The sequence below is a fragment of the Narcine bancroftii genome, chromosome 2 (genome assembly GCF_036971445.1).
Source record: "Narcine bancroftii isolate sNarBan1 chromosome 2, sNarBan1.hap1, whole genome shotgun sequence".
Lineage (NCBI taxonomy): Eukaryota > Metazoa > Chordata > Chondrichthyes > Torpediniformes > Narcinidae > Narcine > Narcine bancroftii.
The window spans coordinates 196063599-196206151 of NC_091470.1; the positions used below are offsets into that span (position 1 = coordinate 196063599).

Below are 142553 nucleotides of genomic sequence, written 5' to 3' on the forward strand. Positions count from 1 at the left end.
ACGTTGTCCATCTACTCGATGCCGCCAGACACCCACCCACCCAGGGTTCCTTGTGTCAAGCTGGTGTCCTTCAAGATTGGGGGAAACCCATCTACTCACAGGGCGAGCATGCAAACCCCACACACACAGCGCTGGGGAGGGTCAGGATGAAACCTGGGGGGGGGGAGCTGGGAGGGAGTAACTGCACCTTGTTCTTTTGGATCTCTTCTGATCCAATCCACCTGGGGATGGGGTTTTAAAGTAGTAAATTATCAAAGTCTCCAGACATCATGGTTGGAGTAAAAGCACAAGGCTGGAGAAACTCAGCTGGTCAAAGAGTGGACTTCATCTCACCAAGATAGACACAGCACCCAACGTTCTGGACTTGAGCCCTTCTTCAAGGTGTGAGCAAAATGTTGGCAGATGCCCCCACAAAATGGTGAGGGGGAGGGGGGGAAGGAGCCCGGTCCCATAGGCAGGAGGTGGAGAAGGGAGGGAGGGCACGGCAGCAAAGGGGGGGGGGGGGTGGTGGCTCTGTGAATGGAGAGGGAAGGGGGGTGGAGAGCTGGAGGAAAGGAGATGGAGAGATGGGGGAGGTCAATGCTAATGCCATCCGGCTGGAGAGAGCTGGAAATCAAGTGTTGCTCCACCAACAGACAGGTGGACTTGGAGGGATGGGTTGGGGGTTTGAGACTGGGGCAACGCGCCAATGAAAATGGCAGATGGGAGCAACACCACTGAAGTATGGGGGCGGCACAGTCAGCACAACTCTATCGCGGCTCCAATAACCCAGGTTCGAATCCTGCACAGTCTGTCGGGAGTTTGAACATTGGTTGCCCGAAAATCTGGACTGCTCAGGGACTGGGTCCTTTTAAGATTCAACTTTAAGGAGGAATAAAGAGATGAACGGGTAAATGTTGATAGCTTATTCATTAGCAAATACAGCACGCTTCAACTATCAAAATGAACAGCTTTAAAAAAATATAAAAATGATGCTGTGCATCTAAAATTTAAATATTTTTAAACGTGCAGTATGGTAACAGGCCTTTTTGGTCCACAAACCCACGCCACCCAATTAACCTACGTTTTGAACAGTGGGAGCCCCCCCCTCGGGAAAACCCACGCAGACTCGTGCAAACTCCTCATAGACAGCAGCCATATTCGAACCCCAGTCCCAATCCCTAGCGCTGTACGCTGCTGCATCTGTGGCGCTTACGCACCCACGCATGCAAAAGGCTGCTAAATTTAAAAAGTTTGAGATCTTTGGAAAAGTGGACTTCTGCTGTACATTCTTCTAGGTGCTTGTTTCCCCCCACCCTTCAAAATGAACAGGACTGTAGGTTAATTGGTGGCATGGGTTTTATGGACCGGTAGGGTCATCTACCATGCTGTATCGTTGAAAGCAAAATGTCCTATTTTGCACTAAAGACCAATGCAATTTATATTCCCCAGTTTTAAATTCTATTTGCCATCTTTTCCTGTTGTGGAGCAGCTGCTCCCTCTGCTGGGTTAGAGGAATATCACCACCCTCCCCTCCCCCCTCATCTCAGCAGTCAACTGGCTCAGGGTGAGCTGGCCTCCAGCCCCAACCTCCAGGCACTTGCACTGCGGCAGGAACAGTTACAGTTCTTTGAACGGAGAATTGGATGGCACTGCTAGCACCAAAATGACCTGTTACCACGCTGGAGATCTAAACTTAAAATTTAGATTTAAACATTAAAAAATCAATTTAACATAAAGAAGGCTTGTTTAAGGACTTGCTTTGCGCACTACAGTAAAAATCAGGACAACCTAAGAATGTGAACTTCTCGAAAGCTCTCGACTGAAATCCAGGCACCCAAGCATCCAGCCTCCCGAGAACTTGGGATAAGCACCGCAGATGCCCAGTGGCAGCAGGCAACCATACGGAAGTCGCGAAAATGCAAAGATATATTTTTTTTGTACTTTGTATTTTTTGTGAAATGATGTTTCGCTAATAAACTATCAGAATTTTCCTATACCTTCTCCTTAAATAGGAATTTTTAAAGTACGACCTGAGAATCTGCAAAATCCGGACCGACGCCAATCCTGGAGTGAACCAGATTTTAGGACACCAACTGCATATTTTCTGTGATGCAGTTTGGTGTCTTGTTTGCATTTCTCTCTTTTGTCCACACACCTTACTTCAGTACAGTTTTTTCTTGCACTACTAATGAGAGGTGATTCTGCCTGGCCCGCAGGAAAAAGAATCTCGGCGTTGCTCAGCAGGTCCAAGTGTCCTTTATGTAGAAAAGGGAAGGGTCGTCATGCATGTACCCTGACAATAAAATTGAACATTGAAAAAGGACCCCCATCGCAACATCTTCCCACTGCTCCCCTCAGCCAGGAAGTACAGAGGCCTGGAGTCCAGCTTCAACACCAGATCTCCGCCCACCCCCTCCCTCCCACACTTAGGTTCTAGAACCACAGCACCAGACCAGGACCAAGGATCGACAGAAAGATCCAGAAATGTAAGGGTTATCATATGAGGAACATTTGACGGCTCTTGGCCTGGACTCGTTGGAATTTAGGAGAATGGGGGGATCTCAGTGCGAAGGTTGAAAGGCGTGGACAGAGTGGGTGTAGAAGGGGTGTTTCCCCACGGTGGGTGGGTCTAGGACAAGAGGGCACAACTTCAGGATTGAAGGGCGACTGCTTAGAACAGAGAGGCGGAGGAATTTCTTCAGCCAGGGAGGCAGTGAATCTATGGAATTTGTTGTCACGGGCGGTTGTGGAGGTCAGGCCATTGGGTGTGTTTAAGGCAGAGGTTCTTGATTAGCCTGGGCATCAAAGGTTATGAGGAGAAGGCCAGGCAGTGGGGCCAAGTGGAGAAATGGTTCAGCTCATGATTGAATGGTGGGGCAGACTCGATGGGCTGAATGGCCCTTTTCTTTTCCTCTTTATGATCTTATCCCTTTTTTTTACATTAACTGAATTAACCTGTTAGCTATGCTCCAGCCTCCGTTCCCCCTCTCTCCACTCACCTTTTATTTCAGTGGAGATGCATAGCTGCTCCCCAGAGTTTAACTGCCTGGTCGGTCCTAATGCTAGAAGCTCCGTGTAAGGTTTAAATGGCCTGTTAAAGGAGCTAATAGTGCTTGTCAGCAAAATCCTGCAACTGTGAGGCCTGTTCTGGGCAGCGGGTCATGAGGGGTTGCAGACACCAGGGGAGAAACCGACAAATACAGGGTACCAGAAACAGGGGGAACACCCCAACCCTCCTTGAGAAGGAGAAGCAGAGGAGATCACCCTCCAGGATGAAAGACCAGCGGGGGTGGGGGTGGGGCTCAGTGGCTGAAGGACCCACTCGGGCCGCAGGCAACTGGCGGCCGGGGGAGCCACACAGGCTGCTGGAGACTGGCTCATGCATCGAAGCCAGGACTCGAGAGGGCGCTGAGGGCAAGAAGGAGCCTCGGGCGCTGAGGGCTTCCTGATCGGTCCCGGTGTTGGAGGTTTGGATTTGCAGTTTGGGCGGCCGATGAATCGGACGGGAGTCTGTGAGGCTATGGGACCGCTGGAGGAGAGTCTCTGCAGGGACTCTCTTTTGCTTCTCTTTCTCTCGTACTGTAAGGGGTGCCGGGCGACACTGACTGTTTGCCTTACGGCAGGCAGAAGGAAATTTTGTGTAATATTAATTGTTCTGTACTCACATGAAAATAAAGAAATCTTGAGAACAAATTGATACCTACCCATGTAACTGTTTATTAAATCTGTGCACAAGACTCAGTTCAGAGGTATTAACAATTACATGATGGGTTTATATAAAAATCCACAAAACACATACACACACACACACACACACACACATACAGGTAAACCATCTCAGCATCAATCTTGTATCCACAGAGCTGGGCCACCTGACAGGCGGTGAACCCCCTCACACCCCTCCAAATCCGTTCCCAGGAAGACTCTGGGCTCCAAACCAGACTCCCACCCCTCCCCCCCCCCCCCCAGCAGGATGGCCCACTGATCAGTGGCTGGCGCCCGCAACCCCTGCTACGTCCTCTTCGTCCGGCGGACAGTCCACAAAGTCGGCCAGCATGGTGGCTGTCTCATCCTCGCTGGGCTGATGGGGGGAGGAAACGTAATGGATGAGAGCGGGCACAGGCGCACATGCGTGCACAGATAGTGTATATGCAGACACACTCAGGCACGCCCAGACAGATACACAAACAGAGCAACACATGCAGAAACATGTGGACACACTCAGACACAGATACACATACATATGCAGGCAGACACAAACACACACTGACGTGTGCACGCGCACCACAGACACACTCACACGTTCACAGGCACACATGCAAACACACGCTCAGACACACACTTGAACAGTGCAGGGACTTACCTTGGCCTCGACATCTTGTCCAGTCATCTTTGCCTCGGGTTGCATGTCACTCATGCTTCCCTCCGTGTCCGCTGCTGTACCTTCAGGAACCTCCGCCGAAGACCCACCCTCAGTGGTGTCCCCCTCGGGAACCTCCCGGCTCTCGGGAGCCTCTTCATCTGAGACTCCAGTGGCCCCCTCAGACGTTCCGGCCTCATCCGGAGTTACCTCCGCTCCCCCCGCCGGCCCAGCATCCGGTGGGACCTCCTCCTCGTGCTCTGGCTCCTTTCCCTCATCCGGGAGGTGCGGCCCCTCACTCAAGGTGCCCTCCACCTCCTCCTTGGCCCTCTCTGGGGGAGCCTGATGCACCTCCTGCCCTCCATCCCTCAGGTCGGGAGCTTCTGCCTGGGTGGGGTGGTCGCCCAGGCTTGGCTGGGGAGAAGCGAGCACTCCCGGCTCCTCGCTCTCTTCTACCTGCACCCCCATCTCCGCCAGGGGCTCCTCATCCTCGTCACCCTGGCTCTGCTCGAACATATCCTCCTCCTCCTCCTCCAGCTGCTCCATTTCCTTGTAGTCCATCTCCTCTTCCTCCTCCTCCTCCTCCTCGTCCTCTTCCTCGTCCTCCTCCAATTCCCCTTCCTCAAAGTCCTCTTCGTCCTCATAGTCCTCCTCCTCGTAGTAGTCCTCCTCGTCCTCAGGGTACTCCCCTTCTTCGTCCTCGCTGCTGTTAATGTTGATGACGGTCGTTTCCTCGTCCAGCTCCTGGGCTTCCGGCACTGGCTGATCGACAGAGGGGGTCTGCGGTGGAGGGGGTGGCAGGGGGAGGGGTTCAACGGGCTGGGACTGGGTCCCCACTGGCGTAGAGGGTGGAGCGGCCTTCTCCGGGCGGGGCGGCGCCTCTTCTTTCCTGGGCTCGGGTGAAGGGAGCAGGCCCTCAGGGAGGATCATCACGCTGTCATCCGAGTCGCTCTCCAGTGAGATCTCCACATCTGACGGCTCCTCCTTGTCGTAGCGCACGAAGACGGAGCGGCGTGAAGCCTCGGCGAGCTGGGGGAAGCCGTCATCCGGCCGGGACGGCAGCGCCGCCAACGGAGGGGGCTCCGGCCCGGGCTCAGGGGGCCGGGGCTGACGGGCTGGAGCCTGACGGGCAGCCGGGGGACTCGGCTGGAAGGTGGGAGGCTGGGGCGGCTTGACAGGGTGCTGAGCTTCCATCTGCCGGAGCGCTGGTCCCATGCCAATCGGGGGCACCCGAGGATGCAGCAAGCAGTTGCAAACGGCCAGGGCCTCGGCGCAGAATGAGGCCACCTGAAAACACAAGAACAATCCCATTCACTGTAGGCCCGTGGTGTAGCCCATAGATGTACCCAGTGACGCATCGAGGTCGCGGCGAGGAAATGTTGGGCAGAATCATTGTGGGGAACCCTGGCTGCCGATGTGCCAGCTTTGGCAAGGGCACAGGACAGGGTTACCAGGATTTTGTTTTAAATCTAACGATACAGCACGGTAGAAGTCGATTCCGGCCACGAAAATCCATGTTGTCCAATTACACCTAATATCCCATCCAGTATCACACCCACTACCCTGCCCAACATCTCACCCACACAAATTTAAATTTAGACATACAGCACAGTATCAGGCCTTCCAGCCTAAGAATCTGTGCTGCGCAATTACAACCTACAACTCTCGGAATGTTTCGAATGGTGGGAAGAAACTGGAGCCCCTGGGGGAAAACCCATGCAAATTCCTTATAGACAGCCTGGGATTTGAACCCTGGTCCCTGTAAAGGCATTAAGCTGACCACTACACCAGCCATGCCACCACAAACCTATTAACCCAATGTTACACCCAATCCAGGATGTTGCCAGGATTTGAGGGTATGAGTTATTGGGAGAGATTGTACAAATGTGGGTAGTACATTTGAGATTGTACAAATCTGGACTGATTGTACAAAGAGATTGTACAAATCTGGACTGATGGCGACCGAACGGAGGCATTGATAAGTGGTCATCATTCGCTCAGGGACAAATCGTCATGCACCAGAGGGCAAGTTTCTCGGGTGAAGTTTGGGGAGACGAGGGAGTTTAAAGGAGTCAAAGAGCGTTTCATTTTTACGCAGAGTACAGGTGCTCCCCTCCTTACGATGGTCTGACTTGCGATTTTTCAAAGTTACGATGGTTCGAATCTTTCAATTTCAAATCCTGATCTGTTCTCTCGCTTGTGATATTCGATACGCTACTCTCTCACAAAGCTGGGTGGTGGCAGCATCATGCGAGAGTATCGTACAGCGTACCCTCTTGCAATGCTGACTCAACCACGCTCGCAGTCTCTGCAGCGATGACGCAGTGCATACTCGAGCATGGTCAGGAGAGCGAAATTGATAACCCTATTGCTCTACCATCCAGCAATTAATTTTTGTTCAATGCCTGAAACATTCTTCATGCCCAGTGTACGTTAATGGTTTTTTCAGTGTGGAATAACGGTGTTCAACATTTAATTATATAAAATTGTAGGTGCAGTATTCTTTACCGACATACGATGGGTTTTCCGGAATGTCACCCCAACGTAAGTAGAGGAGCACCTGTAGAGTGTGGGCTGACAGGAGTAGTGGGAATATGATGGTAGTTTTAAGAGGCTTTGACGGTACGACACCTGACTGCAGGGTCAATTACAGGCTGAAGAGATTCAGTTCAATTTGGGCATCATGTTCAGCACAGACAATGGTGGGTGGGAATGCTTGATCCTTGAGCCGTGCTTGTCCATCCTGCTCAAAACCAGGACTCCACAAGGCCCATTGAACCTTCGTGTAACCAAGACACTGTTCAGAGACAGGGTCTTCTGCCTCTAAGTCCAACGTCAAGTACAGCTCGGATGAGACTGCTGGGAACTTGTCAGAAAGATACAGCATGAAACAGTCCGTCGGCTCTCTGACCCCGTGTGGGCCGACAACACTTTTCTTTCTGCTGACAGACACTGGATTCTACCCCTCAGCCCCACACGAGGTGCAATTCATGGTTTATGGAACAAATGGATTTGTGATGAAGTTTGATACAGGGTAGGTAGAGGAGCAGATGGTGTTGAGGAAACAGGGAGGCTGCAGAAGGACCTAGACAGATTAAGAGAATGGGCAGAGAAGCAGCAAATGCAAGACAAGGTTGGAATGTGTACGGTAATGCAGTTTAGAAGAAGAAATGAACAGACAATTTTATAAGTGAGGAGAAAATTAAAAATACCCAGATGTAAAAGGACCTGGAAGTCCTTGTGCTGGATAGTCTGAAGGTAAACTTGCAGGTTGAGTTGGTGGTGAAGAAGGCAAATGTGATGTTGGCATTCATTTCATGAGGAATAGAATAGAGAAGCAGGAATGTGATATTGAGGCTTTATAAGGCCCTGGAGAGACCTCATTTGTGAGGGGAGTTTGGGGTCCTAATTTAAGAAAGGATGTGCTGACGTTGAAGAGGCTTCAGAGAAGATTCTTGGAATGAAAGGGTTATTATATTAGGAGCGTTTGATGGCTCTTGGTCTGTACTCGGAATTTAGAATGAGGGGGGGGAATCTCATCAAAACATTTTGAACGTTGAAAGGCGTGGACAGAGTCGATGTAGAAAGGTTTTTTCCTCGGTGGAAGCGTCTAGGACAAAAGGGCACAACTTCAGGATTGAAGGGTGTCTGCTTAGAACAGAGATGTGGAGGAATTTCTTCAGCCAGAGGGTGGTGAATCTGTGGAATATGTTGCCACGGGCAGGTGTGGATGCCGGGTCATTGGGGGTATTTAAGGCAGAGACTTATGGGGTTCTTGATTATCCGGGGCATTAAAGGTTATGGGGAGGCCGGGCAAGGGGACTGAGTGAGAGAACTGATCAACTCATGATTGAATAGCGAGGCAGACTCCATGGGCTAAATAGTTTATTTCTACTCCTAGGTCACACTACTATGGACCCTGAGGTGAGGGATATGGGGGTAACACATGGTCACAGGGAGAAATCACAAACTCCGTACAGGCAGCGGAGGGTCAATCGCTGGGGCCTGTTGCCCCCGTGAACTATCAGGGCGTTGGGAGGAAGCATTGGTGGAGGTGAGGGTGGGGGCGTTGATCCTCGTTTTACCTCAGTGCTTCCGTCGTTTTGCCCCTGGCTGAAGGCCCTGACGGCACAGTGGAGTGGTGGGGGCCACCTCCAGCTGGGCACGAGCAGCAGGAAGAGCAGCAGGCGGTAGAGCTCCTTGCGGCAGTCCGGCCGCAGGTAAGGGCTCGGGCCGCTCGTCCCCTGCTGTAGCCGGATGAGCAGGGGCAGGGTCAGCTCGTGGAGTCTCTGTGGTGCGAGAGAAGAGGAAACAAAGAGAGGTCAGATTTCTCCATCAGTCACAAGTCAAAGCAATCTAGAAACAGTTCCCCGAATCAGAGAGCCCGACAGCACAGAAACAGGTCCTGTTGCCCATCACACCCTAAGGTGAGTAAATACATTCCCTAATGTTGAAATAAAAGATCATAAACTGGAAGATACAAAGAGCAATTACAAGGACTGCTTGATCATTTCACCAGATTTGAGGTCTTGGTTCAGGGTTGACGGTTAGAGGACTAGGTTCAGGGTTGACGTTTGAGGACTAGGTTCAGGTTTGATGGTTTGAGGACTAGGTTCAAGTTTGATGGTTTGAGGACAAGGTTCAGGGCTGATGGTTTGAGGACTAGGTTCAGGGTTGAAGGTTTGAGGACTAGGTTCATGGTTGATGGTTTGAGGACTAGGTTCAGGGTTGACGGTTTGAGGATTAGGTTCAAGGTTGACGGTTTAAGGACTAGGTTCAGGATTGATGGTTTGAGGACTAGGTTCAAGGTTGACGGCTTGAGGAGTAGGTTCAGGATTGACGGTTTGAGGACTAGGTTCAGGGTTGACGGTTTGAGGACTAGGTTCAGGATTGACGGTTTGAGGACTAGGTTCAGGGTTGACGGTTTGAGGACTAGGTTCAAGGTTGACGGTTTGAGGACTAGGTTCAGGATTGACGGTTTGAGGACTAGGTTCAGGGTTGACAGTTTGAGGACTAGGTTCAGGGTTGAAGGTTTGAGGACTAGGTTCATGGTTGATGGTTTGAGGACTAGGTTCACGGTTGACGGTTTGAGGACTAGGTTCAGGATTGACGGCTTGAGGACTAGGTTCAGGGTTGATGGTTTGAGGACGAGGTTCAGGGTTGATGGTTTGAGGACGAGGTTCAGGGTTGAAGGTTTGAGGACTAGGTTCAGGCTTGAAGGTTTGAGGACTATTTTCATAGTTGATTGTTTGAGGACTTGGTGCATGATCAATGATGGTTTTCCAATTATCGACACTTTGGTTACAGTGTCATCTGCTAGGGAAATGGAACTAATAGAATTATAGATGGATCTAAAGTCAAAAGATGATCCGCAAATCCCAGTCTACAACTGAGTTCTGGAAACAAGTTCCATAAAAAAAAATCCTGAACTTAAGAAAACCAGTGTGCCAAACATCTCCATTTTTAGCACATCATACTGAACTCTGTAATGAAGTTTGAGATCTCAGGCATTCAGGTCTGCATTCCCAGAGCCAAACCCCTGATCTCCCAATCAATTCTCGCACTCTCTCCTTTTTTCCTTTCCATATCTCATTAACACCTTTTGTCTGTTGGTCTGTACTCCTCCCCTTGCCCTTTCCTCTAATTCAGATGCCTGCCCTATTTCTTACTCCTACTTTGAAAAAGGGCTCAAGGCCCAAAATGTCGGTTATATATCTTTAGACCTCCTACGGACGCCGTGAGATCTGCAGAGTTCATCCAGCATTTGTGCTTTGAGCAAAAAAGAATCCCACTGAAAATCTTTACTTGCATCTCATTCAGGATCCCACTGCACCAAATCTTGTGTCTCGGAGTATTGTGCTCAGTTTTGGTGGGTGACCGGAAGGATCTCAATAAGATAGAAAGAGGGCAGAGAAGATTCACTAGGATGTTGCCCAGACTTCAGGAACTGATTTACAGGGAAAGATTAAACAGGTTCGGACTTTATTCCCTGGAGCATCAAGGAATGAGGGGAGATTTGATGGAGGTAGTATTTAAAATTATGAGGGGGATAGACAGAGTAAATGTAGGTCGGCTTTTTCCACTGAGGGTGGGTGAGATACAAACCAGAGGACATGGGTTATGGGTTAAAGGCGAAAGTTTAGGGGAAACCTCTTCACACAGAGAGTGGACAAGTGCAAAGATGCGAGGGGCATGGTCTGGGCACAGGCCAGTGTGATGTGCACATTTGGTTCAGCTGAAGGGCCTGTCTCTGTGATGTACTGTTCTATGGTTCAAGAGTCATTTTGCCTGGAATTTCCTTCACCCCAATTTCCATGGTAGGCTATTTGGCCCACTGAGTCCTCGTTGGCTTACATAGCAATTTCATTTCTCTGCAATCCTTTCCCACATTCCCATCAACTAACCCCAGATTTGAGGGATGGGGTTGAGGGAGGGGGGGGGGGGGGAGGGAGCTTTACAGCGGCCGATGAACCCCTTTGATCCCCACGTTGTGGGATGTGGGAGGAAACGGAGCACTGGCGGAGGGTGGAAAAATGTGCAAACTCCACACTAGGCACACAGCATCAGAGGTGTGGATGGAACACAGAGGTCAGGTCTCTGCCACTGTGAGGCAGCCATTCCACCTCCCACGTTGCTGAGTTACCGACTGACGGGTCAATACTATTTACCACAGAAACAGTGTGCCTCATTTTGCTCCCACACCCCGAGCAACTCTAGCCTAGTGACCGGAGTCCAGTGAGATCCAACTGTGCGCTAATCTGGTAGGAGGGTTCACTGAGACATGGGTTCGGCCACACACAAAAGCAAAGGTCTGATCTAACTGTGCCATGATTTTAACGCACCTTATGAGTTTCCTCCTTCAATAGGCTTCCACTGGTCAAGATCACCTCGCTGCAGACTGTGGGAGAGAGGGGAAACAGGGTCACAGGATATAGGAGCAGAATAGGCCCATCGAGTCAAACCCACCATTCTACTCATTTTTTAAAAAATTTAAATTTAGCCACACAGCACAGTAACAGGCCATTTCGGCCCCCGAGTCTGTGCCACCCAATCAACCTACAATCCCCAGTACATTTCGAACAGCGGGAGAAAACTGGAACTCCCAGGGAAAACCCACGCAGACACGGGGGGAGGGGGAAGGTACTAACTTCTTAAAGACAGTGCGGGATTCGAATCCCAGTCTGGTCCTGATCGTTGGCGCTGTAAAGACGTTGCGCTAACCACCACACCAACAGTGCTGCCCCATGAGCTGATCCATCCTCCCACTCAGCACCACTCCCTGGCCTTATCCCCGAAACCCTGCCTAATCAAACACCATCAATTTCTGCCTTTAACACACCCAATGACCTGGCTTCCACGGCCGCCCGTGACAACAAGTTCCACAGACTCACGGCCCTCTGGCTAAAGAAATTTCTCTGCATCTCTGCTTTAAATTGATGCCCTTTTATCCTGAAGTTGCGCCCTCTTGTCCTAGACTCCCCGACCATGGGAAACATCCTGGACACATCGACTCTGCCCAGGCCTTACATCGTTCGAAATTGCGATATGAAGTCCCCCCTCCAATGAGTTCAGTCCAAGAGCCAACAAACATTCCTCATATGCTAACCCTTCCATTCCTGGAATCTTTTGAGTGAATCTTCTCTGAACCCTCTCCAACAATAAGGGACCCAAAACTACACAGAACACTGCAAGAGAGGGCAGACCCATGCTTTATAATCTCAACATTACATCCCTGCTTTTATATGCTATTCCTCGAGAAATGGTGGTGAACTGAGGATCACATCAGCTAGGTGACGCACAATGAGGGGAGGCTGCAGATAATGCTACCCAAACACTGTGCCAGAGATGGCACACAGCACAGCTACCAACAGGGGTCTTTCTGCTTCAGGCCATTTCTAATCCATTGGAATAGGTGCAGTAATGCTTCTAATCCTTAGAAGAGCAATCAAGGGTGACACACGCCCCTTGGGCAATGACAGGGAGTGGTACACACCTCTCGGGGAGTGACACAAGCCCCTCGTGCAGTGACCGGGAGTGACACACTCCCCTCAGGGAGTGACAGGGCCCTAGAGTGCCAGGTGGGTGTGATGCATGCATCGTTGGTGGAGTAATTAGGAGTCAATTCAGATTTGGCACCGATACACCCCTGCGTCTGGCCACTCATCAAAGCAGATCCCAAGGGGACTGGGACCACCCAATGTCATATCCCCGATGAACTCCATGGTCAGTGCGCGAGGGCCAGTAAGTGCGACAGGGCATGTGGGTCTGGGCAAGGGAGATCACGGGACACTGGGATTGCTACGGTATGTGCTGAGGGTACCTTTCAGGGCTGCCAGACAGGCGTCGCTGTTGGCGCACAGGTCCCTCTTCTTCTGGCCTTGAAAGGTGCCGCCCTCCGTCACATCCATCAGCTTCTGCCTCTTGGGGCCGTGCTTGCCGTAGCCTTGCGACTGGCTGCTGTTCCCCATCGCTCTCTCCCCCTGCAGCTGGAAGGGCAAAGAGTACAGGTCACGGGGAGGGTGGAGGGGATTCAGGAGATAGTGAGTTTGTGAGTGAATTGGGGGTATACTGTCCAGTGTTACTCCGTCCCTCTCTCTCAGGGGGATATCTATACACTGACCGTTATCTCTCCGTCCCATTCTCTCAGGGGGATATCTGTACATTGCCCAGTGTGTCTCCTTCCCTCACTCTCAGGGGGATATCTGTACACTAACCGGTCTCTCTCTGTCCCTCTCTCTCATCTGTACACTGTCCAGTGTTGCTACGTCCCTCCCACTCAGGGGAATATCTATACATTGACCGGTGTCTCAACATCCCTCTCTCTCAGAGGGATATCTGTACATGGACCGGTGTCTCTCCATCCCTCTTTCTCAGGTGGGGATATCTGTACACTGACTGGACTCTCTCTGTCCCTCTCTCAGAGGGATATCTGTACACTGTCCAGTGTTGCTTCGACCCTCCATCTCAGGGGAATATCTATACACTGACCAGAGTCTCTCCGTCCCACTCTCTCAGGGGTGGGGAGGAGTATCCGTACACTGACCGGTGTCTCTCCATCCCTCTCTCTCTGTACACTGACCAGTGTCTCTCCATCCCTCTCTCTCAGGGGGATATCTGTACATTGACCGGTATCTCTCCATCCCTCTCTCTCAGGGGGGATATCTGTATATTGAGCGCTGTGTCTCCGTCCCTCTCTCAGGGCCATATCTCTACAATGACCCGTGTCTCTTTGTCCCTCTCTCTCAGGGGGGACATCTGTACACTGACCTGTGTCTCTTTGTCCCTCTCTCTCAGGGGGGACATCTGTATATTGACCGGTGTCTCTCAATCCCTCTCACCTGTTTATACATCTAAAATGATGAAAGGAGTAAGACAGAAGTGGGAAGGTTGTTTGCAATGGCAGGAGAGACAAGTAGAACGCGTGGTATGTGGATTTGGGGATGTAGATTTGAACCAGATGAGCAGGAATTGCTCCTCCTGGAGAGCAGCGACTCTCTGGAATTCTCTGCCCCAGGAAGTAAACGTACTCAAGACGGGAGAGATTTTTGAATTATAATACATGAATTGAGGATCAGGGGAAACAACTGGAGCTGAGTCCATGCCTCTATCTTCCACGATCGTATTGAATGGCTGCAGAGGCTCAACAGGACAGAGGGTGGTGAACTCCTGCTCCTGACACTCTTGTTTAAAAGTGATCAAGACTGAACCTTTCTGAAGGTTGGAGCAGCCTCCAGGGCGCACATGTTTCCCCCCCCCCCCCACCCCCACCTCTTCTCTCTGCAGCCCAATGGGGATCGCGCTATGTCAGCTGAGCCTTTGGATTGCTCAGAGGCCGCATGTAGGCCATGGGATGTTAACAGAGAGGGATCTGGGAATAAATATATACAATTCTCTGAAATGGGCATCACAGATAGATGGTTGTAAAGAGAGTTATTGCACATTGGCCTTTATAAATCAGAGTATTGAGTCCAAGAGTTGGGATGTGATGGTAAAGTTGTATAAGACATTGGTAAGGCCAAATCTAGAGCATTGTGTGCAGTTTTGGTCACCGAACTACAGGAAAGACATCAGTAAGATAGAAAGAATGCAGAGAAGATTTACTAGGACATTGCCCGGACTTCAGGGAAAGGTTAAACAGGTTAGGACTTCATTCCCTGGACCGTAGAAGAATGAGGGGAGATTTGATAGAGGTATTTAAAATTGAGGGGGATAGACAGAGTAAATGTAGATTGGTTTTTTTCCACACTGAGGGAAGATGGGATGCAAACTAGATGACATGGGCTAAGGGTGAAAGGGGAAAATTTTAGGGGGAATCTCTTCCCACAGAGTGTGGAATGAGCTGTCATCTGAAATGGTGAATGTGGGCTCAATTTTAATATTTTAGCCAGTACATGGATGGGAGGCTATGGACTGGGTGCAGGCCAGTGGGACAAGGCAGATAAATGGATGAGGACCGACTGTTTCTGTGCCGTAACATTCAGTGGTTCCTCTGGCCCTCCTTACCTTCAATGTGTCTGCCACGGGAGTAATATCACTGATTAGGTTGGCCAACAGGACGTCGGAGTGGTGGAGTGAGCCCTGCAGAATTCCCGAGGAAGCCCCGCACACCTTCACCCAGGTTTCCAGCACGCTGTAAGCCTTCACTCTCACAAAACTGCAAGAACAATGCCACGGTGTTAGTGTTCCCTCGAGACGCCGGAGTTCAGAAGGAACGTGGTGGGAGGGGAGGAAGCTTGCACGAAAAGTTTATATTTTAAAATTTTCAATGTTTAAAATTTAGACATGCAACATGGTAAAAAGGGCCTTTTGGCCCAATTACACTCAATTAACCTACACCCCCAGTATATTTTTGGAGGGTGGGAGGAAACTGGAGCACCTGGAGTAAACCTACACAGGTAATGGGGAGAACACACAAATTTCTTAGACAGCGCTGGATTCAAATCCCGGTCGCTGGCGCTGTAACAGTGTTGTGCTAACTGCGCCACCCTTCTCTTATGAAAGGAACAGATAAGATAGAAGCAGGGAGGTCTTTTCCACTGACAGACCTGGCCCTCAGGATTCGGGGGCGCAGAGCGAGGACGGGGATGAGGAACTGCTTCTCTGTGAGAGTGGTGAATCTGTGGAGTTCTCTGCCCAAGGAAGCAGTGGAGACTGCCTCACTGAACAATAAGACGGATTTTTGAACAACAGGGACAGGTGGGGAAGGGGAACCAAGTCCAGGGCCAGATCAGCCACCATCACGTTGTCTTCGATAATTCTCTGAGTCCGATTTAATCAATATCGTCGACAACGCTAAGGGGCAGGGTTTTAAGGAGCTTAGAATTTCAACATGAATGCACAAGGCATGTTTTTCCTCACAGAGAAGGGTGGGAGCAGGGAATGCGCTGCTGTCAATGGTGGTGGAGGCAGGGACAATGGGATCTTCCAAGAGACCATTAGACAGGTCCATGGAAATTAGAAAAATGGAGGGTTGTACAGAAGGAAGTCCTAGTCAGCTTTTTAAATTAAAGTTTCTTGAAATTTTATTTACAATATGGTAGAAGCTGATCCGACCATTGAAACCTGTGGCCACCCAATTAACCTACAACCCCTGTACCCCAGAGCATCCGGGGAAAACCCAGAGGTCACGGGGCGGTGGGGGGGAAAACGTGCAAACTCCTTAAAGATAGCAGTGGATTTGAACATGGGCCTCCGACCCTGTAATAGCATTATGTAATAGCATCCTGCCTTTCCAGTTGTTAGGAATAAGTTATTAGGTTGGCACCAGAACTAGGGGACACAGCTTTACGATTCAGGAGAGTAGATTTAAGACGCAGATGAGGAGGAACAGCTTTTCCCAGCAGGTTGGGAATCTGTGGAATTCGCTGCCATTGAAGCAGTGGAGGCAACCCCAGTAAATATATTTAACACAAGGTTGGATATAGATTTCTACATTGTCGAGGAATTAAGGGATATGGGGAGCCTCTCATCAGATCTGGCATGATCTCAATGAATGGCAGAGCAGTGATCGACAGGCCGAATGGCCTGTTTCTTATGTTCTAACACTGTGGGCCGAGGGGCCTGTACTGTGCGGGAGATTTCTATGTTGAACGATAGACATGATTATGCTGTTATGAACTGGGCAATGTTGGCCCCCGTCACCCTTCCGGCTTTGTTGGCACGTGCGAGCTGCTCTCCTGCCGAAGAACCTGACCTGTGTGCTTTCTCCTGCCCGGGCATGGCTGAGTCGCGCGGAGACCCCCATGTCGTGAGGACCTGAGGGAAGAGCCTGCCGATGACGTCTGCGAAGCGCACCAAACGCTTCTTGCACCTGTTTTGACAGAAACACAAAACGATTCACCTCCTGGTGGAGCAAGGTGGCGGGTAAAGCGTTGCCAGGACTCGAGGTATCGGGAGCGGCTGGAGAAAAAACAATGGCGGTGCTGCCGGAGTCGCTGTGACGGAGGGAGCAGACACAAATGCCCAGTCCAACGGCTCCATACAGGCTTTAAATGTCCAAATGTCCCTTTTTTTAAGTCTCTCCCTCTCAACTTCACCCTGTGCCTGCTGACTTTACAATCATCCACTCCGGGAGAAAATGGAAGGCATTCACTTTATCTATGCCCCTTGTGATTTTATAAACCTTTATGTCGACGTATGAGGCTCTTTTATAAAACAGAAAAATTAACATCACTGGAAATTTCCTTTGCTCTACCGTAAAGCCAACTGATTCGCCATCAGCAGAAATTGCCCGGCACTCCCAACAGCCAGGAAAAGAAAAGTAGAAGAGAATCTCCCCAGAGTCACGTGGATTCTCCTCCAGTGCTCCCCTTAGCCTCCAGGCCAAACCATCAGCTACCTGAGCTCCAGATCCAAGCCTCTGACACAACCAAGAAGCCCTCAGCACCCTGGGCACCCTGTTGCATCTTAGCTCCCATACATGGTATCCTTTCAGCCGGTCTCCAGCAGTCTGCAACTGTTAAAGGAGCCAGTGGTGCGTTTATTTTAAAATCCTGCAGGTGCCTGCAGTCAAGGGACTTGGCACCAGGATGCTGGAGACTGGCTGAAGGATCACCAGGTATCGGGACCAGGATGCAAGGTGCTGAAGGCTTCCCGATCGTGTCAGCAGTTTACAACTGGAGCTGGGATTTCCAATGGTTGGGACTGAAATCTGTGGGTGAATCCAGACACTCAGTGCCTCTGAGGGGGGGGGGCGGGGGGACTCTTTTACTTTTCTTTCTCTGGCTGATGGCCAATTTCTGCTGATGGTGAATCTTTGTCTGCCTTCTAGTAGATGAAAGGAAATGCTGTGCAATGTTCCCCAAATTATGCACAATCCCACAATTTAGATTAATTTAACATAATTAAAATTTTCCAGATGGCATCTCGAATTCAAACTTGCTGCTCTGGCCAGCGAGCCCACCTGGATGGTAAGCACCCCCACCCCCCAACCAGGGCCCCTGGACAGTTAGCTTCCTGGTCCCCTGGACAGTTAGACCCCCCCCAGCTCCCAGACAGTTAGAGCACCCCAGCTGTTGGCCCGCTGCCCCCCAGGGATGTTAACCCCCTGCACACCCCCCCGGGTAGTTAGCCTCCTGGTCCCCCCAGGCTGTTAACCTCCTGGCCTCCCCCAGGCTTAACACCCTGGATAGTTAGCACCTGACCCCATAGATAATTACCCATCCCCGGCCCCCTGGATAGTTAGCCTCAGTGTCAAGCTATTAGCCCAGGAACAGTATCACCATTCCACTCCATCCCTGAACCTGGAATTCAATGTCTAAAGTGACTAAGGAAGCAATAGTTATATCTCAAAAAGGATGGGAATTTAGTAAAATATTGGGAAAACTCAGCAGGTGAAGGAGGCGTCTGTGGAGAGAGGTTTTGGGTCTTGGACCTCGCACTTCAACTCTGCTTCTCTCTTCACAGGTGCTACCCAATCTGCTGAGTAGTTCCACCCCTTCCTGATTTAATTTCAGATTTCCAGCATGAAATTTGCGAGTGAATTAATGTTTGATATTGAGAGTGGGGAGTGGCCAGCATGTACTCAATGGGCTGAATGGCCTCCACCGGTCTTGTAGGATTTGGGATGCTAAGGTCAATTTTGTGCAGAGGCGAGGTTACACTTGCTAGGTCCCAGGGTCTGTTCTGAGCGACTTCAGTGACGGTCAAGGGCAGAGACGGAGTTGACAGAGCAGAGCGGTGAACTTACGTGGTGATGAGCGCGGAGAGGATCTCCAGGGCGTCGCAGTGGACTGTTGGCAGGACTAGCAGCTTCAGTGGCCCCTCACCTATCCAGCTCTGCAGAGGAAGAGTTCAAAAGCAAAAGCTCTTGAGGGGAATGAGTAAGGCAACGCAAAGACTAGTGCTGAGCGGACATTGTGCAGAGGTTCGGGGGCTGCAGCCTCTCATCCAGACAGCTTGAGTTAGGAAGGATCACTGACAGACTTGCGACAAGATCAAGAGCACCTGTTAACAAGGGCAGCCCCTGGAACTGCAGGGACGAGTGGGATGAAAATAAAGCTGGACTCCCACCAGAGGGTCATGTGACAGAGTATAGAGAGGTGTTTGGGAGATGAATTGGGAAAGATTTGTTAGAGCAGGTCACACACAAACAATTTAAAACAGAATTTTTGCAGGAGTTTTGCAGAGTGTTATTTTGCAGAAGGCAACAATGTAGCAACAGCAGCTTTGTTTGGAAAACAGGTTGCTGTCTGGAAGGTCATGTGATCTTTGCAGGCAGAGGCAGAACAAGCTTTGCTCTCAGAGTGGGAGGAAGTGAGAGAGAGAGAGAGAGAGAGAGAGGAGAAACACAGACTTCAGTTCCAGAAGGATAAGCTGGCAAGCTTTGGAAGACAGCCTGGTCAAAGGAGAGGACTGGCTGTCCGGTGTTTCCCTTGAAATAGGAGAAATAGAAAGGACCTCTGTGGTGACCTGAAAGAAAGAGGTTATCATCTGGAGAACCCTGAAAGGGGGCAAGTTTCGTCGGCAAGACTGGAGTGGCTGTTCTGGAACGAGAAAACTCTCTCTCTGAAAACCAACAAAAACCCTCCTTAGTGGTAACCATTTACCTGTAAAGCACCAAAGCCTGGTGAACCTTATTAATGTTAACTTCTGTGCACAGTACAAGAATTGCCTGCAACCAGTGAGATTGGATTGTGAACCAAAGAACTTTTCTAAACTTACACACATGCACTTAAAATTAGTGGGAGATTAATTTAGGTTAGTTAAGTTAAAGTGTGATTCTGTTTTCATGTTAAAAGATAATTAAAAGCAACTTTTGTTTAAGTAACCCTTTGTTGTGGTGCATGTCTTTTGCTGCTGGGTTTTGCGGTCCTCTGACTCGTAACAGTCAAAACACAGAAATGCTAGAGGAACTCAGGATCTTGCAGCGTCCATAGGAGGAAAGTTTCTGGAGGAAGGGTTCAGGCCCGAAACATCAGTAATATACCTTTTCCTCCTGTGGGCAGTGTGAGACCGGCTGAAGTCCTCCAGCAATTCTGTGTTTGACTACAATCACAGCGCCTGCAGACATGTTTCACTTTAACCAGAGGTCAGGCAATTAACTTGGACTGCACTCCCTGAGAAGATTGAAGCGTGCCACCATCACGTCAACCTTCTACAGCTCTATCGAGAGCGTTCTGGCCGGCTGCATCACAGTGTGGGGTATGGTTGCTGCACAGAAATGGATCAGATCCATAAGAGTGGCAGAGAGGATCACTGGAATCTCTCCCCCCCACCCCGCACCCCCCAGCGACGTGATCTACCAGGATCGTTGTCTGAAGGGGGCGCGCAAAATCACTGAGGACCCCTTCCACCCTGCACACAGCAACTTTCAGCTGCTCCCGTCGGGGAAGAGATCCAGGAAGATAAGAGCCAGCAGCAATGACATTTCTGGCCTGAGCCCTTCTTCAAGGTATGAGTAAAATGAAGCCAGGCGTCTGAATTAAAAGAAATGGCAGAGGGAGAAGTACAGACCAAGACACGAAAGGTGTTAATTGGATATGGAAAGGCAGGGAGAGAGGAAAGGACAGAATTGATTGGGGGGGGGGTGGGTTGGCTCTGTGAATGAAGAGTTGCAGGAAAGGAGACAGGGAAAAAAGAAAGACAGAGTTAGAGGAAAGGAGATACAAGAAAAGATGGGGTGGGAGGCTAACAGAAACCAGAGAAATCGATGTTAATGCCATCTAGTTGGAGGGGGCCCAGTTGTTCCTCCGATTTGCGGGTGGTCTCACCCTGCCAGTGGACGAGACCATGGGCAGTCATGACAGCGAGAAAATGAGATGGGGAACTGAAATGGGAGATCCACGCTGCTGCGGCAGACAGGGCCGAGGTGCTCAGTGAAGCGATCTCCCAGTCTCTCCAATGTGGAGGAGACCACAACGGAAGCACCGGATGCAGGAGATTACCCCTGCAGATTCACGTGAAATGTTGCCTAACTTAGAAGGATTGTGTGGGGCCCAGAATGGAATGGTGTTGCACTTTCTTAGGCTAAGGGGTAGCCAACCCAGGGGGCGGTTAGCGGGGAGGGAGAAGTGGACAAGGGAGTCACGGAGGGAGCAGTCCCTGCGGAAAGGGGAAGATGTGTCTAGTGTGGGATCATGTAGTAGCTGGATGTGGAGGCTGGTGCAATGGAAGGTGATGACAAGAGGAATCCTGTTGCGTGTGAGGGCGAAGGGGGCCAGGGCAGATTTGTGGGTAATGGGAGGATAAGCGGGTGAGAGCTGAGCCACATTTTTTGAAGATGGAGGAAGGACATCTCTGATGATCTGACATGGAAAACCTCATCCTGGGAGCAGAAGCAATGGAGATGGCAGAATGGAACCCTCACAGGGGACAGGGTGTCTGTTTTTTACTCATACCTTGAAGAAGGGCTCAGGCCCGAAATGTCAGTCATACATCTTCACCTGCTGAGTTCCTCCAGCATTTCTGTTTTCACTACAATCACAGCATATGCAGACTTTTGCGTTTCAGGGGACACTTCCGGGCAGGAAGGCCAATCCTCACCAAGTTCCTTGGGGACACATTCAAGACTCGACACACCAGGTTGAGCACATCCTGGAACGGGATCTTCACGGGCACCGGGAAATCTGAACTGTAGCACACAGGAGAAAGGAAGAGTCAGTTCTGCCATCCAAAAGCGAACCTCCGACGGAAGCAGCAGAGGCTCATTAATGCAAGGATAGATTTTTAAAGAAAATAGCAGAGAAAATAAAGGTTATGGGGAACGACTGGGTAGAATCCACAATCACAGGGAGAACGTGCAAACCACACACACACACACACACACAGACGTGTGCACAGACAGAAAAACCATGCAGCCATACACATACTCATGAGCGCACACACTCAGACACACTCATTCAGATTTACACGCATTCAATTGCACACACACACACACACTCACTCACTCATGTACACTCACACACATGTATTAACATGCAGACACATGTAGACAGACACAGACATATACACACACAGAAGCACATGTGCATGTGGAGATTGGATCCCATCCCCCGTCACCTCCTGCAGCCTCTCGAAACAGACACAGTTCCCTGGAAAATGCATTATATCCTACACATGACACCCAGACAACGCGTGCTAGGGTCATTGATAGGATCTCTTTCCAGTGGCCCAGAAACTCCGTCGGTCCACCACCACCCTACCCCAAATTCCCCCGAGGCTGACAGATCAGCAGTATCAGCGGTGAGTGCAGGAGACTCACCGGAGGAACAGGGACAGGCACTTGCTCAGGGCCGTGAACCGCTGCCTCAACCGCAGCACATGAAAAGGATCAGCATCACAGAGCAGGGGAAGTGGCAGCTCAACTCCTGGCCCCTCGTAGCAAACGGGATCTGTGGCGACGGGGAGAGAGATATAGATGGGGTCAGCGACTGAAAATTGAGCAAGAGCGGCAGACACCAGAAATCAGAAATAAAGCATTCAAAAGTTTGGATGAAAGGGTTATGGCCCGCGGACTCGACAGAACAAGTTTGGCAGAGACTAGATGGGTCAAAGGGTCTGTTTCTGTAACATTTGGTTCTAAGAACACTTTAGACACAGGCAACATGGTTAGTAGCATGTTATTACAGTGCCAGCGACCCAGGTTCAAATCCCACGCTGTCTGTAAGGAGTTTGTACATTCTCCCACCCTTCAAAAATGTACAGGGATTGTAGCTTAATTGGGGTATTTGGGGGCATGGGTTCATAGACTGGAAAGGCCTGCATGGCAATTTTTTTAAAAATTGAGAGTGAACGGGGAAAAATAAGGGAACATAAGGGAGAACTTGTTCACGCAGAATGATGGGAGACTTGCTGAATGTGCCCCCCCCAGGCTTCCCTCACACCACTCCAGCATGGGACAGGCACCCCTCCATACAGGAGCAGCTTTGCTTCCAGAGAACCCCTGAGTACCCACCAAGGAAATGCCACACAGTCATTAACACTGCCCTCCCTCTCTACAAAGGACACCCTGACAAGCCATGCCCTGTGGCAGGACCAATGATCAGGGGAGTTTACCTGCAGCACACCAAGCAGACATCTCTCCCGAACACAAAATCACTCTAGAGTAGCCATTCTCAACGGGGTCAAAACGCACAAATGCTGGACGAACTCAGCCAGAGGAGGTAGAGATACATTAGAAAAGATGTACTGGTTTTGGAGACAGTGCAGCGGAGGTTCACCGTTGATTCCAGGGAGGAAGGGGGTTGGCCTATGAGGAGACTGAGTTGCCTGATGCTGTACTTGCTGAAATTTAGAAGAATGAGAGGGGGATCTGATAGAAACGGATAAAATTATGAAAGGCAGAGATCAGATAGAGGGAGGTAAATTGTTGGGGAAGACCAGAACTAGGGGACATCACCTCAAGATCCAGGGGAGTAGAGATGAGGAGGAACTGCTTTTCCTAGAGGGTGGGGAATCTGAAGAATTTGCTGCCCATTGAGGCAGTGGAGGCAACCTCAGTAAATATATTTTAGACCAGATAGATTTCTACCTAGTCAGGGAATTAAGGGATGTGGGGAAAAGGCAGGTCGGTGGGGTTGAGCCCATCATCAGATCTGCCATGATCTCATTGAATGGCGGAGCAGGTTCAATGGGCTGGATGGCTAACTCTTGCTCCTGTTTCTTAAGACACCGGAGAAGTCCATGTTAATGCTATCCGGTTAGAGGGTGCCCAAACGGAAGAGGAGGTTAGCATTTCTGTGTTTCATCTACAACCACAGCGTCTGCAAACTTTCATGTTTCACGTCCTACTCATCGGGGGGCAGGGGGACATTACAGCAAAACGGGAGCCACAGCACATTTCAGTAAAAGCCTTGTTTTCTTTTCACCTCGCGTAATAAAGCTTATGTTTTTTTTAATGTAGTCAGTAGTGTGACAGAGTATATAGATATTTTTGGAAGATAAATTGTGAAAGGTTTGTTAGAGTAGGTTACATACAAATACTTTAAAAGAGATCTTATTTGAAATACTGGAGCTTCTGCTAATGCTAGACATATCAGCTCCACAGCTTTTGCAAGAACTTTGGAGAGTGTCCAAGAGACTTCACTAATGGATTGTTGTCTACAAAAGGCAACAGATGAAAGGGCTTGTCGGAGCCACCCTCTGGAGTGAAACTTGCTGTTCTAAGAGGGTCATGTGATTCTGCAAGTAGAGAGAGAAAAACAGGCTTTCTCTCAGAGAGAGAGAGGAGACACTGATTAAAAAGGAATCAGTTGTGGATGCCCTGGAACAACAAATCTCTCTCTGAAAACCAACAAGAACCTTCTTGAGCGGTAACCATTTACCTTTCGAGCACCAAAGCCTGGTGAACTTTATAAATGTTAAATTCTTTGCACAGTATAAGAATTTCCTGCAACCAGTGAACTTGGAGGAATGAGAAGTGAGATTGGACTGTGAACCAAAGAACTTTGCTGAACTTACACACACGTGCACTTAGAATTAAGAAGGGAGTTAAGTTAGGTTAGTTAAGTCAATAGTGATAAGTATGATTCTATTTTCATGTTTAAAGATAATTAAAAGCAACTTTTGTTTAAGTAACCATTTGTCTTGGTGAATATCTACTGCTGCTGGGTTTTGGGGTCCTCTGGGCTCGTAACAGTAGAAGTACACAATAAACCAAAACTTCACACGGAAGTTTACCTTCCTGCAGTTGATTCCAATAGGAAATCACGTGGGCCAGCAAAAGGAGCTGGAACCTGCAGCAGTAAACAATCTGCTGGAGGAACTCAGCAGGCCAAGCTGACCATTCTTGATGACCCGGCAACATCCTGGTAAATCTTCCCATGGGAGAGAAAGAACAGTCGCCATTTCAGGCCGGAGCCCTCAAGAGCTTTGAAGTGCCCTTCATCAAGAGTTGGGATGTTATGGTGAGGTTAACCTTGGGGAGGCCATAGCCAAAAAAAGATTGAGAAGGGCTACTCCAGAGGAGCACACAACCTGAGACAGAGGTCCCTGGTTCCCCCTTATAACAATCAGTCACAGAACTGTTTGATTGTTAACCAAAGTTCTGCAGTCTTGAAACTCTTCGAACCATAGAACATTACAGCACAGAAAACAGGCCATTGTGGCCCATCTAGTCTGTGCTGAAAATGTCATACCGCTAGTCCCACTGACTTGCACTCATTCCATAACTCTCCAGACCTCTCCCATACATATATCGATCAAATTTGTGTTTAAAACTTTAGAGGGAGCCGGCATTTACCACATCATATGGCAGCTCGATCCCAACTCCCCCACTCTGTGAAAAAATTCCCCCTAATGTTCCCCATAAACCTTTCCCCTTTCACCCTAAATCCATGTCCTCTTGTATTTATCTCCTAATCTTGTGGAGCCTACTTGCATTTACTCTGCCTATACCTCTCATAATCTTGTAAACCTCGATCAAATCTCCCCTCATTTTTCTTTGCTCCGAGGAATAAAGTCCTAACCTGTCTAATCTTTCCCTGTATCTCAACTCTTGATGACCCGGCAACATCCTGGTAAATCTTCTCTGCACTCTTTCAATCTTACTGATATCCTTCCTGTAATTTGGGAACCAGAACTGCCCACAATACTCTCAATTTGGCCAATGTCTTATACAACCTCACCATAACATCCCAACTCTTGATGAAGGGCACTTCAAAGCTCTTGAGGGCTCCGGCCTGAAATGACGACCATTCTTTCTCTCCCATGGACGCCGCTTGACCTGCTGAGTTCCTCCAGCAGATTGTTTACTGCTGCAGATTCCAGCTCCTTTTGCTGGCCCACGTGATTTCCTATTGGAATCAACTGAAGGAAGGTATCATTCTACCCCCCCCCCCCCCCCCCCCTCTTTTCAGCACCATCCGGCTTGATCTGCAGCCAGTGCACAGCCCTCACCTGCTTCCGCCTCGGCGTACATCTCGCCCGCCAGGTTGTGCAATGTGGCTAGGATGCAGTGCAGCTGCTGGCTCCACGATTCTTTGTACTTCATGCCCTGGGCGAAGCCAGTGCCCAGGCCGGGCAGCAACACGTAACACTGGCAGGCCAGCTGAGGAGGAGAGGAGAGAGAACCCGGTCAGTGCACCAGAAAGACCAGCTGTCCAGGTGCCGGGGTGTGGGGGGGATGGGAGGAAGGCTGAGGTGAGTGGCATGGTGAGAAGCAATGGCCAAAGTGCTGGCGGAAGGGGGACGGAAGGGATTTATCCCTCATTTTGTGGCAGAGGAGGCCATACTGCCTAGGACAGCCAGTGATTCCGTTTTCGAGCCTGTGGTACCAATGGGAGAGGGGGAGTGGGGATTACATGTCCACCATTGCACCCCACACCCAAGTATCTGCCACCAAAACCATTTGTCCACGATTCCACCAACTAAATCCACGGTCACCTCATTTTTGTTCTTGTCATTTTCTTAAACCTTTATCTTTAACTTTCAATTTCTTTTTAATTCTTAGTATTTTCTTTTTTGTCTTTTACTCATTCTTATCTATCTATTTATTTTTATGTTTTATTTACAACACTGAGAAACTGATTCTGGCCATTTCACCCTGTGCCGCCCTATTACAATGATTTCCCCCTCCCTTATCCGCGGTCCGAAAATATTAAATGGAAAATTCCAGAAATAAATAGTTCATAAGTTTTAAATGACGTGCAGTTCAGGGTAGTGTGATGAAATCTCACGCTGTCCAACCCGGGACATGAGTCATCCCTTTGTCCAGCGTATCCACCCTGTATACTCTACCCGCCCGTTAGTCACCTCATGGCCGTCTCAGTTATCAGACCGACCGTTGCGGTATCGCAGTGCCTTGTGGGATTCAAGTAACTTTTTTAAAAATATTATAATTATTGTATTTTATTATTAGTTATTGCTGTTAATTTCTTATTGTACCTAATTTATATATTAAACTGTGTGTGTATGGGAAAATTCATGGTGTATATATGGTTCAGTACTATCTGCTGTTTCAGGCATTCACTGGGGATCTTGGAACATATCCTTCCGGATTGGGGGTGGGGGAAAGAACCCAATTATATTCAGTAGGAGACATATTCCAGGATAAAGACAGATTTAACGCTGATTTGGCAGCTTGTCAAATTTATTTTTGATTTACAGTCACAGCAAAGTTACAGGCCCAAGAGGTCGAGCCGCCAACAAAGCCGTACAAACCCCGTACGTTTTTGGCGGGAGGAATCCCATGCAGACACGGGAAGAACGTACAAACCCCTTGCGGGCAGCGGCGGATTCGCGCCCGGGTCGCTGGCGCTGGCCTAGAGTCATACAAACTGTGCCGTTTCAGCAGACACCTGTTCAGCGTGTCTCAGCCTTTCACCGGTTATGCCTCATCTGAATGTCCCCTCCCGCCAGCACCTGACAGGGGCATGTTTCGCGATCAGTCCTGGGTTCTCAGAGGTCGGGGGGGGCAAAGGGGCAAAAGGTTTGAGAGAGCCGTGGTTTTCAAGGAATATTGGAAACGTGGTTCGAAGAAAAAGGGAGGCGTACATTAGATATAAGAAGCATGGAGTTAAGGAGATGTTAGAAAGATACATTGAATGTAAGAGGAATCTTAAGAGAGGAATTAGGAAAGCTAAAAGAAAGTACGAGAAAACTATGGCAAGCAGGGTGAAAACTAATCCAAAAGAGTTCTACAAATATGTTAATGGTAAGAGGAAAGCTAGAGACAAAATTGGTCCCTTAGAAAATCAGAGTGGAAAACTGTGTGTGGAGCCTAGAGAAATGGGGGAGATATTGAACAGTTTCTTTTCTTCGGTATTCACTAAGGAGAAGGATATTGGGAGATGTGGGATAAAAAAAGCAAATTGGGTAAATATGGGGAATATAGAGATTACAAAAGGTGTAGTTTTAAGGCTTTTGAAGAATATAAAGGTGGATAAGTCTCTGGGACCAGACGGGATCTTCCCCAGGACATTGAGAGAAGTGAAGGAGGAAATAGCAGAGGCTCTGGCGGTAATTTTCCAAATGTCATTAGATATGGGGATAGTGCCGGAGGATTGGCGCATTGCGCATGTGGTTCCGTTATTTAAAAAGGGTTCAAGGAGGAAGCCTGGCAACTATCGGCCTGTAAGTTTGACGTCTGTGGTAGGTAAATTAATGGAGAAAATTCTTAGAGATAGTACTTATAAACATCAGGATAGACAGGGTCTGATCAGGAGCACTCAACATGGATTTGTGGGAGGAAGGTCATGTTTGACCAATCTGATTCAATTTTTTGAAGAGGTGACTAGGAATATGGATGAGGGTAGCGCAGTGGATGTTGTCTATATGGACTTCAGTAAGGCCTTCGATAAGGTACCACATGGAAGGTTAGTTAGGAAGGTGCAGTCTTTAGGTATAAATTTTAAGATAGTCAAATGGATTGAACATTGGCTGAAAGGGAGAGGCCAGAGAGTGGTAGTGGATAATTGTCTGTCAGGTTGGAGGCCAGTGACCAGTGGTGTGCCTCAAGGATCTGTATTGGGCCCATTGTTGTTCGTTATATACATTAATGATCTAGATGATGGGGTGGTGAATTGGATTAGTAAATATGCAGACGATACTAAGATAGGTGGAATAGTGGATAATGAAGAAGGTTTTCAAGGATTGCAGAGGGATTTGGACTGCTTAGAAAAGTGGGCTGAAAAATGGCAGATGGAATTTAATGCTGATAAGTGTGAGGTGCTTCATTTTGGTAAGAAGAATCAGAATAGGACATATGTGGTAAATGGGAGAGCATTGAGGAATACAGAAGAGCAGAAAGATTTAGGAGTAACGGTACATCGTTCCCTGAAGGTAGAAACTCACGTGAATAGGGTGGTGAAGAAGGCTTTTAGTATGCTGGCCTTTATCAATCATTGCATGGAATATAGGAGTTGGGAGGTGATGTTGAGATTGTATAAGACGTTGGTGCGGCCTAATTTGGAGTTCTGTGTGCAGTTCTGGTCGCCTAATTATAGGAAGGATATAAACAGAGCCACAAACGAGCCTGCAGCTGACATGGACTTTTTACCCCCTCCATAAATCTTCGTCCGCAAAGCCAAGCCAAAGAAGAAGATAAACAGAGTGGAGAGAGTGCAGAGAAGGTTTACCAGAATGTTGCCTGGGTTTAAGCATCTGGAGTATGGGGAGAGATTGGACAGATTGGGTCTTTATTCTTTGGAGCGTAGAAGGTTGAGAGGGGATTTGATAGAAGTATTTAAGATTATGAAAGGGATAGACAGAATGGATGTGGATAGACTATTTCCGTTAAGAGGAGGAAAGATTAAAACAAGAGGACATGAGTTAAGAATTAAGGGGCAGAGGTTTAGAGGTAACATGAGGGGGAACTTCTTTACTCAGAGAGTGGTAGCTGTGTGGAATCATCTTCCGGGAGAAATAGTGGCGGCGGAGTCAATTGTATTATTTAAGAAAAGGTTGGACAGGTATATGGATGAGAAGAAGATGGAGGGTTATGGGCATTGTGCAGGGAGGTGGGACTAGAAAGGGGTGTTTGGTTCGGTGCGGACTAGAAGGGCCTAATGGCCTGTTTCCGTGCTGTAATTGTTATGTTATGTTATGATTAATATGTCATCCAGCACTCTCCAACCAAAGTGATTTTGACATGCTGGGATATTGCCCCACACTCCTCTCATGAAATAATGACTGAGAGATCTGAAGAATTTATAGAACACAAAAACAAGAGCCAGATACCAGAAAAATTATCGGCACTGCTATAAGGGAAGCGCTGCTGCTGGTACAAGCCTGGGGAAAGCAGGGAGCAGAGACACAGCGATGCTCCGCCTGGTTCCACTGCTCAGTCCAACTGCCAATGGCTTCGTACAGGCTTTAAACGGTCTTTTAAAATCCTGTGACTGCAAGGTCTGGGCCCAAGGTGGCGGTGCCCGTGTTCAGCAGCATGCTTGAGGAGTTGCAGATCCAGGGAAGCGCAGGACTGACTCAGGGGGACCAGAAAACGGGGAGTCCACCCCCGTTTGTGAAGAAGCAGAGGAGATGACACAATGGGACTGTGACGAGTGAAAAACACACAGGGGGTGGGTGGGCTGTTGGTGACTCAAGGGAGGAGCCCATGCAGGCTGCGGGCAGCTCGAAGCAAAAGGTTCTCAAACAAGACTGCGGGCTCCTGGAGACCTTCAGCTGGTCTCCAGGCATCAGAACCAAGATGCAAGATGCTGAAGGGTTCCTCTCCGCATCGGAGGTTTGGATCTGGAGCCCGGGTCGCCAATTGGTTTGAGCGGAGTCTGCGTGGCGGCAGGAGCGCTGGAGGCCAATCCATGGACACTCAGTGGCTCTGTGGGGACTCTATTTGTCTCTTTCTCGGACCGTTAGCAGCACCGGGCAATGCTAATGGCGAATTTTTGCCCGCCTTAAAGGCACTTTTCTGTTTTATGACATGACAATAAATATTATCAGATCCGATTTGAAAGGCTTACCTTCTGAATTTGTGGACTAGCGGAATCCAATTTACTGAGGAAATAAGCAGCCAACTTGCCCTAGGGGAGAAGAGATGGAGGATTATGGGTATCAGAGTTTATTGTCATAGACGCAAGAACCCTGTACGGATGCACAGAAATTCATACTTGTTGCAGTCACACATGTACACAACATACCACTCTGACAGTTTAAATGAAATCACCATATTGCCATGAGACAACGGATAGATAGATAAATATTCAAAGTTCAGAATCAGAATTTATTGTCATGAAGTTCGCTGTTTTGCGGCAGTATTACAGGGCAAATATTACATTTTTTTTAAAAGTTCCAGTTAGCACGACAAAAAAAGTGATGTTTTAGTGGGACGGCAATGTTGGCATAGCGGTTAGCATAACAGCTTTACAGCACCGGCGTTCAGTACCGGGGTTCGAATCCTACGCTATCTATAAGAAGCTTGTACACTCTCCCCGTGTCTGCGTGGGTTTCCCTGGGGGCTCCAGTTTCCTCCTACCGTTCAAAACGTACCAGGGATGTAGGTTAATTGAGTGACATGGATTTATGGGCCAAAATGGTCTTTTATCATGCTGTATGTCTAAATTTATCTTAAAAATTAGTGCAGACAGATCTTCAAGCAGCCGAAGAATAATTCACGGATATACCGTGCGTGAAAAAGGGCTCGAATCGTCAGTTATTTATCTTTACCTCCTATGGATGCTGCGAGACCTGCTGAATTCCTCCAGCATTTCTGTGTTTTCACCAATTTATGGTTAGGTTAGTTTGGGGAGGATACTGGGTCAGTTCATTTCGTCTTCTTCTCATTCTATCATTTTAGGGGGTGGAGGTCCGCGGTAGGCCCTCTCTGTTGTCTTCCATGTACGGTTCCCAAATTTGTTCGAATACTGTGATGTTATTTCTTAAATTATGTTATTTTTTCCAATGGAATACATTTATTCATTTCCATGTTCCATTGCTGTACTCTGGATCTTCTGATTTCCAGGTTGACCTTATACATTTTTTTGCTACAGCTAGGGCGATCATAATAAATCTTTTTTTGTGCTTCATCCAAATTGAGGCCTAGTTCTTTACTTTTTGTATTACTTAGAAGAAAGATCTCTGGATTTTGTGGTATGTTGCTTTTTGTGATTTTATTTAATACCTGATTTAGATCTTCCCAAAACTTTCTCACATGCCCAAATTGCATGTACTGTTGTTCCCGTTTCCTTCTTACAGCGAAAACATCTGTCTGATACTGTTGGGTCCCATTTATTTGACTTTTGGGTCGTGATATATAGCCTGTGTAACCAATTATATTGTATCATGCGTAACCTCATGTTTATTGTATTTCTCATAGTTCCGGAGCATAGCTTTTCCCATTTTTCATCTTTATGTTTAGATGTTGTTGCTGCTTTTGTTTGGGTTTACAGCTTATTTCATTGTTCTCTTTCTCTTGCAGCTTGATGTACATGTTTGTTATAAATCTTTTAATTATCATTGTGTCTGTAATCACATATTCAAAGCTGCTTCCTTCTGTTAACCTCAGCCTGCTTCCCAATTTGTCCTTCAAGTAGGATTTTAGTTGGTGGTATGCAAACATTGTTCCGTGAGTTATACCATATTTGTACTTCATTTGTTCAAAATATAATAAATTATTTCCCAAAAAACAATTTTCTATTTTTATGATCCCTTTTCTCTCCCGTTCTCTAAAGGAAAGGTTATCTATTGTGAAAGGGATTAGTTGATTTTGCGTCAACAATAATTTTGGTAGTTGGTAATTTGTTTATTTTCCTTTCTACGTGATTCTTCTTCTATATGTTGAGTAAATGGTGCAGTACTGGTGAACTTCTATGTTGCACCAGCTTTTCATCCCACTTGTAAAGTCTATGTTCTGGTACCTTCTACCCTATTTTATCTAGCTCTAATCTGGACCAATCTGGTTTTTCCCTTGTTTGATAAAAATCTGATAGATATCTTAATTGTGCTGCTCTATAATAATTCTTAAAGTTTGGTAGCTGTAAGCCTCCTTGTTTGTACCATTCTGTTAATTTATCTAGCACTATCCTCAGTTTCCCCCTTTCCCTAAGGATTTCCTTATTATTTTCTTTTAGCTCATTGAAGAATTTCTCTGTTAAGGGAACTGGTAACAATTGAAATAGGTATTGTATCCTTGGGAAGATTTTCATTTTAATGCAATTTACCCTTCCTATCAGTGCTAGTGGTAAATCTTTCCAATGTTCTAAGTCATCTTGTAATTTATTCATTAATGGCTGATAATTTAATTTGTATAGATGGCCTAGATTATTATCTAGTCGAATACCTAGGTATCGGATTGCTTGTGTTCGCCATTTAAACAGTGATTCTCTCCTAAACTTTGTGAAATCTGCATTATTCATTGGCATCGCTTCACTTTTAATTGCGTTGATCTTGTAGCCCGATACTTCTCCATATTCTTCCTATTTCTTATGTAATTCTTTTATTGATAATTCTGGTTCTGTTAAGTATACTATGAAGTCATCTGCAAATAGACTGATTTTATATTCCTTCTCTTTTATTTTTATCCCTTTTGTTTTATTTTCTGATCTTATCAGTTCTATAGCTAAAGCGAACAGTGAGGGAGATAGTAGACATCCCTGCCTAGTTGACCTGCTTAATTTAAATTGGTTTGATATCCATTTACTGTCACCTTCGCCAATGGTCCCTTATATAATGCTTTAATCCAATTTATATATTTCTCTGGTAGGTTGAACCTCTGTAGCAGATTGAATAAATAATTCCATCCTACCCTGTCGCAACCGCCACTGTTGGCATCTTATTTCTTTGTACTGATTGGATTAAGTTAATGAACTTATATTGTCCGTTGTTCGTCTTTTCTTAATAAATCCAGTTTGATCTAGTTTTACTATTTTTGGTACACAGTCGGCCAATCTGCTTGCTAATAGTTTTGCTATTATCTTATAATCTGAGTTAAGTAGAGATATTGGTCTATACGATGCTGGTGTTAGTGGATCTTTCCCCGTCTTTGGTATTACTGTAATTATTGCTGCTTTACATGAATCTGGCATGTTTTGTGTTTCTTCAATCTGGTTCATTACTTCTAGGAGAGGAGGAATTAATAAGTCTTTAAATGTTTTATAGAATTCTATTGAGAGTCCGTCCTCTCCAGGTGTTTTATTGTTCAGTAGCTTTTTTAATATATCCTGTATTTCCTCTACTTCAAATGGTTTTATCAATTTGTTTTGCTCCTCTTTTTGCAATTTCGGTAGTTCAATTTTAGCTAGAAACTCATCTATTTTGTCTTCTTTCCCTTCATTCTCAGTTCGATATAATTGCTCGTAGAATTCCTTGAAGTTTTCATTGATCTCCGTTGGGTTATATGTAATTTGTTTGTCCTTTTTCCTTGATGCCAATACCGTTCTTTTAGTTTGTTCTGTTTTAAGCTGCCAAGCTAGTATTTTGTGTGTTTTTTTATCCTAGCTCATAATACTTCTGTTTTGTCTTCATTATGTTCTTCTCCACCTTGTACGTTTGTAGCGTTTCGTATTTTATTTTTTTTTGTCCGCCAATTCTCTTCTTTTTGTTGTATCTTCCCTTGTTGCTAGTTCTTTTTCTGTACTTACTATTTCCCTTTCAAGCTGTTCTATTTCCCAATTGTAGTCCTTCTTCATCTTAGTTACATAACTTATTATCTGCCCTCTGATGAAAGCTTTCATTGCATCCCATAATATAAATTTATCTTACACTGATTCCATATTTATTTCAAAATACATTTTAATTTAGCACTCAAGCTTTTGTATATTTAGCATTATCTGTAGCAAAAAATGTATTGCTAGTACGTGGAAAGATACAAATGTGATGATATTAATAGATGGCTTAATAAGATGAAATATTGTTTAATAATGGAAAAAAATCACATGTTTTGCGTGATAACTATAGTTTTTTTATTAATAAGTGGTTGTTATATTCAGAATATTTACATTTTGATTTATATTGATTAGATTTTAATATGTATGCTTAATTTTTCTTTATTTTTTTTCTCTCTTTATGGCTCCTTGGGAGAGTTGGCTGAAGGGGGGGATTTCTTTTTTTTCTTTCTTTTTTCTTTTATATATATAAAATATATCGTTCATGTTTAGTTTATTGTTATATATGTTACTTATTATCTGTATTTTGAACAAATAAATAAAGTTAAAAAAAAAAATAATTTAGCACTCAATTAATTCTCTAAAATCCTGTCTTTTAAGTAGCATGGAGTTTAACCTCCATCTATACCTTCTTGGTGGGATGTCCTCCAGCAAGTGATCCGATAACAATCTAGCTTTATATTCCGTTTTTGATATTGGCTGCCTTCTTGAGGCAGATGCACTCGGTGGATGGGAGGTCAGAGCCAATGAATTAGTAGTTTCCAAATCAGGCTGTGAATATACCTTCCACAGTGCACCTGCAGAAGTTTGATCATTTTCGCACAATTCTTACTGTTCCCAATTCAAAGGCTGGAAGTGGAACTGAAGGGTTACGTGGTTCGCTCGACACCATTACAGCACCGGTGACTCCGGTTCAAATCCGGCGCTGTCTGTAAGGAGTCCATTCATTCTCCCCGTTTCTGCGTGGGTTTCCTCCGGCTTCTACCCACACTCTAAAATGTAGGGGGTTTGTAGGTCACTTGGGGGATTTGGGCAACTTGGGCTGGAAGGGGGCTGCACACACTGAACAATATGCCAAATCTCCTCAGACTTCTTGGAAAGTGGAGGTGTCGGTGTACCTTCTTCACGGTTGCCTGATCGTAAGATAACCATGATGGGTCCAGCAGAGGTCTTCCCAGGAACATATGAAATAGGAAGAGAAGTCGGCCATCCGGCCTGTCGAGCCTGTGTTGATGATGGGCTCAGCTCCACCCGCTGGCCTTTTCCTCATCTCCCTTAATTCTCCCACGGTGTAAAAATCTACCCAACCTACATTTACTGAAGTCGCCTCCACTGGTTCAAGAGGCAGTAAATTCCATAGATTCCCCACTCTCTGGGTAAAGCAGTTCCTCATCTCCCTCCTGGATCTTGAAGCTATGTCCCCTAGTTCTGGTCTCCCCCACCCATGGGAACTACTTACCCACCTCTATCTTATCTCTGCCGTTCATAATTTTATACGCTTCTATCAGATCCTCTTTCATTCTTCTAAATTCCAGCAAGTACAGTCCCAGACGCCTCAACCTCTCCTTCATAATTGGAATCAACCTTGTGAATCTCTTCTGCATCATTCTATAAGATCCACTCTCATTCTTTTTGAAGGCACAAACCCTCTTCACAGTCATCTTGCCATTGTGGTCAGGTGCGAGGCCTCTTGGTCTTGCTGACATCGAAAGCCAGCTTGTCGTTCCAATTTAAGTCTGTTGCCAGTGGTTTCCTGCACCACTCTGTACTGTGATGGGCCATCAATCCCAAAATGATTGACTGACCCATATCAAGCAGTGCTATACCTCTGTGACTGGCTCCACCTCATTGCACACATTGTCCCTCATGCTTCTCAATCTGCAGGAAGGGCTTGGGACAAAGGTTTAGCTCCATATTAGACATTAGAGTTCTAAATGTATCGTGAGATAAACTTATAAAATTAAAAGCAACGCTTTTAACCCTCCATCAAAGCAATTTACGGAAAGTGTGCCAGCCGGCTGCATTATGGGGGCACCAATACCCCAGCAGTAGATAGAGAACACAGCCCAGGGCATCATAGACCAAACCCTCACCATCATCGAGAACATCTAAGGGAACCCTGCCGTTGGAGATCAGCAGCGATCACCAGCCAGCGCACACTCTGTTCTCACTGCTGCAGTCAGGAAAGAGGGCTTGGGGCCACAAGACTCGCATCACCATGTTCAGCAACAGCTGCAATTCCTACAGAACAAACTCGAAGACTCATTTCAGGACTTTGCACATTTATTATTGAATATTTATTTTATATATTGCAGTTTGTTAGTATTTATTTGTTTATGTTTAAATTTTAATTTTTTTACATACAGCATAATAACAGGCCCTTTTGGCCCATGAACTTGTGCTGCTCAATTTACACCCAATTAGCCTACAACCCCCATATGTTTCTTTCTTTTGTATACAGATTTTTATATTACTGATAAGTGAAAATTCTGCCTGGCCCACAGCAAAAGGAATCTCAGGATTGTATGTGATGTCATGTATGTACACTGACAATAAATCTGAACTTCGTCTACCATCTTGGAACAGAACAAGATTTCTTACCCTTAGAGATCCGCAGGCCCGTGGATAAAAGGTCATACAGGTCTTCATCCCATCCATGGCTGCAACGTGGCACTGAAGAACGGGGAAGAGGCACAAAGACACAAAGTCACACTGCTGGAAGGGCAGGGAATCAATTCTTATCAGCTGGCCGAATGGGCAGAGTGGAAAATACCATAAGACATAGGAGCAGAAATAGGCCATTCAGCCCATTGAATTTGTCCCACTATTTAATCATGAGCCAATCCATTTTCCTACCCAGCCCCACCGCCCGGCCTTCTCCCCATAACATTTGGTGCCCTGGCTAACTGAGAACCTGTCAATCTCTGCCTTAAATACACCCAGTGACCTGGCCTCCACAACCACCTGTGGCAACAAATTCCACAGATTCACCGCCCTCCAGCTGAAGAAATCCCTCCGCATCTCTGTAGAAGCCCTTCAATCCTGAAGATGTGCCCTCTTGTCCTGGACTCTCCCACCTTTCTACGTCTTCTCTGTCCACGCCTTTCAACATTCCAAATGTTTCAATGAGATCCCCCCCTCCCTATTCTTATAAATTCCGAGTACAGGCCAAGAGCCATCAAAAGCTCCTCACACGATAGCCCTTACGCTCCTAGAATCAGCCTTGTGAACGTCTTCTGAACCCTCTCCAATGTCAACACATCTTTTCTTGAATGAGGAGCCCAAAACTGCTCACAATTCTCCAAGTGAGGTCCTTATAAAGCCTCAATATCACATCCCTGCTCTTGTACTCTACTCCTCTCGAATGAGAATTTCTGCAGATGGTTCGAGTCAGGCTGAATCTGGAGCTGGTAGAGTCACTCCCTTACCGCGACAGGGATCCAGGTTCAATTCCCACCTCTGGCACTGACCATGGTTAATTGGAGGCTGCAAATTATCTCCCAGTGGTTAGATGATGTGGGGGAATATAAACCGACTACAGGCACACAATCTTTTATTGGGACAGCTATAATCCAGAAAGCTCAAAAAACCGGCATTTTTTTCCCACTGGTACAGTGGAGTGAGAGAGAAAGAGAGACAGCAGCGCAACTAGGTTGGGCGAGGGGAGATGTGGCAGGGCGACTTGGGCGAACAAGGGGGAGAGAGATGGCAGCATGACTTGGGTGGGCGGAAGTGTGGAGGGGGGGGGTGCCAAATACCAGAGGACATTGGATTAAAATGAGGGAGAAAGTTTAGGGGAGATGTCAGAGAGAGTTGTAAGTACCTGGAATGCATTGGCACGAGTGGTGTTGGAGGCTGGTACAATGGATGTACAAAGAGAAGAGAGTTATGGGTGTGATTCAGCCTAGAGACAGATCAGCGGTTTTCAAAGTTTTTCTTTCTTCTCGTGTCCCACTTTAAGTAATCCCTATGCCATAGGTCCTCTGTGATTAATCAGGGATTACTTAAGGTGGGATGTGAATGGGAAGGGACGGTTGAGAACCACTGCTCTAGACCCAAATGTTACTGAAATATTTTGCTGGAGAAAAATTGTCGATGGGCCATTTGAGTCAATTAGATTCGATTAAAACAGTGGTTTACAAACTTTTTCTTTCCACTCACATCCCACCTTAAGTAATCCCTTACTAATCACAGAGCACCTATAGCAAAGGAAAAACTTAAGGTGGGATGTGAGTGGGAAGAAAAAGTTTGAAATCCATCGAGTGGAGTAGGTTTACACCGATCAACACATCGCGTGCTGAAGGGGTCCTTACTGAGATCTGACGCTCTATGTTCTATGATGCTGCCGACAACTGGTGGCTGGTTTATTTTATATTGGGTTTGAAAGGACATGGACCAAATGCAGGCAAGAGGGAGCGGATTAGAATGGGCACCCTACAACTGGATGGCATTAATATCGACTTCTGTAGCTTTCTTTAAAACCCCCTCCACATTCCCGCCCCCCACCCCCCCCAGCTCAGTCTCCCTCCTTTTTCCCTGTCTCCTTTCACCCAGACAAAATCATTCTCACCCCTATCCTATCCAATTAACACCATTTCTTGGTCTGGACTCCTCCCCGAGCCGGCCCTGTGCTCTTGAGATTTCCTGTTTGTTTTGATCATTCTGCTCACAGGGTCTGAACCTTCGCTCATACGTCTTTGTGTCCTACGGACGCTGCGAAATCTGCTGAGTTCCTCCAGCATTTCGGTGTGTTTCGCAGCGACTGCAGACTTTTGCGCTTCATTCAGTACGCCAACTTGGTTGGCACGGACGAGTTGGGCCAAAGATCCTGTCCCCGGGCTGACTCTTTCACTCAATGAGAGGTCCCACTGAAAGTGTCGATGACTCCGCGAACCTGTGTCGCGAGGCCAAAATGTGGGAAAGTGGTGTCAGGCTCTCTTACAGATCCACCACATCCCCCACCCCGCCACCGCCCCCCCCATCCCCATCCCACACCAGAGGGGAAAAGTGCAGGAGTTTTCCTTCATCGCGCCAGGCTTACCATAGAAACACTACAGAACAGAAAGCAGGTCATTTGGTCCTTCTACTCTGCGCTGAACTATTATTCTCCCTAGTCTCACAGATCTGCACCCGACCGTAGCCCTCCACACCCCTCCTATCCATGTACCAGTCCAAATGTTAAAATTGAGCCTGCATTCACCACTTGGCTGCTTGTTCCACACTCCCACCACTTACTGTGTGAAGAAATTCCCCCTAAACTTTTCCCCTTAACACATCCCCTCAGGTTTGTATCTCACATACCATCAGTGGAAAAAGCTGACCTACATTTACTCTGTCTGTCCCCCTCATTTTAAATACCTTGATCAAATCTCCCCTCATTCTTCTACACTGGGGGGGAGTCACGTGATGGAGTAGTGGCCGGACGGTGAACTCCAGCCCTCTCCAGAAAAGTCAAAAAAAACAAAGAAAAACACAAAGGCACAGAAATAAAAGTTAAAGAAAAGTGAGTATAAAGGTGGAAAGAAGATGGCGACAAAAAAAGAAAAATCGAAATCAACGGTAAGAAGAGAGGAAGAGAAGACAACGGAGGAAGAAGGAGAAGGCCTTACCTGTTCGAAGAGGCCCGCGGTGGAGAGAGAAACCCGCTCCCTCAGGTCGGTAGAAAGTGGACTACAAAAATGGCTCGTTGAGCCGAGTAAAAGTGCGCAACCGCGCATGCGCGACTCCTCGCGCATGCGCAGTGCGCATGAAAAAAACACACCGACGGGAGGGGTGACCAGCTGGGGAGTCGATCTCCACAGCCGGCAACGACAGCTGCAGAACACCTGCAGCAAGAAGAGAACACAGAAGACAATGAAAACAAGAAAGAAGAGAAGAAAAGGGCAACAAAGAAACAACAGATGGCCAAACCAGAGGAAGAAGAGGAGGAAGAGGAAGAGTACAGTGAAATAGAAGAAGGGAAAGGCAAGATAAAGGATATACTTTCTCTTATTAAAGAATACATGGAGTCATTTAAAGAATGGCAAACACAGGAATTTAATGATTTAAGAAGAAGAATAAACAACACAGAAGAGAAAATGAATAAAATAGATATGACCTTAACAGAAATGGGAAAGAAAATGGACAAGATGGAAGAGTGGGAAGCAGCAGTAGAAATGGAGGTAGAGGACTTAAAAAAGAAATTAGAGGAATCTAATAAAAAAGTTATAGAGATACAAGAACTGTTAGCTCAGAAAATAGATATAATGGAAAATTATAACAGAAGAAATAACATAAAGATAGTGGGCCTTAAGGAAGATGAAGAAGGCAAGAATATGAGAGAGTTTATAAAAGATTGGATCCCTAGGATCCTAGGATGTCCAGAACTACAGCAAGAAATGGAAATAGAAAGGGCACATAGAGCATTGGCCTTTAAACCACAACCACAACAAAAACCAAGATCTATTTTAGTAAAATTCCTAAGATATACTACAAGAGAAAAGGTACTGGAGAAGACAATGGAAAAAGTAAGAGAGGGCAACAACCCACTGGAGTACAAAGGGCAAAAAATCTTCATTTATCCAGATATAAGTTTTGAACTCCTAAAGAAGAGAAAGGAGTTCAATACAGCAAAGGCGATTTTATGGAAGAAAGGGTATAAATTTATACTAAAGCATCCAGCGGTATTGAAAATATTTATTCCAGGACAACAAAACAGACTATTCTCGAATCCAGAAGAAGCACGAAAATTTGCAGAACAATTACAAAATAGACTGAGGGATGAAGACGTGTAATGAGAGTAAAAATGACCACGATTTATATGTATGTGGGTAAAGAGGTATAAGTGTGTATATGTATAATGTGCATACATGAATGTATCCGTATTTAGAGGAAAATATAGATAGTATAGACAAGAATTAATAAGGGAAGGAAATGGAATAGAGGGAATAAGGAGGGAACTAAAAGAGTGACCTTTGTTACATATGAAAAGTGAAATCTTTTCTGGGGGGGGCTGGGTGGGGAGGAGTTGCGGTCACTGCAAAATCAGCTGACGCTTGCGAGTGAATTCGCAAACCCAAATGGAGAGGGGAGATGTGGTTGTCCGACAAGGGATAAAGGACAACTCAGGAGGGGAAGGGGAGATTGGGGCTAAAGAAGTTTTAAATAGGAGAATAAGGAAAATGTTTGATGTTTTAGGAATGTTGTCTTATAAAGGGTTTAAAATAAGAAAACAGAAATGGAAAAGGAGGAAAGGTAATGATGGAAAAAAGGAAAGGGAAGAAAACAAAGTATAAAATGGCTACGTTGAACTATATGACTTTAAATATTAATGGAATACATAACCAAATTAAAAGGAAGAAACTGCTAAATTTACTGAAAAAAGAAAAAATTGATATAGCATTTGCGCAAGAAACACACTTAACTGAAATTAAAGAGAGATTGGGTAGGACATGTAACAGCAGCATCGTATAATTCAAAAGCAAGAGGAGTAGCTATATTAATCAGTAAAAATGTACCAATTAAAGTAGAAGAGGAAATAATCTCCAGCAGGGAGATATGTAATGATAAAATGTCAGATATATTCGGAGTTTGGAATCTACTCAATGTATATTCACCTAACGAAGAAGATCAAAAGTTTATGCAAGATATCTTTTTGAATGTAGCAAATACGCAAGGGAACATATTAATAGGAAGGGATTTCAACCTGAATTTGGATTCAAATATGGATAAAACTGGGAAAAAAATTAACAGAAAGAACAGAGTAACCAAATTTATAATTAAATCAATGGAAGAAATGAAACTTTTGGATATATGGAGGAAACAACACCCAAAAAAAAAGGAATATTCATATTACTCGGCTAGACATAAAACATACTCAAGAATAGACCTATTTTTGTTATCAGCTAGTATGCAAGATAGAGTAAGAAAAACAGAATATAAAGCTAGAATACTATCGGACCATTCACCCTTAATATTGACAGTAAAGCTAGAGAACATCCCTCCAAGAATGTATAGATGGAGATTAAACCCCATGTTACTTAAAAGGCAGGATTTTAGAGAATTTATTGAAAAACAAATTAAAATGTATTTTGAAATAAATACGGAATCAGTGGAAGATAAGTTCATACTATAGGATGCAATGAAAGCATTCATTAGAGGGCAAATAATAAGTTATGTAACCAAGATGAAGAAGGACTATAATCAGGAAACAGAGCAGTTGGAAAGGGAAATAGTAAATATAGAAAAAAAATTAGCATTGAAGGAAGATACAACTAAAAGAAGAGAATTGGCGGATAAAAAAATAAAATATGAAACACTACAAACATATAAGGTGGAGAAGAATATAATGAAGACAAAACAGAAATATTATGAACTGGGTGAAAAAACGCACAAAATCCTAGCATGGCAGCTTAAGACGGAACAAGCTAAGAAAATGGTTTTGGCATCAAGGAAAAAAGACAAACAAATTACATATAATCCAAAAGAAATTAAGGAAAACTTTAGAGAATTCTATGAACAATTATACTGAACTGAAAACAAAGGGAAAGAAGGGAAAATAGATGAATTTCTGATTAAATTGAACTACCAAAACTACAAATAGAGGAACAAAATAAATTAACAGAACCATTTGGAATAGTAGAAATACAAGAGATAATTTAAAAATTACCAAATAATAAGACACCAGGAGAGGATGGATTCCCAATAGAATTCTACAAAACATTTAAAGACTTATTAATTCCGCCCCTCCTGGATATAATCAACCAGATTGATGAAACACAAAGCTTACCAGATTCATGTAAAACAGCAATAATTACAGTAATACTAAAGCAAGGGAAAGATCCACTCTCACCAGCGTCATATCGACCAATATCTTTACTAAACACAGATTATAAGATAATAGCTAAACTATTAGCAAACAGATTAGCAGAGCATGTACCGAAAATGGTAAATTTAGACCAAACTGGATTTATCAAAAAAAGACGCACAACAGACAATATTTGTAAATTTATTAACTTAATTCATGCAGTAGAAGGAAATAAAGCACCTACAGTAGCAGTTGCTTTAGACGCAGAGAAGGCCTTTGACAGAGTAGAATGGAATTATTTGTTCAAAGTATTGCAAAAATTCAATTTACCAGAGAAGTATATTAATTGGATTAAAGCATTATATAAGGGACCGTTAGCGAAAGTGACAGTAAATGGACATGTATCAAAGCAATTTAACTTAAGCAGGTCAACGCGGCAGGGATGCTCACTATCACCTTTATTGTTTGCATTAGCTATAGAACCACTAGCAGAATTGATAAGAATAGATAATAATATAAAAGGAATAAAAATAAAAGACAAGGAATATAAAATCAGTCTATTTGCGGATGATGTTATAGTGTACTTAACAGAACCAGAACTATCAATAAAAGAATTATATAAGAAATTGAAGGAATATGGAGAAGTGTCGGGTTACAAGATAAACGTAAATAAAAGTGAAGCAATGCCTATGAATAATGCAGATTTCTCAAAATTTAAGAAGGAATCTCCATTTAGATGGCAAATGCAGGCAATAAGATACCTAGGTGTACAAATAAACAAAAATCTCGGCCAACTATATAAACTCAATTATTATCCACTAATGAAAAAATTACAGGACGATTTAGAGCATTGGAAAGATTTGCCACTAACACTAATAGGAAGGATAAACTGTATTAAAATGAACATTTTTCCAAGGATATTATACTTATTTCAGGCATTGCCAATACAACTGACAGAAAAATTCTTCAAGGAGTTGAAGAAAATAATAAGGAAATTTTTATGGAGAGGGGGGAAACTGAGGATAGCACTAGATAAATTAACAGAATGGTATAAACAAGGAGGCTTACAACTGCCAAACTTTAAAAATTATTATAGAGCCGCACAATTAAGATACCTATCAGATTTTTATCAAACAAGGGAAAAACCAGACTGGACGAGATTAGAATTAGATAAAATAAGGGAAAAGATACCTGAACACATATTATATAAATGGGATGAAAAATTGGTACAACATAGAAGTTCTCCAGTATTACATCATCTTCTCAATATTTGGAAGAAGATTCATGTAGAAAGAAATAAAACAAATTATCAATTACCAAAACTAATATTGACGCAAAACAAGTTACTCCCTTTTACAATAGATAACCTTTCCTTTAGAGAATGGGAAAAAAAAGGGATTAAAAGAATAGAAAATTGTTTTTCAGGAAATAGATTCTTATCCTTTGAACAAATGAAAGATAAGTACAATATAACTCAAGATACAGCGCTGGCATATTACCAATTGAGATCCTACTTGAAGGATAAATTAGGAAGCAGTTTGAGTTTGCCAAAGGCAAGTAACCTTGAATATGTGATTACAGATACAATGATAATCAAAAGATTTATAACAAATATGTATATTAAACTGCAAGAAAAGGAGAATGAGGAAACAAATGGTAAAACTAAACAAAAATGAGAACAAGATTTAAATATAAAGATAAAAAAGGAAACATGGGAGAAATTATGTTCTGGAACGATGAGAAATACAATAAATACGAGGCTACGTATGATACAATATAACTGGATACACAGACTATACATTACACCTCAAAAGTTAAATAAATGGGACCCAACAGTATCTGATAGATAATTTCGATGTAAAAAAGAAATGGGAACAACAATTCATGCAATCTGGACATGTGAGAAAGTAGAAAAATTTTGGGAAGATCTCAATCAGATATTAAATAAAATAACAGAAAACAATATACCAAAGAATCCAGAGATCTTTCTCCTAAGTAACATAAAAAACAAAGAATTTGGAATTGATTTGGAGGATGCACAAAAAAGATTTGTTAAGATAGCTCTAGCCGTAGCAAAAAAATGTATTATGTCAACCTGGAAATTGGAAGATAATTTGAAAATACAACAATGGTATATAGAAATGAATAAATGTATTCCATTAGAAAAAATAACATATAGTTTAAGAAATAATATTGAAATATTCAAACAAATATGGGAGCCTTACATTAAATACAATAGCGAAAACCTACTGGGGACAATCATTACCTAAGTTGATGGAAGGAGAAGGAAAGAAAAGAATGGACTCAGTAGAATTTCTGGTGTATTTTTGTTGAGTGACAACATTGTCTGACTGGTTTAATGTATCCTAGATTGTATACCTTAAATGGATGGGAGGGGGGGGGTGTGGGTTGGGAGGAGGGAGGTGGGGAGGGGAGAAAATGTCACTGTATATGTGTGAAAAGGAAAAATTGTGTATCATGGCTAATGTGATTTATGGTGTGAAAAATAAAAAATTTTAAAAAAAAAATTCTTCTACACTCCAGGGAATAAAGTCCTAACCTATTTAATCTTTCCCTGTAACTCAGTCTGGGTAACATCTTAGAAAATCTTCTCTGCCCTCTTTTTATCTTATTGATATCTTTCCTGTAGTTCGGTGACCAAAACTGCACACAATCCTCCAAATTTAGTCTCACCATGTCTTATGCAACTTTACCATTCTTTGAAGGCCAATATGCCAAAATTTTATGACCCTAACTACCTTTGACACCACTTACCTCAGGCTTCAGCGCAAGCAAGGAGGTTACAAGGCTGGGGATGTGATTCATGGCCACCTCACGGGCCAGTTCAGGGAGCTGGGATGAATACTTCAGCAGGTCATGCAGCACCCAGATGGCCAGCTCCAACGTAGACTGAGGGTCCTGATACTGTGGGCAAGAGGCAGAGATCGAAGGCAGTCAGGTTATAGGGAGTTGGGGGTGGGGGCTGTCTTTCGGGGTAGGCCGGTGATCCGTCACTTACCTGGACAATGTGCTGCAGCGCCCGAAGCCAGGAGATGCACTGATCCTGGAATACGTCTGTGGGGCTGTCTGCCACCAGCAAGGCCAGCAGGCAGACTCCTTCAAATCTACGGGGACAGGAGGCAGGTAGCTGATCATACACAGAAGCAGGTAGAGCCAGGTCCCACAATGAGGGCCAGAGAAGATTGCACCAAGGAGAATTGAGGGTGGCACGATTGGCATAGCGGTTAGCACAATGCCTTTACAGCACCAGCGATCGGTCCTGGGTTTGAGTCCCACTGTGTCTGTATGTTCTCCATGTGTCCATGTAGGTTTTCCTCTGGGAGCTCCAGTTTCCTCCCACCATTCAAAACGTACCGTTGGTAAGTTAATGGGGTGTAAATTGGGCGGCATGGACTTGTGGGCCTGTTACTGTGCTACATGTCTAAATCTTAAAAACATTTACACAAGGAATGGGAAGCAAGAGGCCATTCAGCCTGTCTCGCCATTCGTGGTTGATCTAGTTGTGGTCTCAGCTCCACCTCCCCACCTGTTGCCCATTATCCTTAATTCCCTGACTTATCCAGTCTGTGTGGCTTGGTATGACAGCAACACCATCTACAAGTTCACTGACAATACCACAGTAATGGGTTGTGTAAAAGGGGCGATGAGTCAGCATGCAGGAGATTGAAAACTTGGCTGAACAGTGCACCAACCTTGCACTCAATGTTCACCAAAACCATGGTAATAGATCAGCTTGTTGAGTGGTGTCACAACCACCACCTTGCGCTCAACGTTAGCAAAACCAAGGAGCTGATTGTGGACCTCAGGAGTACATTAACCAGTCCTCATCGAGGGGTCAGCAGTGGAGAGATCCTGGGTGTCAACATTTTGGAAGATCTGTCCTAGGGTCTCCATGTCGATGCAATCACAAAGAAGGCTCTCCAGTGGGTATGCTTTACGAGGAGTTTGAGGAGATTCAGTGTGTCACCAAAAACTCTAGAAAATGTCAACAGGTGTACTGTGGAGAGCATATTCTGTGGTTGCATCACTGTCTGGTATCGAGGAGCCAATGCACAGGACAGGAAGAGGCCAGCACCATCAAAGGCACCAGTCTCCACTCTATCGAGGACATCTACAAGAAGTGGTGCCCCAAGAAAGCAGCCTCTATCCTCAAGGACCCTCACTGCCCAGGCCATGCCCTCTTCACACTGCTACTATCAGATAGTTAGGTACAGGAGCCTGAAGACGAGCACCCAGCTCCTCCGGTCAGATTTCTGAATGGACAGTGAACCACAGACACGATTTCACTTTTATTTCCCTCTTTTTTTGGAACTAATTATTTATTTTTAAATTATGCACTTAGAGAACCGTAATGTATTGGAATCTTTCCACCTGTAAAGCTCGTTACATCTGCTGCAGAACAACTATTTTGTGACACACATTCATGACGATACACCTGATTCTTTAAGACCTCATGACCTTCTAGGCTGTGACAATTTTCAATTTTTAATACTCTGCTTTTGCAGAGTAAAATGCAACTATCTATTTTAGGACATCCATTCTCCATGGTGCCCATATGACTCTATCTCCCCCCCCCCCCCATGCCAACCTACCAGGGCAGAAAGGGGGGGAAAATCACAAAAATCATAAAACATTCTTTTGTTTATTTATGTCATTTGAGAACCACAAAAGAAACTAAATAAACTTGAAAGGGAAGGAGCCTATAAACTTTGAGTGAAACATGAAAGCCGCAGACGCCATGAATATAATAAAAACACAGAAATGCTGGAGGAGCTCTGCCATTACATAGGAGGTACATTACCGAGGTTTTGCACAGAAAGCTACAATCCTATTGAGTTACCTCCTTCTGCGAGCATTTAAATCAGCCGATGGGCACCCTCCACCTCAGGCAGCATTAATATCGAAATCTCTGGTTTCGTTAGCACCCCCCACCTCCTTCTATCTTTATGTCTCCTTTCCCCCCAGCCCCACATTCACAGTCTGAAGCCCCCTCTCCCGATCAATACTCCGGTTTCCTCTCCTGCCCTATCGATATCCAATTAACACCTTCTGTCTGTCAGCCTGTGCCCCTCCCCCTGCCCCTGCCCTTTCTTCCCTTCTGCCCACCCAGCCTTTTAATTCAGGCACCTGCCTGCTCTTTAATTCATCCCATGATTCCGAAGGGGGCTGCAACCAAACAAAGGCAGAAGATGGCAGCTCTAGGTTATGCTCTGAAAGAACCTGCAGCTCTGCCCGTGGGTGCTGCTGGTCTGTTCAGCACTTCCAGGCTCTTTAGTCTGGATTTTCCCCTCACCTAGTTTTTATAGATGCCAGTCGGGTGTTGCTTATGCCAATCAAAGCGCCCAGGTCAGACACATTCTACAAGAGAACAAAGGGAATGCAGAAAAGATTCGTCACTGGGAAGGGGGAGTAAATGGTGGTGGGGGCGAGGGAGAGCAGTGCGCAGACAGTGCACATGGATGAGAACAGCGTGGCACATAAGCGGGGAGGAGTTGCGTCTGGGAGCGTATGCAGTGGTGGAGAGCAAGTTAGGGTAGGGTATAAGCATGGCAATGGGGAGGGGGCAGCGCGGGAAGAACTTGGGAGAGGGATGCAGCGAGGGGTAAGGGGCACATGGAGAGAGGAGGAGGGAGTGCGGTGAGCGCAAGATAGGGGGAGATGGGCGGACGAAGAGAGAGACCGCGGCGAGAGGGGGAGGGGCCACGTGGAGAGAGGCGAGTGGCCACGCGTGAAAGGGATGGGGCACGGGGTGAGGTGGCACGTGGAGAAATGGGGAGGGGACGTGATGAGGGGGAGGGGCGGGCGTTGAGGTGCGTGCACCACGGGAGGCCAGGTGTGCGCGCACAGCGTGGAAGTCACGACGGGCGTGCACGGAGGAGCGCGCATCTCCCCCCTCCCCACCTCGGCCTGCAGCAGCCGCCGCCCCTTCAGGTGCCGCACGATGTCGGCCAGCTGCTGTCCCTCCAGCCCGGTCTCGCCGCCGCCGTCGTCGTCATCCTCGCCCCTCGACGCCCCCCCTCCGCCCCCCCGCCGCAGCAACAGGCAAACGTGGTCCAACAGCCGGCCGCCTCGCCCGGCCGCCGCCATCGCCGCCGCTGCACTCCGCGTGACCGCATCAAGCCGCGCCGGGTCCATACGTCATCAGCGGCGCGACCGGCGGCGGGGAACCCGTCACCATGGCAACAGCAGCAGCCTGCCAACCCTGAGCAAAACTGCAAATAACCATCCAATTCAACATTCCTTTTATTGTCATGTCATTAAAAATGTAACATGCATCATATTTAAAAATGAAATCATATTTAAAAGTGTTGGCAGGGATCCGAACAATTTTGGTGGAGGGGAGGCAACGGCAGGAGAACGAACACAGTCCCACAGGCAGGAGGTCATAGGTGGATAAGGGAGGGAGGGCACAGCAGCGAATGGGGAATGGATCCGTGAATGGAGGGGGGGTGAGCTGGAGGAAAGGAGAGAGGAGAAGGGGGAGAGTGGGTTAGCAGAAACCGGAGAAGTCAATGTTAATGCTGTCCAGTTGGAGAGTGGCCAGACGTATTATTGTCTGTGGTTCATTGTCCATTCAGAAACCTGATGGCTGGGGGGTGGGGGGGGGGAGAAGAAGCTGTTTCTCCATCACTGGGTGCTTGTCTTCAGGCTCCTGTACCTCCATCCTGATGGTAGAAGGTAGGTGCTGCTTTCTTAAGGCACCGTCTCTTGTAGACATCCTCAATGGAGTGAAGACTGATGCCCGTAATGGCACTGGTCAAGTTCACAACTCTCTGTTGTCTTTTCCAGTCCTGTGCATTGGCACCTCCATACCAGACAGTGATGCAACCAGTCAGAATGCTCTCCACGATACACCTGTAGAAATTTGCAAGAGAATTTGGTTACATACCAAATCTCCTCAAACTCCTCACTGCCAAGTCGCCTTCATGACCGCATCTACACCTATAGAAATTAGGGGACACATACTCAAATTTCAAGGGAGTAGATTTAAGACAGGAACTGCTCAGGTGTTTGAAGAGGAGCTAACATTCAGATAAGATGGTGGGTTCTCAAAGGCAGATGATAAAAAAACTGCTCAGTGGTTGTCGAATCTTTGCAATTCCCCATTCAAGAGCTGGACGTTCAGTCACAGAAGATAGTCAAACTAAAGACCGACATTTTCTTTAGATATTAAGGGGCAGTCTATTATCTCAATAGGGAGGAAACTGAAAATGTCCCAGATGCAAAGGGACCTGGGAGTTCTTGTGTGGGAAGACTTGAAGGTAAACTTGCAGGTTGAGTCGCTGGTGAAGAAGGCATATGCAATGCTGGAATTCGTTTCAAGAGGAATTGAATATAAGAGCAGGGATGTGATGTTGAGACTTTATAAGGCCCTAGTGAGACCTCACGTGAAATATTGTGAATTTCTTAATTAAGAAAGGATGTGCTGATGTTGGAAAGGGTTCAGAGGTTCACAAGTCTGATTCCAGAAATTAAAAGTTTCACAAGTATGATTCCGGGAATGAAATGGTTATCATATGAGGAACGTTTGACAGATCTTGGCCTGAACCTGTTGGAATTTGGGAAAACGAGGGGGGTGTGGTTTCATTGAAACATTTGGAATGTTGAAAGGCGTGGACAGAGTAGATGTAGAAAGGTTGTTTCCCCCGCGGTGGGAGAGTCTAGGACCAGAGGGCGCAAAGTCAGAATTGAAGGGCGTGGGCTTAGAACAGAGATGTGGAGGGATTTCTTCAGCCTGAAGGGGGTGACTGTGGAATTTGTTGTCACAGGCGGTTGTGGAGGCCAAGGTGTATTTAAGGCAGAGATTGACAGGTTCTTGATTAGCCAGGGCTTCAAAGGTTATAGGGAGAAGGCCGGGCAACGAGGTCGAGTGGAAGAATGGATCAGCTTATTGTTAAATGGCAGGACAGACTCAATGGGATAAACATCCAATCACTGCTCCTATGTCTTGTGGTCATTTGGTATTAGTGCAAGAAATTTGGAACAAACTAAAAGGTAAGGCCATGAAGTGGTGGGGGAGGCTGGGAATTTTAAAAGACTATTACACAGGCACATGGATGAGATAACAGTTAAGACAAGTCAAGTTTATTGTCATCTGAACGTTCAGGTATCTTCCGATAAAACAGTGTTCTCTGGTCCTCGATGCAAAACCCATAGACACACAACCAGACATAACACTCTCTATCTATCTATTGATCAATCTACCTCTCTCTCGCTTTCTATCTATCTACCTCTCTCTCTCCCTCTCTATTGAACATAGAACACTACAGCACAGTACAGGCCTTTCGGCCCTTGATATTGTGCTGACCCATATATTCTTTTAAAAAAATACTAAACCCTACCCTCTATTTGGTATGTAACCATAACCCTCTATTTTGCTTTCATCCATGTGTCTGTCCAAAAATCTCTTAAATTCCCCCAATGTTTCAGCCTCCACCACCATCGAGGCATTCTAGGCCCCCATAACACTGCATTAAAAAAAACTTACGCCTGACGTCTCCCCTGAACTTCCCTCTCTTCACTTTGTACAGACATTTTTTGTTTGCTGATCCTGCCCTGGAAAACAGGTGCTGGCCATCCACCCTATCTATATCTCTCATAACTTTGTAGACCTCTATCAAGTCTCCTCTCATCCTTCTACGTTCCAAAGAGAAAAGTCCCCGCTCTGCTAACCTTGCTTCATAAGTCTTGTTTCCCAATCCAAGCAACATCCTGGTAAATCTCCTCTGCACCCTCTCTGTCGCTTCCACATCCTTCCTATAAATGGGTGACCAGAACTGAACACAATATTCTAAATGCAGACTCACCAGAGATTTGTAGAGTTGCAACATGACCTCTCTACTCCTGAATTTAATTCCCCAATTAATGAAGCCCAGCATCCCATAGGCCTTCTTAACTCAACCTGTGCGGTGACCTTGAGGGATGTATGGATTTGAACCCCAAGGTCCCTCTGTTCATTCACACTTTTAAGTAACTGACCATTAACCCTGTTTGGTTTGTCCTTTCCAAAATGTATCACCTCACACTGATCCAGATTGAAATCCATCTGCCACTTTTCTGCTCAACTCTGCATCCCTTTTATATCCTCTGGTAACCTTCAGCTCCATCCACAACTCCTCCAACCTTCATGTCACCCACAAACTTACTGACTCATCCTTCTGCCTCTTCATCCAGATCAGAACAGATCCCTGCCGGGCTCCACTATTCACCGACATCCAGGCGGAATACTTTCCTTCCATCTCTACTCTCTGCTTTCTTCCTGCAAGCCTATTTTTTTTTATCCACACAGCCAAGGTTCCACTGATTCTATGCCCCATAACTTTCTGGATGAGTCTCTCGTGGGAGACCTTGTCAAATGCCATGTAGACCACATGTACTCCCTGACCTTCATCAATTTCTTTAGTTACCTCCTCAAAAAACTCAATTGGCTCATGAAGCACGACCTTCCCTTCACAAAGCCATGCTAACTATCCTTGAGTAGACTGAGCGTCTTCAAATGCTCGTAAATCCTATCCTTAAGAATCATCTCCAATAATTTACCCACCACTGACATAAGACCCACCAGTCTATAATTCCCAAGATTCTCCCTATTACATTTTTTAAACAAGGGGACTACATTTGCCATTCTCCAATCCTCTGGCATCTCCCCTGCAGCCAAAGAGGATTCAAAGATCATAGCTACTGCCCCAGCCATCTCTTCCCACAGCAACCTGGGGTATATCGCATTTGCCCCCGGGGACATAAATCTTGATGTTTTTAAGAAGATCCTCTTCCTTAATCCCCACATTGTCCAGCACACAGGCCTGTTCTATTCCAGCCTCATTCTGATCAAGGTCTGTTTCTCTTATGAATACTGAAGCAAAGTATTCATTTAGGACCTCCCCAAACTCCTCCATCTTTAGGGGTCCACCTTCATTCTCGTCAACCTTCTGTTCTTCACCTATGCATATGTGAGAGATGGGAAAACTGATCTAAAATTATGAACATGAAGGAAACTAAAATTCATACATCAGTTAATGGCTGTAACCAGTACAAACAGGATGAGCTTGGGAATTAGGATGCAGGAAAGCAGAGTCAGCACGATTAACATAAGAATCTTCTAGTCTTTGTGACAAGATCAATGAGCCACCATAAGAATAAGATAAGGAGCAGTAAGGAACAATAGAATGTAGGAAGTTGAGGTAGTCTGGATAGACAGAAGTGCCAAGTTCTACATATCTAATTAGTTAACCTTACACAGATTTACAAAGTTATACATATTAAATTAGTCAACCTTAGACAGGATGAGCCAACTCTACATACCAAGAGACTGTAGCTCCGAGAATCAGGAAGGTGTGAATAAGGACAATAACATGAAGGGACACCGACAGGATACCCCCTGGTCCTCCAAGTATACTGAAACTGCACGAAGGCAGGAAGGATTGCCTCTGCCAAACCCATCCAGGGGGCAGAAGAATGTAAGGGGGAGGGTATTCTGATTCTGAAATTTACTGTATAAAAGTTGGGTGAGCCCCAGTGTATGTGTGTGTTAGAAATTAAAGTACCTTTAAAGAAATTGCTCGAGACAAAAATTGAGAACAAAGAACATTTATTACTACAACAATGCAAAGTTGGGTGCTTCCCCTTACCCTGGGAATACACACACATACTGGGGCTCACCCAACTTTTATACAGTCAATTTCAGTATCAGAATGCCCTCCCCCTTACATTCTTCTGCCCCCTGGATGGGTTTGGCATAGGTAATCCTTCCTGCCTACGTGCAGTTTCAGTACACTTGGAGGACCAGGGGGTATCCTGTGGGTGCCCCATCATGTCATTGTCCTTATTCACACCTTCCTGATTCTCGGGGCTACAGTCTCTTGATATGCAGAGTTGACTCATTCTATCTAGGGTTGGCTAATTTCATATGTATAAATCTGTGTATGGTTAGCTAATTAGAAATGTATGACTTGGTACTTCTGTCCAGGGCTAGGAGACCCTTATCTGATCCAGACTACCTCAACTTCCTACATTCTATTGTACCTTACCATTCCTTATCTTAGTCCTATGGTCTTGTCACAAAGACTAGAAGATTCTTATGTTAATCGTGCTGACTCTGCTTTCCTGCATCCTAAGCCCCAAGCTTATCCTGTTTGAACTGGTTACAGCCATTTACTGATGAACTTTAGTTTCTTCCATGTTCATAATTTTAGATCAATTTTCCCATCTCTCACATGTGTATTCCCAGGGTAAGGGGAAGCACCCAACTTTGCATTGTTCTTTGTTCTCAATATTTGTCTCGAGCAATTTCTTTAAAGGTAATTCTGTTTCTAACACATAGAACGCCTTTGGGCTCTCCTTAATCCCACTTGCCAAGGCCTGCTCGTGCCACCTTCAAGAGCTCCTAGGTCCTTTCTTAAGTTCTTTCCTGGCTACCATATAGTTTTCATGAGCCCTTCCTGTTTCCTGCTTTCTATATCTAACTTGCACATCCTTCTTCCTCTCGACTAGTGGCCTGGCCTATTTCATCACCCACCCACAGTTCTCTTTTCCTACCATATTTTCCTTGTCCCAGTGGGACAATCTATCTACCCCCTCTCTCTCTCTCTCTCTCTCTCCCTGTTCAGTATTATCTCTTTGTTTGCTATCTCACCTTGTTTGCTCAATGAGATCATTTCCTTTACTGGAGATCCAACATTGAGTGCAGTTCAGTACAAGGAGGTGCTGGTGTCGAATGCTGCTTGAAGTTTACTGAGGGTGTGTGTGGACTGCCTGCGTGATGTGCACGGGGAAGTGTTCTCGTTGCATCGGCTTGATGCTGATACCGCTGGCATTTATCTGCATCGCCGCCAATCTGCTGCTCATATTCCCCAATGCCGAGAAAAAGTGGGTCGACCACATCACCCTGCAGGTCTGGCTGATGGGAGGGATTGTCGGCGGGGGACTTTTTGTGAGTATTCTTCCTCCCTGTCTTTTCAAATCCCGATCGTTTTCCTCTCCTGCCCCTCCCCCCACCCTGTGCTTCTGTTCACTGGAGAGATACAGCACAGAAATAAGCCCTTCGGCCCATTCTCACTGCCCATGGGAAGAAGCTGTTCCTCATACTGGTGGTTCTGGCTCTGTTCCTCCTACATCTCTTCCCCCACCGGGAGCAGCTCAAAGATGATGTGCGCGGGGTGAAAGGGTTCCGCGATGATTTTGCGTGCCCTCGTCAGACAACGATCCCAGTAGTTCATGTCAATGGGGGGGGTGGGGGGTGGAGGAGGGAGACTCCATTGATCCTCTCTATGGCACTCTTCTGGTACTATGGATTGACCTCCGATCCATTTCTCGACAGCAACTGTACCGCACTGTGATGCAGCCGGCCAGGACGCTCTCAATTCAACTCCTGTAGAAAGTTGATATGATGGTGGCGGTAGCCTTGCCCACTTCAGTCTCCTTGGGAACTGCAGTCGCTGTCACTTCCTGATAAATGAGGGGATAGTTCACTTTTTTAAGTGGACTCCCATGACTTTTTCTGCTACCAAGCTATTAATGTATAGTAGAGCATGGTCATCACTGGTCCACCAAGTTGACAGACAATTGATCAGTGGCAGTCATGTCCCCTACCTTGTGAACCTGTATTGTCTGGCTGTCTCATTACAGGAAGGATGTCGATGCTTTGCAGAGGGTGCAGAGATTTCCCAGGAAGTTTTCTGGATTGGAGAATGTGTGTAATGAAGCAAGGTTGAGAGAGCTCGGATTTTTCTCTTTGGAGTGGCGAAGGAGGTGACTTAATAGAGGTGTATAAGATTCTGAAGGGCATAGATTGGGCGGATGGCCAGCGCCCTTTTCCCAGAGCAGGAGCAGCAAGCACCAGAGGATGTGTACAAAGTGGAGGGAGGGAAGTTTAGGGGAGACTGTCAGGGGTACATTTATTTTACACAGAGAGTTCTGGGTGCCTGGAATGCCTTGTCAGGGGTGATGGTGGTTGAAAATTCACATGGAGTTAGAACAAAGGGCCTGCTGCATAACTCTATGGCAATCTTGACGTGTGTGTAGGTGTGTGCACGCGTGTGGTGTGTGCTTGAATGTGTGTGTGTGTGTGTGTGTGTGTGTGTGTGTGTACGTATGGCGTGTGTGTATATGTGGCATGCATGTGGCGGTTGTGTGCACGTGTGCATTTGGTGTGTGTGTACACATTCTTTCTGAGACTACGTGTGTTTTCCCTCACAATGCAGTTTCAGCGGGTAATCCAGGGAGACAAGGTGTGTGCTTGACTCCCAGACTCCTGCCCCATCACTCTCCTCACCAAGTTCTGGTCTTACCAGATAAAGGAGTGCCTCTCCATATCTACCTTATCGATCCTTTTACCCTTTATTTTCAACTTGGTTAGAAGTTTGGGTAAGAAAGTGTTAAATCCATTCGGCTCTTTGCTTCTATACATGTGCAGACATTTCTGTGAAGCCCATCTGAACATTGGCAGGGCCCTGGAGAATGTTGTAGAATAGAGAAACTGTTGGGGCACATGCAGGGCACAGTTCCCCAAAGGTGGCCGTGCAGATGGACAGAGTGATGAAGGCATGCCTTGCCTTCAATGGCTCGGACACCGAGTCCAGAAGCAGGAACATCAACGTTACAACAATACAAGACATTGGTGAGACCCCGATTGCAACATTGTACACGGTTCTGGGTGCCCAGCTATAGGAAGGGTGTCATTAAGGTGGAAAGAATACAAGAACCTTGGCAAGCTTCTACAGAGGTGCGGTAGAAAGTGCACTGACCGGCTGCATCACAGTCTGGTACGGGGGGCACCAATATCCGTGAGCGTAAAACCCTGCAAAAGGTAGTGGACACAGCCCAGGATGTCACAAGCAAAACCCTCCCCCACCGTCGAGAGCATCTATGGGGAATACTGCTGTCAGGAGAGCAACAGCGGTCATCAAGGACCCACCCACCACATGCTCAATTCTCACTGCTACCGTTAGGAAAGAGATATCGGAGCCAAATGACTCGAACCACCAGGTTCAGGAACAGCTGCTCCCCCTCCACCATCAGATTCCTCAACGACAAACTCAATCAGGGACTCATTTAAGGACTCTTACTTGTGCACTTTATTCATTACTGATTATTTATTTTCTTTCTGACACTGTCAGCTGGTTGGCAACTCTTTCTTTGTTTACATTTCTCTCCTTTGCATAAGTACAGTTTTTATTTGCTCTACCGATAAGTGGTAATTCTGCTGCACCCAGCAGGGAAAAGAATCTCAGGGTTGTAGGTGACAATTAAATTAAATTTTGAAAGATTCACGAGGTCCATGAGATTGAAGGGCCTGAATTGTAGCAAGAGGCTGTCTAGGCAGGGGCTTTTTCCCTGGCATGTCAGAGGTGGAATGAAGACCTTATAGAGGTTTACAAAATCCTGGCGGGCATGGATAAGGTTTTTTCCCCCCAGAGTAGGTTTAAGGTGAGAGGAGAAAGATCTGAAAGGGACCTGAGGGGCAAATGTTTCTACACAGAGGGCGTTGGGTGCGTGGAACAAACTGCCAGTGGAAGTGGTACCAGAGCAACGTTTAAACAAGACATAATTTTGAATTTTTAAATTTAGACATACAGGCTATTTCAGCCCACGAGTTCGTGCCATCCAATTACACCCAATTAGCCTGCACCTCCAGTTCATTTTGAATGGTGGGAGGAAACCGGAAAACCCCCACAGACATGGGGAGAATGTACAAACTCCTTATAGATAGCACGGGATTTGAACCCCGGTCCTGATTGCTGGCGCCTTAACAGCATTGCGCTAACTGCTACGCCAACCATGCCGCCCAAATACAAATACTTGTCCTGCATGTGTATTGTTTGTCTGCACATATGTTATGTCTGGTTGTGTATCTGCGTGTTTTTCACCAAGGACCAGAGAACGCGGTTTCGTCGGGTTGGACTTGTGCAATTAGATGATAATAAACTTGACTAATTCAAAAGATGTAACGTTACACAAAATCGACTCCTGCTGGCCATAAGCCAAACAAAGAGTCACTGTGAGCATTGCCTGGTGCCCTTTATAGTACAAGTTAAAGAGAAACAAAAGAGAGTCCCTTCAGAGATACCGAGTGCCCGTGAATTTGACTCCACCGCACCCACAGCCTCTGCAGTCACCCAGACTCCTGTTCGATCCATCGGCCGCCCGAGCTCCAGATCCGTACCTCTGACACGATCAGGAAGCCCTTCAGCACCCTGTGAACATGCAGGGATCCGTCTACTGGATTCAATGCCACCCCTACATCAGGGTGACTTGATGCATATTGGGAGCTCGGTCTGTTGACCTCTTTCGCTCTGTCCGCTGCAATAGCAAGGAACTCCCAGTGGCCAGTGGGAGAAACATCTCCTCATCTCTGTTCCAAAGGGATGTCTTTTTACTCTGAATCTGTGCCCCCTGGTCCTAGACTCTCCCACTACTGGAAGCCTTCTCTACGTCCTCTCGATCCGGAATAAAATCCCAGACTGTCCAATCTCTTCCTCCAGTTCAAGCCTTTTATTCCCAGCAACACCCTGGTGAATTTTCTCTGTGCCCAGTGTAAACCGTTGCTTAAAATAAGCCTTGTCCTTCAGCTAACCCGGTGTGAAAACACCAGAATGCTGGAGAAACTCAGCCGGTCTATTCAGCATCTACAGGAGACAAGGATATATCGCCGAAGTTTCGGGCCTGAGTCCTTCTTCAAGGGAAACTTAGAAAAGGCAGTAGCAGGAAATCTCTGAATTTAAACAATGGGGGAGGAATCAGAATCAGGATTTATTATCACGAGCAAGTTGTGAAATTCGGGGTTTTGCAGCAGCGTCACAGGGCAAACTTTCATATTATGACATTACTGCAAAAAAATTAAAATTATAGTGTATGAAAAGTGAGGCAGTGATCAAATTCAGGATTTATTGTCATGAACATGTGCTGTGAAATTCGTTGTTTTGCATCCAAGGTGCAAAATTGCTAGAAATTACATTTTTTTAAATAATTAATGCAAAGTGAGGCAGTGTCTGTGGTTCATTGTCCGTTCAGGAATCTGATGGCGGAGGGGAAGAAGCTGTCCTTGTTGCTCGTCTTCAGGCTCCTGTACCTCCTCCCTGAGTGAAGTGGGCATGGTCTGGGTAGTGGTGGGGGGGGGGGTCCTTGAGGATAGAGGCTGATTTCTTAAGACTTCGCCTCATGACGATGTCCTCGACAGAGTGAAGTCTGGTGCCTGTGATGTCACAGGCCGAGTCCTCAACCCTCGAGTTTATTCTCGTCCAGGCCAACAAAAGGTGTTAATTAGATATGATAAGGGTCTAGGTGGAACTGATCGGGTCTGTACGAAAGAAGACAGGCAACGGAGATGGCAGTGATTCCAGATAAGTCAATATTAATGCCAAGTGGTTGGAGGGTGCCCAGTCGGAAGATGAGATGGTGTGGCCCTGCCGTGAAATGAAAGGATATTAATTCCTTGGCAAAACTTGTGTATTTGCATATCAGGGTTGGACATTAATCAAAGGTTGAAATTCATTGCAGATAACAGAAAAAAATCAATATGCAACTTGGAGATAATATTTGACACGGGGCATGAGAGGAACGGTGCAGAGTTCAAAATGCATTTGATTAATTTCTCATTTACTGCAAGGGGCGCCAGGTGACACTAATATAGTGATTCTGCCTTACAGAAGGCAGTTGGATGTAATATTAGATCAGGGGCGGGTAACCTTTTATCCTGCGTGGGCCTGATAGTGTGTCAGTGGTTGAACAGCAGGTCGCACTGATGCTACCTTACATCCCTCAAGGTGTTCTAAAATTCACTCAAGACCATGAATTCTGAATCAATGGAATGATCCTCCCAGCATTTAGCCTTGTGAACTGCCAGATGTATTCCTGGCTGATACAGTGTTGTCAATACAGGCAGTCCCTGGGGTTACAAACAAGATCTGTTCTAAGTCTGTATGTCGAACTTGTAGATAGGTTAGAACAAGGTCTGCAAGGATCTGCTCTGGGGACCCCTGCTCTTTGTGATTTAAAAAAAATAAATTATCTGGATGAAGAGGCGGATGGATGGGTCAGTAAGTTTGCTGATGAGACGAAGGTTAGAGGAGTTGTGGATGGAGCTGAAGGTTGTCGAAGATTACAAGGGGATATAGATAGGATGCAGAATTGGGCAGAAACGTGGCAGTTTGGGTTCAATCTGGTTAAGTGTAAAATGATGCATTTTGGAAGGACAAACCAGAAGGCTGAGTGCAGGGATAATGGTCGGTTACTTAAAAGTGTTGATGAACAGAGGGAACTTGGGGTTCAAATTCACACATCCCTCAAGGTCACCTCACAGGTCGATTGGATAGTTAAGAAGGCCTATGGGATGCTGGGTTTCATTAATAGGGGGATTGAATTCAGAAGCCATGAGGACATATTATAACTCGACCAATCTCTGGTGAGTCTGCATTTAGAGTATTGTGTTCAATTCTGGTCACCTCATTACAGGAAGGATGTGGAAGCTACAGAGAGGGTGCAGAGGAGATTCACCAGGATGTTTCCTGGATTGGGAGGCAAGGTTAGCAGAGTTGGAACTTTTCTCTTTGGAGTGTTGAAGGATGGCCAGCACCTGTTTCCTAGGGCAGGATCAGCAAATACCAGAGGACATGCACACAAAATGGAGGGAGGGAAGTTTTGGGGAGATGTCAGGGGTAAGTGTTTTGAACACAGAGAGTTGTGGGGGCTTGGAATGCCTTGCTGGTGGAGGCTGAAACATTGGGGGCATTTAAGAGACTCATAGACACATGGATGAAAGAAAAATAGAGGGTTACGGAGAAGGGAGGGGATAGTACTTTTTTTTAGTAAGTAATCTATGGGTCGGCACAACATCGAGGGGCAAAGGTGCTGTACTGCGTTGCATTGTTCTAACCAATTTGCACATTCGCATAGTGTTACCTCACAAATAAAACAGCGTAAACCAATTTATTTAGCAATATGAAAGAGTAAAATTACATCTCATCTGTAACAACATTAATCCTGTTGGGTTATTGGGTTGTGGCAGATGAAACTGACCTGCTACTCTTTCCTGTAATGCAGTTGTATCATCCTGCAACTCACTTTCATGAACTATATTAATCTGCAAATGTCGGACCATTTTCTCTGCGCATGTGTCTGGTCATCTCCAGGACACTGGCACAGGTGGGGTATGGCCTTTGTAGTTCCAAGAGATGAATGCTTTGAGAATGACATGACACAGTGTGAAATCTGGTCGTTTCTGGTTGATTTGGGACTAAACACAGGATCGCAAAGTGAGCAGGGGAGTGTTTTAAATGGATAGGAAGGCATGACAGGTAGGGACTTCCATTCAGGAGATCGGCAAGTGGACATGTTTTAATACGTGTACAATCTGTTCCGACCTGCAGACATTTTCGGTTTGAGGACAGACATTGGAATGGAACTCATTCGTAACCCAGAGACTTGTATTGGCAGGCCAAATGCACATGGTTCTTTTGTACTGGGTTGTGGGCCGGATAAATTTGGATCGCGGGCCATAGGCTGCCTGCCCCTGCACATTCCAAGCTGCATCAGGCTGTGCGTGGGACCGAAATATGAGGGCACCAAGTGTAGTGTGAGGGGCCCGAACCTGCTGGAAATATATCACGTTATGCTGGCAGGCAGCATGTCAGACTCCATGGGGAAGCGCATCATCACCCTCATCTTCGAGCAGAAGGGGAGAAGGAGCTTATCATTGTCAGCTACAAAATCTTGTCCAAGGTCATCGCCAGTCGAATCAAGTCTTCCTTGGGGCAGGTGATCCACCCAGTCCAAATTTGCAGGGTTCAGGGCAGAAAGATCTCTGATAGCCTCGCGCTGCTCAGGGATACCATCGCCTACATGCGGGACAGAGGGTGGACACCTGCCTGATCAGCTAAGGCCTTCAGGAGAAAGCCTTCGACTGGATAGTGCGCACATAAATGATGGATGTGCTTTCCAAAATTGGCTTTGGGGGAGGAATCTGGAATGGGGTTAAACTGTTCTACACAGACATCTGTAGTGCAGTCCAGATCAGCAGGTGGGAAACAGATAGCTTCCCCATACAGTCTGGAATTAGGCACGGCTGCCCTCTATCTCGAGTCTTATTTGTGTGCTGTATAGACCCTTTGCTGAATCCATCAGGAAGGACAAGGGGGGCCCCGCTCCCTTCCAGGCCCCGAGGCTTAATCCTACTCAACCTAATAGTTAATCTCTGGGTGGTGGGAGGGGGTGTCCTTGAGGATAGAGGCTGCTTTCTTGAGACCCCACCTCATGTAGGCATCCTCAATGGAGTGAAGTCTGGTGCCTGTGATGGCGCAGGCCGAGTTACCGACCCTGTGGAGTTTTTTCTTGTCCTGAGTGGAGACACCTCCGTACCAGGCAGTGATGCAACCAACCAGAATGCCGTCCAGGGTCCTCCTATAGAAGTTTTCAGTGACGTACCGAATCTCCTCAAAGTCCTCGCAAAGTACAGCTGCTGGCGAGCCATCTTCGTGATCGCATCGATGGGGAGGCTCTGGGACAGATCCTCTGAGATGTTTACACCCAGGAATTTGAAGTTCTTGATTCCCCCCCCCACCCACCCACCTCCACTGCTGAGCCCTCGATGAGGACTGGGTCATCTTCCCCTGACTCCCTCCTGAAGTCCACAATCAGTTCCTTAGTTGAGTGCAAGGTTGTTGGTGTGATGCCACTCAACGAGCTGATCTATCTCCCTCATTGCCATCTGTGATTCAGCCAGCAAACGTGGTGTCATCGGCAAACTTGTTGACAGCATTGGAATTGTCCCTGGCCACACATGCCATTCCAGGCACCTATCACCCTCTCGTGTGAAATATTTCCCTGCACATCTCTTCCTCGTTGGTCATTCTCAGAAACAAGTCTGCTCTGTTGCCACACTGATACGTCTGTCAATGGCCACCCATAAATTGAAGCAACACCTGATATTCAGCTTTGCCAGTCTCCAACCAGATGGCATTAATACCGCTCCAATTTCCAGTAACCCCCTCCCCCTTGTTGTTCCCCCCCCCACCCCCCAACCACCTTCCGCTTAAGATTCAAGATTTAAGATTCCCTTATTGTCATGTATTAAAGAGAGTGCAATATTACACGGAATTCATTTGTGTGGTGTAAGGCAGACAGATTTGCCATTGGCAGAAATTGCCTGAAGTGCCTCTTATGGTCAGAGAAAGAGAAGCAAAAGAGAGTCCGAGAGAAAGAGAGAGAGTTTTGGAGGAAGGGGGAAGGCAGAGAGAGATTAAAGGAGGGAGAGAGAGAGTGTGTGTTACGGAGGTAGGGGAAAACACAGAGGGAGAAAGACTAAGGGAGGGAGAGAGGGTTATGGAGGAAGGGGGAAGGCAGAGAGAGAGATTAAGGGAGGGAGAGAGTGTGTGTTACAGAGGTAGGGGAAAACAGAGGGAGAAAGAGAATTACAGAGCAATGGGGAAGACAGAGAGAGAGAGAGACTAAGGGAGGTAGAAAGAGAGAGAAAGACTGAGGGAGAGAGAAAAGGTGTGTTATGGAAGTAGGGGAAAACACAGAGGGAGAGAGGTTACAGAGTAACGGGGAAGACAGAGAGAGACAGAGAAAAACTGAGGGAGAGTGTGTGTTATGGAGGTAGGGGAAGACACAGAGGGAGGGAGAGTGTTACAGGAACGGGGAAGACAGAGAGAGAGACTAAGAGGGAGAGAGAGAAAGACTGAAGGAGGGAGAGTGTGTTACAGAGGTAGGGGAAGACACGGAGGGAGGGAGAGTGTTACAGGAACGGGGAAGACAGAGAGAGAGAGAGAGACTAAGGGAGGGAGAGAGTGTGTTACAGAGGAAGGGGGAAGACAGAGAGAGGGCTGGCTCCTTTTCCAGCCCGTGCAGAGAAGACGCCAGTCGGACTGGGCGGTTGGACCCTGCGGGGCAGCGTCACGTCTCCGCTCCCCGCGGGTCCACACCAGCAGCAGTGCTGCCATTACAGCTGCTCCGGCAGTGCCACCATTTTCAGCCCCCCCTATCTGATTCCTTGTTTCCCCTGGCCACCCTTTCTGCCCTCCAGCACACCAGCTCCCCCTTCTTTACTCTCAGAGACCATCCTTCTCAGCTTCTAAACCAACATCAGAATTTATTGTCATGAACGTGTGCCATGAAATTCGTTGTTTTACGGCTGCATCCAAGGTGCAAAATTTCTATGAATTACAATCTAAATTTTTTAAAATTAATGCAAAGATGAGAAAGTGAGGCCGTGTCAGTGTCCGTTCAGGAATCTGATGGCGGAGGGGAAGACACTGTCCTTGTGCCGCTGAGTGCTCATCTTCAGCTTCTTGATGGTAGCAGAGTGAAGAGGTGGTTGTGGGGGGTCCTTGAGGATAGATGCTACTTACTTAAAACATCCCCTCGTGTAGACGTTCTCGATGGAGTGAAGTCTGGTGCCCGTGATGGCGCAGGTCAAGTTCACTGCATTAGCACCTCTGCACCAGACAGTGATGCAACCGGTCAGAACGCTCTCCACAGTCCACCCACAGAAGTTTGCAAGGGTCTTGTGTTGAGCATCACTGGTCAATACAAGAGGGCATGGCTGGCTTTAAGGAAATGGGTGGGAAATTCAAGGGAGGTATTAGAAGAAGGTTTTTTTTACCCAGAGAGTAGTTGGTGCGTGGAATGCCTCAGTGGTGGAGGCAGGCACATGGGTGAAATCCGAGATGACTGGACAAGCATATGGAGGAATTTAAAGTGGAGGATGATGTGGGAACCAGGGTCTACTTGTTGGCACAATATTGTGGGCTGAAGGGCCTGTACTCTGTTCTTCGGGGAGGCAAATTTCTACAGAGGTGCAGTGAAAAGTGGGCTGACCGGCTGCATTACAGTCTGGAGTGGGGACACCAATACCCCTGAGCATAAAGCCCTGCAAAAGGTAGTGGACACAGCCCAGGACATCGCAGGAAAAACCCTCCCACATCATCGAAGACATCTATTGGGAACGCCGCCATCGGAGAGCTGCAGCGATCACCACCCAGCACATGCTCTGTTCTCACTGCTGCCATCAGGAAAGAGGTGTCGGTCCCTCAAGACTCACACCCCCAGGTTCAGGAACAGCTGCTCCCCCTCCACCATCAAACACCTCAACGACAAACTCAATCAGGGTCTCATTTAAGAACTCCTACTTGTGGACTTTATTGATTACTAAATAGTTCATTTGTTCTGTATTTTCACTGTCAGTTTTTTGTTTAGTTTTCTCACCTTTGTATAGTATATTTTTCTTGAATTCCTGATGAAGGGCTTGCAGCTTGAAACCTCGACCATCTACGTCTCCGCTCCCTCCATGACTCCCTCATACACTCATCCCTCCCTACCAATCGCCTCCCCACTGTGACCGCAGGAGATGCCCCACTTGCGCCCACACCTCCTCCCTCAGCACCATTCGGGGTCCCCAAGCAGTCCTTCCAAGTAAAGCCACAATTCACTCGTGTATCCGCGGGAGTGACCTCCAGCATCCAGTGCTCCCGTGGTGGCTTCCTCTATATCGGGGAGACTAGGTGCAGACCGCTTCACAGAGCACCTTCGCTCTGTCCGCAGCAATGACCAAGATCTCCCAGTGGCCCACCTGTTTCAATTCCCACACACGTCTGACTATGGCCTCGTGTACTGTCAAACCAAGATCACCCGTAAATTGGAAGAGCAACACTTGATTTTCCATCTGGGCCACTCTCCAGCCGAACAGCATTAACATCGATGTCTCCGGTTCCTGCTGGCCCACTCTCCATTCTCCCTCCTTTCCCCTTCCCTCTGCCTTCTTTCCTCCAGCTCTCCACCCCTTCCCTCTCCATTCATAGAGCCATCCCCTCCCGTTTGCTGCTGTGCCCTCCCTCCCTTATCCACCTATTACCTCTTACCTCATGCTCCTCCCCTGCCCCTCACCCCCACCATTTTGTTTGGGCACCTGGCGCCATTTTGTCCACACCTTGATGAAGGGCTCAAGCCTAAAACATTGGTGATGTGTCTTTATCTTTGCTATATAAAGTATGCGGTTTGACCAGAGTTTCTCTAGCCCTGTGTTTTAATTCCAACCACTATGTCTCCAGTCTATTTCTCTCCACAGATGCTACCCTTTCTCCCAGCATTCTGTGACTTGCTCTGACAGTCACATTGAATCGAAACATCGAGCCTCCATGTAAATGATCCACGCCACCTTAACTGCAGACAATGCTTCCATCCACAGATCCTCTGCCCTGGATGTGCTGCCGTACGCGCTGGCGGGAAAGGTTGTTGTGGAACTGGATGTTGTGGAAACCGATGCCGGGTAAGACTCCCAAGAAATGTCCTGTGAGTTACAGTGCCTGTCTGGCCGATGCTTTGATGTGGGGGTGAGGGAGAAGTGAGGGGCAGGTTGGGGGAGAGGTGGGGGGGAGGTAGGGGAGTGGTGGGGGAGAGGTAGGGGAGAGGTGGGGGAAGAGGGGTGAGGGAGGAGAGTTGTGGGAAGGTGGGGAAAGTGGTTGGAGAGCAGGGGAGAATTGGGGGGAGAAGAGGTGGGGAAAGTGGTGGGAGAAGTGGTGAGAATTGAGGAGAGGTGGGGAAAAGAGGTGGGGATGGTGGTAAAGTGGTGGGAGAAGTGGTGAGAATTGAGGAGAGGTGGGGAAAAGAGGTGGGGATGGTGGTAAAGTGGTGGGAGAAGTGGGGAGAGGTGGGGAGGAGAGTTGGGAAGGAGAGGTGAGAAGGAGGTGGGGAGGTGGGAGAAGTGGGGAGAATTGAGGAGAGGTGGGGAGGAGAGGTGGGAAGAAGTGGGGGAGGCGGGGAGAATTGGGGGAGAGGTGGGGGAGGAGAGGTGGGGAAAGAGGGGGTAAAGTGGTGAAAGGTAGGGATAGGTGGGAAAAGGCGAGTTGGGGGCAGTGTTGGGAGACGAGATAAGGCTTGGGGGTGAGGGTACCAGCAGTGGCGTCCAGTGTTGTGGGAAGTGCGTGAGCTCAGAAACACTTCAGTGAGCTGCATTTTAGTCCGCTCTGCAGGAAGCACAGAGGGTCTCCGTTCATTTCCCCCTTCGACCTCCGGGAAGCGAACCCCCCCCCCCCCTCCATAAACTCTGGAAGGGTCTGAGTGCCTGGACTCCAGCCTGACCTGCGTGCCAGGAAGCTGGTGCAGCCCGGGCTCACCGATCCTTTCCAAACACACACAAATAGACCAGCCTTCCTCTGCCGACACCGTCCCCCACCCCTCCCTCTGCTGCTTTCGAACTCTGATTCTCTTGCTGAACTCATTGATTCTGCTGTTGTTCATTTATTAACGCCTGCCTTTCAGTTGCACAATCCTTTAGCGCAGTCGATCCATTGCAGAGATATCGTTATCAGCTGCTGATGTCCACAGTCCAGTTGTGCTGTCCCCAGATCCTCCGAATCGGACTGATTTTATTGGCATATTTATTCTACAGTGTACGAAATTCTTCCTGCAACCAAACGGATACTTGTTTTTTTAAAAGAAATTTACCAGAGTAAACTCCAGAACCAGGTTTATTCTCATGTAAAGGTAATGAAATGTGTTGTTTTGTGGCAGAGCAAGGTGCAATTCCATAAAGACAAGACTTTAAAAAAAACTAGTGTTAAAAAGATAAGAGGAGGTCGTGTTTGAAGCATGGTCGAATACACAAAGACTGAAGACGCCGAGATTGAAGGCTTTTATTTGCGAGATGGCCCAGCATCCCTGTGTGGGTCGCTCACACAGACCCGGACTCGAACTGGGGTGGGGGGGGGGGGGCGAGGCGGAGCTTGCAGCATGACAGGCTTTATGGGGAAGAAAGGGGGAGGAGCCACAAGCCAACCAGTGAGGGCAGGGTCAGCCAGGAACGTTTGGCAAACATGTCCGATGGTGGCTTCACCACAAGTGTTCGTTGTCTGTTTAGAAATCTGGTGGCGGAGGGGACTAAGCCGTCCTCATGCCGCTGGGGGGCTCGTCCTCCGGCTTCTTCCTGTTAGAAATTGAAGTTCCTTTAAAGAAATTGCTCGAGACAAAAATTGAGAACAAAGAACATTTATTTTACAACAATGCAAAGTTGGGTGCTTCCCCTTACCCTGGGAATACACACACATACTGGGGCTCACCCAACTTTTATACAGTCAATTTCAGTATGAGTGCCCTCCCCCTTACATTCTTCTGCCCCCTGGATGGGTTTGGCATAGGTAATCCTTCCTGCCTACGTGCAGTTTCAGTACACTTGGAGGACCAGGGGGTATCCTGTGGGTGCCCCATCATGTCATTGTCCTTATTCACACCTTCCTGATTCTCAGGGCTACAGTCTCTTGGTATGTAGAGTTGGCTCATCCTATCTAGGGTTGGCTAATTTAATATGTATAAATCTGTGTAAGGTTAGCTAATTAGATATGTAGGACTTGGTACTTCTATCTAGGGCTAGGAGACCTTTATCTGATCCAGACTACCTCAACTTCCTACATTCTATTGTACCTTACCATTCCTTTTCTTAGTCTTATGGTGGCTCTTGTCACAAAGAAGATTCTTATGTTAATTGTGCTGACTCTGCTTTCCTGCATCCTAATCCCCAAGCTCATCCTATTTGTACTGGTTACAGCCATTAACTGATGAATTTTAGTTTCTTCCATGTTCATAATTTTAGATCAATTTTCCCATCTCTCACATTCCCGATGGTGGCAGAGCAAAGAGGGCACGGTCCTCGAGGAGAGAGGCTGCCTTCTTGAGGCGCAGATGTCCTCAATGGGGTGAAGTCTGGTGCCTGGGATGGCGCTGGCCCAGTTCACAACTCTGCCGCATTTTCCCATCCTGTACATTGGCACCTCCATTCCAGCCAAAACGCTCTCCACGGGCCACCTGCAGAAATTTGCAAGCATCTTTGGTGACGTATCAAATCTCCTCACGCAGTTTAGCCACTGGCAGGCCTTCTTCATGATTGCATCGGCATGGAGGCCCCGGGATGGATCTTCAAAGATGTTGACACCCAGGAATTTGAAGTTCCCAGCCCTTTCCACTGCTGGCCTCATGATGAGGACTGGTTCGTGTTCTCCTGATTTCCCCCTCCTTAAGTCCACAATCAGTTCCTTAGTTTTGCGAACGTTACCCAATGAGCTGATCTATCTCCCTCCTGTACACTTCCTCATTGCCATCTGTGATTCCCTTCCTCTTTTGCATCAATCAACACCCTGGTTGTTCTCACTTCTGATTTCAGTCTTTGAATAGCTTATTGTACCGAGATGCAGTAAAGAGTCTTGCTTTTCGTGCTATCCAATGAGGCCGATCATACAGCAGGCAGTTGATGTGGATAGAGGACTGGTTAACCAATAGAAAGCAGAAGCGGGGTGTTTCTCTGGTTTGCTATCAGTGGTGAGCAGAATATCTCCGAGGTCAGTACAGGGTCCGCAACTGTTCACCGGCAACCTTAGTCTTCACGTCTTACCCTGCCCCTCATCCTCCACTGACCCTTTTTTTTATTTCCCCGCCACCTTGCCTCCCTCTCCCTTTCTCCAGACCTTAGGAGCAGAACTAGGCTATTCAGCCCATCGAGTCTAGCCCCACCATTCAACCGCGAGCTGATCCATTTTCCCGTTCAGTTGCCTCTGCCCTCATTCACGAGACCCCCACATCAGGCCCCCAGCCACCCTTCCAATGCTGCAATGGCCATCGCCCCTCTCCTGTCTTAAGTCTTGACGAGGGGCTCGGGCCCTGAAACGATGACCATTTCTTCTCTCCCACGGGTCCTCTAGCAGGTGGTGTGTTGCTCCAGGTTCCAACGCCTGCTCTGCGTCTCCACAGTGATAATAGCACTAGACCACAAATTTTTTTCAAAAGGTTTATGATGGAGAACTTCAAGCTGAACACAGAGATAATTTCAGATTTGCTGCATCACATCAGAAGTTGGAGAAACATTAAATTAACTTTGATTGAATTTACCGCGTTTAATCACATCACGATGCTGACACTTTGCGTCAGATTGACTGACCTAAAAATGTTTTGCGGCTGATTTTCGTTTGTACTCAGCATCTCTTGAGTCAGTGGCCAACAATAGTCGGATGGGGTCGATGGGTTTCAGTTGCCTCGATGCCACTTTTCCACAGTCCAATGTCCCAGTTAAACCTTTCACCATGTTTGTCACTGACGGCACTGAGATCAGCCGGGAAGACGTCTGTGTGTGAATGGAGAAAATGAATTTTCAACGAAAAGTATAATAGGAAATCACAAAAATAGGTTATATCTAAAATCTGGAACATGATAGGAAAAATTTAAGGTGATTTTTGTGATCAAAATCCATAAAATACACTGATCAATTAACCAAAAGACTGAAGTTACAGGAACTGAAGGCTTTTATTAGCAGGAGATGGACAGCATCCCTTGAGTTGTTGACTCACACTGGCCCGAGCTCAAACTGGGGACAAGGTTGTGGCAGGACAGCCTTTATGAGGAATAAAGGGGAGGAGTCACGTGCCGGCCAGTGAGAGAAGGGTCAACCATATAAGGTCATGATATTTACATACACAAGTGGTTTCACCACATACAGTCAAAGTGTGTGTTCAGGAAGCAGAACCTCTTCCCAGTGTGATCGCTGAGCTTCAAGACAAGAGGTTGATAGATTTTTGGATGGGAGGAGGTTGGGAAAATCACACTGAGGCCAAAGATCATCCAGAATCTTTTTAACATACAGCTATCAAGCTCTTGACATCCCGCCATACAACCCAATCCTACTCCAGCACATCCTTCCACCACTCCAGAATGGGGGCTGATGATGTTTACTGAAGATCCATATGAGATATCTCACCGCAGGAACTCAGTGTTTTGCAGAGTCCTGGGGACTGCTGACATTGACCGTAACTGGGATAGCCCACGTAGGAACATCCCAGTGATGTGCAGAGACCTGGGGAGAGTTGTCATTGACCATCATTGGGATAGCCCACTGTAGGGAATGTCCCAGTGATGTGCAGAGACATGGCGATTGCGAATATTGAGTGTGACTGGGATAGCCCACCATAGGAACGTCCCAGTGATGTGCAGAGACCCGGGGACTGCTGAGGTTGACTGTAATTGGGATAGCCCACCGTAGGGGGTCCCAGTGATGAGCAGAGATCCAGGGACTGCTGACGTTGACCGTAACTGGAATAGCCCACCGTAGGAACGTCCCAGTGATGTGCAGAGACCTGGGGATTGCTGACGTTGACCGTAACTGGGATATCCCACCATAGGGAGTCCCAGTGATGAGCAGAGACCCAGAGATTGCTGATGTTGACCATAATTGGGATATCCCACAGTAGGGGGTCCCAGTGATGAGCAGAGACCTTGGCCAACCCACCTGAGACTGTTTCTGTTCCTTTCAGATGCTACGATCAGTGTTCTCTTCCATCTTCGGTGGCCTGGGCTCCTTGTACTGTCTCGTTGTGTCGGCAACGGCCCTGGGAGATGGCCCACTGTGCTTCGTTCAGCCTGGAGCTTGGGAATACCCCTTCCAGAACCTTCCAAACAGGTGCGTTCGCCTACTTTGATCCTTGCACCAAGCAAGGAACCCATTAATACCATCCCTCTGATCAAAAGACCTGGGAGTAGAAAAAGGCCATTCAGCCCATAGAGTCCGCCCCGCCATTCAATCATGAGTTGATCCATTCTCCCACTCTGCCCCACTGCCCGGCCTCCCCTTAACCTTTGATGCCCTGGTTAATCAAGAACCCATCAATTTCTGCCTTAAACACACCCAATGACCCGGCCTCTACACCCGCCCGTGGCAACAAATTCCACAGATTCACCGCCCTCTGGCTGAAGAAATTCCTTCGCATCTCTGTTCTGAGTGGACATCCTTCAATCCTGAAGTTGTGCCCTCTTGTCCTAGATTCTCCCACTGTGGGGAAACACCCTTTCTACATCTACTCTGTCCACATCTTTCAACAGTCAAAATGTTTCAATGAGATCTCCTCTCATTCTCCGAGAGCTGTCAAATGTTCCTCATACAATAACCCTTTCATTCCCAGATTCTTCCTTGTGAACCTCCACAGATCGTAATGTCATGCTGGCTGCTGCTCTGCTTTCAGCCAGGATGTTCTACTGATGGTTTCTAGTAGAAGAAAAGCAGGTGCTTGTGCGGAAGGTTATTACAAAGGAAGGGATGTTACAGGAGTGACAATCCTGATGACCAATCCTGTTTCTTCATTTATTTCCTGGCAGTCTATTACCATGGAGCAGAACGTTTCATGAGCTGCAAGCTATGATCTTTTAAAGCTCTGACAACCCCCCACCCTTCCCGAACTCCATCCCACTCCCACTGCCATTAGCCTTCACTCCTTCCCCATTTCCATCCCCCTCTGTTCCCCCTTCTATTTCCTCACTTCTGATCCCCCTTCTCTTTCCCATCTTCTGTTCCTCCCCTTCTGTTCCCCCTTCTCTTTCCCCCCCTTCTGTTCCCCCTTCTGTTTCCACCCTTCTGTTCCCCCCTTCTTTTTCCCATCTTCTGTTCCCCCCCCCTCTGTTCCCCCCCTTCTCTTTCCCATCTTCTGTTCCCCCCTTCTGTTCCCTGATTTTCCATCTGGGCCCTCTCCACCAGACGGCATTAACGTTGACTTCTCCCGGTTTCTGCTGGCCCACTCCACATTCTCTGTCCCTCCCCGTCCCTTTGTCTCCTTCCCTCCAGTTCTCCACCCCCTTCCCTCTCCATTCACAGAGCCATCCCCCTCCCCCTGTTCGCTGTTATGCCCTCCCCCTTCTCCACCTCCTACCTGCGGGACCATGCTCCTCACCCCTTCCCCCACCATTTTGTTCAGGCACCTACATTTTACTCACACCTTGATGAAGGGCTCAAGCCCAAAATTTTCAATTTAGACTTAGAGACATTTTGGCCCATGAGTCTGTGCCGCCCAATTTACACCCAATTAACCAACAACCCCCGGAACGGTGGGGCCTCTGGGGAAAACCCAGCAGACATGGGGAGAACGTACAGACAGCGTGGGACTGAAACCCCGGTCCCAATCGCTGGCGCTGTAAAGGCATTGCGCTTTGCTATATTAAGGATACTGTTTGACCTGCTGGAGGCTGTGGGCTGTGCTTTTACTTCAATCAAGGTGTCTGCAGACTTTCATGTTTTACGCTTTGCACTCTGCCTGACTTGGTGGTCTACGTATGTGATGTTCACCTGGACTGATCACAATTCAACCTCCATGATACGCGTGGCAATATGGGTGAAATCTCAACACGGCAAGAGCCACGTGTAAAGAATTTCTTTTCCCAACAGGACAAACTACTTGGCCAACCAGACTCTGTGGGACATCTGCATCGAGCCCAAGAACATCGTCATGTGGCATGTGGTCCTTTTCTCCATTTTGCTGGCCTCCAGCGGGGTTGAGCTGGTACTGTGCGGCTTACAGGTTGTTAACGCGGCCATTGGCGTGTTCTGCGGAGATTGCAGGAGGAAACCCAAGCAGGAGGTAAGGATTAAGGGCATCTTCGCTGCATGAACACAGCCAGGCTCCGTCCTCTGACCCTGTCCATGGTCTCGTGCACTGTCAGTCTGAGCAATTCTGAAAATTGGAGGAAATTTAAATCATGCTTTAAATTATTTAAATATATGTGCACAGCACTGTAGCAGGACATTTCGGCCCATGAGCCCTGGCCACCCAATTGACCTATAACCCCTGTACGTTTTGAAGGAGCACCCGGAGGAAACCGATGCAGACACGGGGAGAACAGGACAGTGCGGGATTCAAACCCCGGTCCCAATCGCTGGCACTGTAACAGGGTCGCGCTAACCGTGCCGCCAACTTTGCGGGAGATACTCCATCTGTGACCACCCCTCCTTCGTCACCACCATTTGGGGCCCCGAACAGTCCTCCCAAGTGAAGCAACACCTCCCTTGTGGATCTGCAAGGGCCGTCTACAGCACCTGGCTCTCCCGTTGCAGTCTACTCTACATCAGAGGGACCGGGCACGGATTGGGATTTCACTTCGTTGAGCACCTTGGCTCCGTCCACTGCAATAGCATGGATCTCCCAATGGCCGCCCATTTCAAATCTCCACCCCATTCCCTGTCAGGTCTCGTGCACTGCCAAACTGAGACTACCTGCAAATTCTCTCTCTCTCTCTCTCTCTCTCTCTCTCTCTCGCTCTCTCTCTGATTCTCACTCCTTTCCCCAGCCAGTCTTCAGTCTTTATTCTTGCACCTTCCTGTTCTTTGCTTATATCTTGAGGAAGGGCTCAGGTCCGAAACGTCAGTAACACACCTTCACTTCCTATGGAGACTGGCTGAGCTCCTCCAAAATTTCTGTCTTTATACTACAATCACAGCATCTACAGACTTTCATGTTTCACTCCCTCTTTCTCCCCCTTGCCGATCAGCGCTGAGGCTCTGGCCATCCCCAACAACACCAGGGGAACCTTAGGAACGGTATATCCTGACCGGATAATTGCGCCACCCCCCCCCCCCCCCCACCAGTCCTCTGTTCCACAAACCTCTCCAAGGGCCCCACCATTCACCATGCCAGTCCTGACCTGGTTTAACCTCTACACCATGAGCTGGTTCAAGAGAAAAAAACCCCAAGGATTAGAGGTGGCTCAAGTCTAAGTTAATGTTTATTACCATTTGATTGTACATAGAGAACCCAAAGAAATAGCGTTCCTCTGGACCACAATGCACGCACACTCACACACACACACACTCATACCCACGCACGCGCATCATACACACACAATATACTCACACTTGCACACCACACACACATTCACGCACATGCAAGCTCATGTACATACACACTCATGCACATACATATACTCACGCACCTGCATACCATACACACACGCTCACGCGCACACACACACACTCATGCACACATATTTTCACACACACACACAAACGTGCACACACATGCACGCTTATGAACATACACACTCACACATTCACGCACACACTCACATAGACTCGCACACACACACAAAATAATCACATTATTATACATAAAGATAATAGTTTAAAATAAAGATATAAATATTTTGGGACGATTCACTCGGTTACAGGGCACCGTTCATCAATCTCACAGCCTGCAGGAAGAAGCCCTTCCCCAGCCTGGCTGTCCTGCTTTTGATGCTCCTGTATCTTCTTCCTGATGGTATTGGGTCAAGGATACTGTGAGCTGGATGGAAAGGGTTGTCAATCATTCATTGAGCCCTATTTAAGCAACACTCCCAGTAAATGTTGTCTTGAGAGGAAAGGGTTAACTCAGCCATTTTGATGACCCTCAGTATTGACCCCGTCCAATGCTTTGTAGCTCCCGTCCCACACGGTGCTGCAGCTGGACAGGACGCTCTCAATTGTGCTCCTGTCGAATGTTGTCGAGATGTTGCCCTCCTCAACTTCCTGAGGAAGTGTAGGCACTGCTGCACCTTCCTGATGAATGAGGAGGTGTTGTGAGTCCATTATATGCACACCAAGGAACTAGGTGCTCTCCCCTCTCTCCACGATGGAACCGTTGATGTACAATGGAGAGTGGTCGACCTTCATCTTCTTGAAGCCCACAGTTGTCATCTCCTTTGTCTTGTCCACATTGACCAGCCTCCCTACCTCCTATCTGTAAGCCGGCTTTGTTGCCAATGATGCCCGTATCATCTGCTTATTTATACATTGAAGAAAGGTGCAGGCCCAAAACGTCGGTAAAATGTCTTTACCTCCTATTGGTGCTGTGAGACTAGCCGAGTTCCTCTCGCATTTCTGTGTTTTTACAACAATCACAACCTCTGCAGAATTTTGTGCCTCACTCCCATGAATGGGTTGGGGCTGGTAACCTTTCCCTCCTCAACCTCCTTATCCATCCTGATGTAGTCAGCCTTTATTCAGGAAAAACTCCCCCTTCCCCAACTCCGCCAGTTCAAGACTTCCTGACATCTTCAACTGGGAGATCGATTTGCTGAGCACCTCCAGGCTGGCCGCATCAGCGACAGGGATCTCCCAGCGGCCAGCCACTTCAATTTCGTGCCACACTCCTGCGCCAACATGTCTGTCCGTGGCACTCATGCGCTGTCAAACCAAGACCTCCCGTAAACTGAAGGATCAATTTTCCGTCTGGGCCCTCTCCAACCTGATGGCATTAACATGGACCTCCCAGTTTCTGCTGGCCCACTCCATGATCGCCCTCCCTCCCCGTCCCTCCGTCAGCTCTCCTCCCCCCCTTCTTCATTCACAGAACCTTTCCCCCTCCCCTTGATTGCTGCTCTGCCCTCCCTCCATTCTCCACCTATTACCTCCTGCCTGTGGAACCATGCACCTCTCCCTCCCCCTCCCATTTCGTTCAGGCACCTGCCGACATTTTGCTCACACCTTGATGAAGAGCTCAAGCCCAAAACGTTGGTGATCTTTGCTATATAAAGTGTGCAGTTTGATCTGCTGTCTTCCTCCAGCTTTGTGTTTATACTTCTAACCCTCCAAACTGCTCCCAGATTCTAGATTTTAAATTTAAATTTAGACATACAGCACAGTAACAGGCCATTTAGGCCCACATGTCCATGCCGCCCAAATAATCTTGGAGGGTGAGAGGAAACCGGATCCCACCAGGGGAAACCCACGCAGGCACAGAGAGAATGTACAAACTCCTCATGGACAGGCCGATTCCTGGTGCCGTAAAGGCATTGCACTAACCGCCAGGCCAACTGCACTGGTCTCCTGTACGTTATCCACAGGATTGCCTGCACTGCACAGTCACAGCATCTGCAGACATTTGTGTTTCATTCACATACATGGTCCGGAGGTTTTAGGTTGTGTTCGGATCTTACCCTGAGCTTTCTTTCCCTGCTCTGTAGGACGGTGCTTTATAATGTTCGGGACCAAAGAAGATGACAATGTAGAACCTGAAGTATTCTTGTTGATTCCAGCCTGCTCAATACCTCTCAGCTTCCACTCACTTTTATCCAAAATTCTGAAAACCAAAATCTCTGAAAATCGAATATGTTTTTCCACGTATGCCGTCTGCATGCAAACCTGACGCGACCTGACCCTCCCCCGTCCAGCACCGTGTCTCAGAGAGGCAAACAAAGAGTGGCCGTGAACACTGCCTGTCGTCCCTAACAATAGGAGGAAGAGAAGCTAAACGGGGTCCCTTCAGGGACACCGAGTGTCCGTGGATTCACCACTGCAGCCGCACAGACTCCCGTTCAATCTGTTGGCCGCCCAAGCTCCAGATCCAAACCTCTGTCGCAATCAGGAAGCCTTCAGCGCCCCGAGGGCCCCTCAGCACCCTCTCCTCGTGAATCTAGGTTCTGATATCTGGCGCAAGTCCCCCGACCACCAGTCACCCCGCAGCCCATGTGGGTCCCGCAGCCGCTGAGCCACTCACTGGTCACCTTCCCTGTAGGGTTGTCTCTCCCTGTTTCTGTTGCTCTGCGCTGGTCCACTGCTCCTCCAGAGTCTGCAAACCCTCACAGTCCAATGCCCAGCTCGGGCGCCGCCACCTTGGCCACAGACCTCCATGGGCGCAGGATTTTTTAAAAAAACACACTATCGGTTCCTTTAACAGCCTTTATGGAGCCGTTGGAATTAGATTCGGGCAGTAGGACCCCGAGGAGCAGCACTGTGTCTCCGCTCCCCACTCTCCTGGGTCCACAGTGCCGGCATATATTTTTGTGCTGGCATCTCCCCAGCAGGCAAGGGGAACCCCACCTGGCACGAGCTTCGAACCTCCTCGGCGCCTGCGGGAAAGGACAGCGTGCATGAGCGGTGAAGGTGCAAGGTGTGCCTAGAAGGAGAGAGGACGTGCGTAGGGAGGGGATTCCAGGGTAAGAGGACTCAGGGGAGGAGGAGAAAGAGTTGGGGGGGGAACTGGGGAAAGTTTGGGGATCTGATTTCTATCAAGTCCTAAACGATTGGCGGATGGGATGGATACATTGGATTATGGGAAATGGGTGGGGGGGCGGTATGAGTCTTGACTGGGAAGGAAGGAAGGAAAGGGGATGCAGTGCTTTTCAACACAAGCTCCTGGACTTGTTAATGTAATTTGGTGACATTTTATTGCTGGACCCAAACTTTAGTGTTATATTTTGTAACCTGTTGCCTTGCTTCTGACCGAATAAACACTGATTAACTTTTCCTGACATCGTTGGGCATGGCTCCTTGGCCCAGAAAGAGTGCCCCCGTGGCCCAGGTCCAGTGATAGACTTGCTGAAGTCAGCCCGCACTGTAAGGAAACAACAGCACAACCAAGTAAACCTACAGCAGCTTCTTTATTGACCCTGCGTGAGTGAGGGGGATTCAAGTGACCCGTCCTCTACACTGGGCCTCACACTCAAAGCATCAGAGTGCTCATTGTACATTTCTACACAATTTGGGCAGGGGTCTGCATGAGACCCTTACAACTTTCACACGAGCTTTACTCACCTGCATTTTTGTGTGGACAACAACAGTTACCTCGAAAAATTAGAGTGTCCCTATCCCAAGACATATGGACATCCTTGTGGATGACCTATTACCTTACTTCAGCACAGATGTTAAAAAGCAATTACATTCCCACCAACGGTGGGTGGGGGGGGGGTGTGAAATTCACTGCGTTCGAGTAACTCTTCAAGATGTGGGTGTCACGGACAAAGTTGATGGAGGTCGGGATCGATCTCAGGTCTCCAGTGCTGAGGGCCAAGGGCTCTGTCCACTGTGCAACTTCAATGAATGGAGGGAGATGGGGGAGGGGGGAATTATATCAAGGGGTGAGAAAGGAATACAATAAATATGGTTTTGGGAACCAATTTTTTGGGGTCAAATTTGGGGGGGGGAGTTTTTACAACTGTTACATGGGTCATATTTTGACCACAGTAAATACCTGCATCATTCAAGGTGATGGGAGCTCCAATGGGCAGGAGATTGGGGCGAGGATCCGCAGTCGTGGCGTCGGGAGATCTGGTAGGCGGGCAGGGCGAGGGTTCACAGTCGGGGCTCAGAAGATCAGTCGGGGAGGCGGCTGGAGCCAAAAATGGGGGGGGGGGGTGGTGGGTTGACTTTTACATGGGAACAACTATTACATTAATATATTTGGTAAATGCAGAGGCTCCCCACCATGATTACCAGCCCCCCCACATCTCCATCGGGCACACAAAACTCAAAACGGTCAACCAGTTTACCTATCTCGGCTGCACCATTTCATCAGATGCAAGGATCGACAATGAGATAGACAACAGACTCGCCAAGGCAAATAGCGCCTTTGGAAGACTACACAAAAGAGTCTGGAAAAACAACCAACTGAAAAACCTCACAAAGATAAGCATATACAGAGCCGTTGTCATACCCACGCTCCTGTTCGGCTCCGAATCATGGGTCCTCTACCGGCACCACCTACGGCTCCTAGAACGCTTCCACCAGCGTTGTCTCCGCTCCATCCTCAACATCCATTGGAGCGCTTACATCCCTAGCGTCGAGGTACTCGAGATGGCAGAGGTCGACAGCATCGAGTCCACGCTGCTGAAGATCCAGCTGCGCTGGATGGGTCACGTCTCCAGAATGGAGGACCATCGCCTTCCCAAGATCGTGTTATATGGCGAGCTCTCCACTGGCCACCGTGACAGAGGTGCACCAAAGAAAAGGTACAAGGACTGCCTAAAGAAATCTCTTGGTGCCTGCCACATTGACCACCGCCAGTGGGCTGATATCGCCTCAAACCGTGCATCTTGGCGCCTCACAGTTTGGCGGGCAGCAACCTCCTTTGAAGAAGACCGCAGAGCCTACCTCACTGACAAAAGGCAAAGGAGGAAAAACCCAACACCCAACCCCAACCCACCAATTTTCCCCTGCAACCGCTGCAATCGTGTCTGCCTGTCCCGCATCGGACTTGTCAGCCACAAACGAGCCTGCAGCTGACGTGGACTTTTTACCCCCTCCATAAATCTTCGTCCGCGAAGCCAAGCCAAAGAAGAGAAGAAGAGAAGAAATGCAGAGGGTAATCCCCAAACTGGGCAAAGAATCCTGTACCTGAAACATCAAGGGGTTCTCTCTCCATTAGATGCTGCTCAACTTGTTGAGAATTTCCTGCATTTTCTGTTTTTAATTTCAGATTTTTAGCCTCTGCAGTTTATAGATACAAATAAATATTGTTTTGAACAAATGAGGATCTCAGGTGGTCAGTGCGAGCAGTTCCTTTGGTCGTTCAGCGTTCTCACTGCCTGTGGGAAGAAGCTGTTCCTCAGCCTGGTGTTGTTGGCTCTGATCCTCCCCTGACGGGAGCAGCTGAAAGATGCTGTGTGCGGGGTGGAAAGGGGTCCTCGACGATTTTGCGCACCCTCTTCAGAAAATGATCACGTCGATGGGGGGTGGGGGGAAGGAGGGAGACCCCAGTAGTCCTCTCTTACGGTCCATCGGTGACCTCAGCTCCTGATCCAAGCCTCCGAGATGATCAGGAAGCCTTCAGCGGCCGAGGCCCCTTTGGGAGACCTCCTTGCCTCCTCTAATCCCAGTTCCGACACCTGGTTCTCCAGCAGCAAGTTGAGCGCAGTCGGGAAACAAGTCCAGGGTCTGGATCGGCAAGAGGGACAAAGGCTGAGATCCTGGGATGTCGGGAAAGTCAAACAAAGTGTGAGCGAGGTCCGAGCCACAGGTCAGAGTCTGGAGGTGTGCCTGTCATGGGACACAATGTCCCCTCCCCAGGGGAAGGCGGGCCCAGGCTGACTACATAAAGCAGCCCTCTGTCTCCTGGCCCTTGGCTCCTGGCAATATGAAGATTCAGTTTGCTCCGCTGCGGATTCCCCTGGAGCGCAGGTTGCAGACCCTGGGTGTGCTGCAATGGGTGTTCTCATTTCTGGCTCTTGGTAAGTCTGGCCCACCCCCCCCCCCTCCCCGGGGTGTCGTCACCTCTCCCTTGGATGTTGCCGTCCTACCCCTGAGGTCTCTTTGCCCCAATGCATCTCCTTTCTCCCAAAGCTTTCGCCCAACCACTCTCCTTGCACTGTCTCCCACAGCCGCCCATGTCCATGCTGGGATGGGGATTGCCTGCGTCTCCCTGGCTTCTTGCCCCAGGGGGTGAAACCTCGGGAGAGGGACAAGGGAGGGGGCTGATTCACCCCGATCTGTCTCTGGGCTCTAAAAACGATTGGCTGGATTTGGGAGGTTTGGTATTGGAGAATCCACTGGCCCCAACCCAGCTCAGTCCCTACCATAGCACAGCCTCTCTCATTCTCTCTCTGTATCTCCCTCTCTTTATCTCTCCTTCTCCTTCACTCTCTGACTCCCTCTACTCTTCTACACCCCTCTCAATCCTCTCTCCCTCCCTCTATCTTTCCCTCATTTTTCTCTCCCACACTTTCTCTCTATGACTGTCTCTCCCTCCTTCCCCTTGCTCTCCCTCCCTCTCTTATCTCTCTCCTCTTTTTCTTTCTCTCTCTTTCTTTATCTCTCCCCCTCTCTCTCTATCTGTCTCTCTCCCTCTCTCTCTCTCTCTTTCTCTCTCTCTATTTCTCCCCTCTTTCTATCTCCCCCATGAGAGGAGGGGGCTCCTCTCTCTCTGTCTGTCCTCAGTCTGTCTGTCTGTCTCTCTCTCCACCCACCCCCACCCCCTCTCTCATGCACATTTTGCAACCAATGTTCAGGAACGGTGCTGATTTTGCAACTTGCCAGCGAGGGATCTCTGCACGAGGTTCCAGACAGGCCAACGACGGTGTACACATCGGCTGTGTAAAGTTCATTGCAAGAGTTGGTGGGGGGGGGGGGAGGGTCACTGGGGCTGCCTCCTCCAGCTGATGGCAAGACCTGCCAGTCAGTCACTCCAGCCAATGAAGGAGTTGCCAACGGTGCCTTTGTGCAGCACCCTGGCCAGCAACGGGTCTGACTGCCACGGACTGTTGCGGCAACACTTCCCTTGAGTCCGTCACCCTGAAGCTGCCATGTGTCTATGCCATTCTCCCCAAGTGTGAGAACATGATGCTGGAGAAACTCAGCAGGTCAAACAGCGTCCTTTATACAGCAAAGATAAGGGGACAAAATCGATGTTTCGGGATTGAGCCCATCGTCCAGGTGTGAGCTAAATGTAGACGGGTGCCCAAACAAAATGGTGGGGGGGGGGGGTGGGGAGGAGCGCAGTCCCACAGGCAGGAGGTAATAGGTGGATAAGGGAGGGAACGCCAGCAAACAGCAGGAGAGCTCTGTGAATGGAGAGGGAAGGGGGAGAGCTGGAGGGAAGGAGACAGAGGGAGAACGGGGAGCGGGCGGGCAGAAACCAGAGATGCTAACATTAATGCCGCCCGGTTGGAGAGCGCCCAGATGGAGAAAAAAAATCAGGTGTTGCTCCTCCAGTTTACGGCTGGCCTTGGTCTGTCAGTGCTCGAGGCTGTGGAGAGAGGCACGGAGGGGGGGAGGGGGGAGGGTGCGGAATCAGTGGTCGGCCAGTGGGAGATCCCTGTCACCAACATGGACAGAGCGAAGGTGCTCGGCAAAGTGGCCTCCCAGTCTGCGCCCAATTCTCTCGGACATAGAGAAGGCCACAACGGATCCAGGACAGGGGTCCAGCAGATAGTCCCTCGTTTTACTCTGGGAGCGTGTTCAGTTCTGGTTGCCTGCTATGGGAAGGATGTAGTTCAGTGGGAAAGGGTGCAGGAAAGAATCCTGGGAATGTTCCTGGGACAGGAGCGCCTGCCAAGATTCATTTATTGTCATGTAATAGTTCAGAACGTGTAATATTATGCAAAATTGCCTTCTGCCCATTGTAAGGCAGACAGACTCGCTGTCAGTGTCATCCGCCGCCCCTTACAGTACGAGAGAAAGAGACAGGGACACTAGACGTGCTCATACTGCAGGCGAGTGGTGACCTCACTTTGTCCAGGTGAAATTCCCAGGAATTCAGGACCTCCCACCACAGTCCAAATTCCTGGGAATTTGCTCTCCCTGGCAATTTGGGCCTCCAACCGATTGCATGTTACTGACTCACAGGAGTAAGAGTTCACCCCCACCCGTCCATCGGTCACTCAACCGCCCGCTCACTCCCTCTCTCCCACCAAACCCTCCCCCCCACCCCCTCCACTCTGGCCTCTCTGGGAAATACAGTTGCACGAGGGATATGGAACACTACAGCACAGTACAGGCCCTTCAGCCCTCAATGTTGTGCTGACCCATATATTCCTTCCAACAAAACCCCTCTACCCCGTAACCCCCTATTTTTCTTCCATCCATGTGTCTGCTCCCAATGATCCAGCCTCCACCACCATTCCCAGCATCCATAACTCTGTGTAAAAAAACTTACCCCTGACACCTCCCCTAAACTTCCCTCCCTTCACTTTGTACAGTCGTCCTCTGGTGTTCGCAGATCCCACCCTGGGAAACAGGTGCTGGCCATCCACTCTGTCTGTGCCTCTTAGAATCTTGTTGGCCTCCATCGTCTCCTCTCATCCTTCTACGTTCCAAAGAGAAAAGTCCCAGCCCTGCTAACCCTGCTAACCTTGCCTCATGTTTCCTGGTGAATCTCCTCTGCTCCCTTTCCACAGCTTCCACATCCTTCCTGTAATGAGGTGACCAGAACTGAACACAATAATCAAAGTGGGGTCTCCCCAGATATTTAGGAACATTTGCACTGGAACGTGGATGGGTGCAGGTCAGTGGGACTGGATAGAATAACATTTCAGCACAGCCTTGTTGGGCACAAGGACCTGTCTCAGTGCTGTAGTTTTTGAAGGTTTCTACGCTGGGATTCCAGTGAAGTACACAAAAGAGCAAACTGGTTGATAGATGTGGCTAAGATGGCGAGTGGTGGGTTGGCCTTCTTTAACCATGTGATTGAGTCCGAGAGCTGTGAGATAATGTTGGAGAAGTACAAAAACTTAGTTAGACCCCATTTGGAATATTACATCCTGTTCTGGTCACCCCACCACAGGAATGATGTGGTTGACAGGGAGAATTAGTCACATTAAACCAGTGGTTCTCAACCTTTTTCTTTCCACTCACATCCCACCTTAAGTAGTCCCTAGGCCATCAGTGCTCTGTGATTAGTAACGGATTGCTTAAGGTGGGGTGTGGGTGGGAAGAAAAAGTTTTTTTAATCGTCCCTCATTGACTCGTTATGTGCACGGTTTCAGGAAATGGGCAGTGACAATTTTTCTCAAGCAAAATATTTCAGTCACACTCGGGGTGCAAAGCAGCGATTCTCAACCTTCCCTTCCCACTCCCATCCCACCAGAGCATTACTTAAAGTGGGATGGGAGTGGAAAGAAGAAGGTTGAGAATCACTGCCCTAAACCATCCGTGATTCTCATACTCATGAAACAACATTTAGTTAGTTATCGAGATGGAATACCTGTCCTGCATCTGTACCTTTGTGTGTTATGTCTGGGTGTGTGTCTGTGTGTTGTGCACCGAGGACCGGAGAAAGCAGTTTTGTTGGGTTGGATGACAATAAACCTGAGGGGGTGTAGAGGAGATTTACAAGGATGCTGTCAGGATTCTTAAAAGTTTGCACCCCCAGATTCAGGAACAGCTGATCCCCCTCCACTATCAGACTCCTCAATGACAAACTCAATCAGGGACTCATTTAAGGACCCTTACTTCTGCACTTTATTGATTTCCTTGTTGTTCTCTCAGTATTGCAGTCAGTTTGTTTACGATCTTTATTTGTTTTCAGTTTTTTTTGCACTACCAATAAGCAGTAATTCTGCAACGCCCGCAGGAAGAAGAATCTCAGAGTTGTATGTGATGTGCCCTGCCAATAAATCTGAACATCTGTTTGGAGAGCAAGTCTGATGAGCATGGGTTGGTCTGGGAGTGATGGAGGCTGGGAAGAGGGGGGGGTGACCTGACGGAGGTGGACAAGATGATGAGAGACATTGATCATGTGGACGATCATTCCCCAGGGGCTGAAATGGCCATCACAAGGGGGATGTAGATTTAAGGTGTCCATGGGATGCAAAATAGCTTGAGGATGGGCTAGGGCTGAAACATCGGTTGAATATCTTTGCCTGCCATGGACACTGTGAGACCTGCTGAGCTTAAATTTAAATGTAGACATATACCACGGTAACAGACCCTTCTGGCCCACAAGCCCGTGCTGCCCAATTGACCTACAAACCACATATGTTTTGAAGGGTGGGAGGAAACTGGAACCCCCCAGGGAAAACCCACGCAAACACAGGGAAAATGAATAAACTCCATACAGGCAGTGTGGGATTCGAACCCCGGTCCTGATCGCTAGCGCTGCTTCAGCATGGCGCAAACCACCACGGCAACGGTGACGCCCCTCTTCTCAAGCACCTTGGAGTAAGTGAATGTAGGGGGGGAAGCCGTCGGTCCCTGCAAGAAGCATCGCCCAGCACTCTATCCCCACCCCCCAGCGCAGTGCTGCCTAGTGGCCTTCATCCTGCTCCTACTCACGGACTACTGGCTCGTGGCTGTGCTCTACGTCGGCTGGCTCTACCTGGACCGTGATACGCCGTCCAGCAGAGGTCGGAGGTCAGCCTGGGTCCGCAGCTGGGCAGTGTGGAGATACTTCCGCGATTACTTCCCCATCACGGTGAGTTGCTGACGGCTGATACAACCCACTCCAAAAACATCCCTCAGTCCAAATAGCAGAGGAACACATCCACAGTTTGGTATATTCCCATGTAATTGTCAAATTACATCCACAGTCCGGTATATTCCCATGTAATTGTTGAATTAAATCCACAGTCCGGTATATTCCCATGTAATTGTTGAATTAAATCCACAGTCCGGTATACTCCCATGTAATCATTGAATTACATCCACAATCCGATATATTCCCATGTAATCGTCGAATTATATCCACAGTCCAGTATATTCCCATGTAATTGTCGAATTAAATCCAGAGTCCGGTATACTCCCATGTAATTGTCAAATTAAATCCACAGTCCGGTATACTCCCATGTAATCATTGAATTACATCCACAGTCCGATGTATTCCCACGTAATCGTCGAATTACATCCACAGTCCGGTATATTCCCAAGTAATCATTGAATTACATCCACAGTGCGGTATATTCCCACTTCTCCACTCCCAGACTGACTCTGTTCCTCCCTTCCCCACTCCCAGAGTGACTCCGTTCCCCCTTCCCCACTCCCAGACTGACTCCGTTCCCCCTTCCCCACTCCCAGAGTTACTGCGTTCCCTCCTTCTCCACTCCCAGAATGACTCCATTCCCCCTTCTCCACTCCCCACTCCCATGTCTCACCCCCTCCTCCAGCAGCCCATTCCACACATCCTCCTCTGGATATAAATATCACCCATTAAATCTGTCCCCCCTCACCCTCGAAAATGGGAGGGCTTGAATGCTGTTAAAGTCACCTCTTGTTTTCCCGTCCCCGTTTCCCCGACCCATGGAGAAGCTGGTGAAGACGGCGGAACTGGACCCAAAACACAACTACCTGTTTGGTTTTCACCCCCACGGGGTCCTGGTGGCCGGAGCGTTTGGCAACTTCTGCACGGAGGCAACTGGCTTCTCCCAGCTCTTCCCCGGGCTCACACCATACCTGCTGATGCTGCCCTTCTGGTTCCGGATGCCCTTCTTCCGGGAGTACATCATGTCCGGAGGTAGGAAACTTGTTCTCGGCTGCCTGTTTCCTGTGGACATCCATCCATCTGCCTGTTCCCTGTGGCTGTCCATCCATCTGCCTGTTCCCTGTGGGCATCCATCCGTCTTGCCTGATCCCTGTGGGCATCCATCCGTCTACCTGTTCCTTTTAGGTCACATGTAGCTGTCCCTCTGTTTGCCTGAGTCTCTGTGTCCGACCATGCATCTGTTTCTGCCAGTATGGCTGTGCTTGTTTGCAACTCCCCCCTACACCCCCCCCCCCACCCCCCACGCCTGTTTGCACACATTTCTGCCTGTTTGCACACACCTCTGCCTGTTTGCACATACTTCTGCTTGATTGAACACTCCTCGACCTCTATGCACACACCTCTGCCTGTATGCATACACACCCGCCTATATGCACACACCTCTGCCTGTTTGTACATACTTCTGCTTGATTGAACACACCTCGACCTCTATGCACACACCTCTGCCTGTATTCATACACCTCTGCTTGTATGTACACACCTCTGTATGAATGGACACATCTCCCCCTGTACGCACACACTTAGAACTGAGATGCAGAGGAATTTCTTCAGCCAGAGGGCAGTGAATCTGTGGAGTTTGCTGCCACGGGTGGTTATGGAGACCGGGTATATTTAAGGGTGTATTTAAAGCAGAGATTGACATGCTCTTGATTAGCCACGTTGTCAAAGGTTATGGGGAGAAGGTCAAGCAGAGAGGCTAAGTGGGAGAATGGATCAGCTCATGATTAAATGGTGGGGCAGACTCGATGGGCTGAATAGCCTATTTCTCCTCCCATGTTTTGTAGTGTGAGGGAGAGGGGCAGGCCATGCCTTGGTGTGGATGGCTGTGGTTCGAAAAGGGGGGAGGGGAGGGGTTTGAGGATTTGGTGAGGGGGAGGACCAGTCGAGGTGCTCACGCCTAACTCTGTGTCCCCCACACTGATGGGGTGCCGTCTTCCTGCATGCAGGCCTGGTGTCATCGGACAAGGAGAGTGCCACCTCCATCCTGGGCCATCCCGGCGGGGGACAGGTGGCCGTTGTGGCCGTGGGGGGAGCGCCCGAGTCGTTGGACGCGCGGCCAGGTTCTCTGACACTCAGCGTCCAGCAGAGGAAGGGCTTCATTAAACTGGTGCTGAAGACCGGGTAAGGGCTGGGGATGGGGTGGGGGGAAGATGGTGGGGGGAGGGGGAGGGGCTGGTGTGGGGAAGAGGGTGAGGGAGGGGTAGGGCTTGTGGTGGGGGTTGTAGGGGTGGGTAGAGGCTGATGAAGGGAAGGGGGAGAGGTTGGTGGGGGGAAGGGGATATTGGTCGGGCGGGGTCTGAGATGGAGGTGGGGTCAGAGATTGGGGTGGGCCCAGTATGGGGGCGGGGTCAGATATTGGGCAGTCAATGATGGGGATGGTGTCAAGGATAGGGCGGGATCAGAGATGGGGAAGAATCAGAAAAGAGGCGGGGTCAGAGAGGGGATGGGGCGAGCCATTGGACAGGGCTGGGTGCCACAGTCTGGGTTACCTGGAGGTAGGAACGGGACTGGTCCATTTGCATGTCTGTCTGATCTGTGGGGGAGATGCGGAGGTGGCGGGGGGAATAGGAAAGGGGAAATGGTATTGGGGTGAGGGACAGGAAGAATGTGGGGTGTGGGTGGGGGGATCATCACGGAGGGAAAGGATTGGACCAGTCCTCCCCTACCCCCACCCTCCTCCTGGGGCCCAGCAGCGGGCGAGAGTCCATCTAAGGCGTGACGGACTGATCCCATCCTCACCTGAAACGCCCCTCCATGCACTGAATACCCCTCTCTGCCGGTAAGCTGCATTCTGATCCTGCGCCTCACCACCCCTCTCCCTTCTCCGCAGGGCCCAGCTTGTGCCAGTGTTCTCCTTCGGCGAGAATGAGCTGTTCAACCAGGTCGAGAACCCCCCCGGCTCCCTGCTGCGGGCAGTGCAGGACAAGCTGCAGAAGCTGATGGGATTGGCCATCCCTCTGTTCCACGCCCGCGGAGTCTTCCAGTACAGCTTTGGCCTGCTGCCATATCGCAAACCCATCTACACTGTCGGTAAGATCAGGGGGTCCAAAATGAAAGAGTCATAAATGCAAATGCAGAGAGGGTGTAGGAGATATCTTTCTCTGGGTAAATGCATGGAAACGCTGGAGGAACTCAGCCAGTCACGCAGCGCGCATAGCAGGCAAAGATATATTACCGACATTTTGGCCTAGCGCCAGTGACCTGGGATCAAATCCCGCGCAGTCTGTAAGGAGGTTGTACGTTCTCCCCATGCCTGTGTGGATTTTCCCCAAGATCTCCGATTTCCTCCCACCCTCCGAAATGTACAGGGGCTGTAGGTTAATGGGGCAGCGCGGGCTCATGGGCCGGAAGGACCTGTTACCCTGTCTACATTTAGAGAAAAATGAATAAAGGAGGGGCGGGGTGGGGAGGGGAGAGGAAGGAAGAAGGGGCAGTGGGAGATTGGCAGGCCATCAGGCAAGAGGCCATAGTAGGTCATGGATAGGAAGGCAGGAGAGGAAAATGGAAAGGAGAGAATGGATTGGGGGAGGGGTGGGAGAGGGGGGTTGTTGGGTTTGTGAATGCCAGCTAGAGGGAGAGAGAGAGAGAGAAAAAGAGTGATATATATATATATATATATGAGAGAGAGAGAGAGAGAGAGAGAGAGAGACAAGTCAGGTGGCCAAAATCCCCCGATGTAAAGCCACATGTTATGTCCATATGCTGCTGTCGGGAGGCCTGCGAGGCGAACTTTGTAACCCTCCTCCGAGAGGGATAATCGCCGGAGCACTGAGACTGAGGTCCCCTCCTGGCACCTGAATCCAGCTGCCTGAAAGCAGCGGCTTAGGGGATGTGAGTACCTGACAGCCTCCCCTCCCGGCTGCCCCTGACCCCGGCGTGGGGCGTCAAGGCAGGGGCAGCTGGCGTGGACTGTCCCCACACTGACCCCACTTCTCCACTCTCTCCCCACAGCCCCATGTTGGCCCCAGCTCTGACAGCCCGTGCCGGCCGCCCCACAGTGTGGGGACCAACACGAGGCTGTGGGGAGAGCACGAGGCAGTGGGATCAGTGTGGGGATTGACACGGGACTGTGGGGAGAGAGTGGGGAAGTAGAATCAGTATGGCGACAGCCCACACCGGCCACATGTTATGTCCATATGCTGCTGTCGGGAGGCCTGCGAGGCGAACTTTGTAACCCTCCTCCGAGAGGGATAATCCCAACACTGTGGGGACTGATACAGGGCTGTGGGGAGAGCACGAGGCAGTGGGATCAGTGTGGGGACGTCCCACGCTGGCCGCCCCGCACTGACATGCCGCGCTGGCCGCCCCAACCCTGACTGCCCACACAGGACAGGAGCCGGAGTGTGCTCCGAGGCACCTCCCTTGCAGCAGTCCCTTTCAGATGGCCAGCACTGCGCTTCCAGCGCTGCCACCTGAACAACCATTCCACAGGTCTGAATCCTTGACAGAGAATGCACCTGAAAGCGGCCTAAAGAGACACAGGGATTAGGAAAGACAGAGATGAAAGGGGGTTGACGAAGAGAATCCGGAAAAGTCGACGTGAATGCTTCCAGTTTGAGGGCACCCACACAGAAGGTGAGGTGTTGATTCTCCGATTTGCGGGCCTTGGACAGACATGCCAGAGTGGGAGAAGAGGGGCTGATGAACAGAGTGAAGCAGGGTGGGGGGGGGGGCGGTGAGGGTGGTCTTTTGATACTTTAGCTGCAGTGAAGCCTAGAACAGTACAGCACAGGAAACAGGCCCTTTGGCCCTTCTAGTCCATGCCGAGTTATTATTCTGCCTCGTCCCACTGACCTGCACCCGGTCCATATCCCTGTCCAAAATTATTCTTAAATTGACCCCACATTCACCATTTCAGCTCGTCCCCCACCCCCCACCACTCTCTGTGTGAAGAAGTTCCCCCTAAACTTTTCCCCTTTCACCCTTAACCCATGCCCTCTGGTTTGTATCTCACCGACCCTCAGTGGGAAAAGCCGACCTACATTTACCCTGTCTGTCCCCTCATAATTTTAAATACCTCTATCAAATCTCCCCTCATTCTTCGACGCTTCAACATCCTGGTAAATCTCATCTGCACTCTTTCTATCTTATTGAGATATTTTCTGTAGTTTGGTGACCAAAACGACACACAATGCTCCAAATTTGGCCTCACCGATGTCTGAAATGAAGGCAGCAGGTGTTATGGATAGAGTCAATGGAGGGGAGGGAGAGGGTGGTGCGGGATGGTCTGACAGCATGGGCCGATGTGGGGATGACATTTCCTGGGAATCTGGTGTGTTAACCAGAGGCCGAGGTCTCAGAGCAAGGGTTCGGGGCAGGGATGGCGAGAAATGTCTTCATCTGAAGGGCAGAGAACCTCTAGAATTCTCTCTCCAAGAAGCTCATTTGTTGAGGATTTTTAAGACTTATGGTTTTGTCTATTAAAGAAAACAGTGTTGGGAGCAGCGATAAAATATCTTGTTTGATGACAGAGTTTGAACAAGGGGCTCAACTGCCTCTCTCCCCCTCCCTTTCTCTCTAATCCCTCTCTCCTGTTCTCTCTCTCCCTTTCTCTAATCCCTCTCCTGTTCTCTCTCCTCCCTCTCATTTTCTAATCCATGTCTCCTGTTCTCTCTCCCCCTCCCTCTCCCTTTCTCTCTAATCCCCTCTCCTGTTTTCTCTCTCTTCCTTTTGCTTTATTCTGTTTTTTCTTTCTCTATCCCCCTTACCCAACTCACTTCCTTCTCTCCCTCTCTCTATTCCCTCCTCTCCACTCTCCCATCCCCTCTCCTGCTATACCCTCTCCCTAACTCTCTCCCCACCCCCTCTCCCGTCTCTTCCCTCCCCTCCTCTCTAATCCCTCCTCTCCTCCACTCTCTCCTTCCTCTCCCCACTCTCCCTCTTTCTTTCTTCCACACTCCCCTCCTCTCTCATCCTCCTCACTCTCCCTTCTCTTTCTGCCCCCTCTCCACCCTCCCTCCCTCTCCATCCCGGCCTCTCTCTCCCCTACCCACCCTCTCACCCTCCTGCCTCCATCCCCGTCTCTCCCACTGTCTCTTCCCCACCTCTCTCTCCCCCACCCACCCTCTCTCCTTCCTTTCTCCATCCTCCAGTGGGGAAGCCCATCCCTGTAAAGCAGAACCTCAGCCCCTCCCATGAAGACATCGAGAGTCTCCACAAAGTCTACCTGGATGAGCTCGTCTGCCTATTTGAAGGGAACAAGGCCAAGTTCGGCATCTTGGAGAGCAGCCACTTGTTGCTGAAGTAGCTGAGAGCCTGGCCTCAGGACCAACCAGACCCCAGGTCAGAGGCTCAATGACCCCCTCCCCCCTCTGTCCACCCACCCCGTTATTCCCCACACCCCACCTCCAATCACCAGATGGACAAGAGACAGAACAAATCCAACCACTTAACTCGGGAATGTCCCTCCTCTCTGGTTCGGAGAGAGCTTCACTCTGTGTCTGACCCCGGGAGTGTGTGATGGGACGTTGCGGAGGGAGCTCCACTCTGTGTCCGACCCCGAGAGTGTGTGATGGGACATTGCGGAGGGAGCTCCTCTCTGTGTCCGACCCCGAGAGCGTGTGATGGGACGTTGCAGAGGGAGCTCCACTCTGTATCCGACCCCGGGAGTGTGTGATGTGACAGTGTGGAGGGAGCTTAAACCTTTCCAACATGGTCATTTTCCAACACATTTGGTAATACAACCTTTATTTATCATGAGTTGGTCGTTTTGCAAATACATTCTCATTGTAAAATAATCGGTAACCATTAAGATCAGATATTCCTACTGCTACATATCTCTACAATGATGTTAAACTGTGACCATTGTCGGGTGGTATGTCATCATACATGAAGCTTCAGTCCTGGTGAAAGACCTTTCCCCAAAATGTCCTTTCTCCATTTCCCTCCATAGATGCTGCTTGAACTGCTATGTACCTCCCAAAGGCCCTGGGAGTATCTAGGCCAGGGCCTGTAGGACCTTGACCGAGGCCCTGCTGGAGGTGATCTAGGCCAGGCCCTGTGGAACCCAGGCCCTGGGAGTGGGTGATCTGGGCCAAGCCCTCTGGGACCCAGGCCCTATGGGAGGGGGTTATCTGGGCCAGTGTAGTGATATGATTGTATGTTGTCTGGCCCTCCTTCTATCATGCTACCTTAGTCCTACCCATGTGACCCTGGGCCATAAAGGTCGAGTGCCCTTTCCTTTCCGCTCATTCCTAGATTTGGACCTGGGCCAGCAGTCTCTAGTACAATAAAGCCTATCGTTCCCCTCAGTCTTTGTCCAAGTTATTATTGGGGTTACTGATAACCCCAATTGTACTAGATTTTGGAGGTCTCTGGTAATGGAGAAATTGACCCCCAAGTCCCAGGTGCTTCGGTGCTCGTCGAGCAATGGATGAACTGCTTCAGCAACTTCCTCGGCGCTGCTGGTGTGATGGTCAACTCCAATGAGGTTAAAAATCCTTCAGGCACGAGTCGGCCAGAGGACCTTCCTCATCATCCAAGGCAGTGCGACCTACAACGAGGCAGTGGCTGAGCTACGGGGGCTGTACAAGCCTAAAGTGAGTGTGGTGTACTTCCATTATCTGCTGGCATCCAGAAAACAACAGCCTGGTGAGTCCACTGAAGAGTTTGTCCGGTCCATGGTCACACTGAGAAAAAACTGTTTGGAGGAACCCACAGCCACTATATCCCTAACCCAGTGCATGGAAGAACTGATTCAAGACGCCTGTGTATCGGGTCTGAGGTCGGATTATATCCGGCAACAACTCCTCAGGGAGGACCCGCTCCCACTCAAAAAGGCTATCTACTTAATCAGAGCCTTAGACTCGGCCCAGCGCCACGCAGAATCGATTGCGGGCAGAAGTGGGCCATCTCCGTATGTTCCATCATGAAGGCTTTCGGCCTGGGACTCTGCATCGGGCGCTACCGACCCAAACATGGCTGCAATCACACTGAAGGCATCGTCGAGATGCAACTTCTGTGGGCAGTCCAAGCATTTGCGACACCTCTGACCCACAAGGGGGACTACGTGCTTGGGCTGCGGGAAGAGGGGCTATTACCAGAAAGTCTGCAGGTCCCGACTGCAGTCTGGGAGTAGCACGGCGTGCATTCCTGAGGAGCTTCCGGCGCTGACCGCATGCGCGGTAAGGGAAGCAACATCTTGTTGGCCATCACTTCAAACCGCCATGACTCCACTTCCACCTTCTTCCTCATTGAACACTGAGTGGTCAACATGGAGGTTGCCATCTTGGGAAGGCCTCCTGCCGTTGACAACGATGAAGGGATGCCTATCTTGGCATCGGTCACCCTGAATTAAGCCAGCCCTCACCTGATCTTGAACTCCATGATGCGGATCGAGGAGATTGGCAAATGGTTCCTCCATCCCTCCCTGGCTGACCATCCCAGGGGCAGTTCTGCTTCGGAAGCATGTCAGGGGCATAAGATGGACCCACTGGTTGAAGTGGTGCACCTCATACATGCAAACCCTCAATGCACATTTGTGAAGTACCTGGATGGCCACGAGGACACTGTGCCAATACAAGACCTGGAGATTCTGAGACTGCCTTGACAACTACTGACCATGCCAAGGACCCTATTGTGCTGCATCAGAGCACAACCCTTAGACTGAGAGCCTGAGCTGTCCGCCTTGCAGCCAAGCATCTACCTCCCATGCAGCAGCGGAGGAGCACTCCAGGAATCCACCGCTGACACCCCTTTCCAGACAGTCCCTGCAGTGGACACTCCCCTGTCAGTCCCCTCCCCGAGGAGCATGGTACCATCGTGCCAGCCCTACGGCGGTCTTGCAGACAGAGGAGGCCTCCTGAGTGGCTTAACCTCTAGCTGATGGGGGGGGGTCCTGCTTTTCCCGCGCCTGGTTTGCTACGATTTGTATTGTTGCTGTTACTATGGTTGTGGTGTCACCCCCAGTTGTTGATTGTTTTCCAGTGGGTTCCATTTTATTTAAAGGGGGGTGAATGTAGTGATAGGATTGTATGTGCTGGCTGGCCCTCCCTCCGGGTGTCCTTCTACCTTGGCTCCTCCCTTAGCCCTACCCATGTGACCCCTGGCCATAAAGGTCGAGTCCCCTTTCCTTCCCGCTAATTCCTAGATTTGGACCTAGGCCAGCAGTCTCTAGTACAATAAAGCCTATCGTTCCCCTCATTCTTTGTCCGAGTCATTATTGGGGCTACTGATAGCATCAAACAGCCAGGCCCTGTGGGAGGGGGTGATAGATCAAGGCCAGGGCCTGTGGAACCCAGGCACCAGGTTCTGTTGGAGGGGGTATTCTAGGCCAGGGCCTATGGGAGGGGGTGATCTGGGCCAGGCCCTATGGAACCAAGACCCCAGGCCCTAGCCCCTGTGAATAATGGTGGGGGTGGAGAGTGAGAAGGTTCTCGTCCCTCTTGCCTAGTCATGGAGGGACACGAGGGAGGTGAAAAGTAGATTTTAGAATATAATAAAAATGTGAGTTTAAAATGGTAACTGGAAGATTTAACATGGCAATTTGGAAGGGGGGTGGGCTGCATCCCTTCCTCCATTATCATCTTGGGAACTGATAAGAAGCTCTTTGACCAAGGAAGTCAGTAGACGATCAGTCTGGCGCTCTCCGGCAGTCCGCACGACACCTTGTGCTCATCAAAGAGTCGAATCAGGGCCTCCTGGTACAGTTTGTGGTACCGATCCACCTTGTCCTGCGATGGGTTCGGGGTCCGCTTGACCACGATGGGCTGGCCCACTGTAGGAGAGAAGAGCGCAGCCGAGTTATTGGGGGCAACGGGGCCTTCCTCCTCCCCCCACCACCCCCACTCTCTGCCCCGACCCCAGAGCAGCCCATACTACTTCTCCTTCTCCAGCTTGTCTTCCCCACCCCTGCCTAGAAGAGAGAGATGATGGGAGGGAGAGAGAAGGAGATCATGATATAGGACCTGAAGTAGGCCCATCAAGGGGATGTTGGTGAGGGTGCAGTGCCAAAGCCAGGTCTGTCACTCCCTGGAGGCCTGGCACCCTGACCCTCTCTCTTGCCTCCACATCGTCCCTGTTTTCTCTTCACATTATTCTCCTTTTTACTCTGTTTCCCATTTCTCTCTCCTCACTCCTTTTTTCCCTTCTCTTTCCTTCTCTCTCCCATTCTCTCCTTCTCTCGCTCCTCTATCTCGTTGGCTCTCCTCTCTCACTCTTTCTCTCTCTCCTTCCCTCTCCACCTTTGGTCCTTGCTTGTATTTTACAGCCATCTTCTCCTCCCAACCAAGCAGCGCCTCAGATCCATCTGAAACCTCCTTGCACCCTCTAGCCTTGGCTCTGTCCGCCACAATAGTGTGGATCTCCCAGAACACCCCATTTCAATTTCCCACCCCATTCCCTCGCTGACATGTCTGTCCCCAGCCTTGTGCATGGCCAGACTGAGACCACCTGCAAATTGGAGGAAAAACACCTCATTTTCCATCTGGGCCCCCTCCGACCAGATGGCATTAACATCGACTTCTCTGGTCTCCATCTTATTTCCCGTCTCCTTTCCTCTCCCTCTGTCTCTCCCTCTGTCTCTCCCTCTGTCTCTCCCTCTGTCTCTCCCTCTGTCTCTCCCTCTGTCTCTCCCTCTGTCTCTCCCTCTGTCTCTCCCTCTGTCTCTCCCTCTGTCTCTCCCTCTGTCTCTCCCTCTGTCTCTCCCTCTGTCTCTCCCTCTGTCTCTCCCTCTGTCTCTCCCTCTGTCTCTCCCTCTGTCTCTCCCTCTGTCTCTCCCTCTGTCTCTCCCTCTGTCTCTCCCTCTGTCTCTCCCTCTGTCTCTCCCTCTGTCTCTCCCTCTGTCTCTCCCTCTGTCTCTCCCTCTGTCTCTCCCTCTGTCTCTCCCTCTGTCTCTCCCTCTGTCTCTCCCTCTGTCTCTCCCTCTGTCTCTCCCTCTGTCTCTCCCTCTGTCTCTCCCTCTGTCTCTCCCTCTGTCTCTCCCTCTGTCTCTCCCTCTGTCTCTCCCTCTGTCTCTCCCTCTGTCTCTCCCTCTGTCTCTCCCTCTGTCTCTCCCTCTGTCTCTCCCTCTGTCTCTCCCTCTGTCTCTCCCTCTGTCTCTCCCTCTGTCTCTCCCTCTGTCTCTCCCTCTGTCTCTCCCTCTGTCTCTCCCTCTGTCTCTCCCTCTGTCTCTCCCTCTGTCTCTCCCTCTGTCTCTCCCTCTGTCTCTCCCTCTGTCTCTCCCTCTGTCTCTCCCTCTGTCTCTCCCTCTGTCTCTCCCTCTGTCTCTCCCTCTGTCTCTCCCTCTGTCTCTCCCTCTGTCTCTCCCTCTGTCTCTCCCTCTGTCTCTCCCTCTGTCTCTCCCTCTGTCTCTCCCTCTGTCTCTCCCTCTGTCTCTCCCTCTGTCTCTCCCTCTGTCTCTCCCTCTGTCTCTCCCTCTGTCTCTCCCTCTGTCTCTCCCTCTGTCTCTCCCTCTGTCTCTCCCTCTGTCTCTCCCTCTGTCTCTCCCTCTGTCTCTCCCTCTGTCTCTCCCTCTGTCTCTCCCTCTGTCTCTCCCCCCTTTTGTCTCCGTTCAGAGGCAAAATCAATTCTCACCTCTCCTCTTATCATATCCTTCCCCTCCCATTCTTTCCCCCACCCCCTGCCTGGTCCTTATTCAGACACTTGACATTTTTCACTTTTATCTTGAAGAAGGGCTCAGGCCATGAGCCCCTTCAGCCTATGAGTCTGTGCCTCCCAATTACACCTAACTGACCTGCACCCAGTATGTTTCGAACGGTGGGAGGAAACTGGATCCCTCCAGGAAAACTCCTCACAGACAGCACGAGATTCCAGTCCCGATCGCTTGGGCTGTAATGGCACGGGGCTAACCACTACATCAACCACGCCGCCTCGATATCGTTATGTCTTGTGGATGCTGCAAGACCGGCTGTTCCACCAGCATTTCTGTGTTTTTACTGTATCGCGAGAGAGACAGAGAGAGAGGGAGAGAAAGAGGAGAGACTGAGAAAGGGATAGAATGTGAGAGAGGGAGAGGAGAGAGAGAAAGGGAGAGGAGGAGAGGGAGAAAGAGGGAGAGGAGAGTGGGAGAAAGGGAAAGGGGAGAGGGAGACAGAGTGGGAGAAAGGGAGAGGGTGAGAGAAAGAGGGGGAGGGAGAGTGGGAGAAAGGCCTATCCTGTGGTGTACTCACCTAGAGTGGTCACTGGCCTAGCATAGGGCATCAATCCCCAGGAACGGGTGAAGAAAAGCCCCTGGCCTCGGAACAAGCAGGGGGCGAACCCCAGGAGTTTCTGGAACAGGCATTGGAACCGCTTTGCGTAACTGGACGGTGCGAAGATCACCTGGTCGTACACCTCATTCTCCCCAAAGCAGTAGACAGGAACGAGGTCAGCCCTGGTGGGGTGGGGGAGAGAGAGAGTGGCCAAGGTTAGGCTGGACCGTCTGACTTTCGAGCCCCAGCCCCTCCATTCAGCACCACCCTCCAGCTGGATGTTAATTTGCCCTCCGTTTGGGGGGGGGCGGGGTGGGGGGTCCATACGCCTGCACGAGAGCCGGCTGGAGCGCGCGTGGTGTTGTTGAGTACCCGGGGGGGGGTGGGGGCTGGCTGGCGTGTGCGGGGTGGTCCCGCAGACAGGGGGTTGGAATCCGCAAACGCAGGTGCGTAGTTCTGGCGCACCCTGCCTCAGACGACGTCTAGCAGCATGCAGGGGGCGGGGGGTGCTGCCTTTGATCTTCAAAGGAGGGTGAGTGAGGCTCCATTTAGTTGGTTGACCGTTACTTCAACACACTTGACGTTAATGCGTTGGAGGTGCGGAGAGTTGGAGACTTGTCTACCTCCAAATGCACTTATGTGATATGCAGAATGAAAAATCATTGAATAGGTAAAATGGCTTTTGCAGAAAATCGCTGATTTATGTTGAAATAGGGAAGGTTTTTGTTGGATTTATATAAGCAAAAAAATGTTTAATGTTAAAATTTTTATTTCATAAAATAACTAGTGATCTATTTGCATTTGTGTTTGATTAGTTTAAATTTTATCATAAAATAATATTTTTTTAAAGCACACAGTATGTATGGTGGCCGAGGAACCTGTGCAGGACGGTGGCCGAGGAACCTGTGCAGGACGGTGGCCGAGGAACCTGTGCAGGACGGTGGCCGAGGAACCTGTGCAGGACGGTGGCCGAGGAACCTGTGCAGGACGGTGGCCGAGGAACCTGTGCAGGACGGTGGCCGAGGAACCTGTGCAGGACGGTGGCCGAGGAACCTGTGCAGGACGGTGGCCGAGGAACCTGTGCAGGACGGTGGCCGAGGAACCTGTGCAGGACGGTGGCCGAGGAACCTGTGCAGGACGGTGGCCGAGGAACCTGTGCAGGACGGTGGCCGAGGAACCTGTGCAGGACGGTGGCCGAGGAACCTGTGCAGGACGGTGGCCGAGGAACCTGTGCAGGACGGTGGCCGAGGAACCTGTGCAGGACGGTGGCCGAGGAACCTGTGCAGGACGGTGGCCGAGGAACCTGTGCAGGACGGTGGCCGAGGAACCTGTGCAGGACGGTGGCCGAGGAACCTGTGCAGGACGGTGGCCGAGGAACCTGTGCAGGACGGTGGCCGAGGAACCTGTGCAGGACGGTGGCCGAGGAACCTGTGCAGGACGGTGGCCGAGGAACCTGTGCAGGACGGTGGCCGAGGAACCTGTGCAGGACGGTGGCCGAGGAACCTGTGCAGGACGGTGGCCGAGGAACCTGTGCAGGACGGTGGCCGAGGAACCTGTGCAGGACGGTGGCCGAGGAACCTGTGCAGGACGGTGGCCGAGGAACCTGTGCAGGGACGGTGGCCGAGGAACCTGTGCAGGACGGTGGCCGAGGAACCTGTGCAGGACGGTGGCCGAGGAACCTGTGCAGGACGGTGGCCGAGGAACCTGTGCAGAGAGTAGAGTCAGGAAGTTATGTGCTCGAGAAAGAGAGAGATGGGGGAAGAGAGGGAGTCAGACAGAGAGAGAGAGAGAGAGAGAGAGAGAGAGAGAGAGAGAGAGAGAGAGAGAGAGAGAGAGATGGGGAAAGAGAGGGTCAGACAGAGATAGAGTCAGAGAGAGAGAGAGAGAGGTCCTCCGGCCCATCTCGAAGACTACATGCAGCGACTTGGTGTGTTTCAAGGTTACCCTAGTTGAGGTGATGCTTAAGTTTTTTGTAGCGTTTACATGTTAACCTTTATTCTTATTTACAAATGAGGGGGAAGACTGTTGTGGGGAACGCGCATACATTATAAAGGGAGCATTGTGCACTCACTTGATCAGAATAACGACTGTTCATTGTTTCTCGTGTGAGGCGATTCTTTGAGAGAAATACATGACACTCCCCCATCTCTTCTCACAGCCCATCCCTTCCAGCACACGCCCCCACCCATCCTCTACCTCCCCTAACCCCTCCCTCCCACCTCTCACCTGCGCCTTCTCTCACCTCTCACACCCTCGCTCCCTTTCAACCTTGCCCCTCACCCCTCCACTACCCCGTCCCTCCCATCTCTCACCCCCCATCTCGCTCTCCTTCAATCCTCCCCCTCAACTCTCACCCCTTCACCCTCTCCCTCCCACCTCCACTAGCCCCAGGGTGGGTCCCCACGACCTTACCCGAACTCCAGGGCGAGGCGGATGAAACCCTTTCTGTTCGTTAGCAGGACGGCGTGGTTCCCAGGGTGGGCTGACATCGACTCTGCCGCCCCTCCCACCACGATCACCACCGCCGCACCCACCCCCCGCTCCACCAGGAGGTGGCTCAGGCTTGCCTGGCTCACAGAGCATGCTCCTGGGGTGGTAGGGGGAGGGAGATGGGGGAAGGAATGGGGGAGAGGAGAAGGGGTGTGGAAGGGTGAAGGTGTGAGAGGGAGGGGGATTGAGAGGGGACGGGTGAGGGGGTAAGGATGGATGGGAGGGGCATTGGGAGAGGGAAGTGGGAGAGGGAGAGGGGAGGAAATCAGTTGTGGATCCATCTCTCACCAGGGAGAGAAGGGAGAGGGAGAGAGAAAGAGGGATAGAGTGGAGGGGGGATTGGGAGAGCAAAGGATATGGGGAAAGAGAGAAACAGTCGGAGGGAGGGAGAGAGAGAGAGAGAAAAGGAAAGAGATGAGTTGTGGTCCACCTCCCACCCACTAATTCATCCTGGAGTTGACACTGACACCTCCTCTCTGGACGGTCCCTTTAGAGCAGGGGTGTCAAACTCAAATTCACGGAGGGCCAAAATTACAAACTTGGACTAAGTCGAGGGTCGAACTAAATATTTATTGAAAATTTTCAACAACATCTGCATGTTTTCTCTTCTTTCAACATATGTAATGTTAAACTTTTTCTTATTAAAATAAATGTTTAATAATAGTTTTGGATAAACTCTTTCATTGTCATTGGCCCATTTCCTTTAGCGTTCTGAAACCGTGTACATGACGAGTCAATGAGGGATGATTAAAGCAGTGGTCTTCAAACTTTTTCTTCCCACCCACAGACCACTTTAAGCAATCCCTTACTAATCACAGAGCACCAATGGCACAGGGACGCGAGTGGAAAGAAAAAGGTTGAGAACTGTTGTATTGTGGTAACTCCACATCTGATTAGGTTAATTGTTAGGCAAGTGGTCAGAGAAGGACCCCCCCCCCCACCCCAAGAAAGGCTTAAATCACAGGAACAAAATAAGCTTCCGTCTCACTGCTCCCAATCTTACACACAGTCCTGATGTGGAATGTGGGGTTGCAGCTCCACGTCCACCCGAGTTCAGGTGCTGTCTGTGTGGAGTTTGTACGCTCTCCCCTTGTCTTGGACCAACAGGTCGGTCTCCTGACGAAGGCACCCGAACCCCCCGTTAAAACGCCGGCGTCCGGGGCGGTGGAGGAATTGGCTAAGAGCGCGTTGCTCCCACCCCCCTCCCATGGTTGGAGAGGGATTAAACTGCGATCTCACGGCGCCGGGCTCGTCTCCAACAAAAGGAGCAGGAGGCAGGGTCCGCTGCGCATGGAGCGAGGGGGAAGGCATCGCCAATGAGACATTCGGTCCAGCGTCGCCGCTGAAGCGCAGACCCAGCGAGGATGGTCCCCAACTCCAGCCACGTCTGTGTGTCCGGGAGCCGGGTCGGGCTGAGTGCGGCACTCCAATCCCCGGGATTCGGGACTCTGAGATCCCTCCACACCTTCGGCGTCTTCATTTTCACCTTCAGTGTGCATGCGCTATACTGGCGCGGCGGCCAGTGGGCCAACTCTAATATATATTTAATATGCCGGCTAGAGTTTGACATATGTGCTTTAGAGGGTCCTGGCCTCAGTAACTGTAGACTTGGTGCCCCACTCCAGCCACTATTGGAGGAGGGTAAGAGATCCTCTGCCCCGTCTTGACCCACATCAAGAACGATGCCCGTGGTTCATTGGCATTTAACACCGTCATACCTCAAGGGAGGGCCTCGCCAGCACTCAACATCCCTCTCTGTGACCGGATCCTCTTGATTGGAAGACCACCGTCTGTTCAGGTCAGCAGCCGATCCTCAAGCCCCTGTGGCTCTGGCGCACCCTCAGGTCTGCGCGCTCAGCCGGCTTGCGACAGCGTGGCTCTCCTCAAACGGAATCAGGTTTGCCGACGAGACGACGGTCATTGGGTCTCATCAGCCACAATGATGAATCGGAGGTTGGGAGGCTCGTCAAATGGTGTGAGAACAGCAATGTGGACAAGACAAAGGAGATGATTGTGGGTTTCGGGGTTGAAGGTCGGCCGCTCTCCACTGCACATCAATGGTTCCATCGTGGAGAGAGCGGGGAGCAGAAAGGTCCTTGGCGTGCATCTAACGGGCAACCTGCCCTGGACTCAACACCTCCTCATCAGTCAGCGGCTACGGTTCCTCAGGAGGTTGAGGACTGCCAGGCTATCACCCCCCCCCCCTCCCCCAATCTCGACAACGTTCTATAGGAGGGTAAGAGATCCTCTGGCCTGTCTGGCCGCATCACCGTGCGGGACGGGAGCTGCAAAGCCTTGGGCCGGAAGGCAATACAGAGGATCAACAAAACAGCTGAGAGGATCACTGGGGTCTCCCCTCATTCACCGGGCCCGTGGCTTAAATAGAGCTGCAAAAAATGACTGAGGACCCTTTCCATCCAGTGCAAAGGATCTTTGACCCACTACCATCAGGGATGAGGTACAGGAGCATCTAAAACAGGACGGCCGGGCTGGGGAAGTGCTTCTTCCTGCAGGCTGTGAGATTGATTAACCTTGCCTGTAACCGAGTGAATCATCCCAAATTTGAAATTATGTATTAATACATTTCTGTAATTATTTTGGGATGTGTGTGTGTGTATACATATGTATATATGTATGTGTATGCATATTGAGTGTGTATTGTGGATGTACATGTGTGTACATGGGTGTTTGTGTGTATATGTGTATGTGCGAGCACATACACATATACGAGCATATTGTGTGTGAATTGTTTATGTGTGATCAGGTAACTATGCACGTGCGTGTGTGTATGTGTGCGCGTGTGTTCACCATCGATCGGAGAAGCGCTGTTTCGTCGGGGTGCATATGCCCAGCCAGATGGTAATAGACATAAACTGGAATCGAACCGAGCCAACACACCCATGTGCCCTACCTGAACTTAGGAGGTAATCTCGGCAGATGGGAAGGCGGAAAAGTCCGGTCAGCGTTGCCAAGTGTGGGGTGATGCCGGGGAACACCCTGGAGAAGCCAGTGGCCTCGGTGCAGAAGTTACTGAAGGCACCCACGCACATAATCCCATGAGGGTGATATCCCAGGATGTAGTTCCTCTTGGGGCTGAGTTCGGCTGTCTTCACAAGCTGGGAGGGGAGGGGAAGATCGGTGGGTGAGAAAGAGGTGGGGGGGTACAGGCCCCAGCCATCACGTCGGAGTTGGTGTAAAAACCAGCAGGTCAAACAGCATCCTTTACATAGCAAAGATAAAGACACAGAACCAACGTTTTGGGCTTGAGCCCTTCATCAAGGTGTGGGGAAAATGGCGCCCGAACAAAATGGTGCGGAGGAGGGCGGTCCCACAGGTAGAAGGATAAGGAACGGAGGGCACAGCAGCGAACAGGGGGAGAAGGCTCTGTGAAAAGAGAGGAAAGCGGTGGAGAGCTGGAGGAGACAGAGGGACGGGGACGGGAGGGGCAATGGGGAGCAGAAACTGGAGATGTTGGCGTTAATGCCGTCCGGTTGGAGAGCACCTAGAAGGAATAGTCAGTGTTGCTCCTCCAATTTATAGGTGGCCTGGGTTTGGAGACTGCATGAAAATCTAGGACTATCTCTAAACTCATCACCTCTGTGTGGTGATATGTAATTACACCACTATGTCACCAGGGGTCATTCCAGTGACCTTGTATATAAAGCAGTCCAGAACTACAGTCTAGCCTTCTGGGTTCGTCTTGCAGAGAAACAAGACCTTCTTGGTGTACATATTAGTTTATTAAAGTTGTCGTATACTCACACTGCTGGTGTGGTTATTGTCAGTACAATTTAATAAACTAATGATAGCTACTAGGATGGAAGCTGCTTCTGCTCCAATGCGCATTCCCGACCACCTGGAGACTTCCTGAGGAATGGAATCCGGGGACAACCAGCACACACATGCATCCGAGGACAGAAATGGCGCGGGACCGCTGTACTGGAATCGTGGTGGAATGCGGGGAAGACCACAGAAGTATGATAGGGCAGGTAAGAAACAGCCAAGATCCCTGCCTGCCCGTGTGTTTGCCGGTACAGGCGCCGCTGACCCTAAACCCCGGTCCAATCAGAAAGGGGCCACTACAAGCGCGGGTTGAAGGATCTCCACGTCGTGCTCCCGATCGCCAGAAATCCCGACCACTCCAGAGCCAGAGAAAGCAGACACCGCTACCATCACTTCTCCAGCAGCAGTTTCCCCAGTACTACGGAGATCTGACGCTACCACTAGGATTCCCTCAAAGCCCGCTGCAAACGTCCCAAAGCCAACAGCCCCAAGCACCCAGGTTACTCCTCCAGCAGACACAAGCCCCTCAGAGGCTCTACCAGCAGCTCTCAGAACCCCAGGGTCCACCTTTGCTACATCTAAGGGACCAGAAACTGGGGCTTAACCATGTGCTGCCACCAGACAGGCTGGAGCTCAATCCCAGCCGCTGGCAGAAATGTTTTCTGAATTACGTGGAGGGTGGTGAGGCATCGGATAAAGAGCTATTAATGCTGCTGTTAGCCCAGCTGGGAGACCACCCTTACTATTCATTACAAGATGCCAGGTCCTACCAAGAGGCAATGAGCATTTTACAGAGGCATTACAGTAAGGGGGATAATGAACTCCACTCCCGGTACAGACTCATGACCAGGTCGCAACAAGTAGGGGAGTCTGCCAGAGATTTTATACACTCTGAAAGACCTGGCAAGAGGCTGCAACTTTAAAGCAGTATCAGCCCACGAGTATGCGGAGGACCTTATTAGGGACAGAATTGTTGCGGGCATACTGAGACGTCCACTGAGACGAGACATCGATTGCTGGAGAAAGGAATGGTGGGGCTAGATGAGGCAGAGACAATTGCAGAAGCTTTAGAAAGCATCAGGACCCTGGGGCTGGGACAAACATCACACTGCTGGACTCTCTAGCCCCACGAAAAGTATGCTGCCTCACAGGAATCCACAGCAGCAGATGCATACCTTGAGGGTCCCTAGTGCTTTTTCTGTGGACAAAGAAAGCACCCCAGAGCCCTCTGCCCTGCCAGAAAAAATGTCTGTTCCAACTGTGGAAAACGTGGGTATTATGCAAAAGTCTGCAGAAGCCCCAAGGCCACAGCCAAGGCCCATTCTCATGCTGATGAGAGCCGGGAAAGCTCTTCTTTCTCCACAGACAAACAGAAGAAGAATGTCATGTGCAGCCGGCCATCTTGGACAAATGCCACAGAGCAGAGGACACAGTCTTCACGAGATGAATATGACGCCGAGTACTATCGGATGGAAGGACACGAAGGACACGCCAGACTTGCTTCCCTACGCATGAATCAGGCGAGTCCACACAATTTATCTGATGCCATTGTGTGCGTCAAAATTAATGATGTGAGGGTAAATTGCTTAATAGATAGTGGAAGCACTGAAAGTTTTATTAACCAGGGGTTAGTCAACCGCCTTGCCCTCCCCAAATGCCCGAGTGAGCACCAGATCCTGTTAGCACCCAACAGCCTTGCGGCTGAGGTAAAACAGTTTTGCAGGGTTACTCTAGAAATCCAGGGTACAAAATACAAAGGGTTCAAATTACTAGTACTCCCTCACCTCTGTACCCCGGTACTATTGGGGTTAGATATTCAGTGCTAGTTAGAAGGCATTACAATAGTGCACAACGGGCCTCACCCCCCACTACGCCTGATGAAGAAACAACACTGCAGCCTGTCTGTCCTGAACATAGAACCCCCCCCTCCGCTGTTCACACACCTGACCCCAAAATGCACACCAATAGCCACAAAGAGCAGGAGGTACAGCCCAAGGGATAGAGCCTTCATTAGGACAGAGGCCCATAGGCTACTACAGGAGGGCATCATAGAGCAGAGCACCAGCCCCTGGAGAGCCCAGATGGTTGTAGTAAAGTCAGGAGAAAAATTGCGCGTGGTAGTGGATTACAGCCAGACAATCAACAAATTTACACAACTAGATGCTGACCCCTGCCACGCATAGCAGACATGGTCAACAACATTGTGCAATATAAGGTGTTCTCCACCATAGTCCTGAAGGCAGCATACCACCAACTGCCCATTAGAAAGAGCGATCACATTTACACGGTATTTGAGGCAGATGGCAGGCTGTATCAATTTCTGCGACTCCCCTTCGATGTCACCAATGGAGTGTCCCTGTTTCAGAGAGAAATGGATCGAATAGTAGATGAGATCTAACTGAAAGCGGTGTTCCCCTACTTAGACAACGTGACAATCCGTGGCCACATTCAGGAGGATCATGACATGAATTTAAAACGCTTCTTCCAAGCAGCTGAGGAAAGGAACCTAACATACAACAGGGACAAATGCGTCTTTAGCGCCAGGAAGTTCCCAATCCTGAGCTACATAGTGCAGAACAGGGAAATCAGCCCAGACCCAGCCCGTATGTGCCCTCTCCTAGACCTCCCAGTGCCACACACACTGAAAGCACTAAAAAGGTGTTTGGGACTGTTCGCTTACTACGCCCAATGGGTCCCCAACTACGCCAACAGGGCCCGCCCATTTATAAAAGCCTCAGTTTTCCCACTGTGCCCAGCAACCCCTAGAGCATTCAGGGACATTAGGGACTATATCGCTAAAGCTACCATGCGGTCCATAGATGAGTCGATCCTGTTTCAAGTAGAAACGGATGCATCCGATGTGGCTCTGGCAGCCACCCTAAACCAAGATGGACAACCGGTAGCCTTCTTCTCGCGAACCCTACAGGGGTCAGAGGTAAGACACTAAGCAGTAGAGAAGGAGTCCCTAGCCGTTGTGGAAGAGTAAGGCACTGGCGATGTTATCCAGCTTGCAAACACTTCACCCTCATCACGGATCAACGGTCTGTGGATTTTATGTTCGATAACCAGAATAGGGGGAGAATTAAGAACGATAAAATCCTGTGCTAGCGGATAGAATTGTTTACATTTAACTACGACATTCTATACTGCCCCGGAAGACTCAACGAGCCCCTGGACGCGCTGTCCAGAGCACTTGTGCCATCCTTAACCGGAGATGGCACAATGAGCTGGGCCACCCAGGGGTCGCTAGACTCTTTCACTTCATTAAAACCCAAAACCTCCCATTTTTGGTAGAGGAAATGAGGTCAATGAACAAGAGCTGCCCCATCTGTGCGGAATGCAAACCGCAATTTTACCGGCCAGACAAAGCCACCCTGATAAAAGCTACCAAACCTTTTGAACACCTCAGCCTCGATTTTAAAAGCCCGCTCCTGTCCAATAATAGAAATGTCTACCGGCATCACCTACAGCTCCTAGAACGCTTCCACCAGCGTTGTCTCCGCTCCATCCTCAACATTCATTGGAGCGCTTTCATCCCTAACGTCGAAGTACTCGAGATGGCAGAGGTCGACAGCATCGAGTCCATGCTGCTGAAGATCCAGCTGCGCTGGGTGGGTCACGTCTCCAGAATGGAGGACCATCGTCTTCCCAAGATCGTGTTATATGGCGAGCTCTGCCACCGTGACAGAGGTGCACCAAAGAAAAGGTACAAGGACTGCCTAAAGAAATCTCTTGGTGCCTGCCATATTGACCACCGCCAGTGGGCTGATATCGCCTCAAACCGTGCATCTTGGCGCCTCACAGTTTGGCGGGCAGCAACCTCCTTTGAAGAAGACCGCAGACCCCACCTCACTGACAAAAGGCAAAGGAGGAAAAACCCAATACCCAACCCCAACCAACCAATTTTCCCCTGCAACCGCGTCTGCCTGTCCCGCATCGGACTTGTCAGCCACAAACGAGCCTGCAGCTGACGTGGACATTTACCCCCTCCATAAATCTTCATCCGCGAAGCCAAGCCAAAGAAACGTAATAGATGAATATTCCCGTTTCCCCTTCGCAATCCCGTGTTCTGATGTATCAGCAGCCACTGTTATAAAATGCCTCCAACCCATCTTCAGCATATTTAGGTACCCGAACTACATACACACAGACAGGGGTACTGCATTCATGAGCACAGAAGTACAGCAGTACCTGCACGAGAGAGGGATTGCTACCAGCCGCACTACAAGTTACAATCCCAAGGGGAATGGACAAATCAAAAGGGAAAATGCCACTATCTGGAAAATGGTCCTCTTGGCTTTAAAAGCAAAAGACCTGCCTGTTATTCGATGGCAAGAAGTGTTGCCAGAAGCCCTACACGCTGTACGTTCTTTGTTGTGTACTGCCAGTAACATGACCCCACATGAACATATCTTTTCTTTCACAAGAAAAGCCACGACAGGCACAGTGCTGCCTAAATGGATGATGACACCAGGACCTGTTCTCTGGAAGCACTGCAGACCCCACAAAGCGGACCTGCTGGTGGATCAAGTGGAGTTGAGGTCTTATCTCTCTGCAAGACAAACCTGGGAGGCTAGACTGTAGCTCTGGACTGCTTTATTTACAAGGTCACCGGGATGACCCCTGGTGACCTAGTGGTGTAATTAAATATCATCAAATTCTGGTCTTCCCCCTCCCACTGCCTCCAACCACATCGCTTGCTGTCCCCTCACTGCCTGGTTCTACCTCTTACCTGTCTGTCCACCAAGACCGTCCGTCAACTGGAGGAGCAACGCCTGATACGCCGACATCTCCAGTCCCTGCTCCCCATTCTTCCTCCCTTCCCCGTCCCCTCCAGCTCCCCACATTCACAGAACTGATTCCCCATCCCCCATTCTCTGCCCTCCCCCCCCCTTATGCACCTGTTACCTCCTGCCTGCGCTCCTCCCCTACCCTTCCCCCACCATTTTGTTCAGAGCACCTGCCGCCATTTTGTCCACATCTCGATGTAGGGCCCAAGCCCGAAATGTCAGTTCTGCGTCTTTATCTTTGCTACTGTTTGACCAGCCGAGCTTCTCCTTCAACCACGGCGTCTGCAAACTTTGGCGTCTCGATCGCCGACTGGGAACTGCTTGCAGAAGAACCTCTCTCACTGCGTACGAACATCTGGTGCGGGATGCGGGCGAGAGGTTTGCGGGTCAGTGCGTTGAGTCTCCGTGAGGCGGCTGTGGGGATCCAGGAAGTGTCTCACCGTCACAGGAAAATAATTGCTCATCCGTTTCCAAAGTGTCCAGTTCCTGATCCACTGTGACCTCCGACCTCCTGGAAAAGGAAAGGGAAGACACTGCGATTAAAGTAACAACACGACGCTGGAGAAACTCAGCAGGTCAAAGATAGTCACATACGTTTTGGGCTTGAGCCCTTCTTCAAAGGATTATCAAAATGGCAGCAGGTGCCAGAACAAAATGGAGGAGGCAGGGGGAGGAGCACAGTCCCACAGGCAGGAGGTAATAGGTGGATAAAGGGGAGAAGGGGGTTGACTCTGTGAATGGAGATGTAAAGGAGACCGCAACAGGAGCACCGGATGCAGCAGACGATCCCCGCAGGTGAAGTGTAGCTTCACTTGGAAGGGCTATTTGGGGCCCTGGACTGTGGTGAGGGAGGAGGTGTGGGCCCTGTGGCCAGAGAGGAAGGTGCCGAGCGGTTGATTGGTGGGGACAGAGGAGTGGATGAGGGAGTCACGGAGGGAGCGGTCACCCACCCATCTGAGCTCCTGCCCATCCAAGCTCCCGACACTCCGCCCACCCGAGCTCCCGATGCCCCAGCCACCCGCCCATCCGAGCTCCCAACGCCCCAACCACTCACCCATCTGAGCACCCGATGCCCTGGCTTGCAGCTCTCAGACACCCAAGGTTTATCATATGTGGCTCCTGCATAAAGTAAGTTTGGGTATCCCTGGTCTCGTCCCACGGACCTGCACCCAGTCCATAGCCCTCCCTACCTGTCCGCATTTTTCTTAAACATTAACATTGAGCCCACAGCTCGTCCCACACCACAATCGCTCTCTGCGTGAACAAGTTCCCCCTCGTAGAACCTAGAAATCTACAGAGTGAAACACAAAGTTCCGCAGGCACTGTTATCGGTGCAAAAACACGCGGTAAATGTTGGTGGAACTCAGCCGGTCTCACCGCGTCCATAGGAGGTAACCGACGTTTCGGGCCTGAGCCCTTCCTCGAGGGATAAGCAGGAAGGCGTCACAACAAAGACTGGCCGGTGGGGGGTGTTTCCAGACCAACAAAAAGGTGTTTATTGGATATGATAAGAGGAGAAGAGAGAATTGATTTGGCTCTGTGAAAGAAGACAGGGAAAAGGGAGAGAGAGAGGGGGGAGAGTGGAAGACTGATAGAAACATTCCTTATCTATGTGTTTGTGTCTGTGTGTGTGTGAAAGAACGAGGGAATGAGAGAGACAGGGGCACAAGACATTTCACGAACATGAGGTTCATTCAAGAGCCTGATAGCCATATAACCATATAACAAGTACAGTACGGAAACAGGCCATCTTGGCCCCTCTAGTCCACACCAGTTTAAGCGAACTCCACTAGTCCCACCTACCTGCTCCCTGTCCATAACCCTCCAATCCCCTCACATCCATGCACTCATCCAACCTCCTCTTAAATGACAGAATTGACCTTGCCGCAACCACCTCTTCCGGAAAGTCATTCCACTCAGCCACCCCTTTCTGAGTGAAGAAGCTTCCTCTAAACCTTTGCCCCCTAACCCTAACTTATGACCCCTTGTTCCAATCTCACCTCCCCTCAAGGGGAAGAACCTATTCACATCTACTCTATCTATCCCCCTCATAATTTTAAATGCCTCCATCAAATCCCCCCTCAACCTTCTACGCTCCAATGAATAAAGACCCAGTCGACTCAATCTTTCTCCATATTCTAGATACTGCAATCAAGGCAACATTTTAGTAAATTTTCTCTACACCCTCTCTACCTTCATTGATATCCTTCCTATAATTTGAGGACCAGAACCGCACACAATATTCCAAACTTGGCCTCACCAATGCTTTGAACGGTTGCAACATCACCTCCCAACTCCTATATTTTATGCTATGATTTATAAAGGCCAGCGTACCAAAAGCCCCCCCCCCCCCTCTATCTACATGGGAATCCACCTTAAAAGAACGATGAACCATTACTCCAAGATCTCTCTGTTCCTCTGAAAGGAATATGGTGACCAAGTCCCTTGAGTTTGAATAGGTATCGAACCTGTGATGGTAACTACAGCTCAGCAGGCCTGTCTTCAGGGAATGGACAGGGAGTGGGGTCCATGGTATTGGGAGGGGAGGAGGGACACCGTGGGCCTTACCTCTCTCAGGGGTATTTCTGTCCACAATCAGCCAGGTCAGGTACAGGACGGCGAAAGGCCAAAGAGGTGTGAAGAGCAGGTAGGTCGTGAGAAGGGTGCCAAAGACTCCTGGGAAAAGACGGGAAAATCCTGTTAAATTTCCAGGGAAAATTGTCTCCTGTCACCACACTCGAAAAGAAAATGGCGGCGCTGCCGTAACGGACCCGGGAGAGCGGAGACACAGCGCTGCTTCGCTGGGTCCTACTCCCCGGTTCTGGCTCCAACAGCTTTAAATAGCCTGTCGGAAGAGCTGGCGGTGTCTTTTTTTTAAATCCTATGGTGGGCCACAGACCACGAGGGGCCGCAGACTCCAGGGGCAGCCAGCGGACCGGCGCAGGGCACCAGAAATGGGGAGACGACCCTCCCTCCTCCCCATTGAGAAGGAGGAGACGACCCTACAGGGACGGTGACCAGGGCAGCTGACGGGCGAGAGGTCTCAGCATCTGAGGGGCCCACACAGGGAGTGGGCGACTTGCAGTCGGGGGGAAGGGGGACCCGCACGGACTGCTGGAGGCCGGATCCGGGATTCAAGAAGGCACTGATCGTGTCGGGAGGTTCGGATTCGGAGCTTGGGCGGCCGCGGGAGGCGAATCCATGGTCACTGAAGGGTCCGTCCCTCTCGCTTTTGCTTCTCTTCCTCCTATTGTTGAGGGTGCCAGGCGATGACCTATCTGACTATCTCGTGTGGCTTTTGGAGCCGTCATGACGAGAGGAGGTTGCGCAGAAATGCATGAGCTTTGCATGGGATGTTTCCCGTCACGGAAGCGCCCGGTTGAGGGAGGGGGGGCGGAATGGCAGAGGGAAATAAATGAATCCTCACCCATCAGCAGGAAGGTCAGAACCCACTGGTACACGCAGAGAGCCTCGGTGAAGCTTGGGGCTGGCATCTCGCTCACTGCCTTCCGCCGGGGTCCTGTGGAGGGGGAGGGGGGAACAGAGCACAGAGCAAGGGGGTACGGCAGTGTGTAAGCACACAAAGGGGGAGGGTAACTGCAAACGCACACACAGGTTTGAGGCAATGTGTAAACATGATCAGTGTACATGTGTAAGAAGAACAGGGGTGAGAGTGTGTAAACAAGATAGATGCAAGAGGATCTGTAAATACAGCGTGTGTGAGTGAGTGTGTAAACACAAGGTAGGTTTGAGAATGTAGGTACAACAGGTGTGAGTGTATGCACAGCGAGTGAGAGAGACCATGTAAACATACCACAGGTGTGACAGTGTGTAAACACAGAACAGGTGTGAGAGACCGTGTAAACATGCAACTGGGTGCGAGAAAGTGTGTATATACATGCCATGCATGAGTGAGTTGTAAACACACTACGTGTGAGAGTGCTTGCACAACAGGTGTGAGAGACTGTAAACATATAACAGTTGTGAGACAGTCTACACGTACAAGGTGTGAGAGAGGGTGTGTGCACAAGAGGTGTGTGAGTGAGTGTGCAGACACAGGTGTGAAAGTGAGTGTGTAAACACACCTGAGGGTGAGAGAGTGTGTAGAAACACAAGAGGTGTTAGAGAGCACAGAGGCAGACAGCCTTTATGCAGGGTGTGTGTGCGTGCACGTGTGTGTGCATCACAGGTGTGAGGAGGTGTACAAGGCACCTGCTTTGGCCCCCACCTGCCCCGAGCCAGCTCCAGCCCGAATGTCCTCCACTGCTTCCTGTGTGGTCCCTGACATGTCTCCCCACACCCACCCCCCCCCCCCACCGAGCTGAGCCGGGCATCTGCATGTGCGCCCACACTCACCTCCCAGCACAGAGCTTAGAGTCCTCTCCGCTGCCTGTGTCAGCCGGGATCGATGATTAAAATCTCACACTTTGACCCTTCTGTGGGTAAGATTAGAGTCATAAATCCCACAGGAAGACAACACATCCAGGACCAAAAATCAATCAAAGTCCAGAGGATCACAGAGATATCGCCTTGTGGCATGAAGCCCTCTAATTAATGGTAACCAAGTCATCTTGAAATCATTTGCGAGCTGCAGGAAGGAAATTGTATCTCTCCAGATGCTTTCACAAGTTCCTCGAAGCTACGAAATAAAAACCAGGAAACACTCATACAGTCATTCTATTAGATATGTGGATGGGAGAGGCCTGGAGGGTCATGAAATGGGTTCATGTCAGTGAAGGGTGGCCTCCCTGGACTGTCCAGGCAACTCCTCCCCGTAGATTCCTAATGTTACGGGCCCAGAGGACCCCAAAACTCAGCAGCAGTAGATATTCACCAAGACAAAAGTTGTTTTTCATTATCTTTAACATGAAAAGAGAATCACACTTTAACATCACTATTAACTAACTTAACTCCCTGCTAATTCTAAACGCATGTATGTGTAAGTTCAGAAAAGTTCTTTAATTCACAGTCCAATCTCACTTCTCTTTCCTCCAAGTTCACTGGTTGCAGGCAATTCTTATTCTGTGCACAAAATTTAACATTTATAAAGTTCCCTAGACTTTGGTGCTTGAAAGATAAATGGTTACCAGCTCAGGAAGGTTTGTTGTTGCAGGACACCCACAACTGATTTACTTCCATCAGCTACTTCAGTGTCTTGCTGACAAAACTTGCCCCCTTTCAGGGTTCTCCAGATGATAATCTCTTTCTTTCGGGTCACCACAGAGTTCCTTTTTATTTCCCTTATTCCAAGTGAAACATTAGACAGCCAGTCCTCTCCTCTTGCGTGAACCACAAGGGCTTCAACCAGGCCATCTTCCAATGGGCTTACCAGCTTGTCCTCTTCCAGTCCCAGCTGCTTCTGCACTGTACAAGTGATCTCTGTGTCTGTCTGTCTATCCAACACAGACAGAAAAGCTTCTTTGACTCTCTCTTCTTGCAAAACCACATGGCCCTCCGAGAACAACAAGTTCTCTTCCAGACAATCTGCGGCTCCAGCAATCTCTTTCATCTGTTGCCAGATATCGCCTTGCGGCATGAAGCCCTCTAATTAATGGTAACCAAGTCATCTTGAAATCATTTGCGAGCTGCAGGAAGGAAATTGTATCTCTCCAGAAAGCTCTGAGGCCCTGATATGTCTAGCATTATCAGAGCTCCAGTATTTCAAATAAGATCTGTTTTAAAGTATTTGCATGTGACCTACTCTAACAAACCTTTTCCAATTTATCTCCTCAAAACATATCTATATTCTCTGTCACACCAATAAAGGCTGATATCCCTCATCTCCTCCATATCAGCTGGTGTAACACTAAAGACTGGATCCTTACCAAAGAACCATCCACCTCCTTGCCTGATCGGAGCAAAAGGACAGGTGTAGCCCGCAAAGGGCGACGGGTAGGATCGGTCCCGTCAGTAGCAGCCGATTGCAGTGCAACAGTGGTTTACTGCAGGGACGCCTCTCCTCCATCGGTGTCATTTCCCCCCTCCCTTCCCCAGTCTCGTTCACACTGGGCAAACTGGTACGCTGATTCAAAACAAATCAACAATGATACACCTTCCCTAGGTGGTTCACCCCCCACCCTGAAGGGGGGGGAGGCATCCGATGCCTACGTGCCAGTTCACGCACATTCACACGGGCACATTAGCTGGTAGGTTGGCCAGTTAATTACTGGGTTAAAGTGGCACTGTGAATGGGGCTAGTTTGCCTTGAGGCTGGCAAAGGTTGAAGTGCATCGCATGCATTGTGTTTTAAGGTGACTATAAAAGAAACTTTGGCCTTGACCTCTATTTTGCATCAAGTGAAACGTGAAAAGGCAGCTGCAGATGTGGAGGTTCTTCTGGGGAACTTTACCACGATTGATAGATCATGAACTAATTTTCAAATTAAATTCACAGAAATGGCCTTGTGTGTGGCCAGGAATAAACATGGACATCTGGCTCCGTCTCCTCGTGGTCAGGTGGTATTCGGAGAGGAATGGCTGCATCCCCCTTGGAAAGGTCACATACAGCCTTATTTAGAGATCAGCCACTTACGGATTTCAGCCTGTAGGCATGTAACAGCAATGTCCAGGGATTTTACCACTACACGGTCAGTCTAAAGAGTCAATTCCTGCCCTGCGATTTATCCTGTAGGACCCCAACAACCTTTCAGGGGAAGCCTGCAGTGTAAATTGTACTGGAAAATTCCATTGTCGGACATCCATTCGACTGCTTGTTCAACCCCCGAGGAGTGTTGCGCTCAGGGACCTGCAATCTAAAAAGGCACCCAGCGTGAATGAACGACCACGTGAGCAGTCATAATGTGAATTTTTTCCCGCGATTTTCCCATAGAGTTACGATCGCTACTGCCCATCGACCTCTGTAAAGATTTTAACCCCCTGGCATTACCGTGTCGCTGTTTTACTGAAGGAACTGCCACTGGGATTTCTCGGTTCCTTTTTCTTTGTTTTTATTTTCCCTGTTTAATTTGGGCATGCAGTGGGGGAGGGGGGTGGTTGTTGGTGGGGGTGCATGGGTGGGAGGGGTGGAGGAATAGGTTTTCTGGAAATATTTTCTAAAATGATAAATATTAGAAAAAGAACCTCCCTATCTTCTTCTCTGTTTTCCCGTCTCCTTTCCTCTCTCTTCTCTCTCTCTCTCTCTCTCTCTCTCTCTGTCTTTCTCTCTTCCCTTTTCTCTCTTACACCTCAAAAGGGCTGTCTACACTATTGCAAAGTCACATTCCCCTCCACCCCACAAGATTACTGCATTTACATATCTTTGTATACATTTCAAAGACACCCCCAGCCCCACCACTCTGCTACCATTGGGAAGGAGGTCCAGAACCTGAAGGCGAGCACCCAGCAGCACAAGGACAGCTTCTTCCCCTCCACCATCAGATTCCTGTATAAACCATAGACAGGGTGAAGTACCAGCTGATGAAGTGGACAAAGACGATGTGGTCAAACAATAATCATGGCTTTTATTAGCAGAAACTCATGGTTGTTGGAATCTAGGGGTTAAAACAGTATGAAATAAATGATTAATTAATAAGTGTATATTTACTGCATGGTTCAGGGAAAAAGGAATGTGATTAAGTGGCAATCACAGCATGGAGCAAAGTTGGCTGAGCAAAATTGTCTGCTCCAAAATACAGGGAGAGGAAATGCATAAAACGATTTAGGAGGAATGCTCAAACTAAAGGAGGTGGTGAGTAGCACAGGAGACACAGGCCAGATCAGAACAAAGAATGGCCTGCAAGAAACAAAGGGAATGGAAAACCAGTCTAGGAGGAAGATTAAGGCAGGAGGAGGTGTTAAAGAGAACAGCAGAAATTGGCCAGACAAGAACAGAATGGTGATTAGAAATATCTGGGGATGAATTAATTTCTGATCAACACAACAGGATAGTCTGGCCTGGAGGATTAAGATGGGAGTGCTACACCCCAGATATCTGCAAAACAGGAGATGACTTGTGATAACCCTTATGCAAAAAGATCTAGCAAAGGAAGCCAACTTTTGTTCTGTATGATAAGGTTGACCTATATAAACTGAGCCAACTGGACAATAGGGGTCAGTCTTGGGGAGTAGCTCACTGTGCAGGTGACCTATGAACTAATGAGTGACCCAGAGCTCTGTTAAGTTTTATTCTTGTGCTGTGTAATAAATTGACTGTTGAACCGAATACCTTCTCCTATCACTTCATTCAAAGAGCACGCTGGACTCAGACTACACATAGACTAAATTAAGAGTAAGGTAAAGCCAGAGTCCGACAATTTGGTGACCCCGACGTGATGAAGATGGAGAAGTGACGGAAGAAAAAGATACGAAACACCGGTCGATTGTGATGTGGTGATAACAACAAGTGACCATTCTACAAAGGGAGGTAAGCAGACGCCTGTTTAAACGAAGTTCTGCTATTGGCAACGATAAAATTGTGTGTTGTCACTACTCTGCAAAAGCCCTCGTTAAAGCCAAAGAATAAAACAAAAGGGGGTTGGAGTCCCCCTAGTAGAACGGGGTTGGAGTCCCCTGTAGTAGAAGGGGGTTGGAGTCCTCCTAGTAGAACGGGGTTGGACTCCCCTGTAGTAGAAGGGGGTTGGAGTCCTCCTAGTAGAACGGGGTTGGAGTCCCCTGTAGTAAAAAGGGGGTTGGAGTCCTCCTAGTAGAAAGGGGGTTGGAGTCCTACTAGTAGAACGGGGTTGGAGTCCCCTCGTAGCGATCTCGAGAGATAGGTTTAGACCCTTGGCCAATTAGAATAAGGTTTATGGTGATGGTTATTTGCTTCTATAGTGTGTAATAAGTATTTGATTAAGGATCGTGTACCATAGTAGTGTATAAGTATCTGTATAAGGTGCATTGTGATAGTTATTTGTTTCTATAGTGTGTAATAAATATTTGATTAAGGATCGTATACCATAGTAGTGTATAATCAGTATCTGTATAAGGTGTATTGTTTTATAGTTATTTGCTTCTATAGTGGATAAGTATCTGTGTAGGAATCGTCTAGTGTATCATAATAGTTTATAATAAGTATTTGTTTAAGGATCGTGTGTAGTGTGCCGCTGGTGTTCATAATAACGTGGGAAGGGACGAATCCTACCAGGGGAGAGACCCAGTGAATCACGAAGTCTAAAGGGTTAAAGATCGGAACGGAGATGGAAGGAGTAAATAGGGATGTAGGGCAAGAGCTCGGGGGAGACAGAGAGGTTCCCCCATCTGTAAACCGACAGTGGGAGAAAACAAGGAATCAATTACTGGGAGGATTACCGAAGGGAGAGGAGGTACAGGCTATGGCACGGTACGAACAGATATGGAGAGAGCTGCAGAGTCAGGGGAAGGTACCACGAGGGTTTGAAAAAATCCGGCTGGTACTGTACTTAGGAGAAGCAGAGAGGGAAGCAGCCAAGGAGGTACAGGAACATGAGGCAAAAGGACAAGGATCTATATGGAATAGAAGAAGGTTTAAACAACAGAGAGAAGTGAAGGAACAGAGAAGGGCAGATTTACACATTATGACATTGGCTTGCATGGCTGTGGAAGCGAACCTTCAACATGATATTAAAAAGGGATCCCATAACACTAAGGAGAATACGGGGGAGGTGAAGCCGTCAGCCCCGTTATATCCAGAGTTACCGGAGACATTGCCACCACCTTATCCTATTCCCCAAATGCCAGCGATGCAGATAAGTGAGGGAATAGTGAATGTCACTGAGTTAACAAGTCCAGAACTACATGAGGCGAAGGAGAGACTAAAGAGAGTTGCGCAGGAGAGAGTGGAGGAAACAAAAGAGTGGGTGCACGAAGTACAGAATGATAGAAAGAGTCTGGAAAAACAACCAACTGAAAAACCTCACAAAGATAAGCGTATACAGAGCCGTTGTCATACCTACACTCCTGTTCGGCTCCGAATCATGGGTCCTCTACCGGCACCACCTACGGCTCCTAGAACGCTTCCACCAGCGTTGTCTCCGCTCCATCCTCAACATCCATTGGAGCGCTTTCATCCCTAACGTCGAAGTACTCGAGATGGCAGAGGTCGACAGCATCGAGTCCACGCTGCTGAAGATCCAGCTGCGCTGGATGGGTCACGTCTCCAGAATGGAGGACCATCGCCTTCCCAAGATCGTGTTATATGGCGAGCTCTCCACTGGCCACCGTGACAGAGGTGCACCAAAGAAAAGGTACAAGGACTGCCTAAAGAAATCTCTTGGTGCCTGCCACATTGACCACCGCCAGTGGGCTGATAACGCCTCAAACCGTGCATCTTGGCGCCTCACAGTTTGGCGGGCGGCAACCTCCTTTGAAGAAGACCGCAGAGCCCACCTCACTGACAAAAGGCAAAGGAGGAAAAACCCAACACCCAGCCCCAACCAACCAATTTTCCCCTGCAACCGCTGCAACCGTGTCTGCCTGTCCCGCATCGGACTTGTCAGCCACAAACGAGCCTGCAGCTGACGTGGACTTTTTACCCCCTCCATAAATATTCGTCCGCGAAGCCAAGCCAAAGAAGAAGGAAAAATAGTAGGGGCTTGGGAAATACAGATGAGAGAGAGCTGGGACAAGAGGAGAATAGGAAGGGAAATGACCCAGCGAGTGTCAGATGGGAACGGGAGAGAGAGCAGAACGAGGATACTGATCTAGCTAGTGTGAGTGTTGAGAATGAAGAGGAGGAACAGCCAGTCATGATCAGGGGAAACATGATCACACACAGAAGACAGAGTCAGGATAACCCTCGTTCCCCTTTGGGATATGCGTTGCGGGACAGGGAGGAAGTACGGCTTCCAGAAAGGTATAGAGAAATGCCGCTAATTTATGAGGGTCCGCAAATTGGGGAAAGGTATCAACCCTTCTCATTCACCGACATGAATTGTATTTTGGACAAAATGCCACCTCCGACTGAGGGAGGTGGAGCGTGGATGGGAAAGTTCTGCCAATATACGATGGGACATAAGATAGCCATAGGGGATTGGAGAGCATTATTGGGTAAACAGCTTGGGCTGTGGGAGATACAGCAGGTAGAAATGATCGCAGGAATCACTAGGTGCCTCGATGCCGAGCCATTTGCCAACCATGCTACGGCAATAGGAGGGGCAATGAGAGATAAGTTCCCCGTTCCCCCCGGTGTCATGCAGTCCCTGACCTTTTCCATAAAGGAGGATGAGGAGATCTTGACTTTTTTGAGTCAGTGTAAGGAGAGTTGGACGAATAAAGCAGGAGTACACCCAGCCACAGATCCCTTGCAGACTACACTCTTTAGGGCTGCAGTAATGAGTGGACTGCCAGCTGTAGTTAGGGAGGCATTAGAGAATAACCCTGATATTCCTGGCTGCTCGAGTGAGCAATGGGAAAAACATTTGACCCATCACATGAAACGTTACAGGGCTAAGCAAAAGGAGGACAAACAAATTATGGAGTCTGCACAAGTGCAACTCCTTAAGCTTCAATTGGAAGAGGCTAGGAAAAAGGCAAACGAGGCAAAAAAGATTTCCTCAAAGGGTGCGAACCAGATGATTCAGCAGCCACCGCAGCCACCACAAGGGAATAATATGAGTTGGCACCCGGCCCCATATTGGGCACCGGGTCCCACCTATGTGGCCAGAATGGGAGGTCCAATGGGGGGATTCCGAGTAAGAGGGAGAGGTCGGGGTGCTCCATGAATGCAGCCAGCCGTATGTTTTGTATGCGGTCAGCCAGGACACTGGAAGAGAGACTGCCCCCTAGCTTGGGATCCTCGGGTCACTGGGGGAAGGGGATATGGACCACCACAAAATGAGCATTGGGTCCAGCCCCAGAGATCGTCAGTGCCACCCCCAGTACATCAGGCACCCTATGCGGCTCTAGCTCCGAAGAGACAATTTCCTTTGCTGACAGAGGAGGAGCAATATTGCCCACAGTGACGGAGCCCGAGCACCCACGAGCAGGCTAGGTTGGCAGACCCTTACCTGCAGATTAAAGTAATGGACATGGAAGTATCCTTTTTAGTGGATACGGGAGCCAGATTTTCAACACTCACTCGTCCAGCTAATAGGGTTCTCGGGTACACCAGAAAATCTGCCGTTTTCTACACCACTAGTCACTTCTGTGGCGGGACAGACTTTTACACATCAATACATTTTGTCAGCCCGGTGCCCTACCAATCTTTTGGGCAGAGACCTGTTGGTCAAGTGCGGAGCATCGATCCTTTGTGGACCCAGTGGAATAGAGGTCACCTTTCCAAATGGATATTCTATGAACTGTTCAGTAACTACACTGCATTCCAGTTCTCAGATGTTGTTGGTGGCAGCTGGAGGATCCGCGTCTGAGGGACAATGGGCTGACATTTACTGGGGGCTGTTGCAACCAGAGGACCCACAGAAGGGAGGGCTGCTAAAGCTTTATAATCAATGGAAACCGTGGATCCAGACGTTACACCCGTATACCCCTCCCTCGGACCTTCCCCATATGACCCTCTTTTACGATAGGGATGGGGATGATATGTATCAGCATGCCTTTTATGAAGAGGTAGAGGGCAGGCAATGGGAGATTAATTCAGACTACATAGTGGTAGGAAAGGAGGGAGTGGCTACTACGGTGGCACTGACATCTGAACAGCTGGAATGGTACGAGATGGCAGGTGAGGCCATTCCTCATGTCACCCTTGCAATTGGCACTACTCACCAGGCAAAAGATTTGGGACCGATGTGTCGGAACTTGAGGTCCCTTAGTGACTGGTCTGACACCCAAATACCGACAGTGCAGTTCTCCTCATCTGGTCAGGCATACAGAATTTTGTCTCCGACATATGATCAAGTCCTCCTTGAGCATAGACAGATTGAACGCTTTCATGGTAGAGAGAAGATGGATCACCCCGACTCGGCCCCTATGCTAGATTCTCTCCCTGAGAACCTGTGGTCAGTGGGATCAGCAGATGTGGGTTTTTGTCAGCAGGTTGATCCCATAACCTTCGAACTGTCCGATTACACCCCTATTTGGCAGATGCAGTATCCCCACAAACCTGAAGCAGAGACCATTGATGGCCTTATGTATTCAGGGGTGTTGGAACATTCGCGTTCTAGTTGGAATACACCCATCTTATCTGTTCCTAAACAAGACACAGGCAAATATCGGATGGCCCATGACTTAAGGCGCATCAATGGTATTGTGAGAACACCCACAGTTCCAGTACCAAACCCATATACTGCCATGACTGCTTTAACCCCCAACCACAAGTGGTTCTCTTGCATAGATTTAGCGAATGCTTTCTTTTGCTTGCCGCTGGCAGAACCATTAAGAGATGTGTTCTCGTTCACGTATAGAGGTAGAAAGTTGCGGTATACTAGGCTTCCGCAGGGCTTTATTTTAGCTCCAGGGATTTTCAATCAGGTGTTGAAAGAACAGCTGGGGGGGCTAGCACTGCCAGGTGGGGAAGTTCTGATCCAGTATGTAGATGACATCCTATTAGCAGCACCTGATCATACTTCCTGTTTGGAGGCCACCTGTCTCCTGCTAGTGCAGCTGTTCAAGGCAGGCTTTAAAGTCTCTCGCTCAAAGCTGCAATGCTGCAGGCAGGTGGTCACCTTTTTAGGGAGAATGGTCTCAGCGAAAGGCACAGGGATTTCCCCTACACATCGAACAGCGATACTACATCATCCAAAACCAAAGACAGTAAAAGAGATGCTTTCGTTTTTGGGTTTGTCAGGTTATAGTAGGCAGTTTATCCCATCGTATGGTGAGTTGACACATCCACTGCGAACTTTGGTGAATGAGCAGGGGATGAGGAATCTGGGAGCTACACTTGATTGGACTGCACAGGCTGAGAAGAGTTTTATTCTATTGAAGCAAGCTCTTACAACAGCTACAGATTTGGCGATTCCAAATTATAAACTGCCTTTCTTTTTGGATGTTTCTGAAAAAGCACACACAATTGATGGTGTTCTCTTTCAGAAAAAAGGGGGTGGAAGATGTGTGCTCATGTATGTGAGTATCACACTAGACCCAACGGAAGACAGACACCCACCATGTACGAGACATGCAGCGGGAGTAGCAAAGATTTTACAAAAGGTGGCACACATAGTAATGGGACATGGCCTGACGGTACTAACAACACATAGCATTGTAGCATTTGTGAGCTCGACAGCATTTACAATGACTTCACTAAGGCAGACGAGACTAGAAAAGATCCTGAATGCTCCAAATGTTACATTTACCCATGAAGGCATTAACATGGCAGACAATATGGGAGAGGGAGAACCACACTGTTGTGAGAAGAGGGTAGTGAAGGATATTAAAATAAGACCTGACTTACAGGCTACACCCTTAAGAGAACCAGATGAAACCTTGTTTACAGATGGGTGTTGTTACAGACACCCCACAGATGGATTGAAAGTTGCCTATGCGGTGGTACGAAAAACTACAGGAGGATTTGAAGAAATCATTACAGGGACAGTGAGAGGAAAGGAGTCAGCACAACTCGCAGAACTACAGGGAATGATAGCAGCATTAGAATGGGCAGAAGGGCAGGAGGTCAATATATATACAGACTCGGCATATGTGGTAGGGACAATACAGGTTGAACTTAGTCAATGGATTAGAAGTGGGTTTTTAACAGCAGCAATGACCCCAATTAAACACGAGAAGGACGTTAGGAAACTGGCTGAGGCCCTCCTGAAACCAAGGGCATTAGCAGTTCTTAAATGTAAAGGACATGATAGAACAGATACGATGGTGGCTCGGGGAAATCAGGAAGCGGACATGGCCGCTAAAAGGGCAGCAGAATACGGCCCTCAGTTTATTATGATACAGGCAGACAGAACAGCACATGACTTATTACCACCGTGTAGGTAAACAACCAACTGAAAAACCTCACAAAGATAAGCGTATACAGAGCCGTTGTCATACCCACACTCCTGTTCGGCTCCGAATCATGGGTCCTCTACCGGCACCACCTACGGCTCCTAGAACGCTTCCACCAGCGTTGTCTCCGCTCCATCCTCAACATCCATTGGAGCGCTTACATCCCTAACGTCGAAGTACTCGAGATGGCAGAGGTCGACAGCATCGAGTCCACGCTGCTGAAGATCCAGCTGCGCTGGATGGGTCACGTCTCCAGAATGGAGGACCATCGCCTTCCCAAGATCCTGTTATATGGCGAGCTCTCCACTGGCCACCGTGACAGAGGTGCACCAAAGAAGAGGTACAAGGACTGCCTAAAGAAATCTCTTGGTGCCTGCCACATTGACCACCGCCAGTGGGCTGATATCGCCTCAAACCGTGCATCTTGGCGCCTCACAGTTTGGCGGGCAGCAACCTCCTTTGAAGAAGACCGCAGAGCCTACCTCACTGACAAAAGGCAAAGGAGGAAAAACCCAACACCCATCCCCAACCAACCAATTTTCCCCTGCAACCGCTGCAATCGTGTCTGCCTGTCCCACATCGGACTTGTCAGCCACAAACGAGTCTGCAGCTGACGTGGACTTTTTACCCCCTCCATAAATCTTCGTCCGCGAAGCCAAGCCAAAGAGAAAAGGGTAGAAGTAATAGTACAGGAACAAGCAAAGGCATCACCTCAGGTAAGGATGGTATGGGAGGAATGGGGGGCAATCAAGGATTATGGAGATCGATAGACGGGAGGCCAGTCTTACCATCTGGACTCATGAAACCCCTCCTCGAGGAGGCGCATGGGCTAACACACTGTGGAAAGAAGCAGATGATAAGGTACTTGATACATTGGTGGCACCCCTTCCTGCCGGCGATGGTGGAGAACCACATTAGAGAGTGTGAGGTATGTATAACTTTCAATGTAAAGGCGACTGTAAAGCCACATGAAGGTCAGTTCCCGTTACCTAAGTTACCAGGGCAGGAAATCGTACTTGATTATACGGACATGATTGAGAGGGTAAGTGGCTATCGATACCTCTTAGTAGCAGTAGATGTGTTCACAGGATGGCTGGAGGCAATCCCTGCCAAAAGAGAAGATGCAAGGACGGTATGTAAATTCCTGATCAACCAGTATATTCCGAGACACGGATTTCCTAGAAAAATTAGGTCCGATAATGGAAGTCATTTTAAGAATAACGATCTACAGGAGGTAGAAGCAATGTTGGGATTGAAACATGCCTTTGGAACGGTGTACCATCCACAATCCCAAGGGAAAGTGGAGAGGATGAACCAAACAATAAAAGGTAAGATTGGGAAAGTACAGGCACGGACCAAACTAAATTGGGTGGATGCGTTGCCCCTGGCATTAATGTCAATAAGGAGTTTGGTAAGTTCTGTGACAGGATTCACTCCATATGAACTACAAACAGGGCACCAGTTTCCAGGACCGGGAGCCGGAATTCAGATTACGAAGAATGAGGTAAGTTCAATGGGATGCAAGCTTTATTATGAAAAACTAACGGCTCTGGTGTCAGATTTTTCACAACAGGTCACAAGTCCCAACAGAGAAGGGGAAACACCGATACCTTCAGTCGCGGAGTGGGTTCTGCTAAAGGTCATCAAAAGAAAGTGGTCGGAGCCCAGGTGGACAGGACCCTACAGAGTGGTGGAGAGGACGTCCCACGCGGTTCGACTACAAGGAAAAGGCGAGACGTGGTATCATTGGAGTCAGTGTGCAGCAATGGACCCACCGACACGGACACTGGAACAGATTCGAACGGAGGTGACTGAGAACCTGTGAAGCAACCACGGACTAAGAACACTTAACGTCCCTTTTTAAAGAGACTATTGGACTACGGTGACTGTGTATCAGTGGTTGACGGCATAATCAATTTATTGGCATCAAAACAATGAAAGGAGCTGGGATGAATACTATGTGGGGACTATGGGTATTGGTATTCCGAGCCCTTGAAGGGGCTGGAGTAGAAAACCACTGTACAAAGTGTGTGCACTCGGCCTGGGGGTCGCACAACGAAAAAGAACAGTACTTTGCTGATTGGACTAACTTTCCTGAACACTGTGTGGGGACTCACACGGGACGTAAGTGTGTGCATAATGGACAAGTGTATGATGTTAAATTCAATAAGGGCTCTTTACAGTTCTCGCCAAATCGAGACTGCTGTCCCCAAGGAGTAACATGGTTTTATGCCCCGGAGGGAGACCAAGATAAGGAGAAAGGGGGCTCAATTCCCATTCAGAGGATACAGTGGGACCCCATGTGGCAAAAGGGAAAACAACCATACGTATGGGACAGAGATAAGGGGGATATCTATGCCAACGCTAAACACCAGGCTGCCACTCACAGAGTAGGGGACAATAGATGGGTAGACCTTTGCCAAACTACGGCAGAACTCTTGGGGGTTAAAAACTGTTGGGTATGTGGGGGACCCACAAGAGATGGATCATGGCCATGGAGCGGGGAGCCCCTGGAAGTGTGGGAGTTGATGAGTTTTCACGGATCGGCAGATGAAACGCGCCCCCGCCAGACATGGCATCTAGCTAATCACCCATTAGGAGAGGAATGTATCAGGAAGGAGCAAGGCAAGCATTATAAAGGAGATTCGAGGTGCACAAGGGTTAAGATCTTGGGGAAGTTCCCTCGATGGCATCCTCAGCGACCCCGGTGGTTCCTATCCCCACAGAAGGTAACACATTGCAGACCTATAACAGATAACTCCCGTGGGAAAGGGGTATGGAATTGCACGGGCGTTAATCCATATGAAGAGGTTCCATCACTCAGACAATTTTGGGCTCATCCCTATCCACACGGATTTGCCCCAGAGGGTTTATATTGGATTTGTGGGAATACGGCTTATACTTTTTTGGAGCCAGACTGGAGGGGAACGTGCTGTATAGGTATCATTCAACCACAATTTGTGCTGTTACCACAGAACGACTCCCATCAGTTAGCAGCGCGTGTATATCAGGGGCTCCGCCAGAAGAGGGATTTAAAGATCGGTGAGTGGGGAGAGGAGTGGCCTCCAGAGCGCATTATTTCTTATTATGGACCTGCCACTTGGGCCCAGGATGGGTCCTGGGGATATCGAACCCCAATTTACATGTTAAACCGTCTGATTCGTTTACAAGCTATTTTGGAAATTATCACCAATGACACCGCCGCAGCCCTTGATCTGTTGGCAGAAGAGCAGCAACAGATTAGGGCCACGGTGTTTCAGAACCGCTTAGCTTTAGACTACTTGTTAGCCACTGAAGGGGGAGTGTGTGGGAAATTGAATCTCACTAATTGTTGTTTAAAAATCGATGACAATGGGCAAGCAGTAAAAGAGATTTCATCTGGCATTCGCAAATTAGCTCATGTCCCGGTTCAGACCTGGCGACCCTGGGGCAGCTCATGGCTGGGAAATTTGTTCTCTGGAGCCTGGGGATGGATACAGACTGCAGTGCTAGTTGCTGGAGTTGTGGTGTTGGCGTTGGTCCTGATCCCGTGCATCCTTCCCTGCCTCCAGTGCCTGATTCAACGAGCGTTGTCACAGAGAGACATCCCCAGACCCCAAGGCATGTATTTGTCACTACTGCCCTCCCAAGAGTATAGTCACTACAAGAGGTCAGAGATGCCGGCCCTTGCAATAACTCCTGAGGTCTCGGTCTAATAAGGTAACAGGTGGTTGGTCTCATTTTCATGAGACCAAAAGGGGGACTGTTGGAATCTAGGGGTTAAAACAGTATGAAATAAATGATTAATTAATAAGTGTATATTTACTGCATGGTTCAGGGAAAAAGGAATGTGATTAAGTGGCAATCACAGCGTGGAGCAAAGTTGGCTGAGCAAAATTGTCTGCTCCAAAATACAGGGAGAGGAAATGCATAAAACGATTTAGGAGGAATGCTCAAACTAAAGGAGGTGGTGAGTAGCACAGGAGACACAGGCCAGATCAGAACAAAGAATGGTCTGCAAGAAACAAAGGGAATGGAAAACCAGTCTAGGAGGAAGATTAAGGCAGGAGGAGGTGTTAAAGAGAACAGCAGAAATTGGCCAGACAAGAACAGAATGGTGATTAGAAATATCTGGGGATGAATTAATTTCTGATCAACACAACAGGATAGTCTGGCCTGGAGGATTAAGATGGGAGTGCTACACCCCAGATATCTGCAAAACAGGAGATGACTTGTGATAACCCTTATGCAAAAAGATCTAGCAAAGGAAGCCAACTTTTGTTCTGTATGATAAGGTTGACCTATATAAACTGAGCCAACTGGACAATAGGGGTCAGTCTTGGGGAGTAGCTCACTGTGCAGGTGACCTATGAACTAATGAGTGACCCAGAGCTCTGTTAAGTTTTATTCTTGTGCTGTGTAATAAATTGACTGTTGAACCGAATACCTTCTCCTATCACTTCATTCAAAGAGCACGCTGGACTCAGACTACACATAGACTAAATTCTTCTTTGGCTTGGCTTCGCGGACGAAGATTTATGGAGGGGGTAAAAAAGTCCACGTCAGCTGCAGGCTCGTTTGTGGCTGACCAGTCCGATGCGGGACAGGCAGACATGATTGCAGCGGTTGCAAGGGAAAATTGGTTGGTTGGGGTTGGGTGTTGGGTTTTTCCTCCTTTGCCTTTTGTCAGTGAGGTGGGCTCTGCGGTCTTCTTCAAAGGAGGCTGCTGCCCGCCAAACTGTGAGGCGCCAAGATGCACGGTTTGAGGCGTTATCAGCCCACTGGCGGTGGTCAATGTGGCAGGCACCAAGAGATTTCTTTAGGCAGTCCTTGTACCTTTTCTTTGGTGCACCTCTGTCACGGTGGCCAGTGGAGAGCTCGCCATATAATACGATCTTGGGAAGGCGATGGTCCTCCATTCTGGAGACGTGACCCATCCAGCGCAGCTGGATCTTCAGCAGCGTGGACTCGATGCTGTCGACCTCTGCCATCTCGAGTACCTCGACGTTAGGGGTGTGAGCGCTCCAATGGATGTTGAGGATGGAGCGGAGACAACGCTGGTGGAACCGTTCTAGGAGCCGTAGGTGGTGCCGGTAGAGGACCCATGATTCGGAGCCGAACAGGAGTGTGGGTATGACAACGGCTCTGTATACGCTTATCTTTGTGAGGTTTTTCAGTTGGTTGTTTTTCCAGACTCTTTTGTGTAGTCTTCCAAAGGCGCTATTTGCCTTGGCGAGTCTGTTGTCTATCTCATTGTCGATCCTTGCATCTGATGAAATGGTGCAGCCGAGATAGGTAAACTGGTTGACCGTTTTGAGTTTTGTGTGCCCGATGGAGATGTGGGGGGGCTGGTAGTCATGGTGGGGAGCTGGCTGATGGAGGACCTCAGTTTTCTTCAGGCTGACTTCCAGGCCAAATATTTTGGCAGTTTCCGCAAAGCAGGACGTCAAGCGCTGAAGAGCTGGCTCTGAATGGGCAACTAAAGCGGCATCGTCTGCAAAGAGTAGTTCACGGACAAGTTTCTCTTGTGTCTTGGTGTGAGCTTGCAGGCGCCTCAGATTGAAGAGACTGCCATCCGTGCGGTACCGGATGTAAACAGCGTCTTCATTGTTGGGGTCTTTCATGGCTTGGTTCAGCATCATGCTGAATAAGATTGAAAAGAGGGTTGGTGCGAGAACACAGCCTTGCTTCACGCCATTGTTAATGGAGAAGGGTTCAGAGAGCTCATTGCTGTATCTGACCCGACCTTGTTGGTTTTCGTGCAGTTGGATAATCATGTTGAGGAACTTTGGGGGACATCCGATGCGCTCTAGTATTTGCCAAAGCCCTTTCCTGCTCACGGTGTCGAAGGCTTTGGTGAGGTCAACAAAGGTGATGTAGAGTCCTTTGTTTTGTTCTCTGCACTTTTCTTGGAGCTGTCTGAGGGCAAAGACCATGTCAGTGGTTCCTCTGTTTGCGCGAAAGCCGCACTGTGATTCTGGGAGAATATTCTCAGCGACACTAGGTATTATTCTATTTAGTAGAATCCTAGCGAAGATTTTGCCTGCAATGGAGAGCAACGTGATTCCCCTGTAGTTTGAGCAGTCTGATTTCTCGCCTTTGTTTTTGTACAGGGTGATGATGGTGGCATCACGAAGATCCTGAGGCAGTTTACCTTGGTCCCAACAAAGCTTGAAAAACTCATGCAGTTTGGCATGCAGAGTTTTGCCGCCAGCCTTCCAGACTTCTGGGGGGATTCCATCCATACCTGCTGCTTTGCCACTTTTCAGTTGTTCGATTGCCTTATATGTCTCATCCAGGGTGGGAACCTCATCCAGCTCTAGCCTTAGGGGCTGTTGAGGGAGCTGGAGCAGGGCGGAATCTTGGACTGAGCGGTTGGTACTGAAAAGAGATTGGAAGTGTTCTGACCATCGGTTGAGGATGGAGATCTTGTCGCTGAGGAGGACTTTGCCGTCTGAGCTGCGCAGCGGGCTTTGGACTTGGGGTGAGGGGCCGTACACAGCCTTTAGAGCCTCGTAGAAACCCCTGAAGTCGCCAATGTCCGCGCTGAGCTGTGTTCGTTTGGCGAGGCTAGTCCACCACTCATTTTGGATCTCCCGGAGTTTGCGCTGAAGATGGCTGCATGCGCGACGGAAGGCTTGTTTCTTCTCTGGACAGGACGGCTTTGTAAGGTGAGCCTGGTGGGCAGCTCGCTTCTTTGCCAGCAGCTCCTGGATTTCCTGGCTGTTTTCGTCAAACCAGTCCTTGTTTTTCCTGGAGGAGAAGCCCAGTACCTCTTCAGTGGATTGCAGTATGGTAGCCTTCAACTGATCCCAGAGGGTTTCAGGGGACGGGTCCGTGAGGCGGGTTGCAACGTCGAGCTTTGCTTTGAGGTTTGCCTGGAAGTTTCCTCTCGCTTCGTCTGACTGCAGTTTTCCAACATTGAACCTCCATTTTAGGGCTGCTGGTCTTGTACTGCTCCAGTTTTCAACCACACTGGTTCGCTGTGTTAAGAGACATGTTACAGTGTGTTATGCTGCTGTTTACTACCGCTGTTTACAACTCTTAAGCCAGAAGTGAGCAGTCCGGGCACAGGGAGAGCAGCAGCGGCCCCGGCCCCGGTCCGGGCGAAGGGTAGACGGCGGCGGCCCCGATACGGGCAGGAGCAAGGGGGAGGCGGCGGCCCCAGTCCGGGCACAGGGAGAGCAGCAGCGGCCCCGGCCCCGGTCCGGGCGAAGGGTAGACGGCGGCGGCCCCGATACGGGCAGGAGCAAGGGGGAGACGGCGGCCCCGGCCTCGGTCGAGTGAGGCAGGCGGAGGCCCCGGTCCGGGCAGGGAGTGGGAGGCGGTGGCCCCAGTCCAGGCACAGGGTGTACTGCGGCGGCCTCGGCCCCGGTCCGGGCAGTATGGACCGACCTAGGAGGAGAGGCAGGCCCCTCCAGCCCGGGTAAGAAACCTGCATAGGAGAAGGCCACTCCGATATAAAACCTACGACCCAAGGACCTCGCTGCCACATAGACTAAATTAAGAGTAAGGTAAAGCCAGAGTCCGACATGGTACAATAATGAAGGACAATAGATGCATATACAGTTATATCCAAGGGGAGTGTCCTTAATAGTAGAGATAATGCACAGCCAATGTTAGTACAGCAAGGCTTGCCAGAGGGCAGACAGGCAGCTTGGCAGACTTTCACCACAGTCTCCCCCCGCAGAAGGAGGGTTAAAATCAAGAGGACAACTGTTAGGAAAGACTAAAGCAAGCGATACATGGATAGCATGTTTGGCCTTGAGATACTCTCAAAGCCAAAATATGCCAATATCTAGCAAGCAATCGAAATGTAATGAGATGTTTTATGAATATGTCAGCCTATCAGGTTATTTATGAATTCTGGTGCTTCATCTCAAAACAGGTGGCTCCTTTGCAACCTTGGGAACTGGTACAGGTCCTGGGTCTGTAGTGTAGGAAGGACGGGCTTCTGGACCCGCTCCAGAATCACCAGCGTGAGGCAGTGGAGTCTCAGCATGGCCATCTGAAAGCTTACTAGGGGTCACAGGCTGGGGGGGTGAGTCCAACCTCTCAGGCTCCCTCAGAGTAGGGGTGCGAGGAAGGGTCGAACCAGGTGAGGTCAGATCTCTTAGGGGTACAGTGTTAGTCCTCCCGTCTGTCTGGGAATTTAACATGAGCGTAGTTGGGATTGGTATGCAGTAGCTGAACTGGTTGGACAAGGGGGTCTGTTTTACATGCCTGAGCATGGCTCTTCATCAGCATGGATCCAGGCTCAGATAAACAGTCTGGCCAGTCCATCACAGATCCTGATTTCCTTGGAAAGGCAAACATATGTTCTTGAGGTGTTTGATTTGTTGCAATACACAATAAAGACCGAATAGAATCTAGCACCTCAGGCAGCACCTTCTGCTACCAGGTAACAGGGTAACCATGTGTTTTTAATGCAAGATTAACAGTCTTCCAGACAATAGCATATGGCCTTTCGACCTGCCCATTGCCCTGCGGGTTGTAGCTCGTGGTACGGCTGGTGGAAATCCCCTTTTGTAGCAGGGCTCACCGCAATTCAGTGCTCATAAATGCTGAGCCTCTATTGGTATGAATGTAACTGGGAAAACCAAAAATGCTGAAAATTCTGTCAAATGACAATGACAGACGCTGATGAGACATCAGGGCAGGGTATCGCAAAGGGAAACCTGGAATATTCGTCAATTACAGAAAAGAAATATACATTTTTGTTGTTGGAAGGTAATGGCCCTTTAAAATCTAAGCTAATCATCTGAAAAGGTCGGGTTGCCTTGATGAAAGCCTCATTTTTGCGCTGTTATTTTTACAGTAATGTTGTAATAAGATAATCGTAATACGAACGTTAAACCCTATGATGCTGCCACAAAGCACTGAATTTCGCGATTCGTTCATGTCATTAAATCCTGATTCTGATTTCTGTCTTTTGTTCGCATTTCTGCCCTTGAGAGCAGTTTTTTTTGCACTGCCATTAAGTAAAAATTCTGCCCGGCCCACTGGAGAAAGGCACCGTATGTGCTCCGACGGTAAATTGGAACATTTTTTTAAAATTTTTTTTTCACACTATAAACCACATTGATCAAGATACATACATTTTTCTTTTCAAATATATTGTGTCATTTTCTCCCCCCCCTCTTCCCATCCCACCCTCCCTATCTCCCCTCCCATTCATTTAAAGTTCAGAATCTAAGATACATTAAACCTGTCAAACAATGTTGTCACTCAATAAAAATAAACAAGAAGTTCCACTGAGTCAATTCTTTTCATTCCCTTCTCCTTCTGTCATTTTAGGTGGTAGATGTCCCCGGTAGGTTTTCTCTATTATGTTTCATGTATGGCTCCCATATTTGTTCAAATATTGTAATATTATTTCTTAAATTATATGTTATTTTTTCTAATGGAATACATTTATTCATTTCTATATACCATTGTATTCTCAAGTTATCTTCTAATTTCCAGGCTGACATAATACATTTTTTTGCTACAGCTAGGGCTATCCTAACAAATATTTTTTGTGCACCATCCAAATCAAGTCCAAATTCTTTGTTTTTTATGTTACTTAGGAGGAAGATCTCTGGGTTTTTTGGTATATTGCTTTTTGTGATTTTATTTAATATCTGGTTTAGATCTTCCCAAAATTTTTTCACTTTCTCACACGTCCAGATTGCATGAATTGTTGTCCCCATTTCCTTTTTACAGCGAAAACATCTGTCCGATACTGTTGGGTCCCATTTATTTAACTTTTGAGGTGTAATATATAGCCTGTGTATCCAGTTATATTGTGTCATACGTAACCTTCTTTATCTTTTTGTTTAGATCTTGTTCCCATTTTTGTTTAGTTTTACCATTTGTTTCCTCATTCTCCTTTTCTTGTAGTTTAATATACATGTTTGTTATAAATTTTTTGATTATCATTGTGTCTGTAATCACATATTCAAAATTACTTCCCTCTGGTAACCTCAGACTGCTTCCCAATTTGTCCTTCAAGTAGGATTTCAGTTGGTAGTATGCCAATACTGTATCGTGAGTTATATTATATTTATCCTTCATTTGTTCAAAGGATAATAATTTATTTCCCGAAAAGCAATTTTCTATTCTTTTGATCCCTTTTTTCTCCCATTCTCTAAAGGGATTAGCTGATTTTGCATCAGTATTAGTTTTGGTAGTTGGTAATTTGTTTTATTCCTTTCTACATGAATCTTCTTCCAAATATTGAGCAGATGATGTAATACTGGAGAACTCCTACGTTGCACCAATTTTTCATCCCATTTATATAATATATGTTCGGGTATCTTCTCCCCTATTTTATCTAGTTCTAATCAAGTCCAATCTGGCTTTTCCCTTGTTTGATAAAAATCTGATAGGTATCTTAATTGTGTGGCTCTATAATAATTTTTAAAGTTTGGCAGTTGTAAGCCTCCTTGTTTATACCATTCTGTTAATTTATCTAGTGCTATCCTCGGTTTCCCACCTTTCCATAAAAATTTCCTTATTCTTTTCTTTAACTCCTTGAAGAATTTTTCTGTCAAGTGTATTGGCAATGCCTGAAATAGGTATTGTCTCCTTGGGAAAATGTTCATTTTAATACAGTTTATCCTTCCTATGAGTGTTAGTGGTAAGTCTTTCCAATGCTCTAAGTCGTCCTGTAATTTTTTCATTAGTGGATAATAATTGAGTTTATATAGATGGCCGAGGTTTTTATTTATTTGTATACCTAGGTATCGTATTGCTTGCATTTGCCATCTGAATGGTGATTCTTTCTTAAATTTTGAGAAATCCGCATTATTCATTGGCATTGCTTCACTTTTATTTGCATTAATCTTGTATCCCGACACTTCTCCATATTCCTTCAATTTCTTATGTAATTCTTTTATTGATATATCTGGTTCTGTTAAGTATACTATAACGTCATCTGCAAATAAACTGATTTTATATTCCTTGTCTTTTATTTTTATCCCTTTTATTTTATTTTCTGTTCTTATCAGTTCTGCTAGTGGTTCTATAGCTAACGCGAACAATAAGGGCGATAGTGGGCATCCCTGCCTTGTTTTGATATATATCCATTTACTGTCACTTGCGCCAATGGCCCCTTATATAATGCTTTAATCCAATTAATATATTTCTCTGGTAAGCTGAATTTTTGTAGTACTTTGAATAAATAATTCCGTTCTACTCTGTCAAAGGCCTTCTCTGTGTCTAAAGCAACCGCTACTGTTGGAGCTTTATTTCCTTCTACTGCATGAATTAAATTAATAAATTTACAAATATTGTCTGTTGTTCATCTTTTTTTAATAAATCCAGCTTGGTCTAGATTTACTATTTTTGGTACATAGTCGGCTAATCTGTTTGCTAATAGTTTAGCTATTATCTTATAATCTGTGTTAAGTAAAGATATTGGTCTATATGATGCTGGTGCGAGTGGATCTTTCCCTGTCTTTGGTATTACTGTAATTATTGCTGTTTTGCATGAATCTGGTAAGCTTTGTGTTTTATCAATCTGGTTGATTACTTCCAGGAGGGGAGGAATTAATAAATCTTTAAATGTTTTATAGAATTCTATTGGGAATCCATCCTCTCCTGATGTTTTATTATTCGGTAGTTTTTTTATTATCTCTTGTATTTCTACTATTTCAAATGGTTCTGTTAATTTATTTTGTTCTTCTATTTGTAATTTCGGTAGTTCAATTTTAGTTAAAAATTCATCTATTTTGTCTTCTTTCCCTTCGTTTTCAGTTTGGTATAATTGTTCGTAGAATTCTCTGAAGTTTTCATTAATCTCCGTTGGATTATATGTGATTTGTTTGTCTTTTTTCCTTGATGCCAATACCATTCTCTTAGTTTGTTCTGTCTTAAGCTGCGATGCTACAATTTTGTGTGTTTTTTCTCCTAGTTCATAATATTTCTGTTCTTCTCCACCTTAAATGTTGGTAGTGTTTCATATTTTATTTTTTTATCTGCCAATTCTCTTCTTTTAGTTGTGTCTTCCTTCATTGCTAATTCTTTTTCTATATTTGCTATTTCCCTTTCCAACTGCTCTGTTTCCTGATTGTAGTCCTTCTTCATCTTGGTTACATAACTTATTCATTGCGTCCCATAGTATAAACTTATCTTTCACTGATTCCATATTTATTTCAAAGTACATTTTAATATGTCTTTCAATGAATTCTCTAAAATCCTGCCTTTTAAGTAGCATGGAGTTTAATCTCCATTTATACATTCTTGGATGGATGTCCTCTAACTCTATTGTCAATATCAGGGGTGAGTGGTCCGATAATATTGTAGCTTTATATTCTGTTTTTCTAACTCTGTCTTGCATGCGAGCTGATAACAGGAATAGGTCTATTCTTGAGTACGTTTTATGTCTACCCGAATAATATGAATATTCCTTTTCCTTTGGGTGTTGTTTCCTCCATATATCCAAAAGTTGCATTTCTTGCATCAATTTAATTATAAATTTGGTTACTTTGTTCTTTTTGTTAATTTTTTTCCCAGTTTTATCCATGTTTGAATCCAAATTAAGGTTGAAATCCCCTCCTATTAGTATGTTCCCTTGCGTGTCTGCTATCTTCAAAAAAATATCTTGCATAAATTTTTGATCTTCTTCGTTAGGTGAATATACAATGAGTAAATTCCAAAACTTCAAATATATCTGACATTTTATCATTACATATCTCCCTGCTGGATCTATTATTTCCTCTTCTATTTTAATTGGTACATTTTTACTGATTCATATAGCTACTCCTCTAGCTTTTGAATTATATGACGCTGCTGTTACATGTCCTATCCAATCTCTCTTTAATTTCTTGTGCTCCACTTCAGTTAAGTGTGTTTCTTGCACGAATGCTATATCAATTTTTTCTTTTTTCAGTAAATTTAGCAGTTTCTTCCTTTTGATTTGGTTATGTATTCCGTTAATATTTAAAGTCATATAGTTCAACATAGCCATTTCATACCTTGTTTATCTTTCCTTTCCATTTCCTCATCATCACCTTTCCTTCTTATCCATTTCTGCTTTCTTTTTTTGAACACTTTATAAGACAACATTTCTAAAACATCAAACATTTCCCTTATTCTCCTATCTAAAATTTCTTTAACCCCACTATCCCCTCCCCTTCCTGAGTTGCCCTTTATCCCTTGTCGGGCAACCACATCTCCCCTCTCCATTTGGATTTGCGAATTCACTCGCAAGCGTCAACTGATTTCGCAGTGACCGTAACTCCTCCCCACCCAGCCCCCCCAGAAAAGATTTTAATTTTCATATATAACAAAGGTCACTCTCTTAATTCCCTCCTTACTTCCTCTCTTCCCTTTCTTTCCCTTATTAATTCTTATCTATACTCTATATATTTTCCTTTAAATACGGATACACTCATGTACACATATATACACACACACACACACACACACACACACACACACACACACACACACACACACACACACACACACACACACACACACACACATATATATATATATATATATATACCCATATACACACATACATATAGTTCGTGGTCATTTTTACTCTCGTTACATGTCTTCATCTCTCTGTCTGTTTTGTAGTTGTTCTGCAAATTTTCGTGCCTCCTCCGGATCCGAGAATAGTCTGTTTTGCTGCCCTGGAATAACTATTTTAAGTACCGCTGAGTACTTTAGCATAACTTTATATCCTTTTTTCCATAGGATCGCTTTTGCTGTATTAAGCTACTTCCTCTTCTTCCAGTGGCTTTTTGTCTTCTCTTATTTTCTTCATTGCTTTCTCCAATATATTTTCTCTTGTTGTATATCTTAGGAATTTTACTAAAATGGATCTTGGTTTTTGTTGTGGTTGTGGTTTAGGGGCTAATGTTCTATGTGCCCTTTCTATTTCCATTTCTTCCTGTAATTCTGGTCTTCCTAGGACCATGGGGATCCAATCTTTTATAAATTCTCTCATATTCTTGCCTTCTTCATCTTCCTTAAGTCCCACTATCTTTATATTATTTCTTCTATTATAATTTTCCATTATATCTATCTTCTGAGCTAACAGCTCTTGTGTCTCTTTAACTTTTTTATTAGATTCTTCTAATTTCTTTTTTAAGTCCTCTACTTCCATTTCTACGGCTGTTTCTCGTTCTTCCACCTTGTCCACTCTTTTTCCTATATCTGACATGACCATCTCTAATCTATTCATTTTTTCTTCTGTACTTTTTATTCTTCTTTTTATTTCACTGAATTCTTTTACTGGTTCCATATATTCTTTAAAAAAATATCATTGTCTTGCCCTTCCCTTCTTCTTCCATTTCTCTATGTTCTTCTTCTTCTTCCTCTGGGTTGGTCATCTGTTGTTTCCTTGATTTCTTTTTACTCTCTTCTTTCTTGTTCTCGTTGTTTTCTATGTTCTCTTCTTGTTGTTGTGCTATGGCTGTCATTCTCAGCTGTGGAGATTTACTCCTCAGCTGGTCCCCCCCCCGTCAGTGTTTTATTTGTCATGCGCGACTCCTCGCGCATGCACGGTTGCGCACTTTTGCTTGGCTCCGTGAGCCATTTTTGTAGTCCCGAGCTCAGGACTTCGACTGACCTGAGGGAGTGGGCTTCTCTCTCCACAGCGGGCCTCCTCAGACAGGTAAGGCCTTCACCTTCTTCTTCCGATGTCTTTTCTTCTTTTCTTCTTCCCATTGCTTTCGACTTTTCTTTCTTCACTGCCATTTTCTTCCCACCTTTACTTTCACTTTATTTTAATTTTCGTGTTTGTGCCTTTGTGTTTTCTCTGTTTTTTAAAAACTTTTCTGGAGAGGGCTGGAGTTCCCCAACCGGCCACTACTCCATCACGTGACTCCTCGCTGGTAAATTGGAACTTTGAACATTTAACATCTATCTGATGTTTTCACAATTTAGACCAGCCGTTCAGCCCCCATGAGGCCGCATCACCCAATTTACACCCCATTAACCTAGCCCTACCCCCGGGTTTTGAACGGTGGGAGGAAACTGGAGGGCACGTCACCCAATTTACACCCCATTAACCTACCCCAACCCCTGGGTTTCGAATGGTGGGAGGAGACCGGAGGCTGTGTCACCCAATTTACACCCCATTAACCTCCCCCACCTCCGTGGTGTTGAACAGTGGGAGGAAACTGGAGCCCGGATCAACCAATTTACACCCCATTAACCTACCCACCTCCCGGTTTCGAACAATGGGAGGAGACTGGAGGCTGTGTCACCCAATTTATACCCCATTAACCTAGCCCCCCCCACCCAGTTTCGAATGGTGGGAAGAAACCGTAGCCCGCGTCACTCATTTTACACCCCATTAACCTACACCCTGCCCCACTTTCGAATGGTGGGAAGAAACCAGAGGTCATGTCACCCAATTTACACCCCATTAAGAACAAACCCCCCCCTCTCTGGTTTCAAACAGTGGGAGGAAACTGGAGTCCTCCCTTCACCCCCCCCCCCAAGTGGTGGGGGGAGAGGGAACCCACCGGGAAGAATCATCTATTTCACTTTAAAGAAGTGAGTTTACTCTTCGCATTTCCCTTTCCGTGAATGACCAGGAGAGGACACTTCAAGTGTTTCCTTGCACACAGAAGCTGTGGCAATCGAAGAGCTGCCCACCTGACACAGCCTGGTATTACTGTGTTGACTTAATCACATTTCTGCACCAAATCATTGGTAACAACATCCCAACTCTTGGCCCGTTACAAATATTTCCCACCCATTAATCTAACCATGTCTTCTTTTAAAATATTTTATTTATCTAGCATATAGAATGTCAAAAATTAAGAACCTAGTTACATAATAGAATATTAACAAGTGTATGTTGAAAATCTATTTATAAAAACTAAAATCTAAAAACGACAAAAAAAAACTTGTCACCACCTCCCCCCCCCCACCCTCCCCCCCAACCCCGGGTTTATCTAATCCCAAAACTAACATGGAAGATGTCTCATTATAAAACAATTACAAATAATTAAATCGGATCGCATCAAAGATCTCAAAAACATCATAAAATAATTATATTTTGAGGGAAAACTTCACTGATCAAGAAAAGAAAATAGATTTATAATTTTAATTTCATTATAGTTTGCAAAAATTAAAAGAAAAAATTTATCCCTTGGATTATACAGGATTTTTTTTCTTGATGGAATACAGCTTTGAATCTGCACCTGCCATCCGTCTAACGCTGATGAAACATCGGATTTCCGTGTTACAGCCCCACATTTCCCTGCTATTACCGAGACCAACTTTAATTGGGAATCTGACAATAATTTAGGAGGGACACATTCAAATTTTCCCAACAAAAGCTGTTCAGGATTTAAAGAAAAATTCACTCCCACCATCCGTTGTGGAAATTTACTGATGGAAACTCAAAAAAGGGTTTGACCTTTGAACAAGACCATGTAGAGTGAAGGAAGGTTCTAATTTTTGTTCCACATCTAAAGTATCGATCCGATAAATCCGATCTCCATTTCTGAGGAGCGATTTACAGTTGGTGTGAAAATTATAAGGGAGTAAATCTATATCGTATATTAATAGTATTTGTCATAACTTCTTTTCACAAATTCTTGTTGATCTATTATCGTGTCCAAATCTTGTTCCCATCTTTCTTTTGAATTAAATAAACCATGTTTTCAACCGCACGTTTCATCATATCCTACCACCGTTATCTTTTACTCATTCACTGTGGCAGAGTCCTGGGTAAACTTGTACCTCTCACTTTGTTCGTTTTAGATTGTTCACAGTGTTCGAGCTACCGAAAGAAAATAGACACCCACACCGAGAGCAGTTCAGTTTATACAAATCTTTATTACAAATTCAAAAGCTCATTTCAAACTACAATATGCAAGCCCTTCCCAATTACACTTATCAACACCTGGACTGGTCCCAACTGCCGAAGCGAGGCAATGACCGCACACTTGTAGTAGGTTGTCGGGGCGCCGGTAGCAGCTTCTTCACTTTCCCCGACCGGGGCGTTGGTTGGACTCTAGAAGTTCTTCTTCTTGCTGAGAGACGTTTCCACCCCTCAGAGAATCTCCACTTCAGCAGTGAGACCATGGCTTATATTACCCAAAAAATTGTTTACTCATAGCTTATCTCTTTGAATAAATGATTTAATTATCTTCAAGGTCTCCTGACAGTCTGCAACCAACAAAAGACAACTGCATCCCTGGGCCCCATGGTAAAATTTAGATTATGTCTTCTGATGCATCTGCATCCCTTCTTGCATAAGCTGGTTTAAATCCTCCATTACATTCCACCCCTTGGTCGCAGCCTGTCACTTATGAGACCTTACAAGCATTTGAGTACAGAAGGAGCGAAAAAGAGAAACTAAAACTATAATAAGCACAAAAATAAGCAATAATTCGAGCAAACAATGGAGAATATTGTGGCCCAATCCCCCAAATGTACCAGTTAACCATGAAAAAGGATTCCAATTGTTAGAAACAGAATTTACCTTTGTGAGAGATGGGAAAATTGATCTAAAATTATGAACATGGAAGAAACTAAAATTCATCAGTTAATGGCTGTAACCAGTACAAATAGGATGAGCTTGGGGATTAGGATGCAGGAAAGCAGAGTCAGCACGATTAACATAAGAATCTTCTGTGTGACAAGAGCCACCATAAGACTAAGGAAAGGAATGGTAAGGTACAATAGAATGTAGGAAGTTGAGGTAGTCTGGATCAGATAAAGGTCTCCTAGCCCTGGATAGAAGTACCAAGTCCTACATATCTAATTAGCTAACCATACACAGATTTATACATATGAAATTAGCCAACCCTAGATAGAATGAGTCAACTCCGCATACCAAGAGATTGTAGCCCCGAGAATCAGGAAGGTGTGAATAAGGACAATGACATGATGGGACACCCACAGGATACCCCCTGGTCCTCCAAGTGTACTGAAACTGCACGTAGGCAGGAAGGATTACCTATGCCAAACCCATCCAGGGGGCAGAAGAATGTAAGGGGGAGGGTATTCTGATACTGAAATTTACTGTATAAAAGTTGGGTGAGCCCCAGTGTAGGTGTGTATTCCCAGGGTAAGGGGAAGCACCCAACTTTGCATTGTTGTAGTAATAAATGTTCTTTGTTCTCGATTTTTGTCTCGAGCAATTTCTTTAAAGGTACTTTAATTTCTAACAAATGGGGACTCGTCCGGGATCACACTCCCTCCACTGACAGAGTGCCCCGACGACGAGAGTAGGTGCACCCCGGCTGATTCAGCTGGACTCACGGGCGACGGGTGGCTGGTCAGTGGAAGGAGCGAGTGATATCCGAGAAGAGGCATTGAGAACAAACGACGGAAGGAAGCGCGCTAGAGCATTGCTACTGGAACTCGGTAAGAGTAATTTTACTTGTTTATAAGTATGGGAATAATGAGTAGCAAGGAAGAGAGTCCTGGTTCAGGATGTGAACACCAGATAGCTACGTACAGCCCGCTTGGGTTGATGTTATCTGAGTGGGGCACGGGAAAGACCCGAGGGAAAGACAAACTGACAATGGTCAGGTATTGTTTTATTGAATGGGTTAAATACCCAGTTAAAGGGAGCTCCGTGTACTGGCCAAAGTTCGGATCCGAGGATGAATGGATGTGTCAAGCTTTGAACATCTGGCTCTATCAAAACCAGAGAGACAATGTTGAGAGCAGGGAATATGCAGCCTGCTGGCTCAAGGGACCCATTGAACAATTGGTTTTGAATGAGAAAGAATTCAGGGATAAGAGAGAGGAGGAACCTTTTGTCCCTGAATCACAGGGGTGGGATGTGTTACATTCCCTCCCTCCACCTTATGTTCCTCCTATGCCGGCTCCTATCTTTCCTTCCCCTCCTATGACCTACCCTTCTGCACCTCCCCCTCCTCCCCCACCACTAGAGAAGAAAGAGGAGAACCGGAGTGGTATGGTGACTCGCTCACAAAGCGCTCGATTGCCACCTCCATTGACAGTAGAGGTAGAACATTGTAATTCAGAACAGCGTGAGATCCCTCAGGAAGAAGTGGCAGAACCCTGCGATTCACTTCTCAGGGAACAGGAACACAAATCTAAGAAACCAGAAATCAGCTGGATGCGACCCCTGCGGGAGGTTCCCGTGGGAGAAGGTCTTGGGTTCGTAAATGTGCCCCTGACCAGCACTGAAGTACGTAATTTTAAGAAAGAATTAATCTCCCTGATAGAAGATCCCCAGGGATGTGCCGAACAGTTAGACCAATTTTTGGGACCAAATCTGTATACTTGGGAAGAATTAACATCCATCTTTAAGACTCTGTTTACCTTAGATGAGCGGGGAATGATCCGACAGGCAGGCATTAGAGTATGGGATAAGGAGCACCAAGGGGGACACGAGGCGACCCCTGGAGAAGTCAAATTCCCCCTCACAAAACCTAATTGGGACAAAAATACCAGTGGTGGCCGCACACTGATGGAGGAATACAGGATTAATTTGATCAAAGGAATCAGGGAATCTGTCCCCAAAGGACAGAACTTCAAAA

General features: G+C 48.1%; 4 protein-coding genes and 1 long non-coding RNA gene across 8 annotated transcripts in view; 3 read left to right on the top strand and 2 right to left on the bottom strand.

Moving 5' to 3' along the window:
• Positions 1-3679: 3679 nt before the first annotated feature.
• On the bottom strand, positions 3680-48743 carry pelp1 (proline, glutamate and leucine rich protein 1). The gene is made up of 17 exons (XM_069919912.1): positions 48545-48743; positions 47937-48001; positions 45642-45747; positions 45398-45547; positions 36439-36510; positions 30199-30258; positions 25679-25829; positions 22044-22173; positions 21326-21413; positions 18531-18619; positions 16536-16652; positions 14846-14996; positions 12663-12828; positions 11185-11240; positions 8428-8631; positions 4346-5629; positions 3680-4063 (listed from the first exon to the last, which is right to left on the bottom strand). Exons 1-17 carry the CDS (start codon positions 48728-48730, stop codon positions 3968-3970), a joined length of 3171 nt encoding a protein of 1056 aa, XP_069776013.1. The 5' UTR covers positions 48731-48743; the 3' UTR covers positions 3680-3967.
• Positions 48744-54221: 5478 nt separating this feature from the next.
• tm4sf5 (transmembrane 4 L six family member 5) lies at positions 54222-77654 on the top strand. The gene is made up of 5 exons (XM_069919919.1): positions 54222-54572; positions 65820-65900; positions 70924-71069; positions 72822-73014; positions 76373-77654. Exons 1-5 carry the CDS (start codon positions 54402-54404, stop codon positions 76385-76387), a joined length of 606 nt encoding a protein of 201 aa, XP_069776020.1. The 5' UTR covers positions 54222-54401; the 3' UTR covers positions 76388-77654.
• A 2193-nt stretch (positions 77655-79847) lies between these two features.
• Positions 79848-99024, top strand: mogat3a (monoacylglycerol O-acyltransferase 3a). Of its 3 annotated transcripts, XM_069919916.1 has the most exons (7): positions 79880-80353; positions 84854-85032; positions 85863-86067; positions 87042-87216; positions 87926-88125; positions 91188-91377; positions 98074-98160. In XM_069919916.1, exons 1-6 carry the CDS (start codon positions 80260-80262, stop codon positions 91340-91342), a joined length of 1008 nt encoding a protein of 335 aa, XP_069776017.1. In that variant the 5' UTR covers positions 79880-80259; the 3' UTR covers positions 91343-91377; positions 98074-98160. The 3 variants fall into 3 exon arrangements, with proteins under 3 accessions (XP_069776015.1, XP_069776017.1, XP_069776016.1); XM_069919914.1 differs by lacking the exon at positions 91188-91377 and having other exon boundaries at positions 79848-80353; positions 98074-99024; XM_069919915.1 differs by lacking the exon at positions 98074-98160 and having other exon boundaries at positions 79881-80353; positions 91188-94236.
• LOC138754914 (diacylglycerol O-acyltransferase 2-like) lies at positions 91766-111795 on the bottom strand. 2 transcript variants are annotated; one of them, XM_069919917.1, is made up of 7 exons: positions 111714-111795; positions 110855-110962; positions 108727-108797; positions 102625-102829; positions 99636-99810; positions 97203-97405; positions 91766-94810 (listed from the first exon to the last, which is right to left on the bottom strand). In XM_069919917.1, the coding sequence occupies exons 1-7, from the start codon at positions 111778-111780 to the stop codon at positions 94656-94658; spliced, it is 984 nt and encodes a 327-aa protein (XP_069776018.1). In that variant the 5' UTR covers positions 111781-111795; the 3' UTR covers positions 91766-94655. The 2 variants fall into 2 exon arrangements, with proteins under 2 accessions (XP_069776018.1, XP_069776019.1); XM_069919918.1 differs by lacking the exon at positions 91766-94810 and adding an exon at positions 96790-96968.
• A 29544-nt stretch (positions 111796-141339) lies between these two features.
• The window catches only part of LOC138752574 (uncharacterized), a 5874-nt gene continuing 4660 nt past the window's right edge, over positions 141340-142553 (top strand). The window contains exon 1 of the long non-coding RNA XR_011350743.1: positions 141340-141405. This is a non-coding gene — a long non-coding RNA (uncharacterized lncRNA). The remainder of the gene's footprint in view (positions 141406-142553) is intronic.

Excerpts from the sequence above, each read along its gene's own strand:
- pelp1 (XM_069919912.1), bottom strand. The coding sequence starts at position 48,730 with ATGGCGGCGGCCGGGCGAGGCGGCCGGCTGTTGGACCACGTTTGCCTG. Across the intron at positions 30,259-36,438 it reads GGGCCTGCGGATCTCTAAGG|GGCAAGTTGGCTGCTTATTT; the intron begins GTAAGAAATCTT and ends CTTCTCCCCTAG. Across the intron at positions 14,997-16,535 it reads GGGCAGGAGAAAGCACACAG|TTTTGTGAGAGTGAAGGCTT; the intron begins GTCAGGTTCTTC and ends TTGTTCTTGCAG.
- tm4sf5 (XM_069919919.1), top strand. The coding sequence starts at position 54,402 with ATGTGCACGGGGAAGTGTTCTCGTTGCATCGGCTTGATGCTGATACCG. Across the intron at positions 54,573-65,819 it reads TTGTCGGCGGGGGACTTTTT|ATCCTCTGCCCTGGATGTGC; the intron begins GTGAGTATTCTT and ends TTCCATCCACAG. Across the intron at positions 65,901-70,923 it reads GTTGTGGAAACCGATGCCGG|ATGCTACGATCAGTGTTCTC; the intron begins GTAAGACTCCCA and ends TGTTCCTTTCAG.
- mogat3a (XM_069919914.1), top strand. The coding sequence starts at position 80,260 with ATGAAGATTCAGTTTGCTCCGCTGCGGATTCCCCTGGAGCGCAGGTTG. Across the intron at positions 85,033-85,862 it reads GCGATTACTTCCCCATCACG|CTGGTGAAGACGGCGGAACT; the intron begins GTGAGTTGCTGA and ends CCCATGGAGAAG. Across the intron at positions 88,126-98,073 it reads CAAACCCATCTACACTGTCG|CACACAGTATGTATGGTGGC; the intron begins GTAAGATCAGGG and ends ATTTTTTTAAAG.
- LOC138754914 (XM_069919917.1), bottom strand. The coding sequence starts at position 111,780 with ATGCCAGCCCCAAGCTTCACCGAGGCTCTCTGCGTGTACCAGTGGGTT. Across the intron at positions 110,963-111,713 it reads TCTGACCTTCCTGCTGATGG|GAGTCTTTGGCACCCTTCTC; the intron begins GTGAGGATTCAT and ends GTCTTTTCCCAG. Across the intron at positions 108,798-110,854 it reads CAGAAATACCCCTGAGAGAG|GAGGTCGGAGGTCACAGTGG; the intron begins GTAAGGCCCACG and ends TTCCTTTTCCAG.